The sequence below is a fragment of the Ambystoma mexicanum genome, chromosome 10, assembly GCF_040938575.1.
Source record: "Ambystoma mexicanum isolate Mex_15411 chromosome 10, UKY_AmexF1_1, whole genome shotgun sequence".
NCBI classification, from domain to species: Eukaryota; Metazoa; Chordata; class Amphibia; order Caudata; family Ambystomatidae; genus Ambystoma; species Ambystoma mexicanum.
In genome coordinates this window covers 885,428,765-885,572,523 of record NC_090932.1, presented here as the reverse complement: position 1 = coordinate 885,572,523, position 143,759 = coordinate 885,428,765, and positions in this window count along the sequence as shown.

Sequence of the window (143,759 nt, the reverse complement as noted above, 5' to 3'; positions counted from 1 at the left end):
GTTGTGTTACATCCTGGGGGGTCTGACTTTGAGTCCTGCTTTCGGAATAGTTCGGTAATCTCCTTGTACAGTTGCGGGGACCCACACTCCTTCTAAAAGGTTCAGTGGTTATGTAATTAGTTCCCTGGAAAAGGGAGGGTGGCAGAGAGGCGGGACTGTGGAGGCAGGGGAGACGAAGTGCAGGGTAAACAAAGGAGGAGGCGGGGAAGGGTAAAGGGGGAGGTAGTGCTGGATGAACGGGTCCCTGTGGAGAAGTGGAGGGGCTGGGTGAGTCTGGGTATGTTGAGAGGGGGCAAGGGAATGTAGGATAAAGTGGGCCCTGGGGACAATGTCATAGGGGAAGAGGGCCCTGAATTGTGGAGGGTGTGTAAAGGAGGGTTCTAATGAGGGGGAAAGGGGCCATTGAGGAGGGGAAAAAGGGTGCCCAGTGGAAGGTGGAATGGACCCCGCACAATCGGCTGACATTTTCTTTGCTCATCCTGCCCCACCTCCTCCTTTATTAACAATGCACTTCCTGGCCTCCACAGTCCTTCATTTCTGCTTTCTTCCACCCTCCCTTTACCTGGGAACCTACCCCATGTCCTTCTAGACCTACCGCCACTTGGCCAGCCGCCTCCTCTCAACACGGACCCATACATCCAGCCCTATCCCCCCTTTAGCCTGCCCTTACTCCCCCACCTCCTCTTTTAGCCTGTCCCACCTCCTCCTTTAACCTGTACTTCCTTGCTTCCACAGTCCCGGCCCTCTGCTTTCTTCCACTCCTACTGTACAAGGACATTACCCAACTATTCCGTTTATGTGAGGAAAGCAGGACTCAAACCCAGGCCCCCAGCACTGTAACACAAGCACTTAACCTCTAGGCCACTGTAGTTAGCTGGTATTTGGTGGAGCGTGGTGGCCAGATGTTCTATCCACGTTTTCTTAAGTTAACATGTTTCAAAATGCAAATGGGTATGCTCACAGGGGTTTGCTGAAGAAAGATATATAAGCCCAAAAGTGACTCTCAGAAGCACAGCCACCAGTGGCTCAATTGGTAAGGGTTTGGTCTTGGAACGCTGGAGACCTGAGTTCAAATCCAATGTCCAGAATCTCTTGTGCGTGGTTTTTTTTTTTAAACCGTTTTTTTTTTTTTTTAAATGCGTATGCAGTGCCCTGTGTGATCAGCCAACAGCTAATGCCCCTTCAATACCTGCATTCCTACTAACAGTTGTGCCTTTGTTTTCTGCACTCTAGCCTTGGTAACGCCCATACAAAAGCTTGTCTCTCTGGCCCCAACTGACTGGGAAAAACGAGGGGAAAAAGTGTAAACTATGGGCTATGGTTGATAAGATATTTGCATGGGGACTCAAACAGGACACCTTCTCGAGCCGCTGAGAGGTGACAACCGGCCCCTGCATTGCAAGCAAACCTGTATCAGCATCTCACCAGCAACTGAATGTGTCGCCTGCAGGCTACACATAGGAGGCTGCAGTAGGTGCATTAACCCATTGGGCTGTCGTTCCTCCTTCCTCTGAGAGCAGGAAACTGAATTTCCATGTTGCCTTCCTTTGGCACATTAGATCTATCTTTCAACAGAAATTCAGAGGATGTTTTGCTTCACGGAGAGATGATAATCATTGTGAGGTGTGAGCCACTATCAGCTAAGTAGGTCAGTTAAATCATTGCCTTTGTCATTGGGGTGTATTGCTATGCGCCGGGCCGTCTTCTGTCCTGTCCTACTGTATGCTTTCTTATTGCTGCTTGTTCATGATTTTTAAATGTAAACACTGCTCTCAAAAGTGAAAGATTTGAAAGACTCTTGCTGTAGCTAGCCTTTCCCAGTCTTTGCCCTGGGGGAGAGGGCAGAGGCGTAGGCAGGGTAGGGCCTGAGGGGCAAGGCCCACCCAAAATCTGTAAATGCCCACGCAGCAGCGCTGTGTGGACATTTACAGATATGTGTGTCAGTGCAGTGGGCCCAACTACATTAGCATCAGGCCCCATTTGCTAGACAATCCTGCCTACGCCTCTGGTGCTTCCCAACTCAACAACCCAATCACCCCTTCAGCCATTCTTACTCGTCTCACAGCACCTCCCATAAACGAGGAATGCATCTTTTGTTGGTAGATTTCCTTCATGAGGCTTAGCTAGGCCTGCATTCCTTTTCAAAGGGCATAGAAGAGAGCAACAAAGGAGAAGGCATGATAAAGCGGGAAGTAGGTGGAAGACGAGGGGTCTGGGGGGTTGGCAGTAAAAGAAACAGGGCCTGGCCTGGCAGAGAGTTAGAAGTTAGGGAACACAATGAGCGAGTGAGGAGGAAAGATGCCCCAGGCATGTAGCCCTCTGACTCTTCCCCACCGTGCCTGCAGAAAGAGCCTTCCTATTGCCAGCTCTCTCCCAAATGGATACATTTGCCTGGAGAGCCCAGAACTAATTTCAGTTAGCCAGAGGGTAAACAGAGGCCAGGGAGAGGTGCACACCCCTTCATTTCACTAGGCTTCTGGGGCTTCTGGGAGGAAAAAAGGCATCAGTATTCCATCAAGATCATCGTCACCAAGGCCACCAGCACTCAGGGATTACAGAGCATGCTGTGACACTCTCCGGGGCTTGGTTGGCCAGGATTATGTTGAAGAGCACATATCCTAACCCTAAGCTACCTGGGTGGGTGCACCATAGAGGCCGCACCGGACATAGGGCTGTGCCCGTAAAGGCTGTGGTCGCGTTTGGGAGCGTTAGGGACGCGTGGAGGACGCAGGGCGCAGACCTCTGCCCGTTTCCCTCCAGGCTTAGGCATTCTCATTGGTGGAGCCAGCCACTCCAAACTTGAGAGTGTTAAAGGCAGAAAGCAGCCCTCTCACCCCCAGGGCAAAGAGTGGGAAAGGCTTGTTACATCAAGAGTCTTTCAAATCTTTCACTTTTGAGAGCAGAGTGTTTACATTTAGGAATCATGAACAAGCAGCAGGAAGATAGCATACAGTAGCAGAGGACAGAAAACTGCCCTGCGCATATCAGTACACCGCAATGACAAATTATAAGATTTAACTGGCCTGCTTGGCTATTAGTGGCTCATACCTCACAGTGATTATCACCTCTCTGTGAAGCAAAAGATCCTCTGAATTGGGTTGAAAGATAGATCTAATGTGCCAAAGGAAGGCAACAAGGAAATTCAGTTTCCTGCTCTCAGAGGAAGGAGGGTCGACAGCCAATGGGTTAATGCACCTACTGCAGTCTGCTTTCTGTAGCCTGCAGGCGACACATTCAGTTGCTGGTGAGATGCTGATACATGTTTGCTTGCTATGCAGGGGGCGGTGGTCACCTCACAGCACCTCGAGAAGGTGTCCTGTTTGACTCCCAGGGCAATTATTGTATCAACCATGACTTGTAGATTACACCTTTTTCCCTCGTTTTTTTCCAGTCATTTTGGGCCAGAGAGACAAGCTTTTGTATGGGCGTTACCAAGACCAGATTGCAGAAAACAAAGGCAAAACTGTTAGTAAGAATGCAGTTGTTGAAGGGGCATTAGCTGTTGGTTGATCGCGCAGGACAATGTATACCCATTTTCAATAAAAAAAAAAAATTCCCTATCAGAAATACATGCGTAGGAGTTGCCAGACATTGGATTAGAACTCAGGTCTCCAGCATTGCAAGACCAAGCATTTACCACTTGAGCCACTGGTGGCTGTGCTTCTGAAAGTAGCTTTTGGGCACATATATCTTTCTACTGCATGCACCTGTGAGCATACCCATTTGCATTGTGAAACATGTTCACTGAAGCCAATGAGGATAGAACATCTGCCCCCCCCCCCCACTCCACCAAATATCAGCTAACTGCAGTGGCCTAGAGGTTAAGTGGTTGTGTTACATCCTGGGGGGTCTGACTTTGAGTCCTGCTTTCGGAATAGTTCGGTAATCTCCTTGTACAGTTGCGGGGACCCACACTCCTTCTAAAAGGTTCAGTGGTTATGTAATTAGTTCCCTGGAAAAGGGAGGGTGGCAGAGAGGCGGGACTGTGGAGGCAGGGGAGACGAAGTGCAGGGTAAACAAAGGAGGAGGCGGGGAAGGGTAAAGGGGGAGGTAGTGCTGGATGAACGGGTCCCTGTGGAGAAGTGGAGGGGCTGGGTGAGTCTGGGTATGTTGAGAGGGGGCAAGGGAATGTAGGATAAAGTGGGCCCTGGGGACAATGTCATAGGGGAAGAGGGCCCTGAATTGTGGAGGGTGTGTAAAGGAGGGTTCTAATGAGGGGGAAAGGGGCCATTGAGGAGGGGAAAAAGGGTGCCCAGTGGAAGGTGGAATGGACCCCGCACAATCGGCTGACATTTTCTTTGCTCATCCTGCCCCACCTCCTCCTTTATTAACAATGCACTTCCTGGCCTCCACAGTCCTTCATTTCTGCTTTCTTCCACCCTCCCTTTACCTGGGAACCTACCCCATGTCCTTCTAGACCTACCGCCACTTGGCCAGCCGCCTCCTCTCAACACGGACCCATACATCCAGCCCTATCCCCCCTTTAGCCTGCCCTTACTCCCCCACCTCCTCTTTTAGCCTGTCCCACCTCCTCCTTTAACCTGTACTTCCTTGCTTCCACAGTCCCGGCCCTCTGCTTTCTTCCACTCCTACTGTACAAGGACATTACCCAACTATTCCGTTTATGTGAGGAAAGCAGGACTCAAACCCAGGCCCCCAGCACTGTAACACAAGCACTTAACCTCTAGGCCACTGTAGTTAGCTGGTATTTGGTGGAGCGTGGTGGCCAGATGTTCTATCCACGTTTTCTTAAGTTAACATGTTTCAAAATGCAAATGGGTATGCTCACAGGGGTTTGCTGAAGAAAGATATATAAGCCCAAAAGTGACTCTCAGAAGCACAGCCACCAGTGGCTCAATTGGTAAGGGTTTGGTCTTGGAACGCTGGAGACCTGAGTTCAAATCCAATGTCCAGAATCTCTTGTGCGTGGTTTTTTTTTTTAAACCGTTTTTTTTTTTTTTAAATGCATATGCAGTGCCCTGTGCGATCAGCCAACAGCTAATGCCCCTTCAATACCTGCATTCCTACTAACAGTTGTGCCTTTGTTTTCTGCACTCTAGCCTTGGTAACGCCCATACAAAAGCTTGTCTCTCTGGCCCCAACTGACTGGGAAAAACGAGGGGAAAAAGTGTAAACTATGGGCTATGGTTGATAAGATATTTGCATGGGGACTCAAACAGGACACCTTCTCGAGCCGCTGAGAGGTGACAACCGGCCCCTGCATTGCAAGCAAACCTGTATCAGCATCTCACCAGCAACTGAATGTGTCGCCTGCAGGCTACACATAGGAGGCTGCAGTAGGTGCATTAACCCATTGGGCTGTCGTTCCTCCTTCCTCTGAGAGCAGGAAACTGAATTTCCATGTTGCCTTCCTTTGGCACATTAGATCTATCTTTCAACAGAAATTCAGAGGATGTTTTGCTTCACGGAGAGATGATAATCATTGTGAGGTGTGAGCCACTATCAGCTAAGTAGGTCAGTTAAATCATTGCCTTTGTCATTGGGGTGTATTGCTATGCGCCGGGCCGTCTTCTGTCCTGTCCTACTGTATACTTTCTTATTGCTGCTTGTTCATGATTTTTAAATGTAAACACTGCTCTCAAAAGTGAAAGATTTGAAAGACTCTTGCTGTAGCTAGCCTTTCCCAGTCTTTGCCCTGGGGGAGAGGGCAGAGGCGTAGGCAGGGTAGGGCCTGAGGGGCAAGGCCCACCCAAAATCTGTAAATGCCCACGCAGCAGCGCTGTGTGGACATTTACAGATATGTGTGTCAGTGCAGTGGGCCCAACTACATTAGCATCAGGCCCCATTTGCTAGACAATCCTGCCTACGCCTCTGGTGCTTCCCAACTCAACAACCCAATCACCCCTTCAGCCATTCTTACTCGTCTCACAGCACCTCCCATAAACGAGGAATGCATCTTTTGTTGGTAGATTTCCTTCATGAGGCTTAGCTAGGCCTGCATTCCTTTTCAAAGGGCATAGAAGAGAGCAACAAAGGAGAAGGCATGATAAATCGGGAAGTAGGTGGAAGACGAGGGGTCTGGGGGGTTGGCAGTAAAAGAAACAGGGCCTGGCCTGGCAGAGAGTTAGAAGTTAGGGAACACAATGAGCGAGTGAGGAGGAAAGATGCCCCAGGCATGTAGCCCTCTGACTCTTCCCCACCGTGCCTGCAGAAAGAGCCTTCCTATTGCCAGCTCTCTCCCAAATGGATACATTTGCCTGGAGAGCCCAGAACTAATTTCAGTTAGCCAGAGGGTAAACAGAGGCCAGGGAGAGGTGCACACCCCTTCATTTCACTAGGCTTCTGGGGCTTCTGGGAGGAAAAAAGGCATCAGTATTCCATCAAGATCATCGTCACCAAGGCCACCAGCACTCAGGGATTACAGAGCATGCTGTGACACTCTCCGGGGCTTGGTTGGCCAGGATTATGTTGAAGAGCACATATCCTAACCCTAAGCTACCTGGGTGGGTGCACCATAGAGGCCGCACCGGACATAGGGCTGTGCCCGTAAAGGCTGTGGTCGCGTTTGGGAGCGTTAGGGACGCGTGGAGGACGCAGGGTGCAGACCTCTGCCCGTTTCCCTCCAGGCTTAGGCATTCTCATTGGTGGAGCCAGCCACTCCAAACTTGAGAGTGTTAAAGGCAGAAAGCAGCCCTCTCACCCCCAGGGCAAAGAGTGGGAAAGGCTTGTTACATCAAGAGTCTTTCAAATCTTTCACTTTTGAGAGCAGAGTGTTTACATTTAGGAATCATGAACAAGCAGCAGGAAGATAGCATACAGTAGCAGAGGACAGAAAACTGCCCTGCGCATATCAGTACACCGCAATGACAAATTATAAGATTTAACTGGCCTGCTTGGCTATTAGTGGCTCATACCTCACAGTGATTATCACCTCTCTGTGAAGCAAAAGATCCTCTGAATTGGGTTGAAAGATAGATCTAATGTGCCAAAGGAAGGCAACAAGGAAATTCAGTTTCCTGCTCTCAGAGGAAGGAGGGTCGACAGCCAATGGGTTAATGCACCTACTGCAGTCTGCTTTCTGTAGCCTGCAGGCGACACATTCAGTTGCTGGTGAGATGCTGATACATGTTTGCTTGCTATGCAGGGGACGGTGGTCACCTCACAGCACCTCGAGAAGGTGTCCTGTTTGACTCCCAGGGCAATTATTGTATCAACCATGACTTGTAGATTACACCTTTTTCCCTCGTTTTTTTCCAGTCATTTTGGGCCAGAGAGACAAGCTTTTGTATGGGCGTTACCAAGACCAGATTGCAGAAAACAAAGGCAAAACTGTTAGTAAGAATGCAGTTGTTGAAGGGGCATTAGCTGTTGGTTGATCGCGCAGGACAATGTATACCCATTTTCAATAAAAAAAAAAAATTCCCTATCAGAAATACATGCGTAGGAGTTGCGAGACATTGGATTAGAACTCAGGTCTCCAGCATTGCAAGACCAAGCATTTACCACTTGAGCCACTGGTGGCTGTGCTTCTGAAAATAGCTTTTGGGCACATATATCTTTCTACTGCATGCACCTGTGAGCATACCCATTTGCATTGTGAAACATGTTCACTGAAGCCAATGAGGATAGAACATCTGCCCCCCCCCCCACTCCACCAAATATCAGCTAACTGCAGTGGCCTAGAGGTTAAGTGGTTGTGTTACATCCTGGGGGGTCTGACTTTGAGTCCTGCTTTCGGAATAGTTCGGTAATCTCCTTGTACAGTTGCGGGGACCCACACTCCTTCTAAAAGGTTCAGTGGTTATGTAATTAGTTCCCTGGAAAAGGGAGGGTGGCAGAGAGGCGGGACTGTGGAGGCAGGGGAGACGAAGTGCAGGGTAAACAAAGGAGGAGGCGGGGAAGGGTAAAGGGGGAGGTAGTGCTGGATGAACGGGTCCCTGTGGAGAAGTGGAGGGGCTGGGTGAGTCTGGGTATGTTGAGAGGGGGCAAGGGAATGTAGGATAAAGTGGGCCCTGGGGACAATGTCATAGGGGAAGAGGGCCCTGAATTGTGGAGGGTGTGTAAAGGAGGGTTCTAATGAGGGGGAAAGGGGCCATTGAGGAGGGGAAAAAGGGTGCCCAGTGGAAGGTGGAATGGACCCCGCACAATCGGCTGACATTTTCTTTGCTCATCCTGCCCCACCTCCTCCTTTATTAACAATGCACTTCCTGGCCTCCACAGTCCTTCATTTCTGCTTTCTTCCACCCTCCCTTTACCTGGGAACCTACCCCATGTCCTTCTAGACCTACCGCCACTTGGCCAGCCGCCTCCTCTCAACACGGACCCATACATCCAGCCCTATCCCCCCTTTAGCCTGCCCTTACTCCCCCACCTCCTCTTTTAGCCTGTCCCACCTCCTCCTTTAACCTGTACTTCCTTGCTTCCACAGTCCCGGCCCTCTGCTTTCTTCCACTCCTACTGTACAAGGACATTACCCAACTATTCCGTTTATGTGAGGAAAGCAGGACTCAAACCCAGGCCCCCAGCACTGTAACACAAGCACTTAACCTCTAGGCCACTGTAGTTAGCTGGTATTTGGTGGAGCGTGGTGGCCAGATGTTCTATCCACGTTTTCTTAAGTTAACATGTTTCAAAATGCAAATGGGTATGCTCACAGGGGTTTGCTGAAGAAAGATATATAAGCCCAAAAGTGACTCTCAGAAGCACAGCCACCAGTGGCTCAATTGGTAAGGGTTTGGTCTTGGAATGCTGGAGACCTGAGTTCAAATCCAATGTCCAGAATCTCTTGTGCGTTGTTTTTTTTTTTAAACCGTTTTTTTTTTTTTTTAAATGCGTATGCAGTGCCCTGTGTGATCAGCCAACAGCTAATGCCCCTTCAATACCTGCATTCCTACTAACAGTTGTGCCTTTGTTTTCTGCACTCTAGCCTTGGTAACGCCCATACAAAAGCTTGTCTCTCTGGCCCCAACTGACTGGGAAAAACGAGGGGAAAAAGTGTAAACTATGGGCTATGGTTGATAAGATATTTGCATGGGGACTCAAACAGGACACCTTCTCGAGCCGCTGAGAGGTGACAACCGGCCCCTGCATTGCAAGCAAACCTGTATCAGCATCTCACCAGCAACTGAATGTGTCGCCTGCAGGCTACACATAGGAGGCTGCAGTAGGTGCATTAACCCATTGGGCTGTCGTTCCTCCTTCCTCTGAGAGCAGGAAACTGAATTTCCATGTTGCCTTCCTTTGGCACATTAGATCTATCTTTCAACAGAAATTCAGAGGATGTTTTGCTTCACGGAGAGATGATAATCATTGTGAGGTGTGAGCCACTATCAGCTAAGTAGGTCAGTTAAATCATTGCCTTTGTCATTGGGGTGTCTTGCTATGCGCCGGGCCGTCTTCTGTCCTGTCCTACTGTATGCTTTCTTATTGCTGCTTGTTCATGATTTTTAAATGTAAACACTGCTCTCAAAAGTGAAAGATTTGAAAGACTCTTGCTGTAGCTAGCCTTTCCCAGTCTTTGCCCTGGGGGAGAGGGCAGAGGCGTAGGCAGGGTAGGGCCTGAGGGGCAAGGCCCACCCAAAATCTGTAAATGCCCACGCAGCAGCGCTGTGTGGACATTTACAGATATGTGTGTCAGTGCAGTGGGCCCAACTACATTAGCATCAGGCCCCATTTGCTAGACAATCCTGCCTACGCCTCTGGTGCTTCCCAACTCAACAACCCAATCACCCCTTCAGCCATTCTTACTCGTCTCACAGCACCTCCCATAAACGAGGAATGCATCTTTTGTTGGTAGATTTCCTTCATGAGGCTTAGCTAGGCCTGCATTCCTTTTCAAAGGGCATAGAAGAGAGCAACAAAGGAGAAGGCATGATAAAGCGGGAAGTAGGTGGAAGACGAGGGGTCTGGGGGGTTGGCAGTAAAAGAAACAGGGCCTGGCCTGGCAGAGAGTTAGAAGTTAGGGAACACAATGAGCGAGTGAGGAGGAAAGATGCCCCAGGCATGTAGCCCTCTGACTCTTCCCCACCGTGCCTGCAGAAAGAGCCTTCCTATTGCCAGCTCTCTCCCAAATGGATACATTTGCCTGGAGAGCCCAGAACTAATTTCAGTTAGCCAGAGGGTAAACAGAGGCCAGGGAGAGGTGCACACCCCTTCATTTCACTAGGCTTCTGGGGCTTCTGGGAGGAAAAAAGGCATCAGTATTCCATCAAGATCATCGTCACCAAGGCCACCAGCACTCAGGGATTACAGAGCATGCTGTGACACTCTCCGGGGCTTGGTTGGCCAGGATTATGTTGAAGAGCACATATCCTAACCCTAAGCTACCTGGGTGGGTGCACCATAGAGGCCGCACCGGACATAGGGCTGTGCCCGTAAAGGCTGTGGTCGCGTTTGGGAGCGTTAGGGACGCGTGGAGGACGCAGGGCGCAGACCTCTGCCCGTTTCCCTCCAGGCTTAGGCATTCTCATTGGTGGAGCCAGCCACTCCAAACTTGAGAGTGTTAAAGGCAGAAAGCAGCCCTCTCACCCCCAGGGCAAAGAGTGGGAAAGGCTTGTTACATCAAGAGTCTTTCAAATCTTTCACTTTTGAGAGCAGAGTGTTTACATTTAGGAATCATGAACAAGCAGCAGGAAGATAGCATACAGTAGCAGAGGACAGAAAACTGCCCTGCGCATATCAGTACACCGCAATGACAAATTATAAGATTTAACTGGCCTGCTTGGCTATTAGTGGCTCATACCTCACAGTGATTATCACCTCTCTGTGAAGCAAAAGATCCTCTGAATTGGGTTGAAAGATAGATCTAATGTGCCAAAGGAAGGCAACAAGGAAATTCAGTTTCCTGCTCTCAGAGGAAGGAGGGTCGACAGCCAATGGGTTAATGCACCTACTGCAGTCTGCTTTCTGTAGCCTGCAGGCGACACATTCAGTTGCTGGTGAGATGCTGATACATGTTTGCTTGCTATGCAGGGGGCGGTGGTCACCTCACAGCACCTCGAGAAGGTGTCCTGTTTGACTCCCAGGGCAATTATTGTATCAACCATGACTTGTAGATTACACCTTTTTCCCTCGTTTTTTTCCAGTCATTTTGGGCCAGAGAGACAAGCTTTTGTATGGGCGTTACCAAGACCAGATTGCAGAAAACAAAGGCAAAACTGTTAGTAAGAATGCAGTTGTTGAAGGGGCATTAGCTGTTGGTTGATCGCGCAGGACAATGTATACCCATTTTCAATAAAAAAAAAAAATTCCCTATCAGAAATACATGCGTAGGAGTTGCCAGACATTGGATTAGAACTCAGGTCTCCAGCATTGCAAGACCAAGCATTTACCACTTGAGCCACTGGTGGCTGTGCTTCTGAAAGTAGCTTTTGGGCACATATATCTTTCTACTGCATGCACCTGTGAGCATACCCATTTGCATTGTGAAACATGTTCACTGAAGCCAATGAGGATAGAACATCTGCCCCCCCCCCACTCCACCAAATATCAGCTAACTGCAGTGGCCTAGAGGTTAAGTGGTTGTGTTACATCCTGGGGGGTCTGACTTTGAGTCCTGCTTTCGGAATAGTTCGGTAATCTCCTTGTACAGTTGCGGGGACCCACACTCCTTCTAAAAGGTTCAGTGGTTATGTAATTAGTTCCCTGGAAAAGGGAGGTTGGCAGAGAGGCGGGACTGTGGAGGCAGGGGAGACGAAGTGCAGGGTAAACAAAGGAGGAGGCGGGGAAGGGTAAAGGGGGAGGTAGTGCTGGATGAACGGGTCCCTGTGGAGAAGTGGAGGGGCTGGGTGAGTCTGGGTATGTTGAGAGGGGGCAAGGGAATGTAGGATAAAGTGGGCCCTGGGGACAATGTCATAGGGGAAGAGGGCCCTGAATTGTGGAGGGTGTGTAAAGGAGGGTTCTAATGAGGGGGAAAGGGGCCATTGAGGAGGGGAAAAAGGGTGCCCAGTGGAAGGTGGAATGGACCCCGCACAATCGGCTGACATTTTCTTTGCTCATCCTGCCCCACCTCCTCCTTTATTAACAATGCACTTCCTGGCCTCCACAGTCCTTCATTTCTGCTTTCTTCCACCCTCCCTTTACCTGGGAACCTACCCCATGTCCTTCTAGACCTACCGCCACTTGGCCAGCCGCCTCCTCTCAACACGGACCCATACATCCAGCCCTATCCCCCCTTTAGCCTGCCCTTACTCCCCCACCTCCTCTTTTAGCCTGTCCCACCTCCTCCTTTAACCTGTACTTCCTTGCTTCCACAGTCCCGGCCCTCTGCTTTCTTCCACTCCTACTGTACAAGGACATTACCCAACTATTCCGTTTATGTGAGGAAAGCAGGACTCAAACCCAGGCCCCCAGCACTGTAACACAAGCACTTAACCTCTAGGCCACTGTAGTTAGCTGGTATTTGGTGGAGCGTGGTGGCCAGATGTTCTATCCACGTTTTCTTAAGTTAACATGTTTCAAAATGCAAATGGGTATGCTCACAGGGGTTTGCTGAAGAAAGATATATAAGCCCAAAAGTGACTCTCAGAAGCACAGCCACCAGTGGCTCAATTGGTAAGGGTTTGGTCTTGGAACGCTGGAGACCTGAGTTCAAATCCAATGTCCAGAATCTCTTGAGCGTGGTTTTTTTTTTTTTTTAAATGCGTATGCAGTGCCCTGTGCGATCAGCCAACAGCTAATGCCCCTTCAATACCTGCATTCCTACTAACAGTTGTGCCTTTGTTTTCTGCACTCTAGCCTTGGTAACGCCCATACAAAAGCTTGTCTCTCTGGCCCCAACTGACTGGGAAAAACGAGGGGAAAAAGTGTAAACTATGGGCCATGGTTGATAAGATATTTGCATGGGGACTCAAACAGGACACCTTCTCGAGCCGCTGAGAGGTGACAACCGGCCCCTGCATTGCAAGCAAACCTGTATCAGCATCTCACCAGCAACTGAATGTGTCGCCTGCAGGCTACACATAGGAGGCTGCAGTAGGTGCATTAACCCATTGGGCTGTCGTTCCTCCTTCCTCTGAGAGCAGGAAACTGAATTTCCATGTTGCCTTCCTTTGGCACATTAGATCTATCTTTCAACAGAAATTCAGAGGATGTTTTGCTTCACGGAGAGATGATAATCATTGTGAGGTGTGAGCCACTATCAGCTAAGTAGGTCAGTTAAATCATTGCCTTTGTCATTGGGGTGTATTGCTATGCGCCGGGCCGTCTTCTATCCTGTCCTACTGTATGCTTTCTTATTGCTGCTTGTTCATGATTTTTAAATGTAAACACTGCTCTCAAAAGTGAAAGATTTGAAAGACTCTTGCTGTAGCTAGCCTTTCCCAGTCTTTGCCCTGGGGGAGAGGGCAGAGGCGTAGGCAGGGTAGGGCCTGAGGGGCAAGGCCCACCCAAAATCTGTAAATGCCCACGCAGCAGCGCTGTGTGGACATTTACAGATATGTGTGTCAGTGCAGTGGGCCCAACTACATTAGCATCAGGCCCCATTTGCTAGACAATCCTGCCTACGCCTCTGGTGCTTCCCAACTCAACAACCCAATCACCCCTTCAGCCATTCTTACTCGTCTCACAGCACCTCCCATAAACGAGGAATGCATCTTTTGTTGGTAGATTTCCTTCATGAGGCTTAGCTAGGCCTGCATTCCTTTTCAAAGGGCATAGAAGAGAGCAACAAAGGAGAAGGCATGATAAAGCGGGAAGTAGGTGGAAGACGAGGGGTCTGGGGGGTTGGCAGTAAAAGAAACAGGGCCTGGCCTGGCAGAGAGTTAGAAGTTAGGGAACACAATGAGCGAGTGAGGAGGAAAGATGCCCCAGGCATGTAGCCCTCTGACTCTTCCCCACCGTGCCTGCAGAAAGAGCCTTCCTATTGCCAGCTCTCTCCCAAATGGATACATTTGCCTGGAGAGCCCAGAACTAATTTCAGTTAGCCAGAGGGTAAACAGAGGCCAGGGAGAGGTGCACACCCCTTCATTTCACTAGGCTTCTGGGGCTTCTGGGAGGAAAAAAGGCATCAGTATTCCATCAAGATCATCATCACCAAGGCCACCAGCACTCAGGGATTACAGAGCATGCTGTGACACTCTCCGGGGCTTGGTTGGCCAGGATTATGTTGAAGAGCACATATCCTAACCCTAAGCTACCTGGGTGGGTGCACCATAGAGGCCGCACCGGACATAGGGCTGTGCCCGTAAAGGCTGTGGTCGCGTTTGGGAGCGTTAGGGACGCGTGGAGGACGCAGGGCGCAGACCTCTGCCCGTTTCCCTCCAGGCTTAGGCATTCTCATTGGTGGAGCCAGCCACTCCAAACTTGAGGGTGTTAAAGGCAGAAAGCAGCCCTCTCACCCCCAGGGCAAAGAGTGGGAAAGGCTTGTTACATCAAGAGTCTTTCAAATCTTTCACTTTTGAGAGCAGAGTGTTTACATTTAGGAATCATGAACAAGCAGCAGGAAGATAGCATACAGTAGCAGAGGACAGAAAACTGCCCTGCGCATATCAGGACACCGCAATGACAAATTATAAGATTTAACTGGCCTGCTTGGCTATTAGTGGCTCATACCTCACAGTGATTATCACCTCTCTGTGAAGCAAAAGATCCTCTGAATTGGGTTGAAAGATAGATCTAATGTGCCAAAGGAAGGCAACAAGGAAATTCAGTTTCCTGCTCTCAGAGGAAGGAGGGTCGACAGCCAATGGGTTAATGCACCTACTGCAGTCTGCTTTCTGTAGCCTGCAGGCGACACATTCAGTTGCTGGTGAGATGCTGATACATGTTTGCTTGCTATGCAGGGGGCGGTGGTCACCTCACAGCACCTCGAGAAGGTGTCCTGTTTGACTCCCAGGGCAATTATTGTATCAACCATGACTTGTAGATTACACCTTTTTCCCTCGTTTTTTTCCAGTCATTTTGGGCCAGAGAGACAAGCTTTTGTATGGGCGTTACCAAGACCAGATTGCAGAAAACAAAGGCAAAACTGTTAGTAAGAATGCAGTTGTTGAAGGGGCATTAGCTGTTGGTTGATCGCGCAGGACAATGTATACCCATTTTCAATTAAAAAAAAAGATTTTCCCTATCAGAAATACATCGAAGGAGTTGCCAGACATTGGATTAGAACTCAGGTCTCCAGCATTGCAAGACCAAGCATTTACCACTTGAGCCACTGGTGGCTGTGCTTCTGAAAGTAGCTTTTGGGCACATTTATCTTTCTACTGCATGCACCTGTGAGCATACCCATTTGCATTATGAAACATGTTCACTGAAGCCAATGAGGATAGAACATCTGCCCCCCCCCCCCCACTCCACCAAATATCAGCTAACTGCAGTGGCCTAGAGGTTAAGTGGTTGTGTTACATCCTGGGGGGTCTGACTTTGAGTCCTGCTTTCGGAATAGTTCGGTAATCTCCTTGTACAGTTGCGGGGACCCACACTCCTTCTAAAAGGTTCAGTGGTTATGTAATTAGTTCCCTGGAAAAGGGAGGGTGGCAGAGAGGCGGGACTGTGGAGGCAGGGGAGACGAAGTGCAGGGTAAACAAAGGAGGAGGCGGGGAAGGGTAAAGGGGGAGGTAGTGCTGGATGAACGGGTCCCTGTTGAGAAGTGGAGGGGCTGGGTGAGTCTGGGTATGTTGAGAGGGGCTGCGTGAGTCTGGGTATGTTGAGAGGGGGCAAGGGAATGTAGGATAAAGTGGGCCCTGGGGACAATGTCATAGGGGAAGAGGGCCCTGAATTGTGGAGGGTGTGTAAAGGAGGGTTCTAATGAGGGGGAAAGGGGCCATTGAGGAGGGGAAAAAGGGTGCCCAGTGGAAGGTGGAATGGACCCCGCACAATCGGCTGACATTTTCTTTGCTCATCCTGCCCCACCTCCTCCTTTATTAACAATGCACTTCCTGGCCTCCACAGTCCTTCATTTCTGCTTACTTCCACCCTCCCTTTACCTGGGAACCTACCCCATGTCCTTCTAGACCTACCGCCACTTGGCCAGCCGCCTCCTCTCAACACGGACCCATACATCCAGCCCTATCCCCCCTTTAGCCTGCCCTTACTCCCCCACTTCCTCTTTTAGTCTGTCCCACCTCCTCCTTTAACCTGTACTTCCTTGCTTCCACAGTCCCGGCCCTCTGCTTTCTTCCACTCCTACTGTACAAGGACATTACCCAACTATTCCGTTTATGTGAGGAAAGCAGGACTCAAACCCAGGCCCCCAGCACTGTCACACAAGCACTTAACCTCTAGGCCACTGTAGTTAGCTGGTATTTGGTGGAGCGTGGTGGCCAGATGTTCTATCCACGTTTTCTTAAGTTAACATGTTTCAAAATGCAAATGGGTATGCTCACAGGGGTTTGCTGAAGAAAGATATATAAACCCAAAAGTGACTCTCAGAAGCATCGCCACCAGTGGTTCAAGTGGTAAGGGCTTGGTCTTGGAACGCTGGAGACCTGAGTTCAAATCCAATGTCCAGAATCTCTTGAGCGTGGTTTTTTTTTTTTTTTAAATGCGTATGCAGTGCCCTGTGCGATCAGCCAACAGCTAATGCCCCTTCAATACCTGCATTCCTACTAACAGTTGTGCCTTTGTTTTCTGCACTCTAGCCTTGGTAACGCCCATACAAAAGCTTGTCTCTCTGGCCCCAACTGACTGGGAAAAACGAGGGGAAAAAGTGTAAACTATGGGCCATGGTTGATAAGATATTTGCATGGGGACTCAAACAGGACACCTTCTCGAGCCGCTGAGAGGTGACAACCGGCCCCTGCATTGCAAGCAAACCTGTATCAGCATCTCACCAGCAACTGAATGTGTCGCCTGCAGGCTACACATAGGAGGCTGCAGTAGGTGCATTAACCCATTGGGCTGTCGTTCCTCCTTCCTCTGAGAGCAGGAAACTGAATTTCCATGTTGCCTTCCTTTGGCACATTAGATCTATCTTTCAACAGAAATTCAGAGGATGTTTTGCTTCACGGAGAGATGATAATCATTGTGAGGTGTGAGCCACTATCAGCTAAGTAGGTCAGTTAAATCATTGCCTTTGTCATTGGGGTGTATTGCTATGCGCCGGGCCGTCTTCTGTCCTGTCCTACTGTATGCTTTCTTATTGCTGCTTGTTCATGATTTTTAAATGTAAACACTGCTCTCAAAAGTGAAAGATTTGAAAGACTCTTGCTGTAACTAGCCTTTCCCAGTCTTTGCCCTGGGGGAGAGGGCAGAGGCGTAGGCAGGGTAGGGCCTGAGGGGCAAGGCCCACCCAAAATCTGTAAATGCCCACGCAGCAGCGCTGTGTGGACATTTACAGATATGTGTGTCAGTGCAGTGGGCCCAACTACATTAGCATCAGGCCCCATTTGCTAGACAATCCTGCCTACGCCTCTGGTGCTTCCCAACTCAACAACCCAATCACCCCTTCAGCCATTCTTACTCGTCTCACAGCACCTCCCATAAACGAGGAATGCATCTTTTGTTGGTAGATTTCCTTCATGAGGCTTAGCTAGGCCTGCATTCCTTTTCAAAGGGCATAGAAGAGAGCAACAAAGGAGAAGGCATGATAAAGCGGGAAGTAGGTGGAAGACGAGGGGTCTGGGGGGTTGGCAGTAAAAGAAACAGGGCCTGGCCTGGCAGAGAGTTAGAAGTTAGGGAACACAATGAGCGAGTGAGGAGGAAAGATGCCCCAGGCATGTAGCCCTCTGACTCTTCCCCACCGTGCCTGCAGAAAGAGCCTTCCTATTGCCAGCTCTCTCCCAAATGGATACATTTGCCTGGAGAGCCCAGAACTAATTTCAGTTAGCCAGAGGGTAAACAGAGGCCAGGGAGAGGTGCACACCCCTTCATTTCACTAGGCTTCTGGGGCTTCTGGGAGGAAAAAAGGCATCAGTATTCCATCAAGATCATCATCACCAAGGCCACCAGCACTCAGGGATTACAGAGCATGCTGTGACACTCTCCGGGGCTTGGTTGGCCAGGATTATGTTGAAGAGCACATATCCTAACCCTAAGCTACCTGGGTGGGTGCACCATAGAGGCCGCACCGGACATAGGGCTGTGCCCGTAAAGGCTGTGGTCGCGTTTGGGAGCGTTAGGGACGCGTGGAGGACGCAGGGCGCAGACCTCTGCCCGTTTCCCTCCAGGCTTAGGCATTCTCATTGGTGGAGCCAGCCACTCCAAACTTGAGGGTGTTAAAGGCAGAAAGCAGCCCTCTCACCCCCAGGGCAAAGAGTGGGAAAGGCTTGTTACATCAAGAGTCTTTCAAATCTTTCACTTTTGAGAGCAGAGTGTTTACATTTAGGAATCATGAACAAGCAGCAGGAAGATAGCATACAGTAGCAGAGGACAGAAAACTGCCCTGCGCATATCAGGACACCGCAATGACAAATTATAAGATTTAACTGGCCTGCTTGGCTATTAGTGGCTCATACCTCACAGTGATTATCACCTCTCTGTGAAGCAAAAGATCCTCTGAATTGGGTTGAAAGATAGATCTAATGTGCCAAAGGAAGGCAACAAGGAAATTCAGTTTCCTGCTCTCAGAGGAAGGAGGGTCGACAGCCAATGGGTTAATGCACCTACTGCAGTCTGCTTTCTGTAGCCTGCAGGCGACACATTCAGTTGCTGGTGAGATGCTGATACATGTTTGCTTGCTATGCAGGGGGCGGTGGTCACCTCACAGCACCTCGAGAAGGTGTCCTGTTTGACTCCCAGGGCAATTATTGTATCAACCATGACTTGTAGATTACACCTTTTTCCCTCGTTTTTTTCCAGTCATTTTGGGCCAGAGAGACAAGCTTTTGTATGGGCGTTACCAAGACCAGATTGCAGAAAACAAAGGCAAAACTGTTAGTAAGAATGCAGTTGTTGAAGGGGCATTAGCTGTTGGTTGATCGCGCAGGACAATGTATACCCATTTTCAATTAAAAAAAAAGATTTTCCCTATCAGAAATACATCGAAGGAGTTGCCAGACATTGGATTAGAACTCAGGTCTCCAGCATTGCAAGACCAAGCATTTACCACTTGAGCCACTGGTGGCTGTGCTTCTGAAAGTAGCTTTTGGGCACATTTATCTTTCTACTGCATGCACCTGTGAGCATACCCATTTGCATTGTGAAACATGTTCACTGAAGCCAATGAGGATAGAACATCTGCCCCCCCCCCCACTCCACCAAATATCAGCTAACTGCAGTGGCCTAGAGGTTAAGTGGTTGTGTTACATCCTGGGGGGTCTGACTTTGAGTCCTGCTTTCGGAATAGTTCGGTAATCTCCTTGTACAGTTGCGGGGACCCACACTCCTTCTAAAAGGTTCAGTGGTTATGTAATTAGTTCCCTGGAAAAGGGAGGGTGGCAGAGAGGCGGGACTGTGGAGGCAGGGGAGACGAAGTGCAGGGTAAACAAAGGAGGAGGCGGGGAAGGGTAAAGGGGGAGGTAGTGCTGGATGAACGGGTCCCTGTTGAGAAGTGGAGGGGCTGGGTGAGTCTGGGTATGTTGAGAGGGGCTGCGTGAGTCTGGGTATGTTGAGAGGGGGCAAGGGAATGTAGGATAAAGTGGGCCCTGGGGACAATGTCATAGGGGAAGAGGGCCCTGAATTGTGGAGGGTGTGTAAAGGAGGGTTCTAATGAGGGGGAAAGGGGCCATTGAGGAGGGGAAAAAGGGTGCCCAGTGGAAGGTGGAATGGACCCCGCACAATCGGCTGACATTTTCTTTGCTCATCCTGCCCCACCTCCTCCTTTATTAACAATGCACTTCCTGGCCTCCACAGTCCTTCATTTCTGCTTACTTCCACCCTCCCTTTACCTGGGAACCTACCCCATGTCCTTCTAGACCTACCGCCACTTGGCCAGCCGCCTCCTCTCAACACGGACCCATACATCCAGCCCTATCCCCCCTTTAGCCTGCCCTTACTCCCCCACTTCCTCTTTTAGTCTGTCCCACCTCCTCCTTTAACCTGTACTTCCTTGCTTCCACAGTCCCGGCCTTCTGCTTTCTTCCACTCCTACTGTACAAGGACATTACCCAACTATTCCGTTTATGTGAGGAAAGCAGGACTCAAACCCAGGCCCCCAGCACTGTCACACAAGCACTTAACCTCTAGGCCACTGTAGTTAGCTGGTATTTGGTGGAGCGTGGTGGCCAGATGTTCTATCCACGTTTTCTTAAGTTAACATGTTTCAAAATGCAAATGGGTATGCTCACAGGGGTTTGCTGAAGAAAGATATATAAACCCAAAAGTGACTCTCAGAAGCATCGCCACCAGTGGTTCAAGTGGTAAGGGCTTGGTCTTGGAACGCTGGAGACCTGAGTTCAAATCCAATGTCCAGAATCTCTTGAGCGTGGTTTTTTTTTTTTTTTAAATGCGTATGCAGTGCCCTGTGCGATCAGCCAACAGCTAATGCCCCTTCAATACCTGCATTCCTACTAACAGTTGTGCCTTTGTTTTCTGCACTCTAGCCTTGGTAACGCCCATACAAAAGCTTGTCTCTCTGGCCCCAACTGACTGGGAAAAACGAGGGGAAAAAGTGTAAACTATGGGCCATGGTTGATAAGATATTTGCATGGGGACTCAAACAGGACACCTTCTCGAGCCGCTGAGAGGTGACAACCGGCCCCTGCATTGCAAGCAAACCTGTATCAGCATCTCACCAGCAACTGAATGTGTCGCCTGCAGGCTACACATAGGAGGCTGCAGTAGGTGCATTAACCCATTGGGCTGTCGTTCCTCCTTCCTCTGAGAGCAGGAAACTGAATTTCCATGTTGCCTTCCTTTGGCACATTAGATCTATCTTTCAACAGAAATTCAGAGGATGTTTTGCTTCACGGAGAGATGATAATCATTGTGAGGTGTGAGCCACTATCAGCTAAGTAGGTCAGTTAAATCATTGCCTTTGTCATTGGGGTGTATTGCTATGCGCCGGGCCGTCTTCTGTCCTGTCCTACTGTATGCTTTCTTATTGCTGCTTGTTCATGATTTTTAAATGTAAACACTGCTCTCAAAAGTGAAAGATTTGAAAGACTCTTGCTGTAACTAGCCTTTCCCAGTCTTTGCCCTGGGGGAGAGGGCAGAGGCGTAGGCAGGGTAGGGCCTGAGGGGCAAGGCCCACCCAAAATCTGTAAATGCCCACGCAGCAGCGCTGTGTGGACATTTACAGATATGTGTGTCAGTGCAGTGGGCCCAACTACATTAGCATCAGGCCCCATTTGCTAGACAATCCTGCCTACGCCTCTGGTGCTTCCCAACTCAACAACCCAATCACCCCTTCAGCCATTCTTACTCGTCTCACAGCACCTCCCATAAACGAGGAATGCATCTTTTGTTGGTAGATTTCCTTCATGAGGCTTAGCTAGGCCTGCATTCCTTTTCAAAGGGCATAGAAGAGAGCAACAAAGGAGAAGGCATGATAAAGCGGGAAGTAGGTGGAAGACGAGGGGTCTGGGGGGTTGGCAGTAAAAGAAACAGGGCCTGGCCTGGCAGAGAGTTAGAAGTTAGGGAACACAATGAGCGAGTGAGGAGGAAAGATGCCCCAGGCATGTAGCCCTCTGACTCTTCCCCACCGTGCCTGCAGAAAGAGCCTTCCTATTGCCAGCTCTCTCCCAAATGGATACATTTGCCTGGAGAGCCCAGAACTAATTTCAGTTAGCCAGAGGGTAAACAGAGGCCAGGGAGAGGTGCACACCCCTTCATTTCACTAGGCTTCTGGGGCTTCTGGGAGGAAAAAAGGCATCAGTATTCCATCAAGATCATCGTCACCAAGGCCACCAGCACTCAGGGATTACAGAGCATGCTGTGACACTCTCCGGGGCTTGGTTGGCCAGGATTATGTTGAAGAGCACATATCCTAACCCTAAGCTACCTGGGTGGGTGCACCATAGAGGCCGCACCGGACATAGGGCTGTGCCCGTAAAGGCTGTGGTCGCGTTTGGGAGCGTTAGGGACGCGTGGAGGACGCAGGGTGCAGACCTCTGCCCGTTTCCCTCCAGGCTTAGGCATTCTCATTGGTGGAGCCAGCCACTCCAAACTTGAGAGTGTTAAAGGCAGAAAGCAGCCCTCTCACCCCCAGGGCAAAGAGTGGGAAAGGCTTGTTACATCAAGAGTCTTTCAAATCTTTCACTTTTGAGAGCAGAGTGTTTACATTTAGGAATCATGAACAAGCAGCAGGAAGATAGCATACAGTAGCAGAGGACAGAAAACTGCCCTGCGCATATCAGTACACCGCAATGACAAATTATAAGATTTAACTGGCCTGCTTTGCTATTAGTGGCTCATACCTCACAGTGATTATCACCTCTCTGTGAAGCAAAAGATCCTCTGAATTGGGTTGAAAGATAGATCTAATGTGCCAAAGGAAGGCAACAAGGAAATTCAGTTTCCTGCTCTCAGAGGAAGGAGGGTCGACAGCCAATGGGTTAATGCACCTACTGCAGTCTGCTTTCTGTAGCCTGCAGGCGACACATTCAGTTGCTGGTGAGATGCTGATACATGTTTGCTTGCTATGCAGGGGACGGTGGTCACCTCACAGCACCTCGAGAAGGTGTCCTGTTTGACTCCCAGGGCAATTATTGTATCAACCATGACTTGTAGATTACACCTTTTTCCCTCGTTTTTTTCCAGTCATTTTGGGCCAGAGAGACAAGCTTTTGTATGGGCGTTACCAAGACCAGATTGCAGAAAACAAAGGCAAAACTGTTAGTAAGAATGCAGTTGTTGAAGGGGCATTAGCTGTTGGTTGATCGCGCAGGACAATGTATACCCATTTTCAATAAAAAAAAAAAATTCCCTATCAGAAATACATGCGTAGGAGTTGCCAGACATTGGATTAGAACTCAGGTCTCCAGCATTGCAAGACCAAGCATTTACCACTTGAGCCACTGGTGGCTGTGTTTCTGAAAGTAGCTTTTGGGCACATATATCTTTCTACTGCATGCACCTGTGAGCATACCCATTTGCATTGTGAAACATGTTCACTGAAGCCAATGAGGATAGAACATCTGCCCCCCCCCCCCCACTCCACCAAATATCAGCTAACTGCAGTGGCCTAGAGGTTAAGTGGTTGTGTTACATCCTGGGGGGTCTGACTTTGAGTCCTGCTTTCGGAATAGTTCGGTAATCTCCTTGTACAGTTGCGGGGACCCACACTCCTTCTAAAAGGTTCAGTGGTTATGTAATTAGTTCCCTGGAAAAGGGAGGGTGGCAGAGAGGCGGGACTGTGGAGGCAGGGGAGACGAAGTGCAGGGTAAACAAAGGAGGAGGCGGGGAAGGGTAAAGGGGGAGGTAGTGCTGGATGAACGGGTCCCTGTGGAGAAGTGGAGGGGCTGGGTGAGTCTGGGTATGTTGAGAGGGGGCAAGGGAATGTAGGATAAAGTGGGCCCTGGGGACAATGTCATAGGGGAAGAGGGCCCTGAATTGTGGAGGGTGTGTAAAGGAGGGTTCTAATGAGGGGGAAAGGGGCCATTGAGGAGGGGAAAAAGGGTGCCCAGTGGAAGGTGGAATGGACCCCGCACAATCGGCTGACATTTTCTTTGCTCATCCTGCCCCACCTCCTCCTTTATTAACAATGCACTTCCTGGCCTCCACAGTCCTTCATTTCTGCTTTCTTCCACCCTCCCTTTACCTGGGAACCTACCCCATGTCCTTCTAGACCTACCGCCACTTGGCCAGCCGCCTCCTCTCAACACGGACCCATACATCCAGCCCTATCCCCCCTTTAGCCTGCCCTTACTCCCCCACCTCCTCTTTTAGCCTGTCCCACCTCCTCCTTTAACCTGTACTTCCTTGCTTCCACAGTCCCGGCCCTCTGCTTTCTTCCACTCCTACTGTACAAGGACATTACCCAACTATTCCGTTTATGTGAGGAAAGCAGGACTCAAACCCAGGCCCCCAGCACTGTAACACAAGCACTTAACCTCTAGGCCACTGTAGTTAGCTGGTATTTGGTGGAGCGTGGTGGCCAGATGTTCTATCCACGTTTTCTTAAGTTAACATGTTTCAAAATGCAAATGGGTATGCTCACAGGGGTTTGCTGAAGAAAGATATATAAGCCCAAAAGTGACTCTCAGAAGCACAGCCACCAGTGGCTCAATTGGTAAGGGTTTGGTCTTGGAACGCTGGAGACCTGAGTTCAAATCCAATGTCCAGAATCTCTTGTGCGTGGTTTTTTTTTTTAAACCGTTTTTTTTTTTTTTTAAATGCGTATGCAGTGCCCTGTGTGATCAGCCAACAGCTAATGCCCCTTCAATACCTGCATTCCTACTAACAGTTGTGCCTTTGTTTTCTGCACTCTAGCCTTGGTAACGCCCATACAAAAGCTTGTCTCTCTGGCCCCAACTGACTGGGAAAAACGAGGGGAAAAAGTGTAAACTATGGGCTATGGTTGATAAGATATTTGCATGGGGACTCAAACAGGACACCTTCTCGAGCCGCTGAGAGGTGACAACCGGCCCCTGCATTGCAAGCAAACCTGTATCAGCATCTCACCAGCAACTGAATGTGTCGCCTGCAGGCTACACATAGGAGGCTGCAGTAGGTGCATTAACCCATTGGGCTGTCGTTCCTCCTTCCTCTGAGAGCAGGAAACTGAATTTCCATGTTGCCTTCCTTTGGCACATTAGATCTATCTTTCAACAGAAATTCAGAGGATGTTTTGCTTCACGGAGAGATGATAATCATTGTGAGGTGTGAGCCACTATCAGCTAAGTAGGTCAGTTAAATCATTGCCTTTGTCATTGGGGTGTATTGCTATGCGCCGGGCCGTCTTCTGTCCTGTCCTACTGTATGCTTTCTTATTGCTGCTTGTTCATGATTTTTAAATGTAAACACTGCTCTCAAAAGTGAAAGATTTGAAAGACTCTTGCTGTAGCTAGCCTTTCCCAGTCTTTGCCCTGGGGGAGAGGGCAGAGGCGTAGGCAGGGTAGGGCCTGAGGGGCAAGGCCCACCCAAAATCTGTAAATGCCCACGCAGCAGCGCTGTGTGGACATTTACAGATATGTGTGTCAGTGCAGTGGGCCCAACTACATTAGCATCAGGCCCCATTTGCTAGACAATCCTGCCTACGCCTCTGGTGCTTCCCAACTCAACAACCCAATCACCCCTTCAGCCATTCTTACTCGTCTCACAGCACCTCCCATAAACGAGGAATGCATCTTTTGTTGGTAGATTTCCTTCATGAGGCTTAGCTAGGCCTGCATTCCTTTTCAAAGGGCATAGAAGAGAGCAACAAAGGAGAAGGCATGATAAAGCGGGAAGTAGGTGGAAGACGAGGGGTCTGGGGGGTTGGCAGTAAAAGAAACAGGGCCTGGCCTGGCAGAGAGTTAGAAGTTAGGGAACACAATGAGCGAGTGAGGAGGAAAGATGCCCCAGGCATGTAGCCCTCTGACTCTTCCCCACCGTGCCTGCAGAAAGAGCCTTCCTATTGCCAGCTCTCTCCCAAATGGATACATTTGCCTGGAGAGCCCAGAACTAATTTCAGTTAGCCAGAGGGTAAACAGAGGCCAGGGAGAGGTGCACACCCCTTCATTTCACTAGGCTTCTGGGGCTTCTGGGAGGAAAAAAGGCATCAGTATTCCATCAAGATCATCGTCACCAAGGCCACCAGCACTCAGGGATTACAGAGCATGCTGTGACACTCTCCGGGGCTTGGTTGGCCAGGATTATGTTGAAGAGCACATATCCTAACCCTAAGCTACCTGGGTGGGTGCACCATAGAGGCCGCACCGGACATAGGGCTGTGCCCGTAAAGGCTGTGGTCGCGTTTGGGAGCGTTAGGGACGCGTGGAGGACGCAGGGCGCAGACCTCTGCCCGTTTCCCTCCAGGCTTAGGCATTCTCATTGGTGGAGCCAGCCACTCCAAACTTGAGAGTGTTAAAGGCAGAAAGCAGCCCTCTCACCCCCAGGGCAAAGAGTGGGAAAGGCTTGTTACATCAAGAGTCTTTCAAATCTTTCACTTTTGAGAGCAGAGTGTTTACATTTAGGAATCATGAACAAGCAGCAGGAAGATAGCATACAGTAGCAGAGGACAGAAAACTGCCCTGCGCATATCAGTACACCGCAATGACAAATTATAAGATTTAACTGGCCTGCTTGGCTATTAGTGGCTCATACCTCACAGTGATTATCACCTCTCTGTGAAGCAAAAGATCCTCTGAATTGGGTTGAAAGATAGATCTAATGTGCCAAAGGAAGGCAACAAGGAAATTCAGTTTCCTGCTCTCAGAGGAAGGAGGGTCGACAGCCAATGGGTTAATGCACCTACTGCAGTCTGCTTTCTGTAGCCTGCAGGCGACACATTCAGTTGCTGGTGAGATGCTGATACATGTTTGCTTGCTATGCAGGGGGCGGTGGTCACCTCACAGCACCTCGAGAAGGTGTCCTGTTTGACTCCCAGGGCAATTATTGTATCAACCATGACTTGTAGATTACACCTTTTTCCCTCGTTTTTTTCCAGTCATTTTGGGCCAGAGAGACAAGCTTTTGTATGGGCGTTACCAAGACCAGATTGCAGAAAACAAAGGCAAAACTGTTAGTAAGAATGCAGTTGTTGAAGGGGCATTAGCTGTTGGTTGATCGCGCAGGACAATGTATACCCATTTTCAATAAAAAAAAAAAATTCCCTATCAGAAATACATGCGTAGGAGTTGCCAGACATTGGATTAGAACTCAGGTCTCCAGCATTGCAAGACCAAGCATTTACCACTTGAGCCACTGGTGGCTGTGCTTCTGAAAGTAGCTTTTGGGCACATATATCTTTCTACTGCATGCACCTGTGAGCATACCCATTTGCATTGTGAAACATGTTCACTGAAGCCAATGAGGATAGAACATCTGCCCCCCCCCCCACTCCACCAAATATCAGCTAACTGCAGTGGCCTAGAGGTTAAGTGGTTGTGTTACATCCTGGGGGGTCTGACTTTGAGTCCTGCTTTCGGAATAGTTCGGTAATCTCCTTGTACAGTTGCGGGGACCCACACTCCTTCTAAAAGGTTCAGTGGTTATGTAATTAGTTCCCTGGAAAAGGGAGGGTGGCAGAGAGGCGGGACTGTGGAGGCAGGGGAGACGAAGTGCAGGGTAAACAAAGGAGGAGGCGGGGAAGGGTAAAGGGGGAGGTAGTGCTGGATGAACGGGTCCCTGTGGAGAAGTGGAGGGGCTGGGTGAGTCTGGGTATGTTGAGAGGGGGCAAGGGAATGTAGGATAAAGTGGGCCCTGGGGACAATGTCATAGGGGAAGAGGGCCCTGAATTGTGGATGGTGTGTAAAGGAGGGTTCTAATGAGGGGGAAAGGGGCCATTGAGGAGGGGAAAAAGGGTGCCCAGTGGAAGGTGGAATGGACCCCGCACAATCGGCTGACATTTTCTTTGCTCATCCTGCCCCACCTCCTCCTTTATTAACAATGCACTTCCTGGCCTCCACAGTCCTTCATTTCTGCTTTCTTCCACCCTCCCTTTACCTGGGAACCTACCCCATGTCCTTCTAGACCTACCGCCACTTGGCCAGCCGCCTCCTCTCAACACGGACCCATACATCCAGCCCTATCCCCCCTTTAGCCTGCCCTTACTCCCCCACCTCCTCTTTTAGCCTGTCCCACCTCCTCCTTTAACCTGTACTTCCTTGCTTCCACAGTCCCGGCCCTCTGCTTTCTTCCACTCCTACTGTACAAGGACATTACCCAACTATTCCGTTTATGTGAGGAAAGCAGGACTCAAACCCAGGCCCCCAGCACTGTAACACAAGCACTTAACCTCTAGGCCACTGTAGTTAGCTGGTATTTGGTGGAGCGTGGTGGCCAGATGTTCTATCCACGTTTTCTTAAGTTAACATGTTTCAAAATGCAAATGGGTATGCTCACAGGGGTTTGCTGAAGAAAGATATATAAGCCCAAAAGTGACTCTCAGAAGCACAGCCACCAGTGGCTCAATTGGTAAGGGTTTGGTCTTGGAACGCTGGAGACCTGAGTTCAAATCCAATGTCCAGAATCTCTTGAGCGTGGTTTTTTTTTTTTTTTAAATGCGTATGCAGTGCCCTGTGCGATCAGCCAACAGCTAATGCCCCTTCAATACCTGCATTCCTACTAACAGTTGTGCCTTTGTTTTCTGCACTCTAGCCTTGGTAACGCCCATACAAAAGCTTGTCTCTCTGGCCCCAACTGACTGGGAAAAACGAGGGGAAAAAGTGTAAACTATGGGCCATGGTTGATAAGATATTTGCATGGGGACTCAAACAGGACACCTTCTCGAGCCGCTGAGAGGTGACAACCGGCCCCTGCATTGCAAGCAAACCTGTATCAGCATCTCACCAGCAACTGAATGTGTCGCCTGCAGGCTACACATAGGAGGCTGCAGTAGGTGCATTAACCCATTGGGCTGTCGTTCCTCCTTCCTCTGAGAGCAGGAAACTGAATTTCCATGTTGCCTTCCTTTGGCACATTAGATCTATCTTTCAACAGAAATTCAGAGGATGTTTTGCTTCACGGAGAGATGATAATCATTGTGAGGTGTGAGCCACTATCAGCTAAGTAGGTCAGTTAAATCATTGCCTTTGTCATTGGGGTGTATTGCTATGCGCCGGGCCGTCTTCTATCCTGTCCTACTGTATGCTTTCTTATTGCTGCTTGTTCATGATTTTTAAATGTAAACACTGCTCTCAAAAGTGAAAGATTTGAAAGACTCTTGCTGTAGCTAGCCTTTCCCAGTCTTTGCCCTGGGGGAGAGGGCAGAGGCGTAGGCAGGGTAGGGCCTGAGGGGCAAGGCCCACCCAAAATCTGTAAATGCCCACGCAGCAGCGCTGTGTGGACATTTACAGATATGTGTGTCAGTGCAGTGGGCCCAACTACATTAGCATCAGGCCCCATTTGCTAGACAATCCTGCCTACGCCTCTGGTGCTTCCCAACTCAACAACCCAATCACCCCTTCAGCCATTCTTACTCGTCTCACAGCACCTCCCATAAACGAGGAATGCATCTTTTGTTGGTAGATTTCCTTCATGAGGCTTAGCTAGGCCTGCATTCCTTTTCAAAGGGCATAGAAGAGAGCAACAAAGGAGAAGGCATGATAAAGCGGGAAGTAGGTGGAAGACGAGGGGTCTGGGGGGTTGGCAGTAAAAGAAACAGGGCCTGGCCTGGCAGAGAGTTAGAAGTTAGGGAACACAATGAGCGAGTGAGGAGGAAAGATGCCCCAGGCATGTAGCCCTCTGACTCTTCCCCACCGTGCCTGCAGAAAGAGCCTTCCTATTGCCAGCTCTCTCCCAAATGGATACATTTGCCTGGAGAGCCCAGAACTAATTTCAGTTAGCCAGAGGGTAAACAGAGGCCAGGGAGAGGTGCACACCCCTTCATTTCACTAGGCTTCTGGGGCTTCTGGGAGGAAAAAAGGCATCAGTATTCCATCAAGATCATCATCACCAAGGCCACCAGCACTCAGGGATTACAGAGCATGCTGTGACACTCTCCGGGGCTTGGTTGGCCAGGATTATGTTGAAGAGCACATATCCTAACCCTAAGCTACCTGGGTGGGTGCACCATAGAGGCCGCACCGGACATAGGGCTGTGCCCGTAAAGGCTGTGGTCGCGTTTGGGAGCGTTAGGGACGCGTGGAGGACGCAGGGCGCAGACCTCTGCCCGTTTCCCTCCAGGCTTAGGCATTCTCATTGGTGGAGCCAGCCACTCCAAACTTGAGGGTGTTAAAGGCAGAAAGCAGCCCTCTCACCCCCAGGGCAAAGAGTGGGAAAGGCTTGTTACATCAAGAGTCTTTCAAATCTTTCACTTTTGAGAGCAGAGTGTTTACATTTAGGAATCATGAACAAGCAGCAGGAAGATAGCATACAGTAGCAGAGGACAGAAAACTGCCCTGCGCATATCAGGACACCGCAATGACAAATTATAAGATTTAACTGGCCTGCTTGGCTATTAGTGGCTCATACCTCACAGTGATTATCACCTCTCTGTGAAGCAAAAGATCCTCTGAATTGGGTTGAAAGATAGATCTAATGTGCCAAAGGAAGGCAACAAGGAAATTCAGTTTCCTGCTCTCAGAGGAAGGAGGGTCGACAGCCAATGGGTTAATGCACCTACTGCAGTCTGCTTTCTGTAGCCTGCAGGCGACACATTCAGTTGCTGGTGAGATGCTGATACATGTTTGCTTGCTATGCAGGGGGCGGTGGTCACCTCACAGCACCTCGAGAAGGTGTCCTGTTTGACTCCCAGGGCAATTATTGTATCAACCATGACTTGTAGATTACACCTTTTTCCCTCGTTTTTTTCCAGTCATTTTGGGCCAGAGAGACAAGCTTTTGTATGGGCGTTACCAAGACCAGATTGCAGAAAACAAAGGCAAAACTGTTAGTAAGAATGCAGTTGTTGAAGGGGCATTAGCTGTTGGTTGATCGCGCAGGACAATGTATACCCATTTTCAATTAAAAAAAAAGATTTTCCCTATCAGAAATACATCGAAGGAGTTGCCAGACATTGGATTAGAACTCAGGTCTCCAGCATTGCAAGACCAAGCATTTACCACTTGAGCCACTGGTGGCTGTGCTTCTGAAAGTAGCTTTTGGGCACATTTATCTTTCTACTGCATGCACCTGTGAGCATACCCATTTGCATTATGAAACATGTTCACTGAAGCCAATGAGGATAGAACATCTGCCCCCCCCCCCCCACTCCACCAAATATCAGCTAACTGCAGTGGCCTAGAGGTTAAGTGGTTGTGTTACATCCTGGGGGGTCTGACTTTGAGTCCTGCTTTCGGAATAGTTCGGTAATCTCCTTGTACAGTTGCGGGGACCCACACTCCTTCTAAAAGGTTCAGTGGTTATGTAATTAGTTCCCTGGAAAAGGGAGGGTGGCAGAGAGGCGGGACTGTGGAGGCAGGGGAGACGAAGTGCAGGGTAAACAAAGGAGGAGGCGGGGAAGGGTAAAGGGGGAGGTAGTGCTGGATGAACGGGTCCCTGTTGAGAAGTGGAGGGGCTGGGTGAGTCTGGGTATGTTGAGAGGGGCTGCGTGAGTCTGGGTATGTTGAGAGGGGGCAAGGGAATGTAGGATAAAGTGGGCCCTGGGGACAATGTCATAGGGGAAGAGGGCCCTGAATTGTGGAGGGTGTGTAAAGGAGGGTTCTAATGAGGGGGAAAGGGGCCATTGAGGAGGGGAAAAAGGGTGCCCAGTGGAAGGTGGAATGGACCCCGCACAATCGGCTGACATTTTCTTTGCTCATCCTGCCCCACCTCCTCCTTTATTAACAATGCACTTCCTGGCCTCCACAGTCCTTCATTTCTGCTTACTTCCACCCTCCCTTTACCTGGGAACCTACCCCATGTCCTTCTAGACCTACCGCCACTTGGCCAGCCGCCTCCTCTCAACACGGACCCATACATCCAGCCCTATCCCCCCTTTAGCCTGCCCTTACTCCCCCACTTCCTCTTTTAGTCTGTCCCACCTCCTCCTTTAACCTGTACTTCCTTGCTTCCACAGTCCCGGCCCTCTGCTTTCTTCCACTCCTACTGTACAAGGACATTACCCAACTATTCCGTTTATGTGAGGAAAGCAGGACTCAAACCCAGGCCCCCAGCACTGTCACACAAGCACTTAACCTCTAGGCCACTGTAGTTAGCTGGTATTTGGTGGAGCGTGGTGGCCAGATGTTCTATCCACGTTTTCTTAAGTTAACATGTTTCAAAATGCAAATGGGTATGCTCACAGGGGTTTGCTGAAGAAAGATATATAAACCCAAAAGTGACTCTCAGAAGCATCGCCACCAGTGGTTCAAGTGGTAAGGGCTTGGTCTTGGAACGCTGGAGACCTGAGTTCAAATCCAATGTCCAGAATCTCTTGAGCGTGGTTTTTTTTTTTTTTTAAATGCGTATGCAGTGCCCTGTGCGATCAGCCAACAGCTAATGCCCCTTCAATACCTGCATTCCTACTAACAGTTGTGCCTTTGTTTTCTGCACTCTAGCCTTGGTAACGCCCATACAAAAGCTTGTCTCTCTGGCCCCAACTGACTGGGAAAAACGAGGGGAAAAAGTGTAAACTATGGGCCATGGTTGATAAGATATTTGCATGGGGACTCAAACAGGACACCTTCTCGAGCCGCTGAGAGGTGACAACCGGCCCCTGCATTGCAAGCAAACCTGTATCAGCATCTCACCAGCAACTGAATGTGTCGCCTGCAGGCTACACATAGGAGGCTGCAGTAGGTGCATTAACCCATTGGGCTGTCGTTCCTCCTTCCTCTGAGAGCAGGAAACTGAATTTCCATGTTGCCTTCCTTTGGCACATTAGATCTATCTTTCAACAGAAATTCAGAGGATGTTTTGCTTCACGGAGAGATGATAATCATTGTGAGGTGTGAGCCACTATCAGCTAAGTAGGTCAGTTAAATCATTGCCTTTGTCATTGGGGTGTATTGCTATGCGCCGGGCCGTCTTCTGTCCTGTCCTACTGTATGCTTTCTTATTGCTGCTTGTTCATGATTTTTAAATGTAAACACTGCTCTCAAAAGTGAAAGATTTGAAAGACTCTTGCTGTAACTAGCCTTTCCCAGTCTTTGCCCTGGGGGAGAGGGCAGAGGCGTAGGCAGGGTAGGGCCTGAGGGGCAAGGCCCACCCAAAATCTGTAAATGCCCACGCAGCAGCGCTGTGTGGACATTTACAGATATGTGTGTCAGTGCAGTGGGCCCAACTACATTAGCATCAGGCCCCATTTGCTAGACAATCCTGCCTACGCCTCTGGTGCTTCCCAACTCAACAACCCAATCACCCCTTCAGCCATTCTTACTCGTCTCACAGCACCTCCCATAAACGAGGAATGCATCTTTTGTTGGTAGATTTCCTTCATGAGGCTTAGCTAGGCCTGCATTCCTTTTCAAAGGGCATAGAAGAGAGCAACAAAGGAGAAGGCATGATAAAGCGGGAAGTAGGTGGAAGACGAGGGGTCTGGGGGGTTGGCAGTAAAAGAAACAGGGCCTGGCCTGGCAGAGAGTTAGAAGTTAGGGAACACAATGAGCGAGTGAGGAGGAAAGATGCCCCAGGCATGTAGCCCTCTGACTCTTCCCCACCGTGCCTGCAGAAAGAGCCTTCCTATTGCCAGCTCTCTCCCAAATGGATACATTTGCCTGGAGAGCCCAGAACTAATTTCAGTTAGCCAGAGGGTAAACAGAGGCCAGGGAGAGGTGCACACCCCTTCATTTCACTAGGCTTCTGGGGCTTCTGGGAGGAAAAAAGGCATCAGTATTCCATCAAGATCATCATCACCAAGGCCACCAGCACTCAGGGATTACAGAGCATGCTGTGACACTCTCCGGGGCTTGGTTGGCCAGGATTATGTTGAAGAGCACATATCCTAACCCTAAGCTACCTGGGTGGGTGCACCATAGAGGCCGCACCGGACATAGGGCTGTGCCCGTAAAGGCTGTGGTCGCGTTTGGGAGCGTTAGGGACGCGTGGAGGACGCAGGGCGCAGACCTCTGCCCGTTTCCCTCCAGGCTTAGGCATTCTCATTGGTGGAGCCAGCCACTCCAAACTTGAGGGTGTTAAAGGCAGAAAGCAGCCCTCTGACCCCCAGGGCAAAGAGTGGGAAAGGCTTGTTACATCAAGAGTCTTTCAAATCTTTCACTTTTGAGAGCAGAGTGTTTACATTTAGGAATCATGAACAAGCAGCAGGAAGATAGCATACAGTAGCAGAGGACAGAAAACTGCCCTGCGCATATCAGGACACCGCAATGACAAATTATAAGATTTAACTGGCCTGCTTGGCTATTAGTGGCTCATACCTCACAGTGATTATCACCTCTCTGTGAAGCAAAAGATCCTCTGAATTGGGTTGAAAGATAGATCTAATGTGCCAAAGGAAGGCAACAAGGAAATTCAGTTTCCTGCTCTCAGAGGAAGGAGGGTCGACAGCCAATGGGTTAATGCACCTACTGCAGTCTGCTTTCTGTAGCCTGCAGGCGACACATTCAGTTGCTGGTGAGATGCTGATACATGTTTGCTTGCTATGCAGGGGGCGGTGGTCACCTCACAGCACCTCGAGAAGGTGTCCTGTTTGACTCCCAGGGCAATTATTGTATCAACCATGACTTGTAGATTACACCTTTTTCCCTCGTTTTTTTCCAGTCATTTTGGGCCAGAGAGACAAGCTTTTGTATGGGCGTTACCAAGACCAGATTGCAGAAAACAAAGGCAAAACTGTTAGTAAGAATGCAGTTGTTGAAGGGGCATTAGCTGTTGGTTGATCGCGCAGGACAATGTATACCCATTTTCAATAAAAAAAAAAAGATTTTCCCTATCAGAAATACATGCGTAGGAGTTGCCAGACATTGGATTAGAACTCAGGTCTCCAGCATTGCAAGACCAAGCATTTACCACTTGAGCCACTGGTGGCTGTGCTTCTGAAAGTAGCTTTTGGGCACATATATCTTTCTACTGCATGCACCTGTGAGCATACCCATTTGCATTGTGAAACATGTTCACTGAAGCCAATGAGGATAGAACATCTGCCCCCCCCCACTCCACCAAATATCAGCTAACTGCAGTGGCCTAGAGGTTAAGTGGTTGTGTTACATCCTGGGGGGTCTGACTTTGAGTCCTGCTTTCGGAATAGTTCGGTAATCTCCTTGTACAGTTGCGGGGACCCACACTCCTTCTAAAAGGTTCAGTGGTTATGTAATTAGTTCCCTGGAAAAGGGAGGGTGGCAGAGAGGCGGGACTGTGGAGGCAGGGGAGACGAAGTGCAGGGTAAACAAAGGAGGAGGCGGGGAAGGGTAAAGGGGGAGGTAGTGCTGGATGAACGGGTCCCTGTGGAGAAGTGGAGGGGCTGGGTGAGTCTGGGTATGTTGAGAGGGGGCAAGGGAATGTAGGATAAAGTGGGCCCTGGGGACAATGTCATAGGGGAAGAGGGCCCTGAATTGTGGAGGGTGTGTAAAGGAGGGTTCTAATGAGGGGGAAAGGGGCCATTGAGGAGGGGAAAAAGGGTGCCCAGTGGAAGGTGGAATGGACCCCGCACAATCGGCTGACATTTTCTTTGCTCATCCTGCCCCACCTCCTCCTTTATTAACAATGCACTTCCTGGCCTCCACAGTCCTTCATTTCTGCTTACTTCCACCCTCCCTTTACCTGGGAACCTACCCCATGTCCTTCTAGACCTACCGCCACTTGGCCAGCCGCCTCCTCTCAACACGGACCCATACATCCAGCCCTATCCCCCCTTTAGCCTGCCCTTACTCCCCCACTTCCTCTTTTAGTCTGTCCCACCTCCTCCTTTAACCTGTACTTCCTTGCTTCCACAGTCCCGGCCTTCTGCTTTCTTCCACTCCTACTGTACAAGGACATTACCCAACTATTCCGTTTATGTGAGGAAAGCAGGACTCAAACCCAGGCCCCCAGCACTGTCACACAAGCACTTAACCTCTAGGCCACTGTAGTTAGCTGGTATTTGGTGGAGCGTGGTGGCCAGATGTTCTATCCACGTTTTCTTAAGTTAACATGTTTCAAAATGCAAATGGGTATGCTCACAGGGGTTTGCTGAAGAAAGATATATAAACCCAAAAGTGACTCTCAGAAGCATCGCCACCAGTGGTTCAAGTGGTAAGGGCTTGGTCTTGGAACGCTGGAGACCTGAGTTCAAATCCAATGTCCAGAATCTCTTGAGCGTGGTTTTTTTTTTTTTTTAAATGCGTATGCAGTGCCCTGTGCGATCAGCCAACAGCTAATGCCCCTTCAATACCTGCATTCCTACTAACAGTTGTGCCTTTGTTTTCTGCACTCTAGCCTTGGTAACGCCCATACAAAAGCTTGTCTCTCTGGCCCCAACTGACTGGGAAAAACGAGGGGAAAAAGTGTAAACTATGGGCCATGGTTGATAAGATATTTGCATGGGGACTCAAACAGGACACCTTCTCGAGCCGCTGAGAGGTGACAACCGGCCCCTGCATTGCAAGCAAACCTGTATCAGCATCTCACCAGCAACTGAATGTGTCGCCTGCAGGCTACACATAGGAGGCTGCAGTAGGTGCATTAACCCATTGGGCTGTCGTTCCTCCTTCCTCTGAGAGCAGGAAACTGAATTTCCATGTTGCCTTCCTTTGGCACATTAGATCTATCTTTCAACAGAAATTCAGAGGATGTTTTGCTTCACGGAGAGATGATAATCATTGTGAGGTGTGAGCCACTATCAGCTAAGTAGGTCAGTTAAATCATTGCCTTTGTCATTGGGGTGTATTGCTATGCGCCGGGCCGTCTTCTGTCCTGTCCTACTGTATGCTTTCTTATTGCTGCTTGTTCATGATTTTTAAATGTAAACACTGCTCTCAAAAGTGAAAGATTTGAAAGACTCTTGCTGTAACTAGCCTTTCCCAGTCTTTGCCCTGGGGGAGAGGGCAGAGGCGTAGGCAGGGTAGGGCCTGAGGGGCAAGGCCCACCCAAAATCTGTAAATGCCCACGCAGCAGCGCTGTGTGGACATTTACAGATATGTGTGTCAGTGCAGTGGGCCCAACTACATTAGCATCAGGCCCCATTTGCTAGACAATCCTGCCTACGCCTCTGGTGCTTCCCAACTCAACAACCCAATCACCCCTTCAGCCATTCTTACTCGTCTCACAGCACCTCCCATAAACGAGGAATGCATCTTTTGTTGGTAGATTTCCTTCATGAGGCTTAGCTAGGCCTGCATTCCTTTTCAAAGGGCATAGAAGAGAGCAACAAAGGAGAAGGCATGATAAAGCGGGAAGTAGGTGGAAGACGAGGGGTCTGGGGGGTTGGCAGTAAAAGAAACAGGGCCTGGCCTGGCAGAGAGTTAGAAGTTAGGGAACACAATGAGCGAGTGAGGAGGAAAGATGCCCCAGGCATGTAGCCCTCTGACTCTTCCCCACCGTGCCTGCAGAAAGAGCCTTCCTATTGCCAGCTCTCTCCCAAATGGATACATTTGCCTGGAGAGCCCAGAACTAATTTCAGTTAGCCAGAGGGTAAACAGAGGCCAGGGAGAGGTGCACACCCCTTCATTTCACTAGGCTTCTGGGGCTTCTGGGAGGAAAAAAGGCATCAGTATTCCATCAAGATCATCGTCACCAAGGCCACCAGCACTCAGGGATTACAGAGCATGCTGTGACACTCTCCGGGGCTTGGTTGGCCAGGATTATGTTGAAGAGCACATATCCTAACCCTAAGCTACCTGGGTGGGTGCACCATAGAGGCCGCACCGGACATAGGGCTGTGCCCGTAAAGGCTGTGGTCGCGTTTGGGAGCGTTAGGGACGCGTGGAGGACGCAGGGCGCAGACCTCTGCCCGTTTCCCTCCAGGCTTAGGCATTCTCATTGGTGGAGCCAGCCACTCCAAACTTGAGGGTGTTAAAGGCAGAAAGCAGCCCTCTCACCCCCAGGGCAAAGAGTGGGAAAGGCTTGTTACATCAAGAGTCTTTCAAATCTTTCACTTTTGAGAGCAGAGTGTTTACATTTAGGAATCATGAACAAGCAGCAGGAAGATAGCATACAGTAGCAGAGGACAGAAAACTGCCCTGCGCATATCAGTACACCGCAATGACAAATTATAAGATTTAACTGGCCTGCTTGGCTATTAGTGGCTCATTCCTCACAGTGATTATCACCTCTCTGTGAAGCAAAAGATCCTCTGAATTGGGTTGAAAGATAGATCTAATGTGCCAAAGGAAGGCAACAAGGAAATTCAGTTTCCTGCTCTCAGAGGAAGGAGGGTCGACAGCCAATGGGTTAATGCACCTACTGCAGTCTGCTTTCTGTAGCCTGCAGGCGACACATTCAGTTGCTGGTGAGATGCTGATACATGTTTGCTTGCTATGCAGGGGGCGGTGGTCACCTCACAGCACCTCGAGAAGGTGTCCTGTTTGACTCCCAGGGCAATTATTGTATCAACCATGACTTGTAGATTACACCTTTTTCCCTCGTTTTTTTCCAGTCATTTTGGGCCAGAGAGACAAGCTTTTGTATGGGCGTTACCAAGACCAGATTGCAGAAAACAAAGGCAAAACTGTTAGTAAGAATGCAGTTGTTGAAGGGGCATTAGCTGTTGGTTGATCGCGCAGGACAATGTATACCCATTTTCAATAAAAAAAAAAAGATTTTCCCTATCAGAAATACATGCGTAGGAGTTGCCAGACATTGGATTAGAACTCAGGTCTCCAGCATTGCAAGACCAAGCATTTACCACTTGAGCCACTGGTGGCTGTGCTTCTGAAAGTAGCTTTTGGGCACATATATCTTTCTACTGCATGCACCTGTGAGCATACCCATTTGCATTGTGAAACATGTTCACTGAAGCCAATGAGGATAGAACATCTGCCCCCCCCACTCCACCAAATATCAGCTAACTGCAGTGGCCTAGAGGTTAAGTGGTTGTGTTACATCCTGGGGGGTCTGACTTTGAGTCCTGCTTTCGGAATAGTTCGGTAATCTCCTTGTACAGTTGCGGGGACCCACACTCCTTCTAAAAGGTTCAGTGGTTATGTAATTAGTTCCCTGGAAAAGGGAGGGTGGCAGAGAGGCGGGACTGTGGAGGCAGGGGAGACGAAGTGCAGGGTAAACAAAGGAGGAGGCGGGGAAGGGTAAAGGGGGAGGTAGTGCTGGATGAACGGGTCCCTGTGGAGAAGTGGAGGGGCTGGGTGAGTCTGGATATGTTGAGAGGGGGCAAGGGAATGTAGGATAAAGTGGGCCCTGGGGACAATGTCATAGGGGAAGAGGGCCCTGAATTGTGGAGGGTGTGTAAAGGAGGGTTCTAATGAGGGGGAAAGGGGCCATTGAGGAGGGGAAAAAGGGTGCCCAGTGGAAGGTGGAATGGACCCCGCACAATCGGCTGACATTTTCTTTGCTCATCCTGCCCCACCTCCTCCTTTATTAACAATGCACTTCCTGGCCTCCACAGTCCTTCATTTCTGCTTTCTTCCACCCTCCCTTTACCTGGGAACCTACCCCATGTCCTTCTAGACCTACCGCCACTTGGCCAGCCGCCTCCTCTCAACACGGACCCATACATCCAGCCCTATCCCCCCTTTAGCCTGCCCTTACTCCCCCACCTCCTCTTTTAGCCTGTCCCACCTCCTCCTTTAACCTGTACTTCCTTGCTTCCACAGTCCCGGCCCTCTGCTTTCTTCCACTCCTACTGTACAAGGACATTACCCAACTATTCCGTTTATGTGAGGAAAGCAGGACTCAAACCCAGGCCCCCAGCACTGTAACACAAGCACTTAACCTCTAGGCCACTGTAGTTAGCTGGTATTTGGTGGAGCGTGGTGGCCAGATGTTCTATCCACGTTTTCTTAAGTTAACATGTTTCAAAATGCAAATGGGTATGCTCACAGGGGTTTGCTGAAGAAAGATATATAAGCCCAAAAGTGACTCTCAGAAGCATCGCCACCAGTGGTTCAAGTGGTAAGGGCTTGGTCTTGGAACGCTGGAGACCTGAGTTCAAATCCAATGTCCAGAATCTCTTGAGCGTGGTTTTTTTTTTTTTTTAAATGCGTATGCAGTGCCCTGTGCGATCAGCCAACAGCTAATGCCCCTTCAATACCTGCATTCCTACTAACAGTTGTGCCTTTGTTTTCTGCACTCTAGCCTTGGTAACGCCCATACAAAAGCTTGTCTCTCTGGCCCCAACTGACTGGGAAAAACGAGGGGAAAAAGTGTAAACTATGGGCCATGGTTGATAAGATATTTGCATGGGGACTCAAACAGGACACCTTCTCGAGCCGCTGAGAGGTGACAACCGGCCCCTGCATTGCAAGCAAACCTGTATCAGCATCTCACCAGCAACTGAATGTGTCGCCTGCAGGCTACACATAGGAGGCTGCAGTAGGTGCATTAACCCATTGGGCTGTCGTTCCTCCTTCCTCTGAGAGCAGGAAACTGAATTTCCATGTTGCCTTCCTTTGGCACATTAGATCTATCTTTCAACAGAAATTCAGAGGATGTTTTGCTTCACGGAGAGATGATAATCATTGTGAGGTGTGAGCCACTATCAGCTAAGTAGGTCAGTTAAATCATTGCCTTTGTCATTGGGGTGTATTGCTATGCGCCGGGCCGTCTTCTATCCTGTCCTACTGTATGCTTTCTTATTGCTGCTTGTTCATGATTTTTAAATGTAAACACTGCTCTCAAAAGTGAAAGATTTGAAAGACTCTTGCTGTAGCTAGCCTTTCCCAGTCTTTGCCCTGGGGGAGAGGGCAGAGGCGTAGGCAGGGTAGGGCCTGAGGGGCAAGGCCCACCCAAAATCTGTAAATGCCCACGCAGCAGCGCTGTGTGGACATTTACAGATATGTGTGTCAGTGCAGTGGGCCCAACTACATTAGCATCAGGCCCCATTTGCTAGACAATCCTGCCTACGCCTCTGGTGCTTCCCAACTCAACAACCCAATCACCCCTTCAGCCATTCTTACTCGTCTCACAGCACCTCCCATAAACGAGGAATGCATCTTTTGTTGGTAGATTTCCTTCATGAGGCTTAGCTAGTCCTGCATTCCTTTTCAAAGGGCATAGAAGAGAGCAACAAAGGAGAAGGCATGATAAAGCGGGAAGTAGGTGGAAGACGAGGGGTCTGGGGGGTTGGCAGTAAAAGAAACAGGGCCTGGCCTGGCAGAGAGTTAGAAGTTAGGGAACACAATGAGCGAGTGAGGAGGAAAGATGCCCCAGGCATGTAGCCCTCTGACTCTTCCCCACCGTGCCTGCAGAAAGAGCCTTCCTATTGCCAGCTCTCTCCCAAATGGATACATTTGCCTGGAGAGCCCAGAACTAATTTCAGTTAGCCAGAGGGTAAACAGAGGCCAGGGAGAGGTGCACACCCCTTCATTTCACTAGGCTTCTGGGGCTTCTGGGAGGAAAAAAGGCATCAGTATTCCATCAAGATCATCGTCACCAAGGCCACCAGCACTCAGGGATTACAGAGCATGCTGTGACACTCTCCGGGGCTTGGTTGGCCAGGATTATGTTGAAGAGCACATATCCTAACCCTAAGCTACCTGGGTGGGTGCACCATAGAGGCCGCACCGGACATAGGGCTGTGCCCGTAAAGGCTGTGGTCGCGTTTGGGAGCGTTAGGGACGCGTGGAGGACGCAGGGCGCAGACCTCTGCCCGTTTCCCTCCAGGCTTAGGCATTCTCATTGGTGGAGCCAGCCACTCCAAACTTGAGGGTGTTAAAGGCAGAAAGCAGCCCTCTCACCCCCAGGGCAAAGAGTGGGAAAGGCTTGTTACATCAAGAGTCTTTCAAATCTTTCACTTTTGAGAGCAGAGTGTTTACATTTAGGAATCATGAACAAGCAGCAGGAAGATAGCATACAGTAGCAGAGGACAGAAAACTGCCCTGCGCATATCAGGACACCGCAATGACAAATTATAAGATTTAACTGGCCTGCTTGGCTATTAGTGGCTCATACCTCACAGTGATTATCACCTCTCTGTGAAGCAAAAGATCCTCTGAATTGGGTTGAAAGATAGATCTAATGTGCCAAAGGAAGGCAACAAGGAAATTCAGTTTCCTGCTCTCAGAGGAAGGAGGGTCGACAGCCAATGGGTTAATGCACCTACTGCAGTCTGCTTTCTGTAGCCTGCAGGCGACACATTCAGTTGCTGGTGAGATGCTGATACATGTTTGCTTGCTATGCAGGGGGCGGTGGTCACCTCACAGCACCTCGAGAAGGTGTCCTGTTTGACTCCCAGGGCAATTATTGTATCAACCATGACTTGTAGATTACACCTTTTTCCCTCGTTTTTTTCCAGTCATTTTGGGCCAGAGAGACAAGCTTTTGTATGGGCGTTACCAAGACCAGATTGCAGAAAACAAAGGCAAAACTGTTAGTAAGAATGCAGTTGTTGAAGGGGCATTAGCTGTTGGTTGATCGCGCAGGACAATGTATACCCATTTTCAATAAAAAAAAAAGATTTTCCCTATCAGAAATACATCGAAGGAGTTGCCAGACATTGGATTAGAACTCAGGTCTCCAGCATTGCAAGACCAAGCATTTACCACTTGAGCCACTGGTGGCTGTGCTTCTGAAAGTAGCTTTTGGGCACATATATCTTTCTACTGCATGCACCTGTGAGCATACCCATTTTCATTGTGAAACATGTTCACTGAAGCCAATGAGGATAGAACATCTGCCCCCCCCCCACTCCACCAAATATCAGCTAACTGCAGTGGCCTAGAGGTTAAGTGGTTGTGTTACATCCTGGGGGGTCTGACTTTGAGTCCTGCTTTCGGAATAGTTCGGTAATCTCCTTGTACAGTTGCGGGGACCCACACTCCTTCTAAAAGGTTCAGTGGTTATGTAATTAGTTCCCTGGAAAAGGGAGGGTGGCAGAGAGGCGGGACTGTGGAGGCAGGGGAGACGAAGTGCAGGGTAAACAAAGGAGGAGGCGGGGAAGGGTAAAGGGGGAGGTAGTGCTGGATGAACGGGTCCCTGTGGAGAAGTGGAGGGGCTGGGTGAGTCTGGGTATGTTGAGAGGGGGCAAGGGAATGTAGGATAAAGTGGGCCCTGGGGACAATGTCATAGGGGAAGAGGGCCCTGAATTGTGGAGGGTGTGTAAAGGAGGGTTCTAATGAGGGGGAAAGGGGCCATTGAGGAGGGGAAAAAGGGTGCCCAGTGGAAGGTGGAATGGACCCCGCACAATCGGCTGACATTTTCTTTGCTCATCCTGCCCCACCTCCTCCTTTATTAACAATGCACTTCCTGGCCTCCACAGTCCTTCATTTCTGCTTACTTCCACCCTCCCTTTACCTGGGAACCTACCCCATGTCCTTCTAGACCTACCGCCACTTGGCCAGCCGCCTCCTCTCAACACGGACCCATACATCCAGCCCTATCCCCCCTTTAGCCTGCCCTTACTCCCCCACTTCCTCTTTTAGTCTGTCCCACCTCCTCCTTTAACCTGTACTTCCTTGCTTCCACAGTCCCGGCCCTCTGCTTTCTTCCACTCCTACTGTACAAGGACATTACCCAACTATTCCGTTTATGTGAGGAAAGCAGGACTCAAACCCAGGCCCCCAACACTGTAACACAAGCACTTAACCTCTAGGCCACTGTAGTTAGCTGGTATTTGGTGGAGCGTGGTGGCCAGATGTTCTATCCACGTTTTCTTAAGTTAACATGTTTCAAAATGCAAATGGGTATGCTCACAGGGGTTTGCTGAAGAAAGATATATAAGCCCAAAAGTGACTCTCAGAAGCATAGCCACCAGTGGCTCAAGTGGTAAGGGCTTGGTCTTGGAACGCTGGAGACCTGAGTTCAAATACAATGTCCAGAATCTCTTGTGCGTGGTTTTTTTTTTTAAACCGTTTTTTTTTTTTTTTTAAATGCGTATGCAGTGCCCTGTGCGATCAGCCAACAGCTAATGCCCCTTCAATACCTGCATTCCTACTAACAGTTGTGCCTTTGTTTTCTGCACTCTAGCCTTGGTAACGCCCATACAAAAGCTTGTCTCTCTGGCCCCAACTGACTGGGAAAAACGAGGGGAAAAAGTGTAAACTATGGGCCATGGTTGATAAGATATTTGCACGGGGACTCAAAGAGGACACCTTCTCGAGCCGCTGAGAGGTGACAACCGGCCCCTGCATTGCAAGCAAACCTGTATCAGCATCTCACCAGCAACTGAATGTGTCGCCTGCAGGCTACACATAGGAGGCTGCAGTAGGTGCATTAACCCATTGGGCTGTCGTTCCTCCTTCCTCTGAGAGCAGGAAACTGAATTTCCATGTTGCCTTCCTTTGGCACATTAGATCTATCTTTCAACAGAAATTCAGAGGATGTTTTGCTTCACGGAGAGATGATAATCATTGTGAGGTGTGAGCCACTATCAGCTAAGTAGGTCAGTTAAATCATTGCCTTTGTCATTGGGGTGTATTGCTATGCGCCGGGCCGTCTTCTGTCCTGTCCTACTGTATGCTTTCTTATTGCTGCTTGTTCATGATTTTTAAATGTAAACACTGCTCTCAAAAGTGAAAGATTTGAAAGACTCTTGCTGTAGCTAGCCTTTCCCAGTCTTTGCCCTGGGGGAGAGGGCAGAGGCGTAGGCAGGGTAGGGCCTGAGGGGCAAGGCCCACCCAAAATCTGTAAATGCCCACGCAGCAGCGCTGTGTGGACATTTACAGATATGTGTGTCAGTGCAGTGGGCCCAACTACATTAGCATCAGGCCCCATTTGCTAGACAATCCTGCCTACGCCTCTGGTGCTTCCCAACTCAACAACCCAATCACCCCTTCAGCCATTCTTACTCGTCTCACAGCACCTCCCATAAACGAGGAATGCATCTTTTGTTGGTAGATTTCCTTCATGAGGCTTAGCTAGGCCTGCATTCCTTTTCAAAGGGCATAGAAGAGAGCAACAAAGGAGAAGGCATGATAAAGCGGGAAGTAGGTGGAAGACGAGGGGTCTGGGGGGTTGGCAGTAAAAGAAACAGGGCCTGGCCTGGCAGAGAGTTAGAAGTTAGGGAACACAATGAGCTAGTGAGGAGGAAAGATGCCCCAGGCATGTAGCCCTCTGACTCTTCCCCACCGTGCCTGCAGAAAGAGCCTTCCTATTGCCAGCTCTCTCCCAAATGGATACATTTGCCTGGAGAGCCCAGAACTAATTTCAGTTAGCCAGAGGGTAAACAGAGGCCAGGGAGAGGTGCACACCCCTTCATTTCACTAGGCTTCTGGGGCTTCTGGGAGGAAAAAAGGCATCAGTATTCCATCAAGATCATCGTCACCAAGGCCACCAGCACTCAGGGATTACAGAGCATGCTGTGACACTCTCCGGGGCTTGGTTGGCCAGGATTATGTTGAAGAGCACATATCCTAACCCTAAGCTACCTGGGTGGGTGCACCATAGAGGCCGCACCGGACATAGGGCTGTGCCCGTAAAGGCTGTGGTCGCGTTTGGGAGCGTTAGGGACGCGTGGAGGACGCAGGGCGCAGACCTCTGCCCGTTTCCCTCCAGGCTTAGGCATTCTCATTGGTGGAGCCAGCCACTCCAAACTTGAGGGTGTTAAAGGCAGAAAGCAGCCCTCTCACCCCCAGGGCAAAGAGTGGGAAAGGCTTGTTACATCAAGAGTCTTTCAAATCTTTCACTTTTGAGAGCAGAGTGTTTACATTTAGGAATCATGAACAAGCAGCAGGAAGATAGCATACAGTAGCAGAGGACAGAAAACTGCCCTGCGCATATCAGTACACCGCAATGACAAATTATAAGATTTAACTGGCCTGCTTGGCTATTAGTGGCTCATACCTCACAGTGATTATCACCTCTCTGTGAAGCAAAAGATCCTCTGAATTGGGTTGAAAGATAGATCTAATGTGCCAAAGGAAGGCAACAAGGAAATTCAGTTTCCTGCTCTCAGAGGAAGGAGGGTCGACAGCCAATGGGTTAATGCACCTACTGCAGTCTGCTTTCTGTAGCCTGCAGGCGACACATTCAGTTGCTGGTGAGATGCTGATACATGTTTGCTTGCTATGCAGGGGGCGGTGGTCACCTCACAGCACCTCGAGAAGGTGTCCTGTTTGACTCCCAGGGCAATTATTGTATCAACCATGACTTGTAGATTACACCTTTTTCCCTCGTTTTTTTCCAGTCATTTTGGGCCAGAGAGACAAGCTTTTGTATGGGCGTTACCAAGACCAGATTGCAGAAAACAAAGGCAAAACTGTTAGTAAGAATGCAGTTGTTGAAGGGGCATTAGCTGTTGGTTGATCGCGCAGGACAATGTATACCCATTTTCAATAAAAAAAAAAAGATTTTCCCTATCAGAAATACATGCGTAGGAGTTGCCAGACATTGGATTAGAACTCAGGTCTCCAGCATTGCAAGACCAAGCATTTACCACTTGAGCCACTGGTGGCTGTGCTTCTGAAAGTAGCTTTTGGGCACATATATCTTTCTACTGCATGCACCTGTGAGCATACCCATTTGCATTGTGAAACATGTTCACTGAAGCCAATGAGGATAGAACATCTGCCCCCCCCCACTCCACCAAATATCAGCTAACTGCAGTGGCCTAGAGGTTAAGTGGTTGTGTTACATCCTGGGGGGTCTGACTTTGAGTCCTGCTTTCGGAATAGTTCGGTAATCTCCTTGTACAGTTGCGGGGACCCACACTCCTTCTAAAAGGTTCAGTGGTTATGTAATTAGTTCCCTGGAAAAGGGAGGGTGGCAGAGAGGCGGGACTGTGGAGGCAGGGGAGACGAAGTGCAGGGTAAACAAAGGAGGAGGCGGGGAAGGGTAAAGGGGGAGGTAGTGCTGGATGAACGGGTCCCTGTGGAGAAGTGGAGGGGCTGGGTGAGTCTGGGTATGTTGAGAGGGGGCAAGGGAATGTAGGATAAAGTGGGCCCTGGGGACAATGTCATAGGGGAAGAGGGCCCTGAATTGTGGAGGGTGTGTAAAGGAGGGTTCTAATGAGGGGGAAAGGGGCCATTGAGGAGGGGAAAAAGGGTGCCCAGTGGAAGGTGGAATGGACCCCGCACAATCGGCTGACATTTTCTTTGCTCATCCTGCCCCACCTCCTCCTTTATTAACAATGCACTTCCTGGCCTCCACAGTCCTTCATTTCTGCTTTCTTCCACCCTCCCTTTACCTGGGAACCTACCCCATGTCCTTCTAGACCTACCGCCACTTGGCCAGCCGCCTCCTCTCAACACGGACCCATACATCCAGCCCTATCCCCCCTTTAGCCTGCCCTTACTCCCCCACCTCCTCTTTTAGCCTGTCCCACCTCCTCCTTTAACCTGTACTTCCTTGCTTCCACAGTCCCGGCCCTCTGCTTTCTTCCACTCCTACTGTACAAGGACATTACCCAACTATTCCGTTTATGTGAGGAAAGCAGGACTCAAACCCAGGCCCCCAGCACTGTAACACAAGCACTTAACCTCTAGGCCACTGTAGTTAGCTGGTATTTGGTGGAGCGTGGTGGCCAGATGTTCTATCCACGTTTTCTTAAGTTAACATGTTTCAAAATGCAAATGGGTATGCTCACAGGGGTTTGCTGAAGAAAGATATATAAGCCCAAAAGTGACTCTCAGAAGCATCGCCACCAGTGGTTCAAGTGGTAAGGGCTTGGTCTTGGAACGCTGGAGACCTGAGTTCAAATCCAATGTCCAGAATCTCTTGAGCGTGGTTTTTTTTTTTTTTTAAATGCGTATGCAGTGCCCTGTGCGATCAGCCAACAGCTAATGCCCCTTCAATACCTGCATTCCTACTAACAGTTGTGCCTTTGTTTTCTGCACTCTAGCCTTGGTAACGCCCATACAAAAGCTTGTCTCTCTGGCCCCAACTGACTGGGAAAAACGAGGGGAAAAAGTGTAAACTATGGGCCATGGTTGATAAGATATTTGCATGGGGACTCAAACAGGACACCTTCTCGAGCCGCTGAGAGGTGACAACCGGCCCCTGCATTGCAAGCAAACCTGTATCAGCATCTCACCAGCAACTGAATGTGTCGCCTGCAGGCTACACATAGGAGGCTGCAGTAGGTGCATTAACCCATTGGGCTGTCGTTCCTCCTTCCTCTGAGAGCAGGAAACTGAATTTCCATGTTGCCTTCCTTTGGCACATTAGATCTATCTTTCAACAGAAATTCAGAGGATGTTTTGCTTCACGGAGAGATGATAATCATTGTGAGGTGTGAGCCACTATCAGCTAAGTAGGTCAGTTAAATCATTGCCTTTGTCATTGGGGTGTATTGCTATGCGCCGGGCCGTCTTCTATCCTGTCCTACTGTATGCTTTCTTATTGCTGCTTGTTCATGATTTTTAAATGTAAACACTGCTCTCAAAAGTGAAAGATTTGAAAGACTCTTGCTGTAGCTAGCCTTTCCCAGTCTTTGCCCTGGGGGAGAGGGCAGAGGCGTAGGCAGGGTAGGGCCTGAGGGGCAAGGCCCACCCAAAATCTGTAAATGCCCACGCAGCAGCGCTGTGTGGACATTTACAGATATGTGTGTCAGTGCAGTGGGCCCAACTACATTAGCATCAGGCCCCATTTGCTAGACAATCCTGCCTACGCCTCTGGTGCTTCCCAACTCAACAACCCAATCACCCCTTCAGCCATTCTTACTCGTCTCACAGCACCTCCCATAAACGAGGAATGCATCTTTTGTTGGTAGATTTCCTTCATGAGGCTTAGCTAGTCCTGCATTCCTTTTCAAAGGGCATAGAAGAGAGCAACAAAGGAGAAGGCATGATAAAGCGGGAAGTAGGTGGAAGACGAGGGGTCTGGGGAGTTGGCAGTAAAAGAAACAGGGCCTGGCCTGGCAGAGAGTTAGAAGTTAGGGAACACAATGAGCGAGTGAGGAGGAAAGATGCCCCAGGCATGTAGCCCTCTGACTCTTCCCCACCGTGCCTGCAGAAAGAGCCTTCCTATTGCCAGCTCTCTCCCAAATGGATACATTTGCCTGGAGAGCCCAGAACTAATTTCAGTTAGCCAGAGGGTAAACAGAGGCCAGGGAGAGGTGCACACCCCTTCATTTCACTAGGCTTCTGGGGCTTCTGGGAGGAAAAAAGGCATCAGTATTCCATCAAGATCATCGTCACCAAGGCCACCAGCACTCAGGGATTACAGAGCATGCTGTGACACTCTCCGGGGCTTGGTTGGCCAGGATTATGTTGAAGAGCACATATCCTAACCCTAAGCTACCTGGGTGGGTGCACCATAGAGGCCGCACCGGACATAGGGCTGTGCCCGTAAAGGCTGTGGTCGCGTTTGGGAGCGTTAGGGACGCGTGGAGGACGCAGGGCGCAGACCTCTGCCCGTTTCCCTCCAGGCTTAGGCATTCTCATTGGTGGAGCCAGCCACTCCAAACTTGAGGGTGTTAAAGGCAGAAAGCAGCCCTCTCACCCCCAGGGCAAAGAGTGGGAAAGGCTTGTTACATCAAGAGTCTTTCAAATCTTTCACTTTTGAGAGCAGAGTGTTTACATTTAGGAATCATGAACAAGCAGCAGGAAGATAGCATACAGTAGCAGAGGACAGAAAACTGCCCTGCGCATATCAGGACACCGCAATGACAAATTATAAGATTTAACTGGCCTGCTTGGCTATTAGTGGCTCATACCTCCCAGTGATTATCACCTCTCTGTGAAGCAAAAGATCCTCTGAATTGGGTTGAAAGATAGATCTAATGTGCCAAAGGAAGGCAACAAGGAAATTCAGTTTCCTGCTCTCAGAGGAAGGAGGGTCGACAGCCAATGGGTTAATGCACCTACTGCAGTCTGCTTTCTGTAGCCTGCAGGCGACACATTCAGTTGCTGGTGAGATGCTGATACATGTTTGCTTGCTATGCAGGGGGCGGTGGTCACCTCACAGCACCTCGAGAAGGTGTCCTGTTTGACTCCCAGGGCAATTATTGTATCAACCATGACTTGTAGATTACACCTTTTTCCCTCGTTTTTTTCCAGTCATTTTGGGCCAGAGAGACAAGCTTTTGTATGGGCGTTACCAAGACCAGATTGCAGAAAACAAAGGCAAAACTGTTAGTAAGAATGCAGTTGTTGAAGGGGCATTAGCTGTTGGTTGATCGCGCAGGACAATGTATACCCATTTTCAATAAAAAAAAAAGATTTTCCCTATCAGAAATACATGCGTAGGAGTTGCCAGACATTGGATTAGAACTCAGGTCTCCAGCATTGCAAGACCAAGCATTTACCACTTGAGCCACTGGTGGCTGTGCTTCTGAAAGTAGCTTTTGGGCACATATATCTTTCTACTGCATGCACCTGTGAGCATACCCATTTGCATTGTGAAACATGTTCACTGAAGCCAATGAGGATAGAACATCTGCCCCCCCCACTCCACCAAATATCAGCTAACTGCAGTGGCCTAGAGGTTAAGTGGTTGTGTTACATCCTGGGGGGTCTGACTTTGAGTCCTGCTTTCGGAATAGTTCGGTAATCTCCTTGTACAGTTGCGGGGACCCACACTCCTTCTAAAAGGTTCAGTGGTTATGTAATTAGTTCCCTGGAAAAGGGAGGGTGGCAGAGAGGCGGGACTGTGGAGGCAGGGGAGACGAAGTGCAGGGTAAACAAAGGAGGAGGCGGGGAAGGGTAAAGGGGGAGGTAGTGCTGGATGAACGGGTCCCTGTGGAGAAGTGGAGGGGCTGGGTGAGTCTGGATATGTTGAGAGGGGGCAAGGGAATGTAGGATAAAGTGGGCCCTGGGGACAATGTCATAGGGGAAGAGGGCCCTGAATTGTGGAGGGTGTGTAAAGGAGGGTTCTAATGAGGGGGAAAGGGGCCATTGAGGAGGGGAAAAAGGGTGCCCAGTGGAAGGTGGAATGGACCCCGCACAATCGGCTGACATTTTCTTTGCTCATCCTGCCCCACCTCCTCCTTTATTAACAATGCACTTCCTGGCCTCCACAGTCCTTCATTTCTGCTTTCTTCCACCCTCCCTTTACCTGGGAACCTACCCCATGTCCTTCTAGACCTACCGCCACTTGGCCAGCCGCCTCCTCTCAACACGGACCCATACATCCAGCCCTATCCCCCCTTTAGCCTGCCCTTACTCCCCCACCTCCTCTTTTAGCCTGTCCCACCTCCTCCTTTAACCTGTACTTCCTTGCTTCCACAGTCCCGGCCCTCTGCTTTCTTCCACTCCTACTGTACAAGGACATTACCCAACTATTCCGTTTATGTGAGGAAAGCAGGACTCAAACCCAGGCCCCCAGCACTGTAACACAAGCACTTAACCTCTAGGCCACTGTAGTTAGCTGGTATTTGGTGGAGCGTGGTGGCCAGATGTTCTATCCACGTTTTCTTAAGTTAACATGTTTCAAAATGCAAATGGGTATGCTCACAGGGGTTTGCTGAAGAAAGATATATAAGCCCAAAAGTGACTCTCAGAAGCATCGCCACCAGTGGTTCAAGTGGTAAGGGCTTGGTCTTGGAACGCTGGAGACCTGAGTTCAAATCCAATGTCCAGAATCTCTTGAGCGTGGTTTTTTTTTTTTTTTAAATGCGTATGCAGTGCCCTGTGCGATCAGCCAACAGCTAATGCCCCTTCAATACCTGCATTCCTACTAACAGTTGTGCCTTTGTTTTCTGCACTCTAGCCTTGGTAACGCCCATACAAAAGCTTGTCTCTCTGGCCCCAACTGACTGGGAAAAACGAGGGGAAAAAGTGTAAACTATGGGCCATGGTTGATAAGATATTTGCATGGGGACTCAAACAGGACACCTTCTCGAGCCGCTGAGAGGTGACAACCGGCCCCTGCATTGCAAGCAAACCTGTATCAGCATCTCACCAGCAACTGAATGTGTCGCCTGCAGGCTACACATAGGAGGCTGCAGTAGGTGCATTAACCCATTGGGCTGTCGTTCCTCCTTCCTCTGAGAGCAGGAAACTGAATTTCCATGTTGCCTTCCTTTGGCACATTAGATCTATCTTTCAACAGAAATTCAGAGGATGTTTTGCTTCACGGAGAGATGATAATCATTGTGAGGTGTGAGCCACTATCAGCTAAGTAGGTCAGTTAAATCATTGCCTTTGTCATTGGGGTGTATTGCTATGCGCCGGGCCGTCTTCTATCCTGTCCTACTGTATGCTTTCTTATTGCTGCTTGTTCATGATTTTTAAATGTAAACACTGCTCTCAAAAGTGAAAGATTTGAAAGACTCTTGCTGTAGCTAGCCTTTCCCAGTCTTTGCCCTGGGGGAGAGGGCAGAGGCGTAGGCAGGGTAGGGCCTGAGGGGCAAGGCCCACCCAAAATCTGTAAATGCCCACGCAGCAGCGCTGTGTGGACATTTACAGATATGTGTGTCAGTGCAGTGGGCCCAACTACATTAGCATCAGGCCCCATTTGCTAGACAATCCTGCCTACGCCTCTGGTGCTTCCCAACTCAACAACCCAATCACCCCTTCAGCCATTCTTACTCGTCTCACAGCACCTCCCATAAACGAGGAATGCATCTTTTGTTGGTAGATTTCCTTCATGAGGCTTAGCTAGTCCTGCATTCCTTTTCAAAGGGCATAGAAGAGAGCAACAAAGGAGAAGGCATGATAAAGCGGGAAGTAGGTGGAAGACGAGGGGTCTGGGGGGTTGGCAGTAAAAGAAACAGGGCCTGGCCTGGCAGAGAGTTAGAAGTTAGGGAACACAATGAGCGAGTGAGGAGGAAAGATGCCCCAGGCATGTAGCCCTCTGACTCTTCCCCACCGTGCCTGCAGAAAGAGCCTTCCTATTGCCAGCTCTCTCCCAAATGGATACATTTGCCTGGAGAGCCCAGAACTAATTTCAGTTAGCCAGAGGGTAAACAGAGGCCAGGGAGAGGTGCACACCCCTTCATTTCACTAGGCTTCTGGGGCTTCTGGGAGGAAAAAAGGCATCAGTATTCCATCAAGATCATCGTCACCAAGGCCACCAGCACTCAGGGATTACAGAGCATGCTGTGACACTCTCCGGGGCTTGGTTGGCCAGGATTATGTTGAAGAGCACATATCCTAACCCTAAGCTACCTGGGTGGGTGCACCATAGAGGCCGCACCGGACATAGGGCTGTGCCCGTAAAGGCTGTGGTCGCGTTTGGGAGCGTTAGGGACGCGTGGAGGACGCAGGGCGCAGACCTCTGCCCGTTTCCCTCCAGGCTTAGGCATTCTCATTGGTGGAGCCAGCCACTCCAAACTTGAGGGTGTTAAAGGCAGAAAGCAGCCCTCTCACCCCCAGGGCAAAGAGTGGGAAAGGCTTGTTACATCAAGAGTCTTTCAAATCTTTCACTTTTGAGAGCAGAGTGTTTACATTTAGGAATCATGAACAAGCAGCAGGAAGATAGCATACAGTAGCAGAGGACAGAAAACTGCCCTGCGCATATCAGGACACCGCAATGACAAATTATAAGATTTAACTGGCCTGCTTGGCTATTAGTGGCTCATACCTCACAGTGATTATCACCTCTCTGTGAAGCAAAAGATCCTCTGAATTGGGTTGAAAGATAGATCTAATGTGCCAAAGGAAGGCAACAAGGAAATTCAGTTTCCTGCTCTCAGAGGAAGGAGGGTCGACAGCCAATGGGTTAATGCACCTACTGCAGTCTGCTTTCTGTAGCCTGCAGGCGACACATTCAGTTGCTGGTGAGATGCTGATACATGTTTGCTTGCTATGCAGGGGGCGGTGGTCACCTCACAGCACCTCGAGAAGGTGTCCTGTTTGACTCCCAGGGCAATTATTGTATCAACCATGACTTGTAGATTACACCTTTTTCCCTCGTTTTTTTCCAGTCATTTTGGGCCAGAGAGACAAGCTTTTGTATGGGCGTTACCAAGACCAGATTGCAGAAAACAAAGGCAAAACTGTTAGTAAGAATGCAGTTGTTGAAGGGGCATTAGCTGTTGGTTGATCGCGCAGGACAATGTATACCCATTTTCAATAAAAAAAAAAGATTTTCCCTATCAGAAATACATCGAAGGAGTTGCCAGACATTGGATTAGAACTCAGGTCTCCAGCATTGCAAGACCAAGCATTTACCACTTGAGCCACTGGTGGCTGTGCTTCTGAAAGTAGCTTTTGGGCACATATATCTTTCTACTGCATGCACCTGTGAGCATACCCATTTGCATTGTGAAACATGTTCACTGAAGCCAATGAGGATAGAACATCTGCCCCCCCCCCACTCCACCAAATATCAGCTAACTGCAGTGGCCTAGAGGTTAAGTGGTTGTGTTACATCCTGGGGGGTCTGACTTTGAGTCCTGCTTTCGGAATAGTTCGGTAATCTCCTTGTACAGTTGCGGGGACCCACACTCCTTCTAAAAGGTTCAGTGGTTATGTAATTAGTTCCCTGGAAAAGGGAGGGTGGCAGAGAGGCGGGACTGTGGAGGCAGGGGAGACGAAGTGCAGGGTAAACAAAGGAGGAGGCGGGGAAGGGTAAAGGGGGAGGTAGTGCTGGATGAACGGGTCCCTGTGGAGAAGTGGAGGGGCTGGGTGAGTCTGGGTATGTTGAGAGGGGGCAAGGGAATGTAGGATAAAGTGGGCCCTGGGGACAATGTCATAGGGGAAGAGGGCCCTGAATTGTGGAGGGTGTGTAAAGGAGGGTTCTAATGAGGGGGAAAGGGGCCATTGAGGAGGGGAAAAAGGGTGCCCAGTGGAAGGTGGAATGGACCCCGCACAATCGGCTGACATTTTCTTTGCTCATCCTGCCCCACCTCCTCCTTTATTAACAATGCACTTCCTGGCCTCCACAGTCCTTCATTTCTGCTTACTTCCACCCTCCCTTTACCTGGGAACCTACCCCATGTCCTTCTAGACCTACCGCCACTTGGCCAGCCGCCTCCTCTCAACACGGACCCATACATCCAGCCCTATCCCCCCTTTAGCCTGCCCTTACTCCCCCACTTCCTCTTTTAGTCTGTCCCACCTCCTCCTTTAACCTGTACTTCCTTGCTTCCACAGTCCCGGCCCTCTGCTTTCTTCCACTCCTACTGTACAAGGACATTACCCAACTATTCCGTTTATGTGAGGAAAGCAGGACTCAAACCCAGGCCCCCAACACTGTAACACAAGCACTTAACCTCTAGGCCACTGTAGTTAGCTGGTATTTGGTGGAGCGTGGTGGCCAGATGTTCTATCCACGTTTTCTTAAGTTAACATGTTTCAAAATGCAAATGGGTATGCTCACAGGGGTTTGCTGAAGAAAGATATATAAGCCCAAAAGTGACTCTCAGAAGCATAGCCACCAGTGGCTCAAGTGGTAAGGGCTTGGTCTTGGAACGCTGGAGACCTGAGTTCAAATACAATGTCCAGAATCTCTTGTGCGTGGTTTTTTTTTTTAAACCGTTTTTTTTTTTTTAAATGCGTATGCAGTGCCCTGTGCGATCAGCCAACAGCTAATGCCCCTTCAATACCTGCATTCCTACTAACAGTTGTGCCTTTGTTTTCTGCACTCTAGCCTTGGTAACGCCCATACAAAAGCTTGTCTCTCTGGCCCCAACTGACTGGGAAAAACGAGGGGAAAAAGTGTAAACTATGGGCCATGGTTGATAAGATATTTGCATGGGGACTCAAACAGGACACCTTCTCGAGCCGCTGAGAGGTGACAACCGGCCCCTGCATTGCAAGCAAACCTGTATCAGCATCTCACCAGCAACTGAATGTGTCGCCTGCAGGCTACACATAGGAGGCTGCAGTAGGTGCATTAACCCATTGGGCTGTCGTTCCTCCTTCCTCTGAGAGCAGGAAACTGAATTTCCATGTTGCCTTCCTTTGGCACATTAGATCTATCTTTCAACAGAAATTCAGAGGATGTTTTGCTTCACGGAGAGATGATAATCATTGTGAGGTGTGAGCCACTATCAGCTAAGTAGGTCAGTTAAATCATTGCCTTTGTCATTGGGGTGTATTGCTATGCGCCGGGCCGTCTTCTGTCCTGTCCTACTGTATGCTTTCTTATTGCTGCTTGTTCATGATTTTTAAATGTAAACACTGCTCTCAAAAGTGAAAGATTTGAAAGACTCTTGCTGTAGCTAGCCTTTCCCAGTCTTTGCCCTGGGGGAGAGGGCAGAGGCGTAGGCAGGGTAGGGCCTGAGGGGCAAGGCCCACCCAAAATCTGTAAATGCCCACGCAGCAGCGCTGTGTGGACATTTACAGATATGTGTGTCAGTGCAGTGGGCCCAACTACATTAGCATCAGGCCCCATTTGCTAGACAATCCTGCCTACGCCTCTGGTGCTTCCCAACTCAACAACCCAATCACCCCTTCAGCCATTCTTACTCGTCTCACAGCACCTCCCATAAACGAGGAATGCATCTTTTGTTGGTAGATTTCCTTCATGAGGCTTAGCTAGGCCTGCATTCCTTTTCAAAGGGCATAGAAGAGAGCAACAAAGGAGAAGGCATGATAAAGCGGGAAGTAGGTGGAAGACGAGGGGACTGGGGGGTTGGCAGTAAAAGAAACAGGGCCTGGCCTGGCAGAGAGTTAGAAGTTAGGGAACACAATGAGCTAGTGAGGAGGAAAGATGCCCCAGGCATGTAGCCCTCTGACTCTTCCCCACCGTGCCTGCAGAAAGAGCCTTCCTATTGCCAGCTCTCTCCCAAATGGATACATTTGCCTGGAGAGCCCAGAACTAATTTCAGTTAGCCAGAGGGTAAACAGAGGCCAGGGAGAGGTGCACACCCCTTCATTTCACTAGGCTTCTGGGGCTTCTGGGAGGAAAAAAGGCATCAGTATTCCATCAAGATCATCGTCACCAAGGCCACCAGCACTCAGGGATTACAGAGCATGCTGTGACACTCTCCGGGGCTTGGTTGGCCAGGATTATGTTGAAGAGCACATATCCTAACCCTAAGCTACCTGGGTGGGTGCACCATAGAGGCCGCACCGGACATAGGGCTGTGCCCGTAAAGGCTGTGGTCGCGTTTGGGAGCGTTAGGGACGCGTGGAGGACGCAGGGCGCAGACCTCTGCCCGTTTCCCTCCAGGCTTAGGCATTCTCATTGGTGGAGCCAGCCACTCCAAACTTGAGGGTGTTAAAGGCAGAAAGCAGCCCTCTCACCCCCAGGGCAAAGAGTGGGAAAGGCTTGTTACATCAAGAGTCTTTCAAATCTTTCACTTTTGAGAGCAGAGTGTTTACATTTAGGAATCATGAACAAGCAGCAGGAAGATAGCATACAGTAGCAGAGGACAGAAAACTGCCCTGCGCATATCAGTACACCGCAATGACAAATTATAAGATTTAACTGGCCTGCTTGGCTATTAGTGGCTCATACCTCACAGTGATTATCACCTCTCTGTGAAGCAAAAGATCCTCTGAATTGGGTTGAAAGATAGATCTAATGTGCCAAAGGAAGGCAACAAGGAAATTCAGTTTCCTGCTCTCAGAGGAAGGAGGGTCGACAGCCAATGGGTTAATGCACCTACTGCAGTCTGCTTTCTGTAGCCTGCAGGCGACACATTCAGTTGCTGGTGAGATGCTGATACATGTTTGCTTGCTATGCAGGGGGCGGTGGTCACCTCACAGCACCTCGAGAAGGTGTCCTGTTTGACTCCCAGGGCAATTATTGTATCAACCATGACTTGTAGATTACACCTTTTTCCCTCGTTTTTTTCCAGTCATTTTGGGCCAGAGAGACAAGCTTTTGTATGGGCGTTACCAAGACCAGATTGCAGAAAACAAAGGCAAAACTGTTAGTAAGAATGCAGTTGTTGAAGGGGCATTAGCTGTTGGTTGATCGCGCAGGACAATGTATACCCATTTTCAATAAAAAAAAAAAGATTTTCCCTATCAGAAATACATGCGTAGGAGTTGCCAGACATTGGATTAGAACTCAGGTCTCCAGCATTGCAAGACCAAGCATTTACCACTTGAGCCACTGGTGGCTGTGCTTCTGAAAGTAGCTTTTGGGCACATATATCTTTCTACTGCATGCACCTGTGAGCATACCCATTTGCATTGTGAAACATGTTCACTGAAGCCAATGAGGATAGAACATCTGCCCCCCCCCACTCCACCAAATATCAGCTAACTGCAGTGGCCTAGAGGTTAAGTGGTTGTGTTACATCCTGGGGGGTCTGACTTTGAGTCCTGCTTTCGGAATAGTTCGGTAATCTCCTTGTACAGTTGCGGGGACCCACACTCCTTCTAAAAGGTTCAGTGGTTATGTAATTAGTTCCCTGGAAAAGGGAGGGTGGCAGAGAGGCGGGACTGTGGAGGCAGGGGAGACGAAGTGCAGGGTAAACAAAGGAGGAGGCGGGGAAGGGTAAAGGGGGAGGTAGTGCTGGATGAACGGGTCCCTGTGGAGAAGTGGAGGGGCTGGGTGAGTCTGGGTATGTTGAGAGGGGGCAAGGGAATGTAGGATAAAGTGGGCCCTGGGGACAATGTCATAGGGGAAGAGGGCCCTGAATTGTGGAGGGTGTGTAAAGGAGGGTTCTAATGAGGGGGAAAGGGGCCATTGAGGAGGGGAAAAAGGGTGCCCAGTGGAAGGTGGAATGGACCCCGCACAATCGGCTGACATTTTCTTTGCTCATCCTGCCCCACCTCCTCCTTTATTAACAATGCACTTCCTGGCCTCCACAGTCCTTCATTTCTGCTTTCTTCCACCCTCCCTTTACCTGGGAACCTACCCCATGTCCTTCTAGACCTACCGCCACTTGGCCAGCCGCCTCCTCTCAACACGGACCCATACATCCAGCCCTATCCCCCCTTTAGCCTGCCCTTACTCCCCCACCTCCTCTTTTAGCCTGTCCCACCTCCTCCTTTAACCTGTACTTCCTTGCTTCCACAGTCCCGGCCCTCTGCTTTCTTCCACTCCTACTGTACAAGGACATTACCCAACTATTCCGTTTATGTGAGGAAAGCAGGACTCAAACCTAGGCCCCCAGCACTGTAACACAAGCACTTAACCTCTAGGCCACTGTAGTTAGCTGGTATTTGGTGGAGCGTGGTGGCCAGATGTTCTATCCACGTTTTCTTAAGTTAACATGTTTCAAAATGCAAATGGGTATGCTCACAGGGGTTTGCTGAAGAAAGATATATAAGCCCAAAAGTGACTCTCAGAAGCATCGCCACCAGTGGTTCAAGTGGTAAGGGCTTGGTCATGGAACGCTGGAGACCTGAGTTCAAATCCAATGTCCAGAATCTCTTGAGCGTGGTTTTTTTTTTTTTTAAATGCGTATGCAGTGCCCTGTGCGATCAGCCAACAGCTAATGCCCCTTCAATACCTGCATTCCTACTAACAGTTGTGCCTTTGTTTTCTGCACCCTAGCCTTGGTAACGCCCATACAAAAGCTTGTCTCTCTGGCCCCAACTGACTGGGAAAAACGAGGGGAAAAAGTGTAAACTATGGGCCATGGTTGATAAGATATTTGCATGGGGACTCAAACAGGACACCTTCTCGAGCCGCTGAGAGGTGACAACCGGCCCCTGCATTGCAAGCAAACCTGTATCAGCATCTCACCAGCAACTGAATGTGTCGCCTGCAGGCTACACATAGGAGGCTGCAGTAGGTGCATTAACCCATTGGGCTGTCGTTCCTCCTTCCTCTGAGAGCAGGAAACTGAATTTCCATGTTGCCTTCCTTTGGCACATTAGATCTATCTTTCAACAGAAATTCAGAGGATGTTTTGCTTCACGGAGAGATGATAATCATTGTGAGGTGTGAGCCACTATCAGCTAAGTAGGTCAGTTAAATCATTGCCTTTGTCATTGGGGTGTATTGCTATGCGCCGGGCCGTCTTCTATCCTGTCCTACTGTATGCTTTCTTATTGCTGCTTGTTCATGATTTTTAAATGTAAACACTGCTCTCAAAAGTGAAAGATTTGAAAGACTCTTGCTGTAGCTAGCCTTTCCCAGTCTTTGCCCTGGGGGAGAGGGCAGAGGCGTAGGCAGGGTAGGGCCTGAGGGGCAAGGCCCACCCAAAATCTGTAAATGCCCACGCAGCAGCGCTGTGTGGACATTTACAGATATGTGTGTCAGTGCAGTGGGCCCAACTACATTAGCATCAGGCCCCATTTGCTAGACAATCCTGCCTACGCCTCTGGTGCTTCCCAACTCAACAACCCAATCACCCCTTCAGCCATTCTTACTCGTCTCACAGCACCTCCCATAAACGAGGAATGCATCTTTTGTTGGTAGATTTCCTTCATGAGGCTTAGCTAGTCCTGCATTCCTTTTCAAAGGGCATAGAAGAGAGCAACAAAGGAGAAGGCATGATAAAGCGGGAAGTAGGTGGAAGACGAGGGGTCTGGGGAGTTGGCAGTAAAAGAAACAGGGCCTGGCCTGGCAGAGAGTTAGAAGTTAGGGAACACAATGAGCGAGTGAGGAGGAAAGATGCCCCAGGCATGTAGCCCTCTGACTCTTCCCCACCGTGCCTGCAGAAAGAGCCTTCCTATTGCCAGCTCTCTCCCAAATGGATACATTTGCCTGGAGAGCCCAGAACTAATTTCAGTTAGCCAGAGGGTAAACAGAGGCCAGGGAGAGGTGCACACCCCTTCATTTCACTAGGCTTCTGGGGCTTCTGGGAGGAAAAAAGGCATCAGTATTCCATCAAGATCATCGTCACCAAGGCCACCAGCACTCAGGGATTACAGAGCATGCTGTGACACTCTCCGGGGCTTGGTTGGCCAGGATTATGTTGAAGAGCACATATCCTAACCCTAAGCTACCTGGGTGGGTGCACCATAGAGGCCGCACCGGACATAGGGCTGTGCCCGTAAAGGCTGTGGTCGCGTTTGGGAGCGTTAGGGACGCGTGGAGGACGCAGGGCGCAGACCTCTGCCCGTTTCCCTCCAGGCTTAGGCATTCTCATTGGTGGAGCCAGCCACTCCAAACTTGAGGGTGTTAAAGGCAGAAAGCAGCCCTCTCACCCCCAGGGCAAAGAGTGGGAAAGGCTTGTTACATCAAGAGTCTTTCAAATCTTTCACTTTTGAGAGCAGAGTGTTTACATTTAGGAATCATGAACAAGCAGCAGGAAGATAGCATACAGTAGCAGAGGACAGAAAACTGCCCTGCGCATATCAGGACACCGCAATGACAAATTATAAGATTTAACTGGCCTGCTTGGCTATTAGTGGCTCATACCTCACAGTGATTATCACCTCTCTGTGAAGCAAAAGATCCTCTGAATTGGGTTGAAAGATAGATCTAATGTGCCAAAGGAAGGCAACAAGGAAATTCAGTTTCCTGCTCTCAGAGGAAGGAGGGTCGACAGCCAATGGGTTAATGCACCTACTGCAGTCTGCTTTCTGTAGCCTGCAGGCGACACATTCAGTTGCTGGTGAGATGCTGATACATGTTTGCTTGCTATGCAGGGGGCGGTGGTCACCTCACAGCACCTCGAGAAGGTGTCCTGTTTGACTCCCAGGGCAATTATTGTATCAACCATGACTTGTAGATTACACCTTTTTCCCTCGTTTTTTTCCAGTCATTTTGGGCCAGAGAGACAAGCTTTTGTATGGGCGTTACCAAGACCAGATTGCAGAAAACAAAGGCAAAACTGTTAGTAAGAATGCAGTTGTTGAAGGGGCATTAGCTGTTGGTTGATCGCGCAGGACAATGTATACCCATTTTCAATAAAAAAAAAAGATTTTCCCTATCAGAAATACATCGAAGGAGTTGCCAGACATTGGATTAGAACTCAGGTCTCCAGCATTGCAAGACCAAGCATTTACCACTTGAGCCACTGGTGGCTGTGCTTCTGAAAGTAGCTTTTGGGCACATATATCTTTCTACTGCATGCACCTGTGAGCATACCCATTTGCATTGTGAAACATGTTCACTGAAGCCAATGAGGATAGAACATCTGCCCCCCCCCCACTCCACCAAATATCAGCTAACTGCAGTGGCCTAGAGGTTAAGTGGTTGTGTTACATCCTGGGGGGTCTGACTTTGAGTCCTGCTTTCGGAATAGTTCGGTAATCTCCTTGTACAGTTGCGGGGACCCACACTCCTTCTAAAAGGTTCAGTGGTTATGTAATTAGTTCCCTGGAAAAGGGAGGGTGGCAGAGAGGCGGGACTGTGGAGGCAGGGGAGACGAAGTGCAGGGTAAACAAAGGAGGAGGCGGGGAAGGGTAAAGGGGGAGGTAGTGCTGGATGAACGGGTCCCTGTGGAGAAGTGGAGGGGCTGGGTGAGTCTGGGTATGTTGAGAGGGGGCAAGGGAATGTAGGATAAAGTGGGCCCTGGGGACAATGTCATAGGGGAAGAGGGCCCTGAATTGTGGAGGGTGTGTAAAGGAGGGTTCTAATGAGGGGGAAAGGGGCCATTGAGGAGGGGAAAAAGGGTGCCCAGTGGAAGGTGGAATGGACCCCGCACAATCGGCTGACATTTTCTTTGCTCATCCTGCCCCACCTCCTCCTTTATTAACAATGCACTTCCTGGCCTCCACAGTCCTTCATTTCTGCTTACTTCCACCCTCCCTTTACCTGGGAACCTACCCCATGTCCTTCTAGACCTACCGCCACTTGGCCAGCCGCCTCCTCTCAACACGGACCCATACATCCAGCCCTATCCCCCCTTTAGCCTGCCCTTACTCCCCCACTTCCTCTTTTAGTCTGTCCCACCTCCTCCTTTAACCTGTACTTCCTTGCTTCCACAGTCCCGGCCCTCTGCTTTCTTCCACTCCTACTGTACAAGGACATTACCCAACTATTCCGTTTATGTGAGGAAAGCAGGACTCAAACCCAGGCCCCCAACACTGTAACACAAGCACTTAACCTCTAGGCCACTGTAGTTAGCTGGTATTTGGTGGAGCGTGGTGGCCAGATGTTCTATCCACGTTTTCTTAAGTTAACATGTTTCAAAATGCAAATGGGTATGCTCACAGGGGTTTGCTGAAGAAAGATATATAAGCCCAAAAGTGACTCTCAGAAGCATAGCCACCAGTGGCTCAAGTGGTAAGGGCTTGGTCTTGGAACGCTGGAGACCTGAGTTCAAATACAATGTCCAGAATCTCTTGTGCGTGGTTTTTTTTTTTAAACCGTTTTTTTTTTTTTTTTAAATGCGTATGCAGTGCCCTGTGCGATCAGCCAACAGCTAATGCCCCTTCAATACCTGCATTCCTACTAACAGTTGTGCCTTTGTTTTCTGCACTCTAGCCTTGGTAACGCCCATACAAAAGCTTGTCTCTCTGGCCCCAACTGACTGGGAAAAACGAGGGGAAAAAGTGTAAACTATGGGCCATGGTTGATAAGATATTTGCACGGGGACTCAAAGAGGACACCTTCTCGAGCCGCTGAGAGGTGACAACCGGCCCCTGCATTGCAAGCAAACCTGTATCAGCATCTCACCAGCAACTGAATGTGTCGCCTGCAGGCTACACATAGGAGGCTGCAGTAGGTGCATTAACCCATTGGGCTGTCGTTCCTCCTTCCTCTGAGAGCAGGAAACTGAATTTCCATGTTGCCTTCCTTTGGCACATTAGATCTATCTTTCAACAGAAATTCAGAGGATGTTTTGCTTCACGGAGAGATGATAATCATTGTGAGGTGTGAGCCACTATCAGCTAAGTAGGTCAGTTAAATCATTGCCTTTGTCATTGGGGTGTATTGCTATGCGCCGGGCCGTCTTCTGTCCTGTCCTACTGTATGCTTTCTTATTGCTGCTTGTTCATGATTTTTAAATGTAAACACTGCTCTCAAAAGTGAAAGATTTGAAAGACTCTTGCTGTAGCTAGCCTTTCCCAGTCTTTGCCCTGGGGGAGAGGGCAGAGGCGTAGGCAGGGTAGGGCCTGAGGGGCAAGGCCCACCCAAAATCTGTAAATGCCCACGCAGCAGCGCTGTGTGGACATTTACAGATATGTGTGTCAGTGCAGTGGGCCCAACTACATTAGCATCAGGCCCCATTTGCTAGACAATCCTGCCTACGCCTCTGGTGCTTCCCAACTCAACAACCCAATCACCCCTTCAGCCATTCTTACTCGTCTCACAGCACCTCCCATAAACGAGGAATGCATCTTTTGTTGGTAGATTTCCTTCATGAGGCTTAGCTAGGCCTGCATTCCTTTTCAAAGGGCATAGAAGAGAGCAACAAAGGAGAAGGCATGATAAAGCGGGAAGTAGGTGGAAGACGAGGGGTCTGGGGGGTTGGCAGTAAAAGAAACAGGGCCTGGCCTGGCAGAGAGTTAGAAGTTAGGGAACACAATGAGCGAGTGAGGAGGAAAGATGCCCCAGGCATGTAGCCCTCTGACTCTTCCCCACCGTGCCTGCAGAAAGAGCCTTCCTATTGCCAGCTCTCTCCCAAATGGATACATTTGCCTGGAGAGCCCAGAACTAATTTCAGTTAGCCAGAGGGTAAACAGAGGCCAGGGAGAGGTGCACACCCCTTCATTTCACTAGGCTTCTGGGGCTTCTGGGAGGAAAAAAGGCATCAGTATTCCATCAAGATCATCGTCACCAAGGCCACCAGCACTCAGGGATTACAGAGCATGCTGTGACACTCTCCGGGGCTTGGTTGGCCAGGATTATGTTGAAGAGCACATATCCTAACCCTAAGCTACCTGGGTGGGTGCACCATAGAGGCCGCACCGGACATAGGGCTGTGCCCGTAAAGGCTGTGGTCGCGTTTGGGAGCGTTAGGGACGCGTGGAGGACGCAGGGCGCAGACCTCTGCCCGTTTCCCTCCAGGCTTAGGCATTCTCATTGGTGGAGCCAGCCACTCCAAACTTGAGGGTGTTAAAGGCAGAAAGCAGCCCTCTCACCCCCAGGGCAAAGAGTGGGAAAGGCTTGTTACATCAAGAGTCTTTCAAATCTTTCACTTTTGAGAGCAGAGTGTTTACATTTAGGAATCATGAACAAGCAGCAGGAAGATAGCATACAGTAGCAGAGGACAGAAAACTGCCCTGCGCATATCAGTACACCGCAATGACAAATTATAAGATTTAACTGGCCTGCTTGGCTATTAGTGGCTCATACCTCACAGTGATTATCACCTCTCTGTGAAGCAAAAGATCCTCTGAATTGGGTTGAAAGATAGATCTAATGTGCCAAAGGAAGGCAACAAGGAAATTCAGTTTCCTGCTCTCAGAGGAAGGAGGGTCGACAGCCAATGGGTTAATGCACCTACTGCAGTCTGCTTTCTGTAGCCTGCAGGCGACACATTCAGTTGCTGGTGAGATGCTGATACATGTTTGCTTGCTATGCAGGGGGCGGTGGTCACCTCACAGCACCTCGAGAAGGTGTCCTGTTTGACTCCCAGGGCAATTATTGTATCAACCATGACTTGTAGATTACACCTTTTTCCCTCGTTTTTTTCCAGTCATTTTGGGCCAGAGAGACAAGCTTTTGTATGGGCGTTACCAAGACCAGATTGCAGAAAACAAAGGCAAAACTGTTAGTAAGAATGCAGTTGTTGAAGGGGCATTAGCTGTTGGTTGATCGCGCAGGACAATGTATACCCATTTTCAATAAAAAAAAAAGATTTTCCCTATCAGAAATACATCGAAGGAGTTGCCAGACATTGGATTAGAACTCAGGTCTCCAGCATTGCAAGACCAAGCATTTACCACTTGAGCCACTGGTGGCTGTGCTTCTGAAAGTAGCTTTTGGGCACATATATCTTTCTACTGCATGCACCTGTGAGCATACCCATTTGCATTATGAAACATGTTCACTGAAGCCAATGAGGATAGAACATCTGCCCCCCCCCCCACTCCACCAAATATCAGCTAACTGCAGTGGCCTAGAGGTTAAGTGGTTGTGTTACATCCTGGGGGGTCTGACTTTGAGTCCTGCTTTCGGAATAGTTCGGTAATCTCCTTGTACAGTTGCGGGGACCCACACTCCTTCTAAAAGGTTCAGTGGTTATGTAATTAGTTCCCTGGAAAAGGGAGGGTGGCAGAGAGGCGGGACTGTGGAGGCAGGGGAGACGAAGTGCAGGGTAAACAAAGGAGGAGGCGGGGAAGGGTAAAGGGGGAGGTAGTGCTGGATGAACGGGTCCCTGTGGAGAAGTGGAGGGGCTGGGTGAGTCTGGGTCTGTTGAGAGGGGGCAAGGGAATGTAGGATAAAGTGGGCCCTGGGGACAATGTCATAGGGGAAGAGGGCCCTGAATTGTGGAGGGTGTGTAAAGGAGGGTTCTAATGAGGGGGAAAGGGGCCATTGAGGAGGGGAAAAAGGGTGCCCAGTGGAAGGTGGAATGGACCCCGCACAATCGGCTGACATTTTCTTTGCTCATCCTGCCCCACCTCCTCCTTTATTAACAATGCACTTCCTGGCCTCCACAGTCCTTCATTTCTGCTTACTTCCACCCTCCCTTTACCTGGGAACCTACCCCATGTCCTTCTAGACCTACCGCCACTTGGCCAGCCGCCTCCTCTCAACACGGACCCATACATCCAGCCCTATCCCCCCTTTAGCCTGCCCTTACTCCCCCACTTCCTCTTTTAGTCTGTCCCACCTCCTCCTTTAACCTGTACTTCCTTGCTTCCACAGTCCCGGCCCTCTGCTTTCTTCCACTCCTACTGTACAAGGACATTACCCAACTATTCCGTTTATGTGAGGAAAGCAGGACTCAAACCCAGGCCCCCAACACTGTAACACAAGCACTTAACCTCTAGGCCACTGTAGTTAGCTGGTATTTGGTGGAGCGTGGTGGCCAGATGTTCTATCCACGTTTTCTTAAGTTAACATGTTTCAAAATGCAAATGGGTATGCTCACAGGGGTTTGCTGAAGAAAGATATATAAGCCCAAAAGTGACTCTCAGAAGCATAGCCACCAGTGGCTCAAGTGGTAAGGGCTTGGTCTTGGAACGCTGGAGACCTGAGTTCAAATACAATGTCCAGAATCTCTTGTGCGTGGTTTTTTTTTTTAAACCGTTTTTTTTTTTTTTTTAAATGCGTATGCAGTGCCCTGTGCGATCAGCCAACAGCTAATGCCCCTTCAATACCTGCATTCCTACTAACAGTTGTGCCTTTGTTTTCTGCACTCTAGCCTTGGTAACGCCCATACAAAAGCTTGTCTCTCTGGCCCCAACTGACTGGGAAAAACGAGGGGAAAAAGTGTAAACTATGGGCCATGGTTGATAAGATATTTGCACGGGGACTCAAAGAGGACACCTTCTCGAGCCGCTGAGAGGTGACAACCGGCCCCTGCATTGCAAGCAAACCTGTATCAGCATCTCACCAGCAACTGAATGTGTCGCCTGCAGGCTACACATAGGAGGCTGCAGTAGGTGCATTAACCCATTGGGCTGTCGTTCCTCCTTCCTCTGAGAGCAGGAAACTGAATTTCCATGTTGCCTTCCTTTGGCACATTAGATCTATCTTTCAACAGAAATTCAGAGGATGTTTTGCTTCACGGAGAGATGATAATCATTGTGAGGTGTGAGCCACTATCAGCTAAGTAGGTCAGTTAAATCATTGCCTTTGTCATTGGGGTGTATTGCTATGCGCCGGGCCGTCTTCTGTCCTGTCCTACTGTATGCTTTCTTATTGCTGCTTGTTCATGATTTTTAAATGTAAACACTGCTCTCAAAAGTGAAAGATTTGAAAGACTCTTGCTGTAGCTAGCCTTTCCCAGTCTTTGCCCTGGGGGAGAGGGCAGAGGCGTAGGCAGGGTAGGGCCTGAGGGGCAAGGCCCACCCAAAATCTGTAAATGCCCACGCAGCAGCGCTGTGTGGACATTTACAGATATGTGTGTCAGTGCAGTGGGCCCAACTACATTAGCATCAGGCCCCATTTGCTAGACAATCCTGCCTACGCCTCTGGTGCTTCCCAACTCAACAACCCAATCACCCCTTCAGCCATTCTTACTCGTCTCACAGCACCTCCCATAAACGAGGAATGCATCTTTTGTTGGTAGATTTCCTTCATGAGGCTTAGCTAGGCCTGCATTCCTTTTCAAAGGGCATAGAAGAGAGCAACAAAGGAGAAGGCATGATAAAGCGGGAAGTAGGTGGAAGACGAGGGGTCTGGGGGGTTGGCAGTAAAAGAAACAGGGCCTGGCCTGGCAGAGAGTTAGAAGTTAGGGAACACAATGAGCGAGTGAGGAGGAAAGATGCCCCAGGCATGTAGCCCTCTGACTCTTCCCCACCGTGCCTGCAGAAAGAGCCTTCCTATTGCCAGCTCTCTCCCAAATGGATACATTTGCCTGGAGAGCCCAGAACTAATTTCAGTTAGCCAGAGGGTAAACAGAGGCCAGGGAGAGGTGCACACCCCTTCATTTCACTAGGCTTCTGGGGCTTCTGGGAGGAAAAAAGGCATCAGTATTCCATCAAGATCATCGTCACCAAGGCCACCAGCACTCAGGGATTACAGAGCATGCTGTGACACTCTCCGGGGCTTGGTTGGCCAGGATTATGTTGAAGAGCACATATCCTAACCCTAAGCTACCTGGGTGGGTGCACCATAGAGGCCGCACCGGACATAGGGCTGTGCCCGTAAAGGCTGTGGTCGCGTTTGGGAGCGTTAGGGACGCGTGGAGGACGCAGGGCGCAGACCTCTGCCCGTTTCCCTCCAGGCTTAGGCATTCTCATTGGTGGAGCCAGCCACTCCAAACTTGAGGGTGTTAAAGGCAGAAAGCAGCCCTCTCACCCCCAGGGCAAAGAGTGGGAAAGGCTTGTTACATCAAGAGTCTTTCAAATCTTTCACTTTTGAGAGCAGAGTGTTTACATTTAGGAATCATGAACAAGCAGCAGGAAGATAGCATACAGTAGCAGAGGACAGAAAACTGCCCTGCGCATATCAGTACACCGCAATGACAAATTATAAGATTTAACTGGCCTGCTTGGCTATTAGTGGCTCATACCTCACAGTGATTATCACCTCTCTGTGAAGCAAAAGATCCTCTGAATTGGGTTGAAAGATAGATCTAATGTGCCAAAGGAAGGCAACAAGGAAATTCAGTTTCCTGCTCTCAGAGGAAGGAGGGTCGACAGCCAATGGGTTAATGCACCTACTGCAGTCTGCTTTCTGTAGCCTGCAGGCGACACATTCAGTTGCTGGTGAGATGCTGATACATGTTTGCTTGCTATGCAGGGGGCGGTGGTCACCTCACAGCACCTCGAGAAGGTGTCCTGTTTGACTCCCAGGGCAATTATTGTATCAACCATGACTTGTAGATTACACCTTTTTCCCTCGTTTTTTTCCAGTCATTTTGGGCCAGAGAGACAAGCTTTTGTATGGGCGTTACCAAGACCAGATTGCAGAAAACAAAGGCAAAACTGTTAGTAAGAATGCAGTTGTTGAAGGGGCATTAGCTGTTGGTTGATCGCGCAGGACAATGTATACCCATTTTCAATAAAAAAAAAAGATTTTCCCTATCAGAAATACATGCGTAGGAGTTGCCAGACATTGGATTAGAACTCAGGTCTCCAGCATTGCAAGACCAAGCATTTACCACTTGAGCCACTGGTGGCTGTGCTTCTGAAAGTAGCTTTTGGGCACATATATCTTTCTACTGCATGCACCTGTGAGCATACCCATTTGCATTGTGAAACATGTTCACTGAAGCCAATGAGGATAGAACATCTGCCCCCCCCCCACTCCACCAAATATCAGCTAACTGCAGTGGCCTAGAGGTTAAGTGGTTGTGTTACATCCTGGGGGGTCTGACTTTGAGTCCTGCTTTCGGAATAGTTCGGTAATCTTGTACAGTTGCGGGGACCCACACTCCTTCTAAAAGGTTCAGTGGTTATGTAATTAGTTCCCTGGAAAAGGGAGGGTGGCAGAGAGGCGGGACTGTGGAGGCAGGGGAGACGAAGTGCAGGGTAAACAAAGGAGGAGGCGGGGAAGGGTAAAGGGGGAGGTAGTGCTGGATGAACGGGTCCCTGTGGAGAAGTGGAGGGGCTGGGTGAGTCTGGGTATGTTGAGAGGGGGCAAGGGAATGTAGGATAAAGTGGGCCCTGGGGACAATGTCATAGGGGAAGAGGGCCCTGAATTGTGGAGGGTGTGTAAAGGAGGGTTCTAATGAGGGGGAAAGGGGCCATTGAGGAGGGGAAAAAGGGTGCCCAGTGGAAGGTGGAATGGACCCCGCACAATCGGCTGACATTTTCTTTGCTCATCCTGCCCCACGTCCTCCTTTATTAACAATGCACTTCCTGGCCTCCACAGTCCTTCATTTCTGCTTACTTCCACCCTCCCTTTACCTGGGAACCTACCCCATGTCCTTCTAGACCTACCGCCACTTGGCCAGCCGCCTCCTCTCAACACGGACCCATACATCCAGCCCTATCCCCCCTTTAGCCTGCCCTTACTCCCCCACTTCCTCTTTTAGTCTGTCCCACCTCCTCCTTTAACCTGTACTTCCTTGCTTCCACAGTCCCGGCCCTCTGCTTTCTTCCACTCCTACTGTACAAGGACATTACCCAACTATTCCGTTTATGTGAGGAAAGCAGGACTCAAACCCAGGCCCCCAGCACTGTAACACAAGCACTTAACCTCTAGGCCACTGTAGTTAGCTGGTATTTGGTGGAGCGTGGTGGCCAGATGTTCTATCCACGTTTTCTTAAGTTAACATGTTTCAAAATGCAAATGGGTATGCTCACAGGGGTTTGCTGAAGAAAGATATATAAGCCGAAAAGTGACTCTCAGAAGCATCGCCACCAGTGGTTCAAGTGGTAAGGGCTTGGTCTTGGAACGCTGGAGACCTGAGTTCAAATCCAATGTCCAGAATCTCTTGAGCGTGGTTTTTTTTTTTTGTTTTAAATGCGTATGCAGTGCCCTGTGCGATCAGCCAACAGCTAATGCCCCTTCAATACCTGCATTCCTACTAACAGTTGTGCCTTTGTTTTCTGCACTCTAGCCTTGGTAACGCCCATACAAAAGCTTGTCTCTCTGGCCCCAACTGACTGGGAAAAACGAGGGGAAAAAGTGTAAACTATGGGCCATGGTTGATAAGATATTTGCATGGGGACTCAAACAGGACACCTTCTCGAGCCGCTGAGAGGTGACAACCGGCCCCTGCATTGCAAGCAAACCTGTATCAGCATCTCACCAGCAACTGAATGTGTCGCCTGCAGGCTACACATAGGAGGCTGCAGTAGGTGCATTAACCCATTGGGCTGTCGTTCCTCCTTCCTCTGAGAGCAGGAAACTGAATTTCCATGTTGCCTTCCTTTGGCACATTAGATCTATCTTTCAACAGAAATTCAGAGGATGTTTTGCTTCACGGAGAGATGATAATCATTGTGAGGTGTGAGCCACTATCAGCTAAGTAGGTCAGTTAAATCATTGCCTTTGTCATTGGGGTGTATTGCTATGCGCCGGGCCGTCTTCTGTCCTGTCCTACTGTATGCTTTCTTATTGCTGCTTGTTCATGATTTTTAAATGTAAACACTGCTCTCAAAAGTGAAAGATTTGAAAGACTCTTGCTGTAGCTAGCCTTTCCCAGTCTTTGCCCTGGGGGAGAGGGCAGAGGCGTAGGCAGGGTAGGGCCTGAGGGGCAAGGCCCACCCAAAATCTGTAAATGCCCACGCAGCAGCGCTGTGTGGACATTTACAGATATGTGTGTCAGTGCAGTGGGCCCAACTACATTAGCATCAGGCCCCATTTGCTAGACAATCCTGCCTACGCCTCTGGTGCTTCCCAACTCAACAACCCAATCACCCCTTCAGCCATTCTTACTCGTCTCACAGCACCTCCCATAAACGAGGAATGCATCTTTTGTTGGTAGATTTCCTTCATGAGGCTTAGCTAGGCCTGCATTCCTTTTCAAAGGGCATAGAAGAGAGCAACAAAGGAGAAGGCATGATAAAGCGGGAAGTAGGTGGAAGACGAGGGGTCTGGGGGGTTGGCAGTAAAAGAAACAGGGCCTGGCCTGGCAGAGAGTTAGAAGTTAGGGAACACAATGAGCGAGTGAGGAGGAAAGATGCCCCAGGCATGTAGCCCTCTGACTCTTCCCCACCGTGCCTGCAGAAAGAGCCTTCCTATTGCCAGCTCTCTCCCAAATGGATACATTTGCCTGGAGAGCCCAGAACTAATTTCAGTTAGCCAGAGGGTAAACAGAGGCCAGGGAGAGGTGCACACCCCTTCATTTCACTAGGCTTCTGGGGCTTCTGGGAGGAAAAAAGGCATCAGTATTCCATCAAGATCATCGTCACCAAGGCCACCAGCACTCAGGGATTACAGAGCATGCTGTGACACTCTCCGGGGCTTGGTTGGCCAGGATTATGTTGAAGAGCACATATCCTAACCCTAAGCTACCTGGGTGGGTGCACCATAGAGGCCGCACCGGACATAGGGCTGTGCCCGTAAAGGCTGTGGTCGCGTTTGGGAGCGTTAGGGACGCGTGGAGGACGCAGGGCGCAGACCTCTGCCCGTTTCCCTCCAGGCTTAGGCATTCTCATTGGTGGAGCCAGCCACTCCAAACTTGAGGGTGTTAAAGGCAGAAAGCAGCCCTCTCACCCCCAGGGCAAAGAGTGGGAAAGGCTTGTTACATCAAGAGTCTTTCAAATCTTTCACTTTTGAGAGCAGAGTGTTTACATTTAGGAATCATGAACAAGCAGCAGGAAGATAGCATACAGTAGCAGAGGACAGAAAACTGCCCTGCGCATATCAGGACACCGCAATGACAAATTATAAGATTTAACTGGCCTGCTTGGCTATTAGTGGCTCATACCTCACAGTGATTATCACCTCTCTGTGAAGCAAAAGATCCTCTGAATTGGGTTGAAAGATAGATCTAATGTGCCAAAGGAAGGCAACAAGGAAATTCAGTTTCCTGCTCTCAGAGGAAGGAGGGTCGACAGCCAATGGGTTAATGCACCTACTGCAGTCTGCTTTCTGTAGCCTGCAGGCGACACATTCAGTTGCTGGTGAGATGCTGATACATGTTTGCTTGCTATGCAGGGGGCGGTGGTCACCTCACAGCACCTCGAGAAGGTGTCCTGTTTGACTCCCAGGGCAATTATTGTATCAACCATGACTTGTAGATTACACCTTTTTCCCTCGTTTTTTTCCAGTCATTTTGGGCCAGAGAGACAAGCTTTTGTATGGGCGTTACCAAGACCAGATTGCAGAAAACAAAGGCAAAACTGTTAGTAAGAATGCAGTTGTTGAAGGGGCATTAGCTGTTGGTTGATCGCGCAGGACAATGTATACCCATTTTCAATAAAAAAAAAAGATTTTCCCTATCAGAAATACATGCGTAGGAGTTGCCAGACATTGGATTAGAACTCAGGTCTCCAGCATTGCAAGACCAAGCATTTACCACTTGAGCTACTGGTGGCTGTGCTTCTGAAAGTAGCTTTTGGGCACATATATCTTTCTACTGCATGCACCTGTGAGCATACCCATTTGCATTGTGAAACATGTTCACTGAAGCCAATGAGGATAGAACATCTGCCCCCCCCCCCCCCACTCCACCAAATATCAGCTAACTGCAGTGGCCTAGAGGTTAAGTGGTTGTGTTACATCCTGGGGGGTCTGACTTTGAGTCCTGCTTTCGGAATAGTTCGGTAATCTCCTTGTACAGTTGCGGGGACCCACACTCCTTCTAAAAGGTTCAGTGGTTATGTAATTAGTTCCCTGGAAAAGGGAGGGTGGCAGAGAGGCGGGACTGTGGAGGCAGGGGAGACGAAGTGCAGGGTAAACAAAGGAGGAGGCGGGGAAGGGTAAAGGGGGAGGTAGTGCTGGATGAACGGGTCCCTGTGGAGAAGTGGAGGGGCTGGGTGAGTCTGGGTATGTTGAGAGGGGGCAAGGGAATGTAGGATAAAGTGGGCCCTGGGGACAATGTCATAGGGGAAGAGGGCCCTGAATTGTGGAGGGTGTGTAAAGGAGGGTTCTAATGAGGGGGAAAGGGGCCATTGAGGAGGGGAAAAAGGGTGCCCAGTGGAAGGTGGAATGGACCCCGCACAATCGGCTGACATTTTCTTTGCTCATCCTGCCCCACCTCCTCCTTTATTAACAATGCACTTCCTGGCCTCCACAGTCCTTCATTTCTGCTTTCTTCCACCCTCCCTTTACCTGGGAACCTACCCCATGTCCTTCTAGACCTACCGCCACTTGGCCAGCCGCCTCCTCTCAACACGGACCCATACATCCAGCCCTATCCCCCCTTTAGCCTGCCCTTACTCCCCCACCTCCTCTTTTAGCCTGTCCCACCTCCTCCTTTAACCTGTACTTCCTTGCTTCCACAGTCCCGGCCCTCTGCTTTCTTCCACTCCTACTGTACAAGGACATTACCCAACTATTCCGTTTATGTGAGGAAAGCAGGACTCAAACCCAGGCCCCCAGCACTGTAACACAAGCACTTAACCTCTAGGCCACTGTAGTTAGCTGGTATTTGGTGGAGCGTGGTGGCCAGATGTTCTATCCACGTTTTCTTAAGTTAACATGTTTCAAAATGCAAATGGGTATGCTCACAGGGGTTTGCTGAAGAAAGATATATAAGCCCAAAAGTGACTCTCAGAAGCATCGCCACCAGTGGTTCAAGTGGTAAGGGCTTGGTCTTGGAACGCTGGAGACCTGAGTTCAAATCCAATGTCCAGAATCTCTTGAGCGTGTTTTTTTTTTTTTTTTAAATGCGTATGCAGTGCCCTGTGCGATCAGCCAACAGCTAATGCCCCTTCAATACCTGCATTCCTACTAACAGTTGTGCCTTTGTTTTCTGCACTCTAGCCTTGGTAACGCCCATACAAAAGCTTGTCTCTCTGGCCCCAACTGACTGGGAAAAACGAGGGGAAAAAGTGTAAACTATGGGCCATGGTTGATAAGATATTTGCATGGGGACTCAAACAGGACACCTTCTCGAGCCGCTGAGAGGTGACAACCGGCCCCTGCATTGCAAGCAAACCTGTATCAGCATCTCACCAGCAACTGAATGTGTCGCCTGCAGGCTACACATAGGAGGCTGCAGTAGGTGCATTAACCCATTGGGCTGTCGTTCCTCCTTCCTCTGAGAGCAGGAAACTGAATTTCCATGTTGCCTTCCTTTGGCACATTAGATCTATCTTTCAACAGAAATTCAGAGGATGTTTTGCTTCACGGAGAGATGATAATCATTGTGAGGTGTGAGCCACTATCAGCTAAGTAGGTCAGTTAAATCATTGCCTTTGTCATTGGGGTGTATTGCTATGCGCCGGGCCGTCTTCTATCCTGTCCTACTGTATGCTTTCTTATTGCTGCTTGTTCATGATTTTTAAATGTAAACACTGCTCTCAAAAGTGAAAGATTTGAAAGACTCTTGCTGTAGCTAGCCTTTCCCAGTCTTTGCCCTGGGGGAGAGGGCAGAGGCGTAGGCAGGGTAGGGCCTGAGGGGCAAGGCCCACCCAAAATCTGTAAATGCCCACGCAGCAGCGCTGTGTGGACATTTACAGATATGTGTGTCAGTGCAGTGGGCCCAACTACATTAGCATCAGGCCCCATTTGCTAGACAATCCTGCCTACGCCTCTGGTGCTTCCCAACTCAACAACCCAATCACCCCTTCAGCCATTCTTACTCTTCTCACAGCACCTCCCATAAACGAGGAATGCATCTTTTGTTGGTAGATTTCCTTCATGAGGCTTAGCTAGGCCTGCATTCCTTTTCAAAGGGCATAGAAGAGAGCAACAAAGGAGAAGGCATGATAAAGCGGGAAGTAGGTGGAAGACGAGGGGTCTGGGGGGTTGGCAGTAAAAGAAACAGGGCCTGGCCTGGCAGAGAGTTAGAAGTTAGGGAACACAATGAGCGAGTGAGGAGGAAAGATGCCCCAGGCATGTAGCCCTCTGACTCTTCCCCACCGTGCCTGCAGAAAGAGCCTTCCTATTGCCAGCTCTCTCCCAAATGGATACATTTGCCTGGAGAGCCCAGAACTAATTTCAGTTAGCCAGAGGGTAAACAGAGGCCAGGGAGAGGTGCACACCCCTTCATTTCACTAGGCTTCTGGGGCTTCTGGGAGGAAAAAAGGCATCAGTATTCCATCAAGATCATCGTCACCAAGGCCACCAGCACTCAGGGATTACAGAGCATGCTGTGACACTCTCCGGGGCTTGGTTGGCCAGGATTATGTTGAAGAGCACATATCCTAACCCTAAGCTACCTGGGTGGGTGCACCATAGAGGCCGCACCGGACATAGGGCTGTGCCCGTATAGGCTGTGGTCGCGTTTGGGAGCGTTAGGGACGCGTGGAGGACGCAGGGCGCAGACCTCTGCCCGTTTCCCTCCAGGCTTAGGCATTCTCATTGGTGGAGCCAGCCACTCCAAACTTGAGGGTGTTAAAGGCAGAAAGCAGCCCTCTCACCCCCAGGGCAAAGAGTGGGAAAGGCTTGTTACATCAAGAGTCTTTCAAATCTTTCACTTTTGAGAGCAGAGTGTTTACATTTAGGAATCATGAACAAGCAGCAGGAAGATAGCATACAGTAGCAGAGGACAGAAAACTGCCCTGCGCATATCAGGACACCGCAATGACAAATTATAAGATTTAACTGGCCTGCTTGGCTATTAGTGGCTCATACCTCACAGTGATTATCACCTCTCTGTGAAGCAAAAGATCCTCTGAATTGGGTTGAAAGATAGATCTAATGTGCCAAAGGAAGGCAACAAGGAAATTCAGTTTCCTGCTCTCAGAGGAAGGAGGGTCGACAGCCAATGGGTTAATGCACCTACTGCAGTCTGCTTTCTGTAGCCTGCAGGCGACACATTCAGTTGCTGGTGAGATGCTGATACATGTTTGCTTGCTATGCAGGGGGCGGTGGTCACCTCACAGCACCTCGAGAAGGTGTCCTGTTTGACTCCCAGGGCAATTATTGTATCAACCATGACTTGTAGATTACACCTTTTTCCCTCGTTTTTTTCCAGTCATTTTGGGCCAGAGAGACAAGCTTTTGTATGGGCGTTACCAAGACCAGATTGCAGAAAACAAAGGCAAAACTGTTAGTAAGAATGCAGTTGTTGAAGGGGCATTAGCTGTTGGTTGATCGCGCAGGACAATGTATACCCATTTTCAATAAAAAAAAAAGATTTTCCCTATCAGAAATACATCGAAGGAGTTGCCAGACATTGGATTAGAACTCAGGTCTCCAGCATTGCAAGACCAAGCATTTACCACTTGAGCCACTGGTGGCTGTGCTTCTGAAAGTAGCTTTTGGGCACATATATCTTTCTACTGCATGCACCTGTGAGCATACCCATTTGCATTGTGAAACATGTTCACTGAAGCCAATGAGGATAGAACATCTGCCCCCCCCCCCACTCCACCAAATATCAGCTAACTGCAGTGGCCTAGAGGTTAAGTGGTTGTGTTACATCCTGGGGGGTCTGACTTTGAGTCCTGCTTTCGGAATAGTTCGGTAATCTCCTTGTACAGTTGCGGGGACCCACACTCCTTCTAAAAGGTTCAGTGGTTATGTAATTAGTTCCCTGGAAAAGGGAGGGTGGCAGAGAGGTGGGACTGTGGAGGCAGGGGAGACGAAGTGCAGGGTAAACAAAGGAGGAGGCGGGGAAGGGTAAAGGGGGAGGTAGTGCTGGATGAACGGGTCCCTGTGGAGAAGTGGAGGGGCTGGGTGAGTCTGGGTATGTTGAGAGGGGCTGGGTGAGTCTGGGTATGTTGAGAGGGGGCAAGGGAATGTAGGATAAAGTGGGCCCTGGGGACAATGTCATAGGGGAAGAGGGCCCTGAATTGTGGAGGGTGTGTAAAGGAGGGTTCTAATGAGGGGGAAAGGGGCCATTGAGGAGGGGAAAAAGGGTGCCCAGTGGAAGGTGGAATGGACCCCGCACAATCGGCTGACATTTTCTTTGCTCATCCTGCCCCACCTCCTCCTTTATTAACAATGCACTTCCTGGCCTCCACAGTCCTTCATTTCTGCTTTCTTCCACCCTCCCTTTACCTGGGAACCTACCCCATGTCCTTCTAGACCTACCGCCACTTGGCCAGCCGCCTCCTCTCAACACGGACCCATACATCCAGCCCTATCCCCCCTTTAGCCGGCCCTTACTCCCCCACCTCCTCTTTTAGCCTGTCCCACCTCCTCCTTTAACCTGTACTTCCTTGCTTCCACAGTCCCGGCCCTCTGCTTTCTTCCACTCCTACTGTACAAGGACATTACCCAACTATTCCGTTTATGTGAGGAAAGCAGGACTCAAACCCAGGCCCCCAGCACTGTAACACAAGCACTTAACCTCTAGGCCACTGTAGTTAGCTGGTATTTGGTGGAGCGTGGTGGCCAGATGTTCTATCCACGTTTTCTTAAGTTAACATGTTTCAAAATGCAAATGGGTATGCTCACAGGGGTTTGCTGAAGAAAGATATATAAGCCCAAAAGTGACTCTCAGAAGCATCGCCACCAGTGGTTCAAGTGGTAAGGGCTTGGTCTTGGAACGCTGGAGACCTGAGTTCAAATCCAATGTCCAGAATCTCTTGTGCGTGGTTTTTTTTTTTTTTTAAATGCGTATGCAGTGCCCTGTGCGATCAGCCAACAGCTAATGCCCCTTCAATACCTGCATTCCTACTAACAGTTGTGCCTTTGTTTTCTGCACTCTAGCCTTGGTAACGCCCATACAAAAGCTTGTCTCTCTGGCCCCAACTGACTGGGAAAAACGAGGGGAAAAAGTGTAAACTATGGGCCATGGTTGATAAGATATTTGCATGGGGACTCAAACAGGACACCTTCTCGAGCCGCTGAGAGGTGACAACCGGCCCCTGCATTGCAAGCAAACCTGTATCAGCATCTCACCAGCAACTGAATGTGTCGCCTGCAGGCTACACATAGGAGGCTGCAGTAGGTGCATTAACCCATTGGGCTGTCGTTCCTCCTTCCTCTGAGAGCAGGAAACTGAATTTCCATGTTGCCTTCCTTTGGCACATTAGATCTATCTTTCAACAGAAATTCAGAGGATGTTTTGCTTCACGGAGAGATGATAATCATTGTGAGGTGTGAGCCACTATCAGCTAAGTAGGTCAGTTAAATCATTGCCTTTGTCATTGGGGTGTATTGCTATGCGCCGGGCCGTCTTCTATCCTGTCCTACTGTATGCTTTCTTATTGCTGCTTGTTCATGATTTTTAAATGTAAACACTGCTCTCAAAAGTGAAAGATTTGAAAGACTCTTGCTGTAGCTAGCCTTTCCCAGTCTTTGCCCTGGGGGAGAGGGCAGAGGCGTAGGCAGGGTAGGGCCTGAGGGGCAAGGCCCACCCAAAATCTGTAAATGCCCACGCAGCAGCGCTGTGTGGACATTTACAGATATGTGTGTCAGTGCAGTGGGCCCAACTACATTAGCATCAGGCCCCATTTGCTAGACAATCCTGCCTACGCCTCTGGTGCTTCCCAACTCAACAACCCAATCACCCCTTCAGCCATTCTTACTCGTCTCACAGCACCTCCCATAAACGAGGAATGCATCTTTTGTTGGTAGATTTCCTTCATGAGGCTTAGCTAGGCCTGCATTCCTTTTCAAAGGGCATAGAAGAGAGCAACAAAGGAGAAGGCATGATAAAGCGGGAAGTAGGTGGAAGACGAGGGGTCTGGGGGGTTGGCAGTAAAAGAAACAGGGCCTGGCCTGGCAGAGAGTTAGAAGTTAGGGAACACAATGAGCGAGTGAGGAGGAAAGATGCCCCAGGCATGTAGCCCTCTGACTCTTCCCCACCGTGCCTGCAGAAAGAGCCTTCCTATTGCCAGCTCTCTCCCAAATGGATACATTTGCCTGGAGAGCCCAGAACTAATTTCAGTTAGCCAGAGGGTAAACAGAGGCCAGGGAGAGGTGCACACCCCTTCATTTCACTAGGCTTCTGGGGCTTCTGGGAGGAAAAAAGGCATCAGTATTCCATCAAGATCATCGTCACCAAGGCCACCAGCACTCAGGGATTACAGAGCATGCTGTGACACTCTCCGGGGCTTGGTTGGCCAGGATTATGTTGAAGAGCACATATCCTAACCCTAAGCTACCTGGGTGGGTGCACCATAGAGGCCGCACCGGACATAGGGCTGTGCCCGTAAAGGCTGTGGTCGCGTTTGGGAGCGTTAGGGACGCGTGGAGGACGCAGGGCGCAGACCTCTGCCCGTTTCCCTCCAGGCTTAGGCATTCTCATTGGTGGAGCCAGCCACTCCAAACTTGAGGGTGTTAAAGGCAGAAAGCAGCCCTCTCACCCCCAGGGCAAAGAGTGGGAAAGGCTTGTTACATCAAGAGTCTTTCAAATCTTTCACTTTTGAGAGCAGAGTGTTTACATTTAGGAATCATGAACAAGCAGCAGGAAGATAGCATACAGTAGCAGAGGACAGAAAACTGCCCTGCGCATATCAGGACACCGCAATGACAAATTATAAGATTTAACTGGCCTGCTTGGCTATTAGTGGCTCATACCTCACAGTGATTATCACCTCTCTGTGAAGCAAAAGATCCTCTGAATTGGGTTGAAAGATAGATCTAATGTGCCAAAGGAAGGCAACAAGGAAATTCAGTTTCCTGCTCTCAGAGGAAGGAGGGTCGACAGCCAATGGGTTAATGCACCTACTGCAGTCTGCTTTCTGTAGCCTGCAGGCGACACATTCAGTTGCTGGTGAGATGCTGATACATGTTTGCTTGCTATGCAGGGGGCGGTGGTCACCTCACAGCACCTCGAGAAGGTGTCCTGTTTGACTCCCAGGGCAATTATTGTATCAACCATGACTTGTAGATTACACCTTTTTCCCTCGTTTTTTTCCAGTCATTTTGGGCCAGAGAGACAAGCTTTTGTATGGGCGTTACCAAGACCAGATTGCAGAAAACAAAGGCAAAACTGTTAGTAAGAATGCAGTTGTTGAAGGGGCATTAGCTGTTGGTTGATCGCGCAGGACAATGTATACCCATTTTCAATAAAAAAAAAAGATTTTCCCTATCAGAAATACATCGAAGGAGTTGCCAGACATTGGATTAGAACTCAGGTCTCCAGCATTGCAAGACCAAGCATTTACCACTTGAGCCACTGGTGGCTGTGTTTCTGAAAGTAGCTTTTGGGCACATATATCTTTCTACTGCATGCACCTGTGAGCATACCCATTTGCATTGTGAAACATGTTCACTGAAGCCAATGAGGATAGAACATCTGCCCCCCCCCACTCCACCAAATATCAGCTAACTGCAGTGGCCTAGAGGTTAAGTGGTTGTGTTACATCCTGGGGGGTCTGACTTTGAGTCCTGCTTTCGGAATAGTTCGGTAATCTCCTTGTACAGTTGCGGGGACCCACACTCCTTCTAAAAGGTTCAGTGGTTATGTAATTAGTTCCCTGGAAAAGGGAGGGTGGCAGAGAGGCGGGACTGTGGAGGCAGGGGAGACGAAGTGCAGGGTAAACAAAGGAGGAGGCGGGGAAGGGTAAAGGGGGAGGTAGTGCTGGATGAACGGGTCCCTGTGGAGAAGTGGAGGGGCTGGGTGAGTCTGGGTATGTTGAGAGGGGGCAAGGGAATGTAGGATAAAGTGGGCCCTGGGGACAATGTCATAGGGGAAGAGGGCCCTGAATTGTGGAGGGTGTGTAAAGGAGGGTTCTAATGAGGGGGAAAGGGGCCATTGAGGAGGGGAAAAAGGGTGCCCAGTGGAAGGTGGAATGGACCCCGCACAATCGGCTGACATTTTCTTTGCTCATCCTGCCCCACCTCCTCCTTTATTAACAATGCACTTCCTGGCCTCCACAGTCCTTCATTTCTGCTTTCTTCCACCCTCCCTTTACCTGGGAACCTACCCCATGTCCTTCTAGACCTACCGCCACTTGGCCAGCCGCCTCCTCTCAACACGGACCCATACATCCAGCCCTATCCCCCCTTTAGCCGGCCCTTACTCCCCCACCTCCTCTTTTAGCCTGTCCCACCTCCTCCTTTAACCTGTACTTCCTTGCTTCCACAGTCCCGGCCCTCTGCTTTCTTCCACTCCTACTGTACAAGGACATTACCCAACTATTCCGTTTATGTGAGGAAAGCAGGACTCAAACCCAGGCCCCCAGCACTGTAACACAAGCACTTAACCTCTAGGCCACTGTAGTTAGCTGGTATTTGGTGGAGCGTGGTGGCCAGATGTTCTATCCACGTTTTCTTAAGTTAACATGTTTCAAAATGCAAATGGGTATGCTCACAGGGGTTTGCTGAAGAAAGATATATAAGCCCAAAAGTGACTCTCAGAAGCATCGCCACCAGTGGTTCAAGTGGTAAGGGCTTGGTCTTGGAACGCTGGAGACCTGAGTTCAAATCCAATGTCCAGAATCTCTTGTGCGTGGTTTTTTTTTTTTTTTAAATGCGTATGCAGTGCCCTGTGCGATCAGCCAACAGCTAATGCCCCTTCAATACCTGCATTCCTACTAACAGTTGTGCCTTTGTTTTCTGCACTCTAGCCTTGGTAACGCCCATACAAAAGCTTGTCTCTCTGGCCCCAACTGACTGGGAAAAACGAGGGGAAAAAGTGTAAACTATGGGCCATGGTTGATAAGATATTTGCATGGGGACTCAAACAGGACACCTTCTCGAGCCGCTGAGAGGTGACAACCGGCCCCTGCATTGCAAGCAAACCTGTATCAGCATCTCACCAGCAACTGAATGTGTCGCCTGCAGGCTACACATAGGAGGCTGCAGTAGGTGCATTAACCCATTGGGCTGTCGTTCCTCCTTCCTCTGAGAGCAGGAAACTGAATTTCCATGTTGCCTTCCTTTGGCACATTAGATCTATCTTTCAACAGAAATTCAGAGGATGTTTTGCTTCACGGAGAGATGATAATCATTGTGAGGTGTGAGCCACTATCAGCTAAGTAGGTCAGTTAAATCATTGCCTTTGTCATTGGGGTGTATTGCTATGCGCCGGGCCGTCTTCTATCCTGTCCTACTGTATGCTTTCTTATTGCTGCTTGTTCATGATTTTTAAATGTAAACACTGCTCTCAAAAGTGAAAGATTTGAAAGACTCTTGCTGTAGCTAGCCTTTCCCAGTCTTTGCCCTGGGGGAGAGGGCAGAGGCGTAGGCAGGGTAGGGCCTGAGGGGCAAGGCCCACCCAAAATCTGTAAATGCCCACGCAGCAGCGCTGTGTGGACATTTACAGATATGTGTGTCAGTGCAGTGGGCCCAACTACATTAGCATCAGGCCCCATTTGCTAGACAATCCTGCCTACGCCTCTGGTGCTTCCCAACTCAACAACCCAATCACCCCTTCAGCCATTCTTACTCGTCTCACAGCACCTCCCATAAACGAGGAATGCATCTTTTGTTGGTAGATTTCCTTCATGAGGCTTAGCTAGGCCTGCATTCCTTTTCAAAGGGCATAGAAGAGAGCAACAAAGGAGAAGGCATGATAAAGCGGGAAGTAGGTGGAAGACGAGGGGTCTGGGGGGTTGGCAGTAAAAGAAACAGGGCCTGGCCTGGCAGAGAGTTAGAAGTTAGGGAACACAATGAGCGAGTGAGGAGGAAAGATGCCCCAGGCATGTAGCCCTCTGACTCTTCCCCACCGTGCCTGCAGAAAGAGCCTTCCTATTGCCAGCTCTCTCCCAAATGGATACATTTGCCTGGAGAGCCCAGAACTAATTTCAGTTAGCCAGAGGGTAAACAGAGGCCAGGGAGAGGTGCACACCCCTTCATTTCACTAGGCTTCTGGGGCTTCTGGGAGGAAAAAAGGCATCAGTATTCCATCAAGATCATCGTCACCAAGGCCACCAGCACTCAGGGATTACAGAGCATGCTGTGACACTCTCCGGGGCTTGGTTGGCCAGGATTATGTTGAAGAGCACATATCCTAACCCTAAGCTACCTGGGTGGGTGCACCATAGAGGCCGCACCGGACATAGGGCTGTGCCCGTAAAGGCTGTGGTCGCGTTTGGGAGCGTTAGGGACGCGTGGAGGACGCAGGGCGCAGACCTCTGCCCGTTTCCCTCCAGGCTTAGGCATTCTCATTGGTGGAGCCAGCCACTCCAAACTTGAGGGTGTTAAAGGCAGAAAGCAGCCCTCTCACCCCCAGGGCAAAGAGTGGGAAAGGCTTGTTACATCAAGAGTCTTTCAAATCTTTCACTTTTGAGAGCAGAGTGTTTACATTTAGGAATCATGAACAAGCAGCAGGAAGATAGCATACAGTAGCAGAGGACAGAAAACTGCCCTGCGCATATCAGGACACCGCAATGACAAATTATAAGATTTAACTGGCCTGCTTGGCTATTAGTGGCTCATACCTCACAGTGATTATCACCTCTCTGTGAAGCAAAAGATCCTCTGAATTGGGTTGAAAGATAGATCTAATGTGCCAAAGGAAGGCAACAAGGAAATTCAGTTTCCTGCTCTCAGAGGAAGGAGGGTCGACAGCCAATGGGTTAATGCACCTACTGCAGTCTGCTTTCTGTAGCCTGCAGGCGACACATTCAGTTGCTGGTGAGATGCTGATACATGTTTGCTTGCTATGCAGGGGGCGGTGGTCACCTCACAGCACCTCGAGAAGGTGTCCTGTTTGACTCCCAGGGCAATTATTGTATCAACCATGACTTGTAGATTACACCTTTTTCCCTCGTTTTTTTCCAGTCATTTTGGGCCAGAGAGACAAGCTTTTGTATGGGCGTTACCAAGACCAGATTGCAGAAAACAAAGGCAAAACTGTTAGTAAGAATGCAGTTGTTGAAGGGGCATTAGCTGTTGGTTGATCGCGCAGGACAATGTATACCCATTTTCAATAAAAAAAAAAGATTTTCCCTATCAGAAATACATCGAAGGAGTTGCCAGACATTGGATTAGAACTCAGGTCTCCAGCATTGCAAGACCAAGCATTTACCACTTGAGCCACTGGTGGCTGTGTTTCTGAAAGTAGCTTTTGGGCACATATATCTTTCTACTGCATGCACCTGTGAGCATACCCATTTGCATTGTGAAACATGTTCACTGAAGCCAATGAGGATAGAACATCTGCCCCCCCCCACTCCACCAAATATCAGCTAACTGCAGTGGCCTAGAGGTTAAGTGGTTGTGTTACATCCTGGGGGGTCTGACTTTGAGTCCTGCTTTCGGAATAGTTCGGTAATCTCCTTGTACAGTTGCGGGGACCCACACTCCTTCTAAAAGGTTCAGTGGTTATGTAATTAGTTCCCTGGAAAAGGGAGGGTGGCAGAGAGGCGGGACTGTGGAGGCAGGGGAGACGAAGTGCAGGGTAAACAAAGGAGGAGGCGGGGAAGGGTAAAGGGGGAGGTAGTGCTGGATGAACGGGTCCCTGTGGAGAAGTGGAGGGGCTGGGTGAGTCTGGGTATGTTGAGAGGGGGCAAGGGAATGTAGGATAAAGTGGGCCCTGGGGACAATGTCATAGGGGAAGAGGGCCCTGAATTGTGGAGGGTGTGTAAAGGAGGGTTCTAATGAGGGGGAAAGGGGCCATTGAGGAGGGGAAAAAGGGTGCCCAGTGGAAGGTGGAATGGACCCCGCACAATCGGCTGACATTTTCTTTGCTCATCCTGCCCCACCTCCTCCTTTATTAACAATGCACTTCCTGGCCTCCACAGTCCTTCATTTCTGCTTTCTTCCACCCTCCCTTTACCTGGGAACCTACCCCATGTCCTTCTAGACCTACCGCCACTTGGCCAGCCGCCTCCTCTCAACACGGACCCATACATCCAGCCCTATCCCCCCTTTAGCCTGCCCTTACTCCCCCACCTCCTCTTTTAGCCTGTCCCACCTCCTCCTTTAACCTGTACTTCCTTGCTTCCACAGTCCCGGCCCTCTGCTTTCTTCCACTCCTACTGTACAAGGACATTACCCAACTATTCCGTTTATGTGAGGAAAGCAGGACTCAAACCCAGGCCCCCAGCACTGTAACACAAGCACTTAACCTCTAGGCCACTGTAGTTAGCTGGTATTTGGTGGAGCGTGGTGGCCAGATGTTCTATCCACGTTTTCTTAAGTTAACATGTTTCAAAATGCAAATGGGTATGCTCACAGGGGTTTGCTGAAGAAAGATATATAAGCCCAAAAGTGACTCTCAGAAGCATCGCCACCAGTGGTTCAAGTGGTAAGGGCTTGGTCTTGGAACGCTGGAGACCTGAGTTCAAATCCAATGTCCAGAATCTCTTGAGCGTGGTTTTTTTTTTTTTTTAAATGCGTATGCAGTGCCCTGTGCGATCAGCCAACAGCTAATGCCCCTTCAATACCTGCATTCCTACTAACAGTTGTGCCTTTGTTTTCTGCACTCTAGCCTTGGTAACGCCCATACAAAAGCTTGTCTCTCTGGCCCCAACTGACTGGGAAAAACGAGGGGAAAAAGTGTAAACTATGGGCCATGGTTGATAAGATATTTGCATGGGGACTCAAACAGGACACCTTCTCGAGCCGCTGAGAGGTGACAACCGGCCCCTGCATTGCAAGCAAACCTGTATCAGCATCTCACCAGCAACTGAATGTGTCGCCTGCAGGCTACACATAGGAGGCTGCAGTAGGTGCATTAACCCATTGGGCTGTCGTTCCTCCTTCCTCTGAGAGCAGGAAACTGAATTTCCATGTTGCCTTCCTTTGGCACATTAGATCTATCTTTCAACAGAAATTCAGAGGATGTTTTGCTTCACGGAGAGATGATAATCATTGTGAGGTGTGAGCCACTATCAGCTAAGTAGGTCAGTTAAATCATTGCCTTTGTCATTGGGGTGTATTGCTATGCGCCGGGCCGTCTTCTATCCTGTCCTACTGTATGCTTTCTTATTGCTGCTTGTTCATGATTTTTAAATGTAAACACTGCTCTCAAAAGTGAAAGATTTGAAAGACTCTTGCTGTAGCTAGCCTTTCCCAGTCTTTGCCCTGGGGGAGAGGGCAGAGGCGTAGGCAGGGTAGGGCCTGAGGGGCAAGGCCCACCCAAAATCTGTAAATGCCCACGCAGCAGCGCTGTGTGGACATTTACAGATATGTGTGTCAGTGCAGTGGGCCCAACTACATTAGCATCAGGCCCCATTTGCTAGACAATCCTGCCTACGCCTCTGGTGCTTCCCAACTCAACAACCCAATCACCCCTTCAGCCATTCTTACTCGTCTCACAGCACCTCCCATAAACGAGGAATGCATCTTTTGTTGGTAGATTTCCTTCATGAGGCTTAGCTAGGCCTGCATTCCTTTTCAAAGGGCATAGAAGAGAGCAACAAAGGAGAAGGCATGATAAAGCGGGAAGTAGGTGGAAGACGAGGGGTCTGGGGGGTTGGCAGTAAAAGAAACAGGGCCTGGCCTGGCAGAGAGTTAGAAGTTAGGGAACACAATGAGCGAGTGAGGAGGAAAGATGCCCCAGGCATGTAGCCCTCTGACTCTTCCCCACCGTGCCTGCAGAAAGAGCCTTCCTATTGCCAGCTCTCTCCCAAATGGATACATTTGCCTGGAGAGCCCAGAACTAATTTCAGTTAGCCAGAGGGTAAACAGAGGCCAGGGAGAGGTGCACACCCCTTCATTTCACTAGGCTTCTGGGGCTTCTGGGAGGAAAAAAGGCATCAGTATTCCATCAAGATCATCGTCACCAAGGCCACCAGCACTCAGGGATTACAGAGCATGCTGTGACACTCTCCGGGGCTTGGTTGGCCAGGATTATGTTGAAGAGCACATATCCTAACCCTAAGCTACCTGGGTGGGTGCACCATAGAGGCCGCACCGGACATAGGGCTGTGCCCGTAAAGGCTGTGGTCGCGTTTGGGAGCGTTAGGGACGCGTGGAGGACGCAGGGCGCAGACCTCTGCCCGTTTCCCTCCAGGCTTAGGCATTCTCATTGGTGGAGCCAGCCACTCCAAACTTGAGGGTGTTAAAGGCAGAAAGCAGCCCTCTCACCCCCAGGGCAAAGAGTGGGAAAGGCTTGTTACATCAAGAGTCTTTCAAATCTTTCACTTTTGAGAGCAGAGTGTTTACATTTAGGAATCATGAACAAGCAGCAGGAAGATAGCATACAGTAGCAGAGGACAGAAAACTGCCCTGCGCATATCAGGACACCGCAATGACAAATTATAAGATTTAACTGGCCTGCTTGGCTATTAGTGGCTCATACCTCACAGTGATTATCACCTCTCTGTGAAGCAAAAGATCCTCTGAATTGGGTTGAAAGATAGATCTAATGTGCCAAAGGAAGGCAACAAGGAAATTCAGTTTCCTGCTCTCAGAGGAAGGAGGGTCGACAGCCAATGGGTTAATGCACCTACTGCAGTCTGCTTTCTGTAGCCTGCAGGCGACACATTCAGTTGCTGGTGAGATGCTGATACATGTTTGCTTGCTATGCAGGGGGCGGTGGTCACCTCACAGCACCTCGAGAAGGTGTCCTGTTTGACTCCCAGGGCAATTATTGTATCAACCATGACTTGTAGATTACACCTTTTTCCCTCGTTTTTTTCCAGTCATTTTGGGCCAGAGAGACAAGCTTTTGTATGGGCGTTACCAAGACCAGATTGCAGAAAACAAAGGCAAAACTGTTAGTAAGAATGCAGTTGTTGAAGGGGCATTAGCTGTTGGTTGATCGCGCAGGACAATGTATACCCATTTTCAATAAAAAAAAAAGATTTTCCCTATCAGAAATACATCGAAGGAGTTGCCAGACATTGGATTAGAACTCAGGTCTCCAGCATTGCAAGACCAAGCATTTACCACTTGAGCCACTGGTGGCTGTGTTTCTGAAAGTAGCTTTTGGGCACATATATCTTTCTACTGCATGCACCTGTGAGCATACCCATTTGCATTGTGAAACATGTTCACTGAAGCCAATGAGGATAGAACATCTGCCCCCCCCCACTCCACCAAATATCAGCTAACTGCAGTGGCCTAGAGGTTAAGTGGTTGTGTTACATCCTGGGGGGTCTGACTTTGAGTCCTGCTTTCGGAATAGTTCGGTAATCTCCTTGTACAGTTGCGGGGACCCACACTCCTTCTAAAAGGTTCAGTGGTTATGTAATTAGTTCCCTGGAAAAGGGAGGGTGGCAGAGAGGCGGGACTGTGGAGGCAGGGGAGACGAAGTGCAGGGTAAACAAAGGAGGAGGCGGGGAAGGGTAAAGGGGGAGGTAGTGCTGGATGAACGGGTCCCTGTGGAGAAGTGGAGGGGCTGGGTGAGTCTGGGTATGTTGAGAGGGGGCAAGGGAATGTAGGATAAAGTGGGCCCTGGGGACAATGTCATAGGGGAAGAGGGCCCTGAATTGTGGAGGGTGTGTAAAGGAGGGTTCTAATGAGGGGGAAAGGGGCCATTGAGGAGGGGAAAAAGGGTGCCCAGTGGAAGGTGGAATGGACCCCGCACAATCGGCTGACATTTTCTTTGCTCATCCTGCCCCACCTCCTCCTTTATTAACAATGCACTTCCTGGCCTCCACAGTCCTTCATTTCTGCTTTCTTCCACCCTCCCTTTACCTGGGAACCTACCCCATGTCCTTCTAGACCTACCGCCACTTGGCCAGCCGCCTCCTCTCAACATGGACCCATACATCCAGCCCTATCCCCCCTTTAGCCTGCCCTTACTCCCCCACCTCCTCTTTTAGCCTGTCCCACCTCCTCCTTTAACCTGTACTTCCTTGCTTCCACAGTCCCGGCCCTCTGCTTTCTTCCACTCCTACTGTACAAGGACATTACCCAACTATTCCGTTTATGTGAGGAAAGCAGGACTCAAACCCAGGCCCCCAGCACTGTAACACAAGCACTTAACCTCTAGGCCACTGTAGTTAGCTGGTATTTGGTGGAGCGTGGTGGCCAGATGTTCTATCCACGTTTTCTTAAGTTAACATGTTTCAAAATGCAAATGGGTATGCTCACAGGGGTTTGCTGAAGAAAGATATATAAGCCCAAAAGTGACTCTCAGAAGCATCGCCACCAGTGGTTCAAGTGGTAAGGGCTTGGTCTTGGAACGCTGGAGACCTGAGTTCAAATCCAATGTCCAGAATCTCTTGAGCGTGTTTTTTTTTTTTTTTAAATGCGTATGCAGTGCCCTGTGCGATCAGCCAACAGCTAATGCCCCTTCAATACCTGCATTCCTACTAACAGTTGTGCCTTTGTTTTCTGCACTCTAGCCTTGGTAACGCCCATACAAAAGCTTGTCTCTCTGGCCCCAACTGACTGGGAAAAACGAGGGGAAAAAGTGTAAACTATGGGCCATGGTTGATAAGATATTTGCATGGGGACTCAAACAGGACACCTTCTCGAGCCGCTGAGAGGTGACAACCGGCCCCTGCATTGCAAGCAAACCTGTATCAGCATCTCACCAGCAACTGAATGTGTCGCCTGCAGGCTACACATAGGAGGCTGCAGTAGGTGCATTAACCCATTGGGCTGTCGTTCCTCCTTCCTCTGAGAGCAGGAAACTGAATTTCCATGTTGCCTTCCTTTGGCACATTAGATCTATCTTTCAACAGAAATTCAGAGGATGTTTTGCTTCACGGAGAGATGATAATCATTGTGAGGTGTGAGCCACTATCAGCTAAGTAGGTCAGTTAAATCATTGCCTTTGTCATTGGGGTGTATTGCTATGCGCCGGGCCGTCTTCTATCCTGTCCTACTGTATGCTTTCTTATTGCTGCTTGTTCATGATTTTTAAATGTAAACACTGCTCTCAAAAGTGAAAGATTTGAAAGACTCTTGCTGTAGCTAGCCTTTCCCAGTCTTTGCCCTGGGGGAGAGGGCAGAGGCGTAGGCAGGGTAGGGCCTGAGGGGCAAGGCCCACCCAAAATCTGTAAATGCCCACGCAGCAGCGCTGTGTGGACATTTACAGATATGTGTGTCAGTGCAGTGGGCCCAACTACATTAGCATCAGGCCCCATTTGCTAGACAATCCTGCCTACGCCTCTGGTGCTTCCCAACTCAACAACCCAATCACCCCTTCAGCCATTCTTACTCGTCTCACAGCACCTCCCATAAACGAGGAATGCATCTTTTGTTGGTAGATTTCCTTCATGAGGCTTAGCTAGGCCTGCATTCCTTTTCAAAGGGCATAGAAGAGAGCAACAAAGGAGAAGGCATGATAAAGCGGGAAGTAGGTGGAAGACGAGGGGTCTGGGGGGTTGGCAGTAAAAGAAACAGGGCCTGGCCTGGCAGAGAGTTAGAAGTTAGGGAACACAATGAGCGAGTGAGGAGGAAAGATGCCCCAGGCATGTAGCCCTCTGACTCTTCCCCACCGTGCCTGCAGAAAGAGCCTTCCTATTGCCAGCTCTCTCCCAAATGGATACATTTGCCTGGAGAGCCCAGAACTAATTTCAGTTAGCCAGAGGGTAAACAGAGGCCAGGGAGAGGTGCACACCCCTTCATTTCACTAGGCTTCTGGGGCTTCTGGGAGGAAAAAAGGCATCAGTATTCCATCAAGATCATCGTCACCAAGGCCACCAGCACTCAGGGATTACAGAGCATGCTGTGACACTCTCCGGGGCTTGGTTGGCCAGGATTATGTTGAAGAGCACATATCCTAACCCTAAGCTACCTGGGTGGGTGCACCATAGAGGCCGCACCGGACATAGGGCTGTGCCCGTAAAGGCTGTGGTCGCGTTTGGGAGCGTTAGGGACGCGTGGAGGACGCAGGGCGCAGACCTCTGCCCGTTTCCCTCCAGGCTTAGGCATTCTCATTGGTGGAGCCAGCCACTCCAAACTTGAGGGTGTTAAAGGCAGAAAGCAGCCCTCTCACCCCCAGGGCAAAGAGTGGGAAAGGCTTGTTACATCAAGAGTCTTTCAAATCTTTCACTTTTGAGAGCAGAGTGTTTACATTTAGGAATCATGAACAAGCAGCAGGAAGATAGCATACAGTAGCAGAGGACAGAAAACTGCCCTGCGCATATCAGGACACCGCAATGACAAATTATAAGATTTAACTGGCCTGCTTGGCTATTAGTGGCTCATACCTCACAGTGATTATCACCTCTCTGTGAAGCAAAAGATCCTCTGAATTGGGTTGAAAGATAGATCTAATGTGCCAAAGGAAGGCAACAAGGAAATTCAGTTTCCTGCTCTCAGAGGAAGGAGGGTCGACAGCCAATGGGTTAATGCACCTACTGCAGTCTGCTTTCTGTAGCCTGCAGGCGACACATTCAGTTGCTGGTGAGATGCTGATACATGTTTGCTTGCTATGCAGGGGGCGGTGGTCACCTCACAGCACCTCGAGAAGGTGTCCTGTTTGACTCCCAGGGCAATTATTGTATCAACCATGACTTGTAGATTACACCTTTTTCCCTTGTTTTTTTCCAGTCATTTTGGGCCAGAGAGACAAGCTTTTGTATGGGCGTTACCAAGACCAGATTGCAGAAAACAAAGGCAAAACTGTTAGTAAGAATGCAGTTGTTGAAGGGGCATTAGCTGTTGGTTGATCGCGCAGGACAATGTATACCCATTTTCAATAAAAAAAAAAGATTTTCCCTATCAGAAATACATCGAAGGAGTTGCCAGACATTGGATTAGAACTCAGGTCTCCAGCATTGCAAGACCAAGCATTTACCAATTGAGCCACTGGTGGCTGTGCTTCTGAAATAGCTTTTGGGCACATATATCTTTCTACTGCATGCACCTGTGAGCATACCCATTTGCATTGTGAAACATGTTCACTGAAGCCAATGAGGATAGAACATCTGCCCCCCCCCCCCCACTCCACCAAATATCAGCTAACTGCAGTGGCCTAGAGGTTAAGTGGTTGTGTTACATCCTGGGGGGTCTGACTTTGAGTCCTGCTTTCGGAATAGTTCGGTAATCTCCTTGTACAGTTGCGGGGACCCACACTCCTTCTAAAAGGTTCAGTGGTTATGTAATTAGTTCCCTGGAAAAGGGAGGGTGGCAGAGAGGCGGGACTGTGGAGGCAGGGGAGACGAAGTGCAGGGTAAACAAAGGAGGAGGCGGGGAAGGGTAAAGGGGGAGGTAGTGCTGGATGAACGGGTCCCTGTGGAGAAGTGGAGGGGCTGGGTGAGTCTGGGTATGTTGAGAGGGGGCAAGGGAATGTAGGATAAAGTGGGCCCTGGGGACAATGTCATAGGGGAAGAGGGCCCTGAATTGTGGAGGGTGTGTAAAGGAGGGTTCTAATGAGGGGGAAAGGGGCCATTGAGGAGGGGAAAAAGGGTGCCCAGTGGAAGGTGGAATGGACCCCGCACAATCGGCTGACATTTTCTTTGCTCCTCCTGCCCCACCTCCTCCTTTATTAACAATGCACTTCCTGGCCTCCACAGTCCTTCATTTCTGCTTTCTTCCACCCTCCCTTTACCTGGGAACCTACCCCATGTCCTTCTAGACCTACCGCCACTTGGCCAGCCGCCTCCTCTCAACACGGACCCATACATCCAGCCCTATCCCCCCTTTAGCCTGCCCTTACTCCCCCACCTCCTCTTTTAGCCTGTCCCACCTCCTCCTTTAACCTGTACTTCCTTGCTTCCACAGTCCCGGCCCTCTGCTTTCTTCCACTCCTACTGTACAAGGACATTACCCAACTATTCCGTTTATGTGAGGAAAGCAGGACTCAAACCCAGGCCACCAGCACTGTAACACAAGCACTTAACCTCTAGGCCACTGTAGTTAGCTGGTATTTGGTGGAGCGGGGTGGCCAGATGTTCTATCCACGTTTTCGTAAGTGAACATGCTTCAAAATGCAAATGGGTATGCTCACAGGGGTTTGCTGAAGAAAGATATATAAGCCCAAAAGTGACTCTTAGAAGCATAGCCACCAGTGGCTCAAGTGGTAAGGGCTTGGTTTTGGAACGCTGGAGACCTGAGTTCAAATCCAATATCCAGAATCTCTTGTGAGTGGTTTTTTTTTTTAAACCTTGTTTTTTTTTAAATGCGTATGCAGTGCCCTGTGCGATCAGCCAACAGCTATTGCCCCTTCAATACCTGCATTCCTACTAACAGTTGTGCCTTTGTTTTCTGCACTCTAGCCTTGGTAACGCCCATACATAAGCTTGTCTCTCTGGCCCCAACTGACTGGGAAAAACGAGGGGAAAAAGTGTAAACTATGGGCCATGGTTGATAAGATATTTGCATGGGGACTCAAACAGGACACCTTCTCGAGCCGCTGAGAGGTGACAACCGGCCCCTGCATTGCAAGCAAACCTGTATCAGCATCTCACCAGCAACTGAATGTGTCGCCTGCAGGCTACACATAGGAGGCTGCAGTAGGTGCATTAACCCATTGGGCTGTCGTTCCTCCTTCCTCTGAGAGCAGGAAACTGAATTTCCATGTTGCCTTCCTTTGGCACATTAGATCTATCTTTCAACAGAAATTCAGAGGATGTTTTGCTTCACGGAGAGATGATAATCATTGTGAGGTGTGAGCCACTATCAGCTAAGTAGGTCAGTTAAATCATTGCCTTTGTCATTGGGGTGTATTGCTATGCGCCGGGCCGTCTTCTGTCCTGTCCTACTGTATGCTTTCTTATTGCTGCTTGTTCATGATTTTTAAATGTAAACACTGCTCTCAAAAGTGAAAGATTTGAAAGACTCTTGCTGTAGCTAGCCTTTCCCAGTCTTTGCCCTGGGGGAGAGGGCAGAGGCGTAGGCAGGGTAGGGCCTGAGGGGCAAGGCCCACCCAAAATCTGTAAATGCCCATGCAGCAGCGCTGTGTGGACATTTACAGATATGTGTGTCAGTGCAGTGGGCCCAACTACATTAGCATCAGGCCCCATTTGCTAGACAATCCTGCCTACGCCTCTGGTGCTTCCCAACTCAACAACCCAATCACCCCTTCAGCCATTCTTACTCGTCTCACAGCACCTCCCATAAACGAGGAATGCATCTTTTGTTGGTAGATTTCCTTCATGAGGCTTAGCTAGGCCTGCATTCCTTTTCAAAGGGCATAGAAGAGAGCAACAAAGGAGAAGGCATGATAAAGCGGGAAGTAGGTGGAAGACGAGGGGTCTGGGTGGTTGACAGTAAAAGAAACAGGGCCTGGCCTGGCAGAGAGTTAGAAGTTAGGGAACACAATGAGCGAGGGAGGGGGAAAGATGCCCCAGGCATGTAGCTCTCTGACTCTTCCCCACCGTGCCTGCAGAAAGAGCCTTCCTATTGCCAGCTCTCTCCCAAATGGATACATTTGCCTGGAGAGCCCAGAACTAATTTCAGTTAGCCAGAGGGTAAACAGAGGCCAGGGAGAGGTGCACACCCCTTCATTTCACTAGGCTTCTGGGGCTTCTGGGAGGAAAAAAAGGCATCAGTATTCCATCAAGATCATCGTCACCAAGGCCACCAGCACTCGGGATTACAGAGCATGCTGTGACACTCTCCGGGGCTTGGTTGGCCAGGATTATGTTGAAGAGCACATATCCTAACCCTAAGCTACCTGGGTGGGTGCACCATAGAGGCCGCACCGGACATAGGGCTGTGCCCGTAAAGGCTGTGGTCGCGTTTGGGAGCGTTAGGGACGCGTGGAGGACGCAGGGCGGAGACCTCTGCCCGTTTCCCTCCAGGCTTAGGCATTCTCATTGGTGGAGCCAGCCACTCCAAACTTGAGGGTGTTAAAGGCAGAAAGCAGCCCTCTCACCCCCAGGGCAAAGAGTGGGAAAGGCTTGTTACATCAAGAGTCTTTCAAATCTTTCACTTTTGAGAGCAGAGTGTTTAAATTTAGGAATCATGAACAAGCAGCAAGAAGATAGCATACAGTAGCAGAGGACAGAAAACTGTCCTGCGCATATCAGTACACCGCAATGACAAATTCAAATATTTAACTGGCCTGCTTGGCTATTAGTGGCTCATACCTCACAGTGATTATCACCTCTCTGTGAAGCAAAAGATCCTCTGAATTGGGTTGAAAGATAGATCTAATGTGCCAAAGGAAGGCAACAAGGAAATTCAGTTTCCTGCTCTCAGAGGAAGGAGGGTCGACAGCCAATGGGTTAATGCACCTACTGCAGTCTGCTTTCTGTAGCCTGCAGGCGACACATTCAGTTGCTGGTGAGATGCTGATACAGGTTTGCTTGCTATGCAGGCGGCGGTGGTCACCTCACAGCACCTCGAGAAGGTGTCCTGTTTGACTGCCAGGGCAATTATTGTATCAACCATGACTTGTAGATTACACCTTTTTCCCTTGTTTTTTTCCAGTCATTTTGGGCCAGAGAGACAAGCTTTTGTATGGGCGTTACCAAGACCAGATTGCAGAAAACAAAGGCAAAACTGTTAGTAAGAATGCAGTTGTTGAAGGGGCATTAGCTGTTGGTTGATCGCGCAGGACAATGTATACCCATTTTCAATTAAAAAAAAAGATTTTCTTTATCAGAGATACATGTGTAGGAGTTGGCGGACATTGGATTAGAACTCAGGTCTCCAGCATTGCAAGACCAAGCATTTACCACTTGAGCCACTGGTGGCTGTGCTTCTGAAAGAAGCTTTTGGGCACATATATCTTTCTACTGCATGCACCTGTGAGCATACCCATTTGCATTGTGAAACATGTTCACTGAAGCCAATGAGGATAGAACATCTGCCCCCCCACTCCACCAAATATCAGCTAACTGCAGTGGCCTAGAGGTTAAGTGGTTGTGTTACATCCTGGGGGGTCTGACTTTGAGTCCTGCTTTCGGAATAGTTCGGTAATCTCCTTGTACAGTTGCGGGGACCCACACTCCTTCTAAAAGGTTCAGTGGTTATGTAATTAGTTCCCTGGAAAAGGGAGGGTGGCAGAGAGGCGGGACTGTGGAGGCAGGGGAGACGAAGTGCAGGGTAAACAAAGGAGGAGGCGGGGAAGGGTAAAGGGGGAGGTAGTGCTGGATGAACGGGTCCCTGTGGAGAAGTGGAGGGGCTGGGTGAGTCTGGGTATGTTGAGAGGGGGCAAGGGAATGTAGGATAAAGTGGGCCCTGGGGACAATGTCATAGGGGAAGAGGGCCCTGAATTGTGGAGGGTGTGTAAAGGAGGGTTCTAATGAGGGGGAAAGGGGCCATTGAGGAGGGGAAAAAGGGTGCCCAGTGGAAGGTGGAATGGACCCCGCACAATCGGCTGACATTTTCTTTGCTCATCCTGCCCCACCTCCTCCTTTATTAACAATGCACTTCCTGGCCTCCACAGTCCTTCATTTCTGCTTTCTTCCACCCTCCCTTTACCTGGGAACCTACCCCATGTCCTTCTAGACCTACCGCCACTTGGCCAGCCGCCTCCTCTCAACACGGACCCATACATCCAGCCCTATCCCCCCTTTAGCCTGCCCTTACTCCCCCACCTCCTCTTTTAGCCTGTCCCACCTCCTCCTTTAACCTGTACTTCCTTGCTTCCACAGTCCCGGCCCTCTGCTTTCTTCCACTCCTACTGTACAAGGACATTACCCAACTATTCCGTTTATGTGAGGAAAGCAGGACTCAAACCCAGGCCCCCAGCACTGTAACACAAGCACTTAACCTCTAGGCCACTGTAGTTAGCTGGTATTTGGTGGAGCGTGGTGGCCAGATGTTCTATCCACGTTTTCTTAAGTTAACATGTTTCAAAATGCAAATGGGTATGCTCACAGGGGTTTGCTGAAGAAAGATATATAAGCCCAAAAGTGACTCTCAGAAGCATCGCCACCAGTGGTTCAAGTGGTAAGGGCTTGGTCTTGGAACGCTGGAGACCTGAGTTCAAATCCAATGTCCAGAATCTCTTGAGCGTGGTTTTTTTTTTTTTTTTAAATGCGTATGCAGTGCCCTGTGCGATCAGCCAACAGCTAATGCCCCTTCAATACCTGCATTCCTACTAACAGTTGTGCCTTTGTTTTCTGCACTCTAGCCTTGGTAACGCCCATACAAAAGCTTGTCTCTCTGGCCCCAACTGACTGGGAAAAACGAGGGGAAAAAGTGTAAACTATGGGCCATGGTTGATAAGATATTTGCATGGGGACTCAAACAGGACACCTTCTCGAGCCGCTGAGAGGTGACAACCGGCCCCTGCATTGCAAGCAAACCTGTATCAGCATCTCACCAGCAACTGAATGTGTCGCCTGCAGGCTACACATAGGAGGCTGCAGTAGGTGCATTAACCCATTGGGCTGTCGTTCCTCCTTCCTCTGAGAGCAGGAAACTGAATTTCCATGTTGCCTTCCTTTGGCACATTAGATCTATCTTTCAACAGAAATTCAGAGGATGTTTTGCTTCACGGAGAGATGATAATCATTGTGAGGTGTGAGCCACTATCAGCTAAGTAGGTCAGTTAAATCATTGCCTTTGTCATTGGGGTGTATTGCTATGCGCCGGGCCGTCTTCTATCCTGTCCTACTGTATGCTTTCTTATTGCTGCTTGTTCATGATTTTTAAATGTAAACACTGCTCTCAAAAGTGAAAGATTTGAAAGACTCTTGCTGTAGCTAGCCTTTCCCAGTCTTTGCCCTGGGGGAGAGGGCAGAGGCGTAGGCAGGGTAGGGCCTGAGGGGCAAGGCCCACCCAAAATCTGTAAATGCCCACGCAGCAGCGCTGTGTGGACATTTACAGATATGTGTGTCAGTGCAGTGGGCCCAACTACATTAGCATCAGGCCCCATTTGCTAGACAATCCTGCCTACGCCTCTGGTGCTTCCCAACTCAACAACCCAATCACCCCTTCAGCCATTCTTACTCGTCTCACAGCACCTCCCATAAACGAGGAATGCATCTTTTGTTGGTAGATTTCCTTCATGAGGCTTAGCTAGTCCTGCATTCCTTTTCAAAGGGCATAGAAGAGAGCAACAAAGGAGAAGGCATGATAAAGCGGGAAGTAGGTGGAAGACGAGGGGTCTGGGGGGTTGGCAGTAAAAGAAACAGGGCCTGGCCTGGCAGAGAGTTAGAAGTTAGGGAACACAATGAGCGAGTGAGGAGGAAAGATGCCCCAGGCATGTAGCCCTCTGACTCTTCCCCACCGTGCCTGCAGAAAGAGCCTTCCTATTGCCAGCTCTCTCCCAAATGGATACATTTGCCTGGAGAGCCCAGAACTAATTTCAGTTAGCCAGAGGGTAAACAGAGGCCAGGGAGAGGTGCACACCCCTTCATTTCACTAGGCTTCTGGGGCTTCTGGGAGGAAAAAAGGCATCAGTATTCCATCAAGATCATCGTCACCAAGGCCACCAGCACTCAGGGATTACAGAGCATGCTGTGACACTCTCCGGGGCTTGGTTGGCCAGGATTATGTTGAAGAGCACATATCCTAACCCTAAGCTACCTGGGTGGGTGCACCATAGAGGCCGCACCGGACATAGGGCTGTGCCCGTAAAGGCTGTGGTCGCGTTTGGGAGCGTTAGGGACGCGTGGAGGACGCAGGGCGCAGACCTCTGCCCGTTTCCCTCCAGGCTTAGGCATTCTCATTGGTGGAGCCAGCCACTCCAAACTTGAGGGTGTTAAAGGCAGAAAGCAGCCCTCTCACCCCCAGGGCAAAGAGTGGGAAAGGCTTGTTACATCAAGAGTCTTTCAAATCTTTCACTTTTGAGAGCAGAGTGTTTACATTTAGGAATCATGAACAAGCAGCAGGAAGATAGCATACAGTAGCAGAGGACAGAAAACTGCCCTGCGCATATCAGGACACCGCAATGACAAATTATAAGATTTAACTGGCCTGCTTGGCTATTAGTGGCTCATACCTCACAGTGATTATCACCTCTCTGTGAAGCAAAAGATCCTCTGAATTGGGTTGAAAGATAGATCTAATGTGCCAAAGGAAGGCAACAAGGAAATTCAGTTTCCTGCTCTCAGAGGAAGGAGGGTCGACAGCCAATGGGTTAATGCACCTACTGCAGTCTGCTTTCTGTAGCCTGCAGGCGACACATTCAGTTGCTGGTGAGATGCTGATACATGTTTGCTTGCTATGCAGGGGGCGGTGGTCACCTCACAGCACCTCGAGAAGGTGTCCTGTTTGACTCCCAGGGCAATTATTGTATCAACCATGACTTGTAGATTACACCTTTTTCCCTCGTTTTTTTCCAGTCATTTTGGGCCAGAGAGACAAGCTTTTGTATGGGCGTTACCAAGACCAGATTGCAGAAAACAAAGGCAAAACTGTTAGTAAGAATGCAGTTGTTGAAGGGGCATTAGCTGTTGGTTGATCGCGCAGGACAATGTATACCCATTTTCAATAAAAAAAAAAGATTTTCCCTATCAGAAATACATCGAAGGAGTTGCCAGACATTGGATTAGAACTCAGGTCTCCAGCATTGCAAGACCAAGCATTTACCACTTGAGCCACTGGTGGCTGTGCTTCTGAAAGTAGCTTTTGGGCACATATATCTTTCTACTGCATGCACCTGTGAGCATACCCATTTGCATTGTGAAACATGTTCACTGAAGCCAATGAGGATAGAACATCTGCCCCCCCCCCCACTCCACCAAATATCAGCTAACTGCAGTGGCCTAGAGGTTAAGTGGTTGTGTTACATCCTGGGGGGTCTGACTTTGAGTCCTGCTTTCGGAATAGTTCGGTAATCTCCTTGTACAGTTGCGGGGACCCACACTCCTTCTAAAAGGTTCAGTGGTTATGTAATTAGTTCCCTGGAAAAGGGAGGGTGGCAGAGAGGCGGGACTGTGGAGGCAGGGGAGACGAAGTGCAGGGTAAACAAAGGAGGAGGCGGGGAAGGGTAAAGGGGGAGGTAGTGCTGGATGAACGGGTCCCTGTGGAGAAGTGGAGGGGCTGGGTGAGTCTGGGTATGTTGAGAGGGGCTGGGTGAGTCTGGGTATGTTGAGAGGGGGCAAGGGAATGTAGGATGAAGTGGGCCCTGGGGACAATGTCATAGGGGAAGAGGGCCCTGAATTGTGGAGGGTGTGTAAAGGAGGGTTCTAATGAGGGGGAAAGGGGCCATTGAGGAGGGGAAAAAGGGTGCCCAGTGGAAGGTGGAATGGACCCCGCACAATCGGCTGACATTTTCTTTGCTCATCCTGCCCCACCTCCTCCTTTATTAACAATGCACTTCCTGGCCTCCACAGTCCTTCATTTCTGCTTACTTCCACCCTCCCTTTACCTGGGAACCTACCCCATGTCCTTCTAGACCTACCGCCACTTGGCCAGCCGCCTCCTCTCAACACGGACCCATACATCCAGCCCTATCCCCCCTTTAGCCTGCCCTTACTCCCCCACTTCCTCTTTTAGTCTGTCCCACCTCCTCCTTTAACCTGTACTTCCTTGCTTCCACAGTCCCGGCCCTCTGCTTTCTTCCACTCCTACTGTACAAGGACATTACCCAACTATTCCGTTTATGTGAGGAAAGCAGGACTCAAACCCAGGCCCCCAACACTGTAACACAAGCACTTAACCTCTAGGCCACTGTAGTTAGCTGGTATTTGGTGGAGCGTGGTGGCCAGATGTTCTATCCACGTTTTCTTAAGTTAACATGTTTCAAAATGCAAATGGGTATGCTCACAGGGGTTTGCTGAAGAAAGATATATAAGCCCAAAAGTGACTCTCAGAAGCATAGCCACCAGTGGCTCAAGTGGTAAGGGCTTGGTCTTGGAACGCTGGAGAACTGAGTTGAAATACAATGTCCAGAATCTCTTGTGCGTGGTTTTTTTTTTAAAACCGTTTTTTTTTTTTTTTTTAAATGCGTATGCAGTGCCCTGTGCGATCAGCCAACAGCTAATGCCCCTTCAATACCTGCATTCCTACTAACAGTTGTGCCTTTGTTTTCTGCACTCTAGCCTTGGTAACGCCCATACAAAAGCTTGTCTCTCTGGCCCCAACTGACTGGGAAAAACGAGGGGAAAAAGTGTAAACTATGGGCCATGGTTGATAAGATATTTGCACGGGGACTCAAAGAGGACACCTTCTCGAGCCGCTGAGAGGTGACAACCGGCCCCTGCATTGCAAGCAAACCTGTATCAGCATCTCACCAGCAACTGAATGTGTCGCCTGCAGGCTACACATAGGAGGCTGCAGTAGGTGCATTAACCCATTGGGCTGTCGTTCCTCCTTCCTCTGAGAGCAGGAAACTGAATTTCCATGTTGCCTTCCTTTGGCACATTAGATCTATCTTTCAACAGAAATTCAGAGGATGTTTTGCTTCACGGAGAGATGATAATCATTGTGAGGTGTGAGCCACTATCAGCTAAGTAGGTCAGTTAAATCATTGCCTTTGTCATTGGGGTGTATTGCTATGCGCCGGGCCGTCTTCTGTCCTGTCCTACTGTATGCTTTCTTATTGCTGCTTGTTCATGATTTTTAAATGTAAACACTGCTCTCAAAAGTGAAAGATTTGAAAGACTCTTGCTGTAGCTAGCCTTTCCCAGTCTTTGCCCTGGGGGAGAGGGCAGAGGCGTAGGCAGGGTAGGGCCTGAGGGGCAAGGCCCACCCAAAATCTGTAAATGCCCACGCAGCAGCGCTGTGTGGACATTTACAGATATGTGTGTCAGTGCAGTGGGCCCAACTACATTAGCATCAGGCCCCATTTGCTAGACAATCCTGCCTACGCCTCTGGTGCTTCCCAACTCAACAACCCAATCACCCCTTCAGCCATTCTTACTCGTCTCACAGCACCTCCCATAAACGAGGAATGCATCTTTTGTTGGTAGATTTCCTTCATGAGGCTTAGCTAGGCCTGCATTCCTTTTCAAAGGGCATAGAAGAGAGCAACAAAGGAGAAGGCATGATAAAGCGGGAAGTAGGTGGAAGACGAGGGGTCTGGGGGGTTGGCAGTAAAAGAAACAGGGCCTGGCCTGGCAGAGAGTTAGAAGTTAGGGAACACAATGAGCGAGTGAGGAGGAAAGATGCCCCAGGCATGTAGCCCTCTGACTCTTCCCCACCGTGCCTGCAGAAAGAGCCTTCCTATTGCCAGCTCTCTCCCAAATGGATACATTTGCCTGGAGAGCCCAGAACTAATTTCAGTTAGCCAGAGGGTAAACAGAGGCCAGGGAGAGGTGCACACCCCTTCATTTCACTAGGCTTCTGGGGCTTCTGGGAGGAAAAAAGGCATCAGTATTCCATCAAGATCATCGTCACCAAGGCCACCAGCACTCAGGGATTACAGAGCATGCTGTGACACTCTCCGGGGCTTGGTTGGCCAGGATTATGTTGAAGAGCACATATCCTAACCCTAAGCTACCTGGGTGGGTGCACCATAGAGGCCGCACCGGACATAGGGCTGTGCCCGTAAAGGCTGTGGTCGCGTTTGGGAGCGTTAGGGACGCGTGGAGGACGCAGGGCGCAGACCTCTGCCCGTTTCCCTCCAGGCTTAGGCATTCTCATTGGTGGAGCCAGCCACTCCAAACTTGAGGGTGTTAAAGGCAGAAAGCAGCCCTCTCACCCCCAGGGCAAAGAGTGGGAAAGGCTTGTTACATCAAGAGTCTTTCAAATCTTTCACTTTTGAGAGCAGAGTGTTTACATTTAGGAATCATGAACAAGCAGCAGGAAGATAGCATACAGTAGCAGAGGACAGAAAACTGCCCTGCGCATATCAGTACACCGCAATGACAAATTATAAGATTTAACTGGCCTGCTTGGCTATTAGTGGCTCATACCTCACAGTGATTATCACCTCTCTGTGAAGCAAAAGATCCTCTGAATTGGGTTGAAAGATAGATCTAATGTGCCAAAGGAAGGCAACAAGGAAATTCAGTTTCCTGCTCTCAGAGGAAGGAGGGTCGACAGCCAATGGGTTAATGCACCTACTGCAGTCTGCTTTCTGTAGCCTGCAGGCGACACATTCAGTTGCTGGTGAGATGCTGATACATGTTTGCTTGCTATGCAGGGGGCGGTGGTCACCTCACAGCACCTCGAGAAGGTGTCCTGTTTGACTCCCAGGGCAATTATTGTATCAACCATGACTTGTAGATTACACCTTTTTCCCTCGTTTTTTTCCAGTCATTTTGGGCCAGAGAGACAAGCTTTTGTATGGGCGTTACCAAGACCAGATTGCAGAAAACAAAGGCAAAACTGTTAGTAAGAATGCAGTTGTTGAAGGGGCATTAGCTGTTGGTTGATCGCGCAGGACAATGTATACCCATTTTCAATAAAAAAAAAAGATTTTCCCTATCAGAAATACATGCGTAGGAGTTGCCAGACATTGGATTAGAACTCAGGTCTCCAGCATTGCAAGACCAAGCATTTACCACTTGAGCCACTGGTGGCTGTGCTTCTGAAAGTAGCTTTTGGGCACATATATCTTTCTACTGCATGCACCTGTGAGCATACCCATTTGCATTGTGAAACATGTTCACTGAAGCCAATGAGGATAGAACATCTGCCCCCCCCCACTCCACCAAATATCAGCTAACTGCAGTGGCCTAGAGGTTAAGTGGTTGTGTTACATCCTGGGGGGTCTGACTTTGAGTCCTGCTTTCGGAATAGTTCGGTAATCTTGTACAGTTGCGGGGACCCACACTCCTTCTAAAAGGTTCAGTGGTTATGTAATTAGTTCCCTGGAAAAGGGAGGGTGGCAGAGAGGCGGGACTGTGGAGGCAGGGGAGACGAAGTGCAGGGTAAACAAAGGAGGAGGCGGGGAAGGGTAAAGGGGGAGGTAGTGCTGGATGAACGGGTCCCTGTGGAGAAGTGGAGGGGCTGGGTGAGTCTGGGTATGTTGAGAGGGGGCAAGGGAATGTAGGATAAAGTGGGCCCTGGGGACAATGTCATAGGGGAAGAGGGCCCTGAATTGTGGAGGGTGTGTAAAGGAGGGTTCTAATGAGGGGGAAAGGGGCCATTGAGGAGGGGAAAAAGGGTGCCCAGTGGAAGGTGGAATGGACCCCGCACAATCGGCTGACATTTTCTTTGCTCATCCTGCCCCACGTCCTCCTTTATTAACAATGCACTTCCTGGCCTCCACAGTCCTTCATTTCTGCTTACTTCCACCCTCCCTTTACCTGGGAACCTACCCCATGTCCTTCTAGACCTACCGCCACTTGGCCAGCCGCCTCCTCTCAACACGGACCCATACATCCAGCCCTATCCCCCCTTTAGCCTGCCCTTACTCCCCCACTTCCTCTTTTAGTCTGTCCCACCTCCTCCTTTAACCTGTACTTCCTTGCTTCCACAGTCCCGGCCCTCTGCTTTCTTCCACTCCTACTGTACAAGGACATTACCCAACTATTCCGTTTATGTGAGGAAAGCAGGACTCAAACCCAGGCCCCCAGCACTGTAACACAAGCACTTAACCTCTAGGCCACTGTAGTTAGCTGGTATTTGGTGGAGCGTGGTGGCCAGATGTTCTATCCACGTTTTCTTAAGTTAACATGTTTCAAAATGCAAATGGGTATGCTCACAGGGGTTTGCTGAAGAAAGATATATAAGCCGAAAAGTGACTCTCAGAAGCATTGCCACCAGTGGTAAGGGCTTGGTCTTGGAACGCTGGAGACCTGAGTTCAAATCCAATGTCCAGAATCTCTTGAGCGTGGTTTTTTTTTTTTTTTAAATGCGTATGCAGTGCCCTGTGCGATCAGCCAACAGCTAATGCCCCTTCAATACCTGCATTCCTACTAACAGTTGTGCCTTTGTTTTCTGCACTCTAGCCTTGGTAACGCCCATACAAAAGCTTGTCTCTCTGGCCCCAACTGACTGGGAAAAACGAGGGGAAAAAGTGTAAACTATGGGCCATGGTTGATAAGATATTTGCATGGGGACTCAAACAGGACACCTTCTCGAGCCGCTGAGAGGTGACAACCGGCCCCTGCATTGCAAGCAAACCTGTATCAGCATCTCACCAGCAACTGAATGTGTCGCCTGCAGGCTACACATAGGAGGCTGCAGTAGGTGCATTAACCCATTGGGCTGTCGTTCCTCCTTCCTCTGAGAGCAGGAAACTGAATTTCCATGTTGCCTTCCTTTGGCACATTAGATCTATCTTTCAACAGAAATTCAGAGGATGTTTTGCTTCACGGAGAGATGATAATCATTGTGAGGTGTGAGCCACTATCAGCTAAGTAGGTCAGTTAAATCATTGCCTTTGTCATTGGGGTGTATTGCTATGCGCCGGGCCGTCTTCTGTCCTGTCCTACTGTATGCTTTCTTATTGCTGCTTGTTCATGATTTTTAAATGTAAACACTGCTCTCAAAAGTGAAAGATTTGAAAGACTCTTGCTGTAGCTAGCCTTTCCCAGTCTTTGCCCTGGGGGAGAGGGCAGAGGCGTAGGCAGGGTAGGGCCTGAGGGGCAAGGCCCACCCAAAATCTGTAAATGCCCACGCAGCAGCGCTGTGTGGACATTTACAGATATGTGTGTCAGTGCAGTGGGCCCAACTACATTAGCATCAGGCCCCATTTGCTAGACAATCCTGCCTACGCCTCTGGTGCTTCCCAACTCAACAACCCAATCACCCCTTCAGCCATTCTTACTCGTCTCACAGCACCTCCCATAAACGAGGAATGCATCTTTTGTTGGTAGATTTCCTTCATGAGGCTTAGCTAGGCCTGCATTCCTTTTCAAAGGGCATAGAAGAGAGCAACAAAGGAGAAGGCATGATAAAGCGGGAAGTAGGTGGAAGACGAGGGGTCTGGGGGGTTGGCAGTAAAAGAAACAGGGCCTGGCCTGGCAGAGAGTTAGAAGTTAGGGAACACAATGAGCGAGTGAGGAGGAAAGATGCCCCAGGCATGTAGCCCTCTGACTCTTCCCCACCGTGCCTGCAGAAAGAGCCTTCCTATTGCCAGCTCTCTCCCAAATGGATACATTTGCCTGGAGAGCCCAGAACTAATTTCAGTTAGCCAGAGGGTAAACAGAGGCCAGGGAGAGGTGCACACCCCTTCATTTCACTAGGCTTCTGGGGCTTCTGGGAGGAAAAAAGGCATCAGTATTCCATCAAGATCATCGTCACCAAGGCCACCAGCACTCAGGGATTACAGAGCATGCTGTGACACTCTCCGGGGCTTGGTTGGCCAGGATTATGTTGAAGAGCACATATCCTAACCCTAAGCTACCTGGGTGGGTGCACCATAGAGGCCGCACCGGACATAGGGCTGTGCCCGTAAAGGCTGTGGTCGCGTTTGGGAGCGTTAGGGACGCGTGGAGGACGCAGGGCGCAGACCTCTGCCCGTTTCCCTCCAGGCTTAGGCATTCTCATTGGTGGAGCCAGCCACTCCAAACTTGAGGGTGTTAAAGGCAGAAAGCAGCCCTCTCACCCCCAGGGCAAAGAGTGGGAAAGGCTTGTTACATCAAGAGTCTTTCAAATCTTTCACTTTTGAGAGCAGAGTGTTTACATTTAGGAATCATGAACAAGCAGCAGGAAGATAGCATACAGTAGCAGAGGACAGAAAACTGCCCTGCGCATATCAGGACACCGCAATGACAAATTATAAGATTTAACTGGCCTGCTTGGCTATTAGTGGCTCATACCTCACAGTGATTATCACCTCTCTGTGAAGCAAAAGATCCTCTGAATTGGGTTGAAAGATAGATCTAATGTGCCAAAGGAAGGCAACAAGGAAATTCAGTTTCCTGCTCTCAGAGGAAGGAGGGTCGACAGCCAATGGGTTAATGCACCTACTGCAGTCTGCTTTCTGTAGCCTGCAGGTGACACATTCAGTTGCTGGTGAGATGCTGATACATGTTTGCTTGCTATGCAGGGGGCGGTGGTCACCTCACAGCACCTCGAGAAGGTGTCCTGTTTGACTCCCAGGGCAATTATTGTATCAACCATGACTTGTAGATTACACCTTTTTCCCTCGTTTTTTTCCAGTCATTTTGGGCCAGAGAGACAAGCTTTTGTATGGGCGTTACCAAGACCAGATTGCAGAAAACAAAGGCAAAACTGTTAGTAAGAATGCAGTTGTTGAAGGGGCATTAGCTGTTGGTTGATCGCGCAGGACAATGTATACCCATTTTCAATAAAAAAAAAAGATTTTCCCTATCAGAAATACATGCGTAGGAGTTGCCAGACATTGGATTAGAACTCAGGTCTCCAGCATTGCAAGACCAAGCATTTACCACTTGAGCTACTGGTGGCTGTGCTTCTGAAAGTAGCTTTTGGGCACATATATCTTTCTACTGCATGCACCTGTGAGCATACCCATTTGCATTGTGAAACATGTTCACTGAAGCCAATGAGGATAGAACATCTGCCCCCCCCCCCCACTCCACCAAATATCAGCTAACTGCAGTGGCCTAGAGGTTAAGTGGTTGTGTTACATCCTGGGGGGTCTGACTTTGAGTCCTGCTTTCGGAATAGTTCGGTAATCTCCTTGTACAGTTGCGGGGACCCACACTCCTTCTAAAAGGTTCAGTGGTTATGTAATTAGTTCCCTGGAAAAGGGAGGGTGGCAGAGAGGCGGGACTGTGGAGGCAGGGGAGACGAAGTGCAGGGTAAACAAAGGAGGAGGCGGGGAAGGGTAAAGGGGGAGGTAGTGCTGGATGAACGGGTCCCTGTGGAGAAGTGGAGGGGCTGGGTGAGTCTGGGTATGTTGAGAGGGGGCAAGGGAATGTAGGATAAAGTGGGCCCTGGGGACAATGTCATAGGGGAAGAGGGCCCTGAATTGTGGAGGGTGTGTAAAGGAGGGTTCTAATGAGGGGGAAAGGGGCCATTGAGGAGGGGAAAAAGGGTGCCCAGTGGAAGGTGGAATGGACCCCGCACAATCGGCTGACATTTTCTTTGCTCATCCTGCCCCACCTCCTCCTTTATTAACAATGCACTTCCTGGCCTCCACAGTCCTTCATTTCTGCTTTCTTCCACCCTCCCTTTACCTGGGAACCTACCCCATGTCCTTCTAGACCTACCGCCACTTGGCCAGCCGCCTCCTCTCAACACGGACCCATACATCCAGCCCTATCCCCCCTTTAGCCTGCCCTTACTCCCCCACCTCCTCTTTTAGCCTGTCCCACCTCCTCCTTTAACCTGTACTTCCTTGCTTCCACAGTCCCGGCCCTCTGCTTTCTTCCACTCCTACTGTACAAGGACATTACCCAACTATTCCGTTTATGTGAGGAAAGCAGGACTCAAACCCAGGCCCCCAGCACTGTAACACAAGCACTTAACCTCTAGGCCACTGTAGTTAGCTGGTATTTGGTGGAGCGTGGTGGCCAGATGTTCTATCCACGTTTTCTTAAGTTAACATGTTTCAAAATGCAAATGGGTATGCTCACAGGGGTTTGCTGAAGAAAGATATATAAGCCCAAAAGTGACTCTCAGAAGCATCGCCACCAGTGGTTCAAGTGGTAAGGGCTTGGTCTTGGAACGCTGGAGACCTGAGTTCAAATCCAATGTCCAGAATCTCTTGAGCGTGGTTTTTTTTTTTTTTTAAATGCGTATGCAGTGCCCTGTGCGATCAGCCAACAGCTAATGCCCCTTCAATACCTGCATTCCTACTAACAGTTGTGCCTTTGTTTTCTGCACTCTAGCCTTGGTAACGCCCATACAAAAGCTTGTCTCTCTGGCCCCAACTGACTGGGAAAAACGAGGGGAAAAAGTGTAAACTATGGGCCATGGTTGATAAGATATTTGCATGGGGACTCAAACAGGACACCTTCTCGAGCCGCTGAGAGCTGACAACCGGCCCCTGCATTGCAAGCAAACCTGTATCAGCATCTCACCAGCAACTGAATGTGTCGCCTGCAGGCTACACATAGGAGGCTGCAGTAGGTGCATTAACCCATTGGGCTGTCGTTCCTCCTTCCTCTGAGAGCAGGAAACTGAATTTCCATGTTGCCTTCCTTTGGCACATTAGATCTATCTTTCAACAGAAATTCAGAGGATGTTTTGCTTCACGGAGAGATGATAATCATTGTGAGGTGTGAGCCACTATCAGCTAAGTAGGTCAGTTAAATCATTGCCTTTGTCATTGGGGTGTATTGCTATGCGCCGGGCCGTCTTCTATCCTGTCCTACTGTATGCTTTCTTATTGCTGCTTGTTCATGATTTTTAAATGTAAACACTGCTCTCAAAAGTGAAAGATTTGAAAGACTCTTGCTGTAGCTAGCCTTTCCCAGTCTTTGCCCTGGGGGAGAGGGCAGAGGCGTAGGCAGGGTAGGGCCTGAGGGGCAAGGCCCACCCAAAATCTGTAAATGCCCACGCAGCAGCGCTGTGTGGACATTTACAGATATGTGTGTCAGTGCAGTGGGCCCAACTACATTAGCATCAGGCCCCATTTGCTAGACAATCCTGCCTACGCCTCTGGTGCTTCCCAACTCAACAACCCAATCACCCCTTCAGCCATTCTTACTCTTCTCACAGCACCTCCCATAAACGAGGAATGCATCTTTTGTTGGTAGATTTCCTTCATGAGGCTTAGCTAGGCCTGCATTCCTTTTCAAAGGGCATAGAAGAGAGCAACAAAGGAGAAGGCATGATAAAGCGGGAAGTAGGTGGAAGACGAGGGGTCTGGGGGGTTGGCAGTAAAAGAAACAGGGCCTGGCCTGGCAGAGAGTTAGAAGTTAGGGAACACAATGAGCGAGTGAGGAGGAAAGATGCCCCAGGCATGTAGCCCTCTGACTCTTCCCCACCGTGCCTGCAGAAAGAGCCTTCCTATTGCCAGCTCTCTCCCAAATGGATACATTTGCCTGGAGAGCCCAGAACTAATTTCAGTTAGCCAGAGGGTAAACAGAGGCCAGGGAGAGGTGCACACCCCTTCATTTCACTAGGCTTCTGGGGCTTCTGGGAGGAAAAAAGGCATCAGTATTCCATCAAGATCATCGTCACCAAGGCCACCAGCACTCAGGGATTACAGAGCATGCTGTGACACTCTCCGGGGCTTGGTTGGCCAGGATTATGTTGAAGAGCACATATCCTAACCCTAAGCTACCTGGGTGGGTGCACCATAGAGGCCGCACCGGACATAGGGCTGTGCCCGTATAGGCTGTGGTCGCGTTTGGGAGCGTTAGGGACGCGTGGAGGACGGAGGGCGCAGACCTCTGCCCGTTTCCCTCCAGGCTTAGGCATTCTCATTGGTGGAGCCAGCCACTCCAAACTTGAGGGTGTTAAAGGCAGAAAGCAGCCCTCTCACCCCCAGGGCAAAGAGTGGGAAAGGCTTGTTACATCAAGAGTCTTTCAAATCTTTCACTTTTGAGAGCAGAGTGTTTACATTTAGGAATCATGAACAAGCAGCAGGAAGATAGCATACAGTAGCAGAGGACAGAAAACTGCCCTGCGCATATCAGGACACCGCAATGACAAATTATAAGATTTAACTGGCCTGCTTGGCTATTAGTGGCTCATACCTCACAGTGATTATCACCTCTCTGTGAAGCAAAAGATCCTCTGAATTGGGTTGAAAGATAGATCTAATGTGCCAAAGGAAGGCAACAAGGAAATTCAGTTTCCTGCTCTCAGAGGAAGGAGGGTCGACAGCCAATGGGTTAATGCACCTACTGCAGTCTGCTTTCTGTAGCCTGCAGGCGACACATTCAGTTGCTGGTGAGATGCTGATACATGTTTGCTTGCTATGCAGGGGGCGGTGGTCACCTCACAGCACCTCGAGAAGGTGTCCTGTTTGACTCCCAGGGCAATTATTGTATCAACCATGACTTGTAGATTACACCTTTTTCCCTCGTTTTTTTCCAGTCATTTTGGGCCAGAGAGACAAGCTTTTGTATGGGCGTTACCAAGACCAGATTGCAGAAAACAAAGGCAAAACTGTTAGTAAGAATGCAGTTGTTGAAGGGGCATTAGCTGTTGGTTGATCGCGCAGGACAATGTATACCCATTTTCAATAAAAAAAAAAGATTTTCCCTATCAGAAATACATCGAAGGAGTTGCCAGACATTGGATTAGAACTCAGGTCTCCAGCATTGCAAGACCAAGCATTTACCACTTGAGCCACTGGTGGCTGTGCTTCTGAAAGTAGCTTTTGGGCACATATATCTTTCTACTGCATGCACCTGTGAGCATACCCATTTGCATTGTGAAACATGTTCACTGAAGCCAATGAGGATAGAACATCTGCCCCCCCCCCCCACTCCACCAAATATCAGCTAACTGCAGTGGCCTAGAGGTTAAGTGGTTGTGTTACATCCTGGGGGGTCTGACTTTGAGTCCTGCTTTCGGAATAGTTCGGTAATCTCCTTGTACAGTTGCGGGGACCCACACTCCTTCTAAAAGGTTCAGTGGTTATGTAATTAGTTCCCTGGAAAAGGGAGGGTGGCAGAGAGGTGGGACTGTGGAGGCAGGGGAGACGAAGTGCAGGGTAAACAAAGGAGGAGGCGGGGAAGGGTAAAGGGGGAGGTAGTGCTGGATGAACGGGTCCCTGTGGAGAAGTGGAGGGGCTGGGTGAGTCTGGGTATGTTGAGAGGGGCTGGGTGAGTCTGGGTATGTTGAGAGGGGGCAAGGGAATGTAGGATAAAGTGGGCCCTGGGGACAATGTCATAGGGGAAGAGGGCCCTGAATTGTGGAGGGTGTGTAAAGGAGGGTTCTAATGAGGGGGAAAGGGGCCATTGAGGAGGGGAAAAAGGGTGCCCAGTGGAAGGTGGAATGGACCCCGCACAATCGGCTGACATTTTCTTTGCTCATCCTGCCCCACCTCCTCCTTTATTAACAATGCACTTCCTGGCCTCCACAGTCCTTCATTTCTGCTTTCTTCCACCCTCCCTTTACCTGGGAACCTACCCCATGTCCTTCTAGACCTACCGCCACTTGGCCAGCCGCCTCCTCTCAACACGGACCCATACATCCAGCCCTATCCCCCCTTTAGCCGGCCCTTACTCCCCCACCTCCTCTTTTAGCCTGTCCCACCTCCTCCTTTAACCTGTACTTCCTTGCTTCCACAGTCCCGGCCCTCTGCTTTCTTCCACTCCTACTGTACAAGGACATTACCCAACTATTCCGTTTATGTGAGGAAAGCAGGACTCAAACCCAGGCCCCCAGCACTGTAACACAAGCACTTAACCTCTAGGCCACTGTAGTTAGCTGGTATTTGGTGGAGCGTGGTGGCCAGATGTTCTATCCACGTTTTCTTAAGTTAACATGTTTCAAAATGCAAATGGGTATGCTCACAGGGGTTTGCTGAAGAAAGATATATAAGCCCAAAAGTGACTCTCAGAAGCATCGCCACCAGTGGTTCAAGTGGTAAGGGCTTGGTCTTGGAACGCTGGAGACCTGAGTTCAAATCCAATGTCCAGGATCTCTTGTGCGTGGTTTTTTTTTTTTTTTAAATGCGTATGCAGTGCCCTGTGCGATCAGCCAACAGCTAATGCCCCTTCAATACCTGCATTCCTACTAACAGTTGTGCCTTTGTTTTCTGCACTCTAGCCTTGGTAACGCCCATACAAAAGCTTGTCTCTCTGGCCCCAACTGACTGGGAAAAACGAGGGGAAAAAGTGTAAACTATGGGCCATGGTTGATAAGATATTTGCATGGGGACTCAAACAGGACACCTTCTCGAGCCGCTGAGAGGTGACAACCGGCCCCTGCATTGCAAGCAAACCTGTATCAGCATCTCACCAGCAACTGAATGTGTCGCCTGCAGGCTACACATAGGAGGCTGCAGTAGGTGCATTAACCCATTGGGCTGTCGTTCCTCCTTCCTCTGAGAGCAGGAAACTGAATTTCCATGTTGCCTTCCTTTGGCACATTAGATCTATCTTTCAACAGAAATTCAGAGGATGTTTTGCTTCACGGAGAGATGATAATCATTGTGAGGTGTGAGCCACTATCAGCTAAGTAGGTCAGTTAAATCATTGCCTTTGTCATTGGGGTGTATTGCTATGCGCCGGGCCGTCTTCTATCCTGTCCTACTGTATGCTTTCTTATTGCTGCTTGTTCATGATTTTTAAATGTAAACACTGCTCTCAAAAGTGAAAGATTTGAAAGACTCTTGCTGTAGCTAGCCTTTCCCAGTCTTTGCCCTGGGGGAGAGGGCAGAGGCGTAGGCAGGGTAGGGCCTGAGGGGCAAGGCCCACCCAAAATCTGTAAATGCCCACGCAGCAGCGCTGTGTGGACATTTACAGATATGTGTGTCAGTGCAGTGGGCCCAACTACATTAGCATCAGGCCCCATTTGCTAGACAATCCTGCCTACGCCTCTGGTGCTTCCCAACTCAACAACCCAATCACCCCTTCAGCCATTCTTACTCGTCTCACAGCACCTCCCATAAACGAGGAATGCATCTTTTGTTGGTAGATTTCCTTCATGAGGCTTAGCTAGGCCTGCATTCCTTTTCAAAGGGCATAGAAGAGAGCAACAAAGGAGAAGGCATGATAAAGCGGGAAGTAGGTGGAAGACGAGGGGTCTGGGGGGTTGGCAGTAAAAGAAACAGGGCCTGGCCTGGCAGAGAGTTAGAAGTTAGGGAACACAATGAGCGAGTGAGGAGGAAAGATGCCCCAGGCATGTAGCCCTCTGACTCTTCCCCACCGTGCCTGCAGAAAGAGCCTTCCTATTGCCAGCTCTCTCCCAAATGGATACATTTGCCTGGAGAGCCCAGAACTAATTTCAGTTAGCCAGAGGGTAAACAGAGGCCAGGGAGAGGTGCACACCCCTTCATTTCACTAGGCTTCTGGGGCTTCTGGGAGGAAAAAAGGCATCAGTATTCCATCAAGATCATCGTCACCAAGGCCACCAGCACTCAGGGATTACAGAGCATGCTGTGACACTCTCCGGGGCTTGGTTGGCCAGGATTATGTTGAAGAGCACATATCCTAACCCTAAGCTACCTGGGTGGGTGCACCATAGAGGCCGCACCGGACATAGGGCTGTGCCCGTAAAGGCTGTGGTCGCGTTTGGGAGCGTTAGGGACGCGTGGAGGACGCAGGGCGCAGACCTCTGCCCGTTTCCCTCCAGGCTTAGGCATTCTCATTGGTGGAGCCAGCCACTCCAAACTTGAGGGTGTTAAAGGCAGAAAGCAGCCCTCTCACCCCCAGGGCAAAGAGTGGGAAAGGCTTGTTACATCAAGAGTCTTTCAAATCTTTCACTTTTGAGAGCAGAGTGTTTACATTTAGGAATCATGAACAAGCAGCAGGAAGATAGCATACAGTAGCAGAGGACAGAAAACTGCCCTGCGCATATCAGGACACCGCAATGACAAATTATAAGATTTAACTGGCCTGCTTGGCTATTAGTGGCTCATACCTCACAGTGATTATCACCTCTCTGTGAAGCAAAAGATCCTCTGAATTGGGTTGAAAGATAGATCTAATGTGCCAAAGGAAGGCAACAAGGAAATTCAGTTTCCTGCTCTCAGAGGAAGGAGGGTCGACAGCCAATGGGTTAATGCACCTACTGCAGTCTGCTTTCTGTAGCCTGCAGGCGACACATTCAGTTGCTGGTGAGATGCTGATACATGTTTGCTTGCTATGCAGGGGGCGGTGGTCACCTCACAGCACCTCGAGAAGGTGTCCTGTTTGACTCCCAGGGCAATTATTGTATCAACCATGACTTGTAGATTACACCTTTTTCCCTCGTTTTTTTCCAGTCATTTTGGGCCAGAGAGACAAGCTTTTGTATGGGCGTTACCAAGACCAGATTGCAGAAAACAAAGGCAAAACTGTTAGTAAGAATGCAGTTGTTGAAGGGGCATTAGCTGTTGGTTGATCGCGCAGGACAATGTATACCCATTTTCAATAAAAAAAAAAGATTTTCCCTATCAGAAATACATCGAAGGAGTTGCCAGACATTGGATTAGAACTCAGGTCTCCAGCATTGCAAGACCAAGCATTTACCACTTGAGCCACTGGTGGCTGTGTTTCTGAAAGTAGCTTTTGGGCACATATATCTTTCTACTGCATGCACCTGTGAGCATACCCATTTGCATTGTGAAACATGTTCACTGAAGCCAATGAGGATAGAACATCTGCCCCCCCCCACTCCACCAAATATCAGCTAACTGCAGTGGCCTAGAGGTTAAGTGGTTGTGTTACATCCTGGGGGGTCTGACTTTGAGTCCTGCTTTCGGAATAGTTCGGTAATCTCCTTGTACAGTTGCGGGGACCCACACTCCTTCTAAAAGGTTCAGTGGTTATGTAATTAGTTCCCTGGAAAAGGGAGGGTGGCAGAGAGGCGGGACTGTGGAGGCAGGGGAGACGAAGTGCAGGGTAAACAAAGGAGGAGGCGGGGAAGGGTAAAGGGGGAGGTAGTGCTGGATGAACGGGTCCCTGTGGAGAAGTGGAGGGGCTGGGTGAGTCTGGGTATGTTGAGAGGGGGCAAGGGAATGTAGGATAAAGTGGGCCCTGGGGACAATGTCATAGGGGAAGAGGGCCCTGAATTGTGGAGGGTGTGTAAAGGAGGGTTCTAATGAGGGGGAAAGGGGCCATTGAGGAGGGGAAAAAGGGTGCCCAGTGGAAGGTGGAATGGACCCCGCACAATCGGCTGACATTTTCTTTGCTCATCCTGCCCCACCTCCTCCTTTATTAACAATGCACTTCCTGGCCTCCACAGTCCTTCATTTCTGCTTTCTTCCACCCTCCCTTTACCTGGGAACCTACCCCATGTCCTTCTAGACCTACCGCCACTTGGCCAGCCGCCTCCTCTCAACACGGACCCATACATCCAGCCCTATCCCCCCTTTAGCCTGCCCTTACTCCCCCACCTCCTCTTTTAGCCTGTCCCACCTCCTCCTTTAACCTGTACTTCCTTGCTTCCACAGTCCCGGCCCTCTGCTTTCTTCCACTCCTACTGTACAAGGACATTACCCAACTATTCCGTTTATGTGAGGAAAGCAGGACTCAAACCCAGGCCCCCAGCACTGTAACACAAGCACTTAACCTCTAGGCCACTGTAGTTAGCTGGTATTTGGTGGAGCGTGGTGGCCAGATGTTCTATCCACGTTTTCTTAAGTTAACATGTTTCAAAATGCAAATGGGTATGCTCACAGGGGTTTGCTGAAGAAAGATATATAAGCCCAAAAGTGACTCTCAGAAGCATCGCCACCAGTGGTTCAAGTGGTAAGGGCTTGGTCTTGGAACGCTGGAGACCTGAGTTCAAATCCAATGTCCAGAATCTCTTGAGCGTGGTTTTTTTTTTTTTTTAAATGCGTATGCAGTGCCCTGTGCGATCAGCCAACAGCTAATGCCCCTTCAATACCTGCATTCCTACTAACAGTTGTGCCTTTGTTTTCTGCACTCTAGCCTTGGTAACGCCCATACAAAAGCTTGTCTCTCTGGCCCCAACTGACTGGGAAAAACGAGGGGAAAAAGTGTAAACTATGGGCCATGGTTGATAAGATATTTGCATGGGGACTCAAACAGGACACCTTCTCGAGCCGCTGAGAGGTGACAACCGGCCCCTGCATTGCAAGCAAACCTGTATCAGCATCTCACCAGCAACTGAATGTGTCGCCTGCAGGCTACACATAGGAGGCTGCAGTAGGTGCATTAACCCATTGGGCTGTCGTTCCTCCTTCCTCTGAGAGCAGGAAACTGAATTTCCATGTTGCCTTCCTTTGGCACATTAGATCTATCTTTCAACAGAAATTCAGAGGATGTTTTGCTTCACGGAGAGATGATAATCATTGTGAGGTGTGAGCCACTATCAGCTAAGTAGGTCAGTTAAATCATTGCCTTTGTCATTGGGGTGTATTGCTATGCGCCGGGCCGTCTTCTATCCTGTCCTACTGTATGCTTTCTTATTGCTGCTTGTTCATGATTTTTAAATGTAAACACTGCTCTCAAAAGTGAAAGATTTGAAAGACTCTTGCTGTAGCTAGCCTTTCCCAGTCTTTGCCCTGGGGGAGAGGGCAGAGGCGTAGGCAGGGTAGGGCCTGAGGGGCAAGGCCCACCCAAAATCTGTAAATGCCCACGCAGCAGCGCTGTGTGGACATTTACAGATATGTGTGTCAGTGCAGTGGGCCCAACTACATTAGCATCAGGCCCCATTTGCTAGACAATCCTGCCTACGCCTCTGGTGCTTCCCAACTCAACAACCCAATCACCCCTTCAGCCATTCTTACTCGTCTCACAGCACCTCCCATAAACGAGGAATGCATCTTTTGTTGGTAGATTTCCTTCATGAGGCTTAGCTAGGCCTGCATTCCTTTTCAAAGGGCATAGAAGAGAGCAACAAAGGAGAAGGCATGATAAAGCGGGAAGTAGGTGGAAGACGAGGGGTCTGGGGGGTTGGCAGTAAAAGAAACAGGGCCTGGCCTGGCAGAGAGTTAGAAGTTAGGGAACACAATGAGCGAGTGAGGAGGAAAGATGCCCCAGGCATGTAGCCCTCTGACTCTTCCCCACCGTGCCTGCAGAAAGAGCCTTCCTATTGCCAGCTCTCTCCCAAATGGATACATTTGCCTGGAGAGCCCAGAACTAATTTCAGTTAGCCAGAGGGTAAACAGAGGCCAGGGAGAGGTGCACACCCCTTCATTTCACTAGGCTTCTGGGGCTTCTGGGAGGAAAAAGGGCATCAGTATTCCATCAAGATCATCGTCACCAAGGCCACCAGCACTCAGGGATTACAGAGCATGCTGTGACACTCTCCGGGGCTTGGTTGGCCAGGATTATGTTGAAGAGCACATATCCTAACCCTAAGCTACCTGGGTGGGTGCACCATAGAGGCCGCACCGGACATAGGGCTGTGCCCGTAAAGGCTGTGGTCGCGTTTGGGAGCGTTAGGGACGCGTGGAGGACGCAGGGCGCAGACCTCTGCCCGTTTCCCTCCAGGCTTAGGCATTCTCATTGGTGGAGCCAGCCACTCCAAACTTGAGGGTGTTAAAGGCAGAAAGCAGCCCTCTCACCCCCAGGGCAAAGAGTGGGAAAGGCTTGTTACATCAAGAGTCTTTCAAATCTTTCACTTTTGAGAGCAGAGTGTTTACATTTAGGAATCATGAACAAGCAGCAGGATGATAGCATACAGTAGCAGAGGACAGAAAACTGCCCTGCGCATATCAGGACACCGCAATGACAAATTATAAGATTTAACTGGCCTGCTTGGCTATTAGTGGCTCATACCTCACAGTGATTATCACCTCTCTGTGAAGCAAAAGATCCTCTGAATTGGGTTGAAAGATAGATCTAATGTGCCAAAGGAAGGCAACAAGGAAATTCAGTTTCCTGCTCTCAGAGGAAGGAGGGTCGACAGCCAATGGGTTAATGCACCTACTGCAGTCTGCTTTCTGTAGCCTGCAGGCAACACATTCAGTTGCTGGTGAGATGCTGATACATGTTTGCTTGCTATGCAGGGGGCGGTGGTCACCTCACAGCACCTCGAGAAGGTGTCCTGTTTGACTCCCAGGGCAATTATTGTATCAACCATGACTTGTAGATTACACCTTTTTCCCTCGTTTTTTTCCAGTCATTTTGGGCCAGAGAGACAAGCTTTTGTATGGGCGTTACCAAGACCAGATTGCAGAAAACAAAGGCAAAACTGTTAGTAAGAATGCAGTTGTTGAAGGGGCATTAGCTGTTGGTTGATCGCGCAGGACAATGTATACCCATTTTCAATAAAAAAAAAAGATTTTCCCTATCAGAAATACATCGAAGGAGTTGCCAGACATTGGATTAGAACTCAGGTCTCCAGCATTGCAAGACCAAGCATTTACCACTTGAGCCACTGGTGGCTGTGTTTCTGAAAGTAGCTTTTGGGCACATATATCTTTCTACTGCATGCACCTGTGAGCATACCCATTTGCATTGTGAAACATGTTCACTGAAGCCAATGAGGATAGAACATCTGCCCCCCCCCACTCCACCAAATATCAGCTAACTGCAGTGGCCTAGAGGTTAAGTGGTTGTGTTACATCCTGGGGGGTCTGACTTTGAGTCCTGCTTTCGGAATAGTTCGGTAATCTCCTTGTACAGTTGCGGGGACCCACACTCCTTCTAAAAGGTTCAGTGGTTATGTAATTAGTTCCCTGGAAAAGGGAGGGTGGCAGAGAGGCGGGACTGTGGAGGCAGGGGAGACGAAGTGCAGGGTAAACAAAGGAGGAGGCGGGGAAGGGTAAAGGGGGAGGTAGTGCTGGATGAACGGGTCCCTGTGGAGAAGTGGAGGGGCTGGGTGAGTCTGGGTATGTTGAGAGGGGGCAAGGGAATGTAGGATAAAGTGGGCCCTGGGGACAATGTCATAGGGGAAGAGGGCCCTGAATTGTGGAGGGTGTGTAAAGGAGGGTTCTAATGAGGGGGAAAGGGGCCATTGAGGAGGGGAAAAAGGGTGCCCAGTGGAAGGTGGAATGGACCCCGCACAATCGGCTGACATTTTCTTTGCTCATCCTGCCCCACCTCCTCCTTTATTAACAATGCACTTCCTGGCCTCCACAGTCCTTCATTTCTGCTTTCTTCCACCCTCCCTTTACCTGGGAACCTACCCCATGTCCTTCTAGACCTACCGCCACTTGGCCAGCCGCCTCCTCTCAACACGGACCCATACATCCAGCCCTATCCCCCCTTTAGCCTGCCCTTACTCCCCCACCTCCTCTTTTAGCCTGTCCCACCTCCTCCTTTAACCTGTACTTCCTTGCTTCCACAGTCCCGGCCCTCTGCTTTCTTCCACTCCTACTGTACAAGGACATTACCCAACTATTCCGTTTATGTGAGGAAAGCAGGACTCAAACCCAGGCCCCCAGCACTGTAACACAAGCACTTAACCTCTAGGCCACTGTAGTTAGCTGGTATTTGGTGGAGCGTGGTGGCCAGATGTTCTATCCACGTTTTCTTAAGTTAACATGTTTCAAAATGCAAATGGGTATGCTCACAGGGGTTTGCTGAAGAAAGATATATAAGCCCAAAAGTGACTCTCAGAAGCATCGCCACCAGTGGTTCAAGTGGTAAGGGCTTGGTCTTGGAACGCTGGAGACCTGAGTTCAAATCCAATGTCCAGAATCTCTTGAGCGTGGTTTTTTTTTTTTTTTAAATGCGTATGCAGTGCCCTGTGCGATCAGCCAACAGCTAATGCCCCTTCAATACCTGCATTCCTACTAACAGTTGTGCCTTTGTTTTCTGCACTCTAGCCTTGGTAACGCCCATACAAAAGCTTGTCTCTCTGGCCCCAACTGACTGGGAAAAACGAGGGGAAAAAGTGTAAACTATGGGCCATGGTTGATAAGATATTTGCATGGGGACTCAAACAGGACACCTTCTCGAGCCGCTGAGAGGTGACAACCGGCCCCTGCATTGCAAGCAAACCTGTATCAGCATCTCACCAGCAACTGAATGTGTCGCCTGCAGGCTACACATAGGAGGCTGCAGTAGGTGCATTAACCCATTGGGCTGTCGTTCCTCCTTCCTCTGAGAGCAGGAAACTGAATTTCCATGTTGCCTTCCTTTGGCACATTAGATCTATCTTTCAACAGAAATTCAGAGGATGTTTTGCTTCACGGAGAGATGATAATCATTGTGAGGTGTGAGCCACTATCAGCTAAGTAGGTCAGTTAAATCATTGCCTTTGTCATTGGGGTGTATTGCTATGCGCCGGGCCGTCTTCTATCCTGTCCTACTGTATGCTTTCTTATTGCTGCTTGTTCATGATTTTTAAATGTAAACACTGCTCTCAAAAGTGAAAGATTTGAAAGACTCTTGCTGTAGCTAGCCTTTCCCAGTCTTTGCCCTGGGGGAGAGGGCAGAGGCGTAGGCAGGGTAGGGCCTGAGGGGCAAGGCCCACCCAAAATCTGTAAATGCCCACGCAGCAGCGCTGTGTGGACATTTACAGATATGTGTGTCAGTGCAGTGGGCCCAACTACATTAGCATCAGGCCCCATTTGCTAGACAATCCTGCCTACGCCTCTGGTGCTTCCCAACTCAACAACCCAATCACCCCTTCAGCCATTCTTACTCATCTCACAGCACCTCCCATAAACGAGGAATGCATCTTTTGTTGGTAGATTTCCTTCATGAGGCTTAGCTAGGCCTGCATTCCTTTTCAAAGGGCATAGAAGAGAGCAACAAAGGAGAAGGCATGATAAAGCGGGAAGTAGGTGGAAGACGAGGGGTCTGGGGGGTTGGCAGTAAAAGAAACAGGGCCTGGCCTGGCAGAGAGTTAGAAGTTAGGGAACACAATGAGCGAGTGAGGAGGAAAGATGCCCCAGGCATGTAGCCCTCTGACTCTTCCCCACCGTGCCTGCAGAAAGAGCCTTCCTATTGCCAGCTCTCTCCCAAATGGATACATTTGCCTGGAGAGCCCAGAACTAATTTCAGTTAGCCAGAGGGTAAACAGAGGCCAGGGAGAGGTGCACACCCCTTCATTTCACTAGGCTTCTGGGGCTTCTGGGAGGAAAAAAGGCATCAGTATTCCATCAAGATCATCGTCACCAAGGCCACCAGCACTCAGGGATTACAGAGCATGCTGTGACACTCTCCGGGGCTTGGTTGGCCAGGATTATGTTGAAGAGCACATATCCTAACCCTAAGCTACCTGGGTGGGTGCACCATAGAGGCCGCACCGGACATAGGGCTGTGCCCGTAAAGGCTGTGGTCGCGTTTGGGAGCGTTAGGGACGCGTGGAGGACGCAGGGCGCAGACCTCTGCCCGTTTCCCTCCAGGCTTAGGCATTCTCATTGGTGGAGCCAGCCACTCCAAACTTGAGGGTGTTAAAGGCAGAAAGCAGCCCTCTCACCCCCAGGGCAAAGAGTGGGAAAGGCTTGTTACATCAAGAGTCTTTCAAATCTTTCACTTTTGAGAGCAGAGTGTTTACATTTAGGAATCATGAACAAGCAGCAGGAAGATAGCATACAGTAGCAGAGGACAGAAAACTGCCCTGCGCATATCAGGACACCGCAATGACAAATTATAAGATTTAACTGGCCTGCTTGGCTATTAGTGGCTCATACCTCACAGTGATTATCACCTCTCTGTGAAGCAAAAGATCCTCTGAATTGGGTTGAAAGATAGATCTAATGTGCCAAAGGAAGGCAACAAGGAAATTCAGTTTCCTGCTCTCAGAGGAAGGAGGGTCGACAGCCAATGGGTTAATGCACCTACTGCAGTCTGCTTTCTGTAGCCTGCAGGCGACACATTCAGTTGCTGGTGAGATGCTGATACATGTTTGCTTGCTATGCAGGGGGCGGTGGTCACCTCACAGCACCTCGAGAAGGTGTCCTGTTTGACTCCCAGGGCAATTATTGTATCAACCATGACTTGTAGATTACACCTTTTTCCCTCGTTTTTTTCCAGTCATTTTGGGCCAGAGAGACAAGCTTTTGTATGGGCGTTACCAAGACCAGATTGCAGAAAACAAAGGCAAAACTGTTAGTAAGAATGCAGTTGTTGAAGGGGCATTAGCTGTTGGTTGATCGCGCAGGACAATGTATACCCATTTTCAATAAAAAAAAAAGATTTTCCCAATCAGAAATACATCGAAGGAGTTGCCAGACATTGGATTAGAACTCAGGTCTCCAGCATTGCAAGACCAAGCATTTACCACTTGAGCCACTGGTGGCTGTGCTTCTGAAATAGCTTTTGGGCACATATATCTTTCTACTGCATGCACCTGTGAGCATACCCATTTGCATTGTGAAACATGTTCACTGAAGCCAATGAGGATAGAACATCTGCCCCCCCCCCCCACTCCACCAAATATCAGCTAACTGCAGTGGCCTAGAGGTTAAGTGGTTGTGTTACATCCTGGGGGGTCTGACTTTGAGTCCTGCTTTCGGAATAGTTCGGTAATCTCCTTGTACAGTTGCGGGGACCCACACTCCTTCTAAAAGGTTCAGTGGTTATGTAATTAGTTCCCTGGAAAAGGGAGGGTGGCAGAGAGGCGGGACTGTGGAGGCAGGGGAGACGAAGTGCAGGGTAAACAAAGGAGGAGGCGGGGAAGGGTAAAGGGGGAGGTAGTGCTGGATGAACGGGTCCCTGTGGAGAAGTGGAGGGGCTGGGTGAGTCTGGGTATGTTGAGAGGGGGCAAGGGAATGTAGGATAAAGTGGGCCCTGGGGACAATGTCATAGGGGAAGAGGGCCCTGAATTGTGGAGGGTGTGTAAAGGAGGGTTCTAATGAGGGGGAAAGGGGCCATTGAGGAGGGGAAAAAGGGTGCCCAGTGGAAGGTGGAATGGACCCCGCACAATCGGCTGACATTTTCTTTGCTCCTCCTGCCCCACCTCCTCCTTTATTAACAATGCACTTCCTGGCCTCCACAGTCCTTCATTTCTGCTTTCTTCCACCCTCCCTTTACCTGGGAACCTACCCCATGTCCTTCTAGACCTACCGCCACTTGGCCAGCCGCCTCCTCTCAACACGGACCCATACATCCAGCCCTATCCCCCCTTTAGCCTGCCCTTACTCCCCCACCTCCTCTTTTAGCCTGTCCCACCTCCTCCTTTAACCTGTACTTCCTTGCTTCCACAGTCCCGGCCCTCTGCTTTCTTCCACTCCTACTGTACAAGGACATTACCCAACTATTCCGTTTATGTGAGGAAAGCAGGACTCAAACCCAGGCCACCAGCACTGTAACACAAGCACTTAACCTCTAGGCCACTGTAGTTAGCTGGTATTTGGTGGAGCGGGGTGGCCAGATGTTCTATCCACGTTTTCGTAAGTGAACATGCTTCAAAATGCAAATGGGTATGCTCACAGGGGTTTGCTGAAGAAAGATATATAAGCCCAAAAGTGACTCTTAGAAGCATAGCCACCAGTGGCTCAAGTGGTAAGGGCTTGGTTTTGGAACGCTGGAGACCTGAGTTCAAATCCAATATCCAGAATCTCTTGTGAGTGGTTTTTTTTTTTAAACCTTGTTTTTTTTTAAATGCGTATGCAGTGCCCTGTGCGATCAGCCAACAGCTATTGCCCCTTCAATACCTGCATTCCTACTAACAGTTGTGCCTTTGTTTTCTGCACTCTAGCCTTGGTAACGCCCATACATAAGCTTGTCTCTCTGGCCCCAACTGACTGGGAAAAACGAGGGGAAAAAGTGTAAACTATGGGCCATGGTTGATAAGATATTTGCATGGGGACTCAAACAGGACACCTTCTCGAGCCGCTGAGAGGTGACAACCGGCCCCTGCATTGCAAGCAAACCTGTATCAGCATCTCACCAGCAACTGAATGTGTCGCCTGCAGGCTACACATAGGAGGCTGCAGTAGGTGCATTAACCCATTGGGCTGTCGTTCCTCCTTCCTCTGAGAGCAGGAAACTGAATTTCCATGTTGCCTTCCTTTGGCACATTAGATCTATCTTTCAACAGAAATTCAGAGGATGTTTTGCTTCACGGAGAGATGATAATCATTGTGAGGTGTGAGCCACTATCAGCTAAGTAGGTCAGTTAAATCATTGCTTTTGTCATTGGGGTGTATTGCTATGCGCCGGGCCGTCTTCTGTCCTGTCCTACTGTATGCTTTCTTATTGCTGCTTGTTCATGATTTTTAAATGTAAACACTGCTCTCAAAAGTGAAAGATTTGAAAGACTCTTGCTGTAGCTAGCCTTTCCCAGTCTTTGCCCTGGGGGAGAGGGCAGAGGCGTAGGCAGGGTAGGGCCTGAGGGGCAAGGCCCACCCAAAATCTGTAAATGCCCATGCAGCAGCGCTGTGTGGACATTTACAGATATGTGTGTCAGTGCAGTGGGCCCAACTACATTAGCATCAGGCCCCATTTGCTAGACAATCCTGCCTACGCCTCTGGTGCTTCCCAACTCAACAACCCAATCACCCCTTCAGCCATTCTTACTCGTCTCACAGCACCTCCCATAAACGAGGAATGCATCTTTTGTTGGTAGATTTCCTTCATGAGGCTTAGCTAGGCCTGCATTCCTTTTCAAAGGGCATAGAAGAGAGCAACAAAGGAGAAGGCATGATAAAGCGGGAAGTAGGTGGAAGACGAGGGGTCTGGGTGGTTGACAGTAAAAGAAACAGGGCCTGGCCTGGCAGAGAGTTAGAAGTTAGGGAACACAATGAGCGAGGGAGGGGGAAAGATGCCCCAGGCATGTAGCTCTCTGACTCTTCCCCACCGTGCCTGCAGAAAGAGCCTTCCTATTGCCAGCTCTCTCCCAAATGGATACATTTGCCTGGAGAGCCCAGAACTAATTTCAGTTAGCCAGAGGGTAAACAGAGGCCAGGGAGAGGTGCACACCCCTTCATTTCACTAGGCTTCTGGGGCTTCTGGGAGGAAAAAAAGGCATCAGTATTCCATCAAGATCATCGTCACCAAGGCCACCAGCACTCGGGATTACAGAGCATGCTGTGACACTCTCCGGGGCTTGGTTGGCCAGGATTATGTTGAAGAGCACATATCCTAACCCTAAGCTACCTGGGTGGGTGCACCATAGAGGCCGCACCGGACATAGGGCTGTGCCCGTAAAGGCTGTGGTCGCGTTTGGGAGCGTTAGGGACGCGTGGAGGACGCAGGGCGCAGACCTCTGCCCGTTTCCCTCCAGGCTTAGGCATTCTCATTGGTGGAGCCAGCCACTCCAAACTTGAGGGTGTTAAAGGCAGAAAGCAGCCCTCTCACCCCCAGGGCAAAGAGTGGGAAAGGCTTGTTACATCAAGAGTCTTTCAAATCTTTCACTTTTGAGAGCAGAGTGTTTACATTTAGGAATCATGAACAAGCAGCAAGAAGATAGCATACAGTAGCAGAGGACAGAAAACTGTCCTGCGCATATCAGTACACCGCAATGACAAATTCAAATATTTAACTGGCCTGCTTGGCTATTAGTGGCTCATACCTCACAGTGATTATCACCTCTCTGTGAAGCAAAAGATCCTCTGAATTGGGTTGAAAGATAGATCTAATGTGCCAAAGGAAGGCAACAAGGAAATTCAGTTTCCTGCTCTCAGAGGAAGGAGGGTCGACAGCCAATGGGTTAATGCACCTACTGCAGTCTGCTTTCTGTAGCCTGCAGGCGACACATTCAGTTGCTGGTGAGATGCTGATACAGGTTTGCTTGCTATGCAGGCGGCGGTGGTCACCTCACAGCACCTCGAGAAGGTGTCCTGTTTGACTGCCAGGGCAATTATTGTATCAACCATGACTTGTAGATTACACCTTTTTCCCTTGTTTTTTTCCAGTCATTTTGGGCCAGAGAGACAAGCTTTTGTATGGGCGTTACCAAGACCAGATTGCAGAAAACAAAGGCAAAACTGTTAGTAAGAATGCAGTTGTTGAAGGGGCATTAGCTGTTGGTTGATCGCGCAGGACAATGTATACCCATTTTCAATAAAAAAAAAAGATTTTCTTTATCAGAGATACATGTGTAGGAGTTGGCGGACATTGGATTAGAACTCAGGTCTCCAGCATTGCAAGACCAAGCATTTACCACTTGAGCCACTGGTGGCTGTGCTTCTGAAAGAAGCTTTTGGGCACATATATCTTTCTACTGCATGCACCTGTGCTCATACCCATTTGCATTGTGAAACATGTTCACTGAAGCCAATGAGGATAGAACATCTGCCCCCCCACTCCACCAAATATCAGCTAACTGCAGTGGCCTAGAGGTTAAGTGGTTGTGTTACATCCTGGGGGGCCTGACTTTGAGTCCTGCTTTCGGAATAGTTCGGTAATCTCCTTGTACAGTTGCGGGGACCCACACTCCTTCTAAAAGGTTCAGTGGTTATGTAATTAGTTCCCTGGAAAAGGGAGGGTGGCAGAGAGGCGGGACTGTGGAGCCAGGGGAGACGAAGTGCAGGGTAAACAAAGGAGGAGGCGGGGAAGGGTAAAGGAGGAGGTAGTGCTGGATGAACGGGTCCCTGTGGAGAAGTGGAGGGGCTAGGTGAGTCTGGGTATGTTGAGAGGGTGCAAGGGAATGTAGGATAAAGTGGGCCCTGGGGACAATGTCATGGGGGAAGAGGGCCCTGAATTGTGGAGGGTGTGTAAAGGAGGGTTCTAATGAGGGGGAAAGGGGCCATTGAGGAGGGGAAAAAGGGTGCCCAGTGGAAGGTGGAATGGACCCCGCACAATGGGCTGACATTTTCTTTCCTCATCCTGCCCCGCCTTCTCCTTTATTAACAATGCACTTCCTGGCCTCCACAGTCCTTCATTTCTGCTTTCTTCCACCCTCCCTTTACCTGGGAACCTACCCCATGTCCTTCTAGACCTACCGCCACTTGGCCAGCCTGTCTCCTCTCAACACGGACCCATACATCCAGCCCTATCCCCCCTTTAGCCTGCCCCACCTCCTCCTTTAACCTGTACTTCCTTGCTTCCACAGTCCCGGCCCTCTGCTTTCTTCCACTCCTACTGTACAAGGACATTACCCAACTATTCCGTTTATGTGAGGAAAGCAGAACTCAAACCCAGGCCCCCAGCACTGTAACACAAGCACTTAACCTCTAGGCCACTGTAGTTAGCTGGTATTTGGTGGAGCGGGGTGGCCAGATGTTCTATCCACGTTTTCTTAAGTGAACATGTTTCAAAATGCAAATGGGTATGCTCACAGGGGTTTGCTGAAGAAAGATATATAAGCCCAAAAGTGACTCTTAGAAGCATAGCCACCAGTGGCTCAAGTGGTAAGGGCTTGGTCTTGGAACGCTGGAGACCTGAGTTCTAATCCAATGTCCAGAATCTCCTGTGCATTGTTTTTTTTTTTTAAACTGTTTTTTTTTTTAAAATGCGTATGCAGTGCCCTGTGCGATCAGCCAACAGCTAATGCCCCTTCAATACCTGCATTCCTACTAACAGTTGTGCCTTTGTTTTCTGCACTCTAGCCTTGGTAACGCCCATACAAAAGCTTGTCTCTCTGGCCCCAACTGACTGGGAAAAATGAGGGGAAAAAGTGTAAACTATGGGCCATGGTTGATAAGATATTTGCACGGGGACTCAAAGAGGACACCTTCTCGAGCCGCTGAGAGGTGACAACCGGCCCCTGCATTGCAAGCAAACCTGTATCAGCATCTCACCAGCAACTGAATGTGTCGCCTGCAGGCTACACATAGGAGGCTGCAGTAGGTGCATTAACCCATTGGGCTGTCGTCCCTCCTTCCTCTGAGAGCAGGAAACTGAATTTCCATGTTGCCTTCCTTTGGCACATTAGATCTATCTTTCAACAGAAATTCAGAGGATGTTTTGCTTCACGGAGAGATGATAATCATTGTGAGGTGTGAGCCACTATCAGCTAAGTAGGTCAGTTAAATCATTGCCTTTGTCATTGGGGTGTATTGCTATGCGCCGGGCCGTCTTCTGTCCTGTCCTACTGTATGCTTTCTTATTGCTGCTTGTTCATGATTTTTAAATGTAAACACTGCTCTCAAAAGTGAAAGATTTGAAAGACTCTTGCTGTAGCTAGCCTTTCCCAGTCTTTGCCCTGGGGGAGAGGGCAGAGGCGTAGGCAGGGTAGGGCCTGAGGGGCAAGGCCCACCCAAAATCTGTAAATGCCCACGCAGCAGCGCTGTGTGGACATTTACAGATATGTGTGTCAATGCAGTGGGCCCAACTACATTAGCATCAGGCCCCATTTGCTAGACAATCCTGCCTACGCCTCTGGTGCTTCCCAACTCAACAACCCAATCACCCCTTCAGCCATTCTTACTCGTCTCACAGCACCTCCCATAAACGAGGAATGCATCTTTTGTTGGTAGATTTCCTTCATGAGGCTTAGCTAGGCCTGCATTCCTTTTCAAAGGGCATAGAAGAGAGCAACAAAGGAGAAGGCATGATAAAGCGGGAAGTAGGTGGAAGACGAGGGGTCTGGGGGGTTGGCAGTAAAAGAAACAGGGCCTGGCCTGGCAGAGAGTTAGAAGTTAGGGAACACAATGAGCGAGTGAGGAGGAAAGATGCCCCAGGCATGTAGCTCTCTGACTCTTCCCCACCGTGCCTGCAGAAAGAGCCTTCCTATTGCCAGTTCTCTCCCAAATGGATACATTTGCCTGGAGAGCCCAGAACTAATTTCAGTTAGCCAGAGGGTAAACAGAGGCCAGGGAGAGGTGCACACCCCTTCATTTCACTAGGCTTCTGGGGCTTCTGGGAGGAAAAAAGGCATCAGTATTCCATCAAGATCATCGTCACCAAGGCCACCAGCACTCGGGGATTACAGAGCATGCTGTGACACTCTCCGGGGCTTGGTTGGCCAGGATTATGTTGAAGAGCACATATCCTAACCCTAAGCTACCTGGATGGGTGCACCATAGAGGCCGCACCGGACATAGGGCTGTGCCCATAAAGGCTGTGGTCGCGTTTGGGAGCGTTAGGGACGCGTGGAGGACGCAGGGCGCAGACCTCTGCCCGTTTCCCTCCAGGCTTAGGCATTCTCATTGGTGGAGCCAGCCACTCCAAACTTGAGGGTGTTAAAGGCAGAAAGCAGCCCTCTCACACCTCACAATGATTATCATCTCTCCGTGAAGCAAAACATCCTCTGAATTTCTGTTGAAAGATAGATCTAATGTGCCAAAGGAAGGCAACATGGAAATTCAGTTTCCTGCTCTCAGAGGAAGGAGGAACGACAGCCCAATGGGTTAATGCACCTACTGCAGCCTCCTATGTGTAGCCTGCAGGCGACACATTCAGTTGCTGGTGAGATGCTGATACAGGTTTGCTTGCAATGCAGGGGCCGGTTGTCACCTCTCAGCGGCTCGAGAAGGTGTCCTGTTTGAGTCCCCATGCAAATATCTTATCAACCATGGCCCATAGTTTACACTTTTTCCCCTCGTTTTTCCCAGTCAGTTGGGGCCAGAGAGACAAGCTTTTGTATGGGCGTTACCAAGACCAGATTGCAGAAAACAAAGGCAAAACTGTTAGTAAGAATGCAGTTGTTGAAGGGGCATTAGCTGTTGGTTGATCGCGCAGGACAATGTATACCCATTTTCAATAAAAAAAAAAGATTTTCTTTATCAGAAATACATGCGTAGGAGTTGGCGGACATTGGATTAGAACTCAGGTCTCCAGCATTGAAAGACCAAGCATTTACCACTTGAGCCACTGGTGGCTGTGCTTCTGAAAGTAGCTTTTGGGCACATATATCTTTCTACTGCATGCACCCGTGCTTATACCCATCTGCATTGTGAAACATGTTCACTGAAGCCAATGAGGATAGAACATCTACCCCCCCACTCCACCAAATATCAGCTAACTGCAGTGGCCTAGAGGTTAAGTGGTTGTGTTACATCCTGGGGGGCCTGACTTTGAGTCCTGCTTTCGGAATAGTTCGGTAATCTCCTTGTACAGTTGCGGGGACCCACACTCCTTCTAAAAGGTTCAGTGGTTATGTAATTAGTTCCCTGGAAAAGGGAGGGTGGCAGAGAGGCGGGAATGTGGAGCCAGGGGAGACGAAGTGCAGGGTAAACAAAGGAGGAGGCGGGGAAGGGTAAAGGAGGAGGTAGTGCTGGATGAACGGGTCCCTGTGGAGAAGTGGAGGGGCTAGGTGAGTCTGGGTATGTTGAGAGGGGGCAAGGGAATGTAGGATAAAGTGGGCCCTGGGGACAATGTCATGGGGGAAGAGGGCCCTGAATTGTGGAGGGTGTGTAAAGGAGGGTTCTAATGAGGGGGAAAGGGGCCATTGAGGAGGGGAAAAAGGGTGCCCAGTGGAAGGTGGAATGGACCCCGCACAATGGGCTGACATTTTCTTTCCTCATCCTGCCCCGCCTTCTCCTTTATTAACAATGCACTTCCTGGCCTCCACAGTCCTTCATTTCTGCTTTCTTCCACCCTCCCTTTACCTGGGAACCTACCCCATGTCCTTCTAGACCTACCGCCATTTGGCCAGCCTGCATCCTCTCAACACGGACCCATACATCCAGCCCTATCCCCCCTTTAGCCTGCCCCACCTCCTCCTTTAACCTGTACTTCCTTGCTTCCACAGTCCCGGCCCTCTGGTTTCTTCCACTCCTACTGTACAAGGACATTACCCAACTATTCCGTTTATGTGAGGAAAGCAGAACTCAAACCCAGGCCCCCAGCACTGTAACACAAGCACTTAACCTCTAGGCCACTGTAGTTAGCTGGTATTTGGTGGAGCGGGGTGGCCAGATGTTCTATCCACGTTTTCTTAAGTGCACATGTTTCAAAATGCAAATGGGTATGCTCACAGGGGTTTGCTGAAGAAAGATATATAAACCCAAAAGTGACTCTTAGAAGCATAGCCACCAGTGGCTCAAGTGGTAAGGGCTTGGTCTTGGAACGCTGGAGACCTGAGTTCTAATCCAATGTCCAGAATCTCCTGTGCATTGTTTTTTTTTTTAAACTGTTTTTTTTTTTTTAAATGCGTATGCAGTGCCCTGTGCGATCAGCCAACAGCTAATGCCCCTTCAATACCTGCATTCCTACTAACAGTTGTGCCTTTGTTTTCTGCACTCTAGCCTTGGTAACGCCCATACAAAAGCTTGTCTCTCTGGCCCCAACTGACTGGGAAAAACGAGGGGAAAAAGTGTAAACTATGGGCCATGGTTGATAAGATATTTGCACGGGGACTCAAAGAGGACACCTTCTCGAGCCGCTGAGAGGTGACAACCGGCCCCTGCATTGCAAGCAAACCTGTATCAGCATCTCACCAGCAACTGAATGTGTCGCCTGCAGGCTACACATAGGAGGCTGCAGTAGGTGCATTAACCCATTGGGCTGTCGTCCCTCCTTCCTCTGAGAGCAGGAAACTGAATTTCCATGTTGCCTTCCTTTGGCACATTAGATCTATCTTTCAACAGAAATTCAGAGGATGTTTTGCTTCACGGAGAGATGATAATCATTGTGAGGTGTGAGCCACTATCAGCTAAGTAGGTCAGTTAAATCATTGCCTTTGTCATTGGGGTGTATTGCTATGCGCCGGGCCGTCTTCTGTCCTGTCCTACTGTATGCTTTCTTATTGCTGCTTGTTCATGATTTTTAAATGTAAACACTGCTCTCAAAAGTGAAAGATTTGAAAGACTCTTGCTGTAGCTAGCCTTTCCCAGTCTTTGCCCTGGGGGAGAGGGCAGAGGCGTAGGCAGGGTAGGGCCTGAGGGGCAAGGCCCACCCAAAATCTGTAAATGCCCACGCAGCAGCGCTGTGTGGACATTTACAGATATGTGTGTCAGTGCAGTGGGGCCAACTACATTAGCATCAGGCCCCATTTGCTAGACAATCCTGCCTACGCCTCTGGTGCTTCCAAACTCAACAACCCAATCACCCCTTCAGCCATTCTTACTCGTCTCACAGCACCTCCCATAAACGAGGAATGCATCTTTTGTTGGTAGATTTCCTTCATGAGGCTTAGCTAGGCCTGCATTCCTTTTCAAAGGGCATAGAAGAGAGCAACAAAGGAGAAGGCATGATAAAGCGGGAAGTAGGTGGAAGACGAGGGGTCTGGGGGGTTGGCAGTAAAAGAAACAGGGCCTGGCCTGGCAGAGAGTTAGAAGTTAGGGAACACAATGAGCGAGTGAGGAGGAAAGATGCCCCAGGCATGTAGCTCTCTGACTCTTCCCCACCGTGCCTGCAGAAAGAGCCTTCCTATTGCCAGCTCTCTCCCAAATGGATACATTTGCCTGGAGAGCCCAGAACTAATTTCAGTTAGCCAGAGGGTAAACAGAGGCCAGGGAGAGGTGCACACCCCTTCATTTCACTAGGCTTCTGGGGCTTCTGGGAGGAAAAAAGGCATCAGTATTCCATCAAGATCATCGTCACCAAGGCCACCAGCACTCGGGGATTACAGAGCATGCTGTGACACTCTCCGGGGCTTGGTTGGCCAGGATTATGTTGAAGAGCACATATCCTAACCCTAAGCTACCTGGATGGGTGCACCATAGAGGCCGTACCGGACATAGGGCTGTGCCCGTAAAGGCTGTGGTCGCGTTTGGGAGCGTTAGGGACGCGTGGAGGACGCAGGGCGCAGACCTCTGCCCGTTTCCCTCCAGGCTTAGGCATTCTCATTGGTGGAGCCAGCCACTCCAAACTTGAGGGTGTTAAAGGCAGAAAGCAGCCCTCTCACCCCCAGGGCAAAGAGTGGGAAAGGCTTGTTACATCAAGAGTCTTTCAAATCTTTCACTTTTGAGAGCAGAGTGTTTACATTTAGGAATCATGAACAAGCAGCAGGAAGATAGCATACAGTAGCAGAGGACAGAAAACTGCCCTGCGCATATCAGTACACCGCAATGACAAATTCTAAGATTTAACTGGCCTGCTTGGCTATTAGTGGCTCATACCTCACAGTGATTATCACCTCTCTGTGAAGCAAAAGATCCTCTGAATTGGGTTGAAAGATAGATCTAATGTGCCAAAGGAAGGCAACAAGGAAATTCAGTTTCCTGCTCTCAGAGGAAGGAGGGTCGACAGCCAATGGGTTAATGCACCTACTGCAGTCTGCTTTCTGTAGCCTGCAGGCGACACATTCAGTTGCTGGTGAGATGCTGATACATGTTTGCTTGCTATGCAGGGGGCGGTGGTCACCTCACAGCACCTCGAGAAGGTGTCCTGTTTGACTCCCAGGGCAATTATTGTATCAACCATGACTTGTAGATTACACCTTTTTCCCTCGTTTTTTTCCAGTCATTTTGGGCCAGAGAGACAAGCTTTTGTATGGGCGTTACCAAGACCAGATTGCAGAAAACAAAGGCAAAACTGTTAGTAAGAATGCAGTTGTTGAAGGGGCATTAGCTGTTGGTTGATCGCGCAGGACAATGTATACCCATTTTCAATAAAAAAAAAAGATTTTCCCTATCAGAAATACATGCGTAGGAGTTGCCAGACATTGGATTAGAACTCAGGTCTCCAGCATTGCAAGATCGAGCATTTACCACTTGAGCCACTGGTGGCTGTGCTTCTGAAAGTAGCTTTTGGGCACATATATCTTTCTACTGCATGCACCTGTGAGCATACCCATTTGCATTGTGAAACATGTTCACTGAAGCCAATGAGGATAGAACATCTGCCCCCCCCACTCCACCAAATATCAGCTAACTGCAGTGGCCTAGAGGTTAAGTGGTTGTGTTACATCCTGGGGGGTCTGACTTTGAGTCCTGCTTTCGGAATAGTTCGGTAATCTCCTTGTACAGTTGCGGGGACCCACACTCCTTCTAAAAGGTTCAGTGGTTATGTAATTAGTTCCCTGGAAAAGGGAGGGTGGCAGAGAGGCGGGACTGTGGAGGCAGGGGAGACGAAGTGCAGGGTAAACAAAGGAGGAAACGGGGAAGGGTAAAGGGGGAGGTAGTGCTGGATGAACGGGTCCCTGTGGAGAAGTGGAGGGGCTGGGTGAGTCTGGGTATGTTGAGAGGGGGCAAGGGAATGTAGGATAAAGTGGGCCCTGGGGACAATGTCATAGGGGAAGAGGGCCCTGAATTGTGGAGGGTGTGTAAAGGAGGGTTCTAATGAGGGGGAAAGGGGCCATTGAGGAGGGGAAAAAGGGTGCCCAGTGGAAGGTGGAATGGACCCCGCACAATCGGCTGACATTTTCTTTGCTCATCCTGCCCCACCTCCTCCTTTATTAACAATGCACTTCCTGGCCTCCACAGTCCTTCATTTCTGCTTTCTTCCACCCTCCCTTTACCTGGGAACCTACCCCATGTCCTTCTAGACCTACCACCACTTGGCCAGCCGCCTCCTCTCAACACGGACCCATACATCCAGCCCTATCCCCCCTTTAGCCTGCCCTTACTCCCCCACCTCCTCTTTTAGCCTGTCCCACCTCCTCCTTTAACCTGTACTTCCTTGCTTCCACAGTCCCGGCCCTCTGCTTTCTTCCACTCCTACTGTACAAGGACATTACCCAACTATTCCGTTTATGTGAGGAAAGCAGGACTCAAACCCAGGCCCCCAGCACTGTAACACAAGCACTTAACCTCTAGGCCACTGTAGTTAGCTGGTATTTGGTGGAGCGTGGTGGCCAGATGTTCTATCCACGTTTTCTTAAGTTAACATGTTTCAAAATGCAAATGGGTATGCTCACAGGGGTTTGCTGAAGAAAGATATATAAGCCCAAAAGTGACTCTCAGAAGCATAGCCACCAGTGGCTCAAGTGGTAAGGGCTTGGTCTTGGAAAGCTGGAGAGCTGAGTTCAAATCCAATGTCCAGAATCTCTTGTGCTTGGTTTTTTTTTTTAAACCGTTTTTTTTTTTTTAAATGCGTATGCAGTGCCCTGTGCGATCAGCCAACAGCTAATGCCCCTTCAATACCTGCATTCCTACTAACAGTTGTGCCTTTGTTTTCTGCACTCTAGCCTTGGTAACGCCCATACAAAAGCTTGTCTCTCTGGCCCCAACTGACTGGGAAAAACGAGGGGAAAAAGTGTAAACTATGGGCCATGGTTGATAAGATATTTGCATGGGGACTCAAACAGGACACCTTCTCGAGCCGCTGAGAGGTGACAACCGGCCCCTGCATTGCAAGCAAACCTGTATCAGCATCTCACCAGCAACTGAATGTGTCGCCTGCAGGCTACACATAGGAGGCTGCAGTAGGTGCATTAACCCATTGGGCTGTCGTTCCTCCTTCCTCTGAGAGCAGGAAACTGAATTTCCATGTTGCCTTCCTTTGGCACATTAGATCTATCTTTCAACAGAAATTCAGAGGATGTTTTGCTTCACGGAGAGATGATAATCATTGTGAGGTGTGAGCCACTATCAGCTAAGTAGGTCAGTTAAATCATTGCCTTTGTCATTGGGGTGTATTGCTATGCGCCGGGCCGTCTTCTGTCCTGTCCTACTGTATGCTTTCTTATTGCTGCTTGTTCATGATTTTTAAATGTAAACACTGCTCTCAAAAGTGAAAGATTTGAAAGACTCTTGCTGTAGCTAGCCTTTCCCAGTCTTTGCCCTGGGGGAGAGGGCAGAGGCGTAGGCAGGGTAGGGCCTGAGGGGCAAGGCCCACCCAAAATCTGTAAATGCCCACGCAGCAGCGCTGTGTGGACATTTACAGATATGTGTGTCAGTGCAGTGGGCCCAACTACATTAGCATCAGGCCCCATTTGCTAGACAATCCTGCCTACGCCTCTGGTGCTTCCCAACTCAACAACCCAATCACCCCTTCAGCCATTCTTACTCGTCTCACAGCACCTCCCATAAACGAGGAATGCATCTTTTGTTGGTAGATTTCCTTCATGAGGCTTAGCTAGGCCTGCATTCCTTTTCAAAGGGCATAGAAGAGAGCAACAAAGGAGAAGGCATGATAAAGCGGGAAGTAGCTGGAAGACGAGGGGTCTGGGTGGTTGACAGTAAAAGAAACAGGGCCTGGCCTGGCAGAGAGTTAGAAGTTAGGGAACACAATGAGCGAGGGAGGAGGAAAGATGCCCCAGGCATGTAGCTCTCTGACTCTTCCCCACCGTGCCTGCAGAAAGAGCCTTCCTATTGCCAGCTCTCTCCCAAATGGATACATTTGCCTGGAGAGCCCAGAACTAATTTCAGTTAGCCAGAGGGTAAACAGAGGCCAGGGAGAGGTGCACACCCCTTCATTTCACTAGGCTTCTGGGGCTTCTGGGAGGAAAAAAGGCATCAGTATTCCATCAAGATCATTGTCACCAAGGCCACCAGCACTCGGGATTACAGAGCATGCTGTGACACTCTCCGGGGCTTGGTTGGCCAGGATTATGTTGAAGAGCACATATCCTAACCCTAAGCTACCTGGATGGGTGCACCATAGAGGCCGCACCGGACATAGGGCTGTGCCCATAAAGGCTGTGGTCGCGTTTGGGAGCGTTAGGGACGCGTGGAGGACGCAGGGCGCAGACCTCTGCCCGTTTCCCTCCAGGCTTAGGCATTCTCATTGGTGGAGCCAGCCACTCCAAACTTGAGGGTGTTAAAGGCAGAAAGCAGCCCTCTCACACCTCACAATGATTATCATCTCTCCGTGAAGCAAAACATCCTCTGAATTTCTGTTGAAAGATAGATCTAATGTGCCAAAGGAAGGCAACATGGAAATTCAGTTTCCTGCTCTCAGAGGAAGGAGGAACGACAGCCCAATGGGTTAATGCACCTACTGCAGCCTCCTATGTGTAGCCTGCAGGCGACACATTCAGTTGCTGGTGAGATGCTGATACAGGTTTGCTTGCAATGCAGGGGCCGGTTGTCACCTCTCAGCGGCTCGAGAAGTTGTCCTGTTTGAGTCCCCATGCAAATATCTTATCAACCATGGCCCATAGTTTACACTTTTTCCCCTCGTTTTTCCCAGTCAGTTGGGGCCAGAGAGACAAGCTTTTGTATGGGCGTTACCAAGACCAGATTGCAGAAAACAAAGGCAAAACTGTTAGTAAGAATGCAGTTGTTGAAGGGGCATTAGCTGTTGGTTGATCGCGCAGGACAATGTATACCCATTTTCAATAAAAAAAAAAGATTTTCTTTATCAGAAATACATGCGTAGGAGTTGGCGGACATTGGATTAGAACTCAGGTCTCCAGCATTGAAAGACCAAGCATTTACCACTTGAGCCACTGGTGGCTGTGCTTCTGAAAGTAGCTTTTGGGCACATATATCTTTCTACTGCATGCACCCGTGCTTATACCCATCTGCATTGTGAAACATGTTCACTGAAGCCAATGAGGATAGAACATCTACCCCCCCACTCCACCAAATATCAGCTAACTGCAGTGGCCTAGAGGTTAAGTGGTTGTGTTACATCCTGGGGGGCCTGACTTTGAGTCCTGCTTTCGGAATAGTTCGGTAATCTCCTTGTACAGTTGCGGGGACCCACACTCCTTCTAAAAGGTTCAGTGGTTATGTAATTAGTTCCCTGGAAAAGGGAGGGTGGCAGAGAGGCGGGACTGTGGAGCCAGGGGAGACGAAGTGCAGGGTAAACAAAGGAGGAGGCGGGGAAGGGTAAAGGAGGAGGTAGTGCTGGATGAACGGGTCCCTGTGGAGAAGTGGAGGGGCTAGGTGAGTCTGGGTATGTTGAGAGGGGGCAAGGGAATGTAGGATAAAGTGGGCCCTGGGGACAATGTCATGGGGGAAGAGGGCCCTGAATTGTGGAGGGTGTGTAAAGGAGGGTTCTAATGAGGGGGAAAGGGGCCATTGAGGAGGGGAAAAAGGGTGCCCAGTGGAAGGTGGAATGGACCCCGCACAATGGGCTGACATTTTCTTTCCTCATCCTGCCCCGCCTTCTCCTTTATTAACAATGCACTTCCTGGCCTCCACAGTCCTTCATTTCTGCTTTCTTCCACCCTCCCTTTACCTGGGAACCTACCCCATGTCCTTCTAGACCTACCGCCACTTGGCCAGCCTGCATCCTCTCAACACGGACCCATACATCCAGCCCTATCCCCCCTTTAGCCTGCCCCACCTCCTCCTTTAACCTGTACTTCCTTGCTTCCACAGTCCCGGCCCTCTGGTTTCTTCCACTCCTACTGTACAAGGACATTACCCAACTATTCCGTTTATGTGAGGAAAGCAGAACTCAAACCCAGGCCCCCAGCACTGTAACACAAGCACTTAACCTCTAGGCCACTGTAGTTAGCTGGTATTTGGTGGAGCGGGGTGGCCAGATGTTCTATCCACGTTTTCTTAAGTGAACATGTTTCAAAATGCAAATGGGTATGCTCACAGGGGTTTGCTGAAGAAAGATATATAAACCCAAAAGTGACTCTTAGAAGCATAGCCACCAGTGGCTCAAGTGGTAAGGGCTTGGTCTTGGAACGCTGGAGACCTGAGTTCTAATCCAATGTCCAGAATCTCCTGTGCATTGTTTTTTTTTTTAAACTGTTTTTTTTTTTAAAATGCGTATGCAGTGCCCTGTGCGATCAGCCAACAGCTAATGCCCCTTCAATACCTGCATTCCTACTAACAGTTGTGCCTTTGTTTTCTGCACTCTAGCCTTGGTAACGCCCATACAAAAGCTTGTCTCTCTGGCCCCAACTGACTGGGAAAAACGAGGGGAAAAAGTGTAAACTATGGGCCATGGTTGATAAGATATTTGCACGGGGACTCAAAGAGGACACCTTCTCGAGCCGCTGAGAGGTGACAACCGGCCCCTGCATTGCAAGCAAACCTGTATCAGCATCTCACCAGCAACTGAATGTGTCGCCTGCAGGCTACACATAGGAGGCTGCAGTAGGTGCATTAACCCATTGGGCTGTCGTCCCTCCTTCCTCTGAGAGCAGGAAACTGAATTTCCATGTTGCCTTCCTTTGGCACATTAGATCTATCTTTCAACAGAAATTCAGAGGATGTTTTGCTTCACGGAGAGATGATAATCATTGTGAGGTGTGAGCCACTATCAGCTAAGTAGGTCAGTTAAATCATTGCCTTTGTCATTGGGGTGTATTGCTATGCGCCGGGCCGTCTTCTGTCCTGTCCTACTGTATGCTTTCTTATTGCTGCTTGTTCATGATTTTTAAATGTAAACACTGCTCTCAAAAGTGAAAGATTTGAAAGACTCTTGCTGTAGCTAGCCTTTCCCAGTCTTTGCCCTGGGGGAGAGGGCAGAGGCGTAGGCAGGGTAGGGCCTGAGGGGCAAGGCCCACCCAAAATCTGTAAATGCCCACGCAGCAGCGCTGTGTGGACATTTACAGATATGTGTGTCAGTGCAGTGGGCCCAACTACATTAGCATCAGGCCCCATTTGCTAGACAATCCTGCCTACGCCTCTGGTGCTTCCAAACTCAACAACCCAATCACCCCTTCAGCCATTCTTACTCGTCTCACAGCACCTCCCATAAACGAGGAATGCATCTTTTGTTGGTAGATTTCCTTCATGAGGCTTAGCTAGGCCTGCATTCCTTTTCAAAGGGCATAGAAGAGAGCAACAAAGGAGAAGGCATGATAAAGCGGGAAGTAGGTGGAAGACGAGGGGTCTGGGGGGTTGGCAGTAAAAGAAACAGGGCCTGGCCTGGCAGAGAGTTAGAAGTTAGGGAACACAATGAGCGAGTGAGGAGGAAAGATGCCCCAGGCATGTAGCTCTCTGACTCTTCCCCACCGTGCCTGCAGAAAGAGCCTTCCTATTGCCAGCTCTCTCCCAAATGGATACATTTGCCTGGAGAGCCCAGAACTAATTTCAGTTAGCCAGAGGGTAAACAGAGGCCAGGGAGAGGTGCACACCCCTTCATTTCACTAGGCTTCTGGGGCTTCTGGGAGGAAAAAAGGCATCAGTATTCCATCAAGATCATCGTCACCAAGGCCACCAGCACTCGGGGATTACAGAGCATGCTGTGACACTCTCCGGGGCTTGGTTGGCCAGGATTATGTTGAAGAGCACATATCCTAACCCTAAGCTACCTGGAGGGGTGCACCATAGAGGCCGTACCGGACATAGGGCTGTGCCCGTAAAGGCTGTGGTCGCGTTTGGGAGCGTTAGGGACGCGTGGAGGACGCAGGGCGCAGACCTCTGCCCGTTTCCCTCCAGGCTTAGGCATTCTCATTGGTGGAGCCAGCCACTCCAAACTTGAGGGTGTTAAAGGCAGAAAGCAGCCCTCTCACCCCCAGGGCAAAGAGTGGGAAAGGCTTGTTACATCAAGAGTCTTTCAAATCTTTCACTTTTGAGAGCAGAGTGTTTACATTTAGGAATCATGAACAAGCAGCAGGAAGATAGCATACAGTAGCAGAGGACAGAAAACTGCCCTGCGCATATCAGTACACCGCAATGACAAATTCTAAGATTTAACTGGCCTGCTTGGCTATTAGTGGCTCATACCTCACAGTGATTATCACCTCTCTGTGAAGCAAAAGATCCTCTGAATTGGGTTGAAAGATAGATCTAATGTGCCAAAGGAAGGCAACAAGGAAATTCAGTTTCCTGCTCTCAGAGGAAGGAGGGTCGACAGCCAATGGGTTAATGCACCTACTGCAGTCTGCTTTCTGTAGCCTGCAGGCGACACATTCAGTTGCTGGTGAGATGCTGATACATGTTTGCTTGCTATGCAGGGGGCGGTGGTCACCTCACAGCACCTCGAGAAGGTGTCCTGTTTGACTCCCAGGGCAATTATTGTATCAACCATGACTTGTAGATTACACCTTTTTCCCTCGTTTTTTTCCAGTCATTTTGGGCCAGAGAGACAAGCTTTTGTATGGGCGTTACCAAGACCAGATTGCAGAAAACAAAGGCAAAACTGTTAGTAAGAATGCAGTTGTTGAAGGGGCATTAGCTGTTGGTTGATCGCGCAGGACAATGTATACCCATTTTCAATAAAAAAAAAAGATTTTCCCTATCAGAAATACATGCGTAGGAGTTGCCAGACATTGGATTAGAACTCAGGTCTCCAGCATTGCAAGATCGAGCATTTACCACTTGAGCCACTGGTGGCTGTGCTTCTGAAAGTAGCTTTTGGGCACATATATCTTTCTACTGCATGCACCTGTGAGCATACCCATTTGCATTGTGAAACATGTTCACTGAAGCCAATGAGGATAGAACATCTGCCCCCCCCCCACTCCACCAAATATCAGCTAACTGCAGTGGCCTAGAGGTTAAGTGGTTGTGTTACATCCTGGGGGGTCTGACTTTGAGTCCTGCTTTCGGAATAGTTCGGTAATCTCCTTGTACAGTTGCGGGGACCCACACTCCTTCTAAAAGGTTCAGTGGTTATGTAATTAGTTCCCTGGAAAAGGGAGGGTGGCAGAGAGGCGGGACTGTGGAGGCAGGGGAGACGAAGTGCAGGGTAAACAAAGGAGGAAACGGGGAAGGGTAAAGGGGGAGGTAGTGCTGGATGAACGGGTCCCTGTGGAGAAGTGGAGGGGCTGGGTGAGTCTGGGTATGTTGAGAGGGGGCAAGGGAATGTAGGATAAAGTGGGCCCTGGGGACAATGTCATAGGGGAAGAGGGCCCTGAATTGTGGAGGGTGTGTAAAGGAGGGTTCTAATGAGGGGGAAAGGGGCCATTGAGGAGGGGAAAAAGGGTGCCCAGTGGAAGGTGGAATGGACCCCGCACAATCGGCTGACATTTTCTTTGCTCATCCTGCCCCACCTCCTCCTTTATTAACAATGCACTTCCTGGCCTCCACAGTCCTTCATTTCTGCTTTCTTCCACCCTCCCTTTACCTGGGAACCTACCCCATGTCCTTCTAGACCTACCACCACTTGGCCAGCCGCCTCCTCTCAACACGGACCCATACATCCAGCCCTATCCCCCCTTTAGCCTGCCCTTACTCCCCCACCTCCTCTTTTAGCCTGTCCCACCTCCTCCTTTAACCTGTACTTCCTTGCTTCCACAGTCCCGGCCCTCTGCTTTCTTCCACTCCTACTGTACAAGGACATTACCCAACTATTCCGTTTATGTGAGGAAAGCAGGACTCAAACCCAGGCCCCCAGCACTGTAACACAAGCACTTAACCTCTAGGCCACTGTAGTTAGCTGGTATTTGGTGGAGCGTGGTGGCCAGATGTTCTATCCACGTTTTCTTAAGTTAACATGTTTCAAAATGCAAATGGGTATGCTCACAGGGGTTTGCTGAAGAAAGATATATAAGCCCAAAAGTGACTCTCAGAAGCATAGCCACCAGTGGCTCAAGTGGTAAGGGCTTGGTCTTGGAAAGCTGGAGAGCTGAGTTCAAATCCAATGTCCAGAATCTCTTGTGCGTGGTTTTTTTTTTTAAACCGTTTTTTTTTTTTTAAATGCGTATGCAGTGCCCTGTGCGATCAGCCAACAGCTAATGCCCCTTCAATACCTGCATTCCTACTAACAGTTGTGCCTTTGTTTTCTGCACTCTAGCCTTGGTAACGCCCATACAAAAGCTTGTCTCTCTGGCCCCAACTGACTGGGAAAAACGAGGGGAAAAAGTGTAAACTATGGGCCATGGTTGATAAGATATTTGCATGGGGACTCAAACAGGACACCTTCTCGAGCCGCTGAGAGGTGACAACCGGCCCCTGCATTGCAAGCAAACCTGTATCAGCATCTCACCAGCAATTGAATGTGTCGCCTGCAGGCTACACATAGGAGGCTGCAGTAGGTGCATTAACCCATTGGGCTGTCGTTCCTCCTTCCTCTGAGAGCAGGAAACTGAATTTCCATGTTGCCTTCCTTTGGCACATTAGATCTATCTTTCAACAGAAATTCAGAGGATGTTTTGCTTCACGGAGAGATGATAATCATTGTGAGGTGTGAGCCACTATCAGCTAAGTAGGTCAGTTAAATCATTGCCTTTGTCATTGGGGTGTATTGCTATGCGCCGGGCCGTCTTCTGTCCTGTCCTACTGTATGCTTTCTTATTGCTGCTTGTTCATGATTTTTAAATGTAAACACTGCTCTCAAAAGTGAAAGATTTGAAAGACTCTTGCTGTAGCTAGCCTTTCCCAGTCTTTGCCCTGGGGGAGAGGGCAGAGGCGTAGGCAGGGTAGGGCCTGAGGGGCAAGGCCCACCCAAAATCTGTAAATGCCCACGCAGCAGCGCTGTGTGGACATTTACAGATATGTGTGTCAGTGCAGTGGGCCCAACTACATTAGCATCAGGCCCCATTTGCTAGACAATCCTGCCTACGCCTCTGGTGCTTCCCAACTCAACAACCCAATCACCCCTTCAGCCATTCTTACTCGTCTCACAGCACCTCCCATAAACGAGGAATGCATCTTTTGTTGGTAGATTTCCTTCATGAGGCTTAGCTAGGCCTGCATTCCTTTTCAAAGGGCATAGAAGAGAGCAACAAAGGAGAAGGCATGATAAAGCGGGAAGTAGCTGGAAGACGAGGGGTCTGGGTGGTTGACAGTAAAAGAAACAGGGCCTGGCCTGGCAGAGAGTTAGAAGTTAGGGAACACAATGAGCGAGGGAGGAGGAAAGATGCCCCAGGCATGTGGCTCTCTGACTCTTCCCCACCGTGCCTGCAGAAAGAGCCTTCCTATTGCCAGCTCTCTCCCAAATGGATACATTTGCCTGGAGAGCCCAGAACTAATTTCAGTTAGCCAGAGGGTAAACAGAGGCCAGGGAGAGGTGCACACCCCTTCATTTCACTAGGCTTCTGGGGCTTCTGGGAGGAAAAAAGGCATCAGTATTCCATCAAGATCATCGTCACCAAGGCCACCAGCACTCGGGATTACAGAGCATGCTGTGACACTCTCCGGGGCTTGGTTGGCCAGGATTATGTTGAAGAGCACATATCCTAACCCTAAGCTACCTGGATGGGTGCACCATAGAGGCCGCACCGGACATAGGGCTGTGCCCATAAAGGCTGTGGTCGCGTTTGGGAGCGTTAGGGACGCGTGGAGGACGCAGGGCGCAGACCTCTGCCCGTTTCCCTCCAGGCTTAGGCATTCTCATTGGTGGAGCCAGCCACTCCAAACTTGAGGGTGTTAAAGGCAGAAAGCAGCCCTCTCACACCTCACAATGATTATCATCTCTCCGTGAAGCAAAACATCCTCTGAATTTCTGTTG